The 144179-nt window shown below is 39.1% G+C and overlaps 1 protein-coding gene across 3 annotated transcripts; it reads right to left on the bottom strand.

Annotated features, from left to right (window-relative positions):
* Nucleotides 1–30997: 30997 nt before the first annotated feature.
* On the bottom strand, nucleotides 30998–142887 carry KAT6A (lysine acetyltransferase 6A). 3 transcript variants are annotated; one of them, XM_070598761.1, is made up of 17 exons: nucleotides 142591–142887; nucleotides 139260–140176; nucleotides 90493–90601; nucleotides 80421–80536; nucleotides 79619–79700; nucleotides 77208–77343; nucleotides 75552–75868; nucleotides 73021–73139; nucleotides 54457–54572; nucleotides 47421–47562; nucleotides 45740–45901; nucleotides 44519–44612; nucleotides 42210–42441; nucleotides 41296–41497; nucleotides 39505–40107; nucleotides 36363–36675; nucleotides 30998–33991 (listed from the first exon to the last, which is right to left on the bottom strand). In XM_070598761.1, exons 2-17 carry the CDS (start codon nucleotides 139857–139859, stop codon nucleotides 31311–31313), a joined length of 6024 nt encoding a protein of 2007 aa, XP_070454862.1. In that variant the 5' UTR covers nucleotides 139860–140176; nucleotides 142591–142887; the 3' UTR covers nucleotides 30998–31310. The 3 variants fall into 3 exon arrangements, with proteins under 3 accessions (XP_070454862.1, XP_070454863.1, XP_070454864.1); XM_070598762.1 differs by having other exon boundaries at nucleotides 77229–77343; nucleotides 142591–142880; XM_070598763.1 differs by lacking the exons at nucleotides 139260–140176; nucleotides 142591–142887 and adding an exon at nucleotides 93565–93826.
* Nucleotides 142888–144179: the final 1292 nt, after the last annotated feature.

Here is a 144179-nt window from a genome sequence, read left to right as displayed (position 1 = left end):
GAGCCTGTTCCCCCCGCCGCTCGCTTCGAGCTTGATTTGCCCCTTTCGGACCATGTGGACCTTTCATTTGCATATTTACCAATTATAGATAGAAAATGTGTCCAAGATGAAGTGAGCAGTCTTCCTTTCTGCTCTCTCTTGACGGGAGAGGAACCAGGCCTCTGCCTCGGGGACCGCCCACCCCCCGTTCCCGACACTCATACCCCCGCGCCCGGCAGCGCCTGGGCCGGTGTTCAGCTGTAAAGAGCCACACCCCCGGCCGGTGGGGTCACGCAGCCACACACCCAGGCTGCGAGAGGAGAAGGGGCATTAAACTCATCTAACACCCCCTCGCGTGACAGGCGGGGAAACTGAGGCCCCGCTTGGGAACCACTGCCCCTTCAGTCTGCTGCAGCTCCCAACCCACTCCTTCCCCGTGCAGTGGGAAGAAAGCTCTTCGTCCACACAGGGCTAAAGAGGGATTTGTGGAAAACACTACTTAAGAATTGGTGAAAAGTCACTGTGAAATAGTCCGCTTCCGGTGGCCCTCCTAGGCTGAGGGCCTGATGCAGACGTTTAACCAGCCACAGCCCAGAGCCTAGAAAGTAGGACACGGGGACATGACTCTCAAAGGGCTCTGCACTGGGCACCCCCCCCTCCCGGCTTACAGTACACACTTGGGGAGTGGTTGAGTCACCCACCCCTCCTCCAGTCGCCATGCTTTCTCTTTACTGGAACCTTCCCTCTGCATCCCCCCCAGTCTCCCTCCAACCCCCTATCCCGCTCAATCCTCTCCACCTAGATGCTGCCAATAATTAAGGTGCTGGCTGAAACCTTGCTTTGAACGTTGTCCTCTCCCAGAGCTGGGTCCTGGACCCTCTCCTCTCCTCACTCTTCATCAGCAGTGTCCAAGTGGAACATAATGGGAGCCACAAGTCCCAATCCCATATGTAATTTAAATTTTCAAGTAGCCACATTCAAAAAGTTAAAAGAAACTGGTAAAATTAATTTTAAATAATATATTTTATTTCATTGAATATCCAAAATATTTCAACATGCAACCGATTTAAACTTATTAATGAGATATTTCACATTCTTTTATACGAAGTCTTCAAATTTTCTGTGTGTATCTTATACTTAGAGCACATCTGAATTCAGACGAGGCACATTTTAGTTGCTTAAGAGCCGCACGTGACCTGTGGTTATTGTATGGGACAGCCCAGCTCTAGACGCTCTCCCCAGACCAGCTCACCGGTGACCCCAGTTGTACTCAGGCTGCCGCTGAGGCACATGTGTTATCTCCAGCACAGACCTCTCCTGAGTGCAGGCCCTGTGCACCTGTGCTCTCAGCCTCCTACCCAGCATGCCTGCATCCCTACTTGCCATCCGCCAATCCATACCACACACTGCAGTCACATTAATCTTTTCAAAACACAGATCTGATCGTTGTCACTGCTCAGCCTACCATCCTTTTTTTGATCCTAGGATGAAGATCAAAAATTTGTATATGGCCTACGAGGCCCTGAAGGATTGGGCTCTTCCGACCACCACCGCCACCACACCTCAAGTCTGGCTAATTCCAGCTCACTCATCAGACAAGGTGGTCTTCCTTTCCTCAGGGAGGCCCTCCTCAAGCCCCAGACTGATGACCCGTCATTCTGACTCCATCTGTGCCTCCTCCGTAGCACCTGCCATCAGTGCAATTTTGCATCAGTGGGATTGTTTTGTCTGATGCCTGCCTTCCCCACTAGACTTTAAGATCCATAAGCGAAGGGACAGTGTCTGGTTTTGCTCACCGCTGTGTCTTCAGTACCTTGCAGGGTGCCTGGCACATGGTAGGGCTCAAAAAGCATGTGTTGAAGAAATCAGCAAATCTCCATTTACTGGCTTAAGGAATAATGATGAGACCAGCTGACACTTACTCAGCACTCTACCGCACCAGGCATTGCCGCCGTCCCACAGAGGGGGATGGGGCACAAGGAGGTTAAGTAACTCATTCAAGGTCACACAGCTGGTCAAGAATGGAGGCAGAATTTGAACCCTAGCAATCTGGCTCCGGAGTGCATATGCTTAACCATCACGCTGCACTAAACTACTCCATTTCCTTATCTATAAAAAAGGATACTGAAAAGACTTCCCTTAAAGGATTGTCAAGAGGAGCAGGGGAGAGAGTGAAGGTGAAATGATTGAGTAAAACATCAAGTGCTCTGCTGAACTTTGGTCTTGCGGCAAGCGTGAAGAGGTTGCACAGGTTGGTGTCCAAGGCCCCTTTCAGCCCCAGAATCCTGATTTCTCTTATACCTCTAAATCCTTATAGGAGCCTTTTGAAGATAAAAAATAAAATCTCTGAGAAGCTAAGGGGAAACATTGTCATTAATGAAGGGTAGTTGGTGGGTACGGAGGTACAGCCCTGGTTCCCCCCACATCACTACTAATGGTGGCAGTTCTGGCCCTGGATTTCCTAAAATCCGAAACTCAATAGGGGACAAAATGAAAGTCCTCTCCATGCCCAAGCTTCACTCATAAGGTCGTTCTCTTGGATCCTATTATATCTTAAGAAGATTGCAAGCTGAGAAAGAGAAAAAGGGATTGTGCTGTCTGGAGGCCTTTGCTCCAACGGGCTGCTCTGGACTCGGGCAGGGGTGATGAGTGGACCACAGCCCCTCTAGCCGACGCCTGGAGGGGCTTCCTTCCTGCCAATCAGAGGACGGACGACGTTGGGCATCTATGGGGTTCAGAAGATAGTCCTAGACACCCCCATGTCAACAGACAGTAATAATCACCATCTGTCAACAGTCTGCTATGCCCTGGGCACTGCTATTTATTTACATAACATTCATTTCTCATAACAAAAGCCTTGTCGTCCCTGTTTTCACCTGAGGAAGCTGAGTGTGTTGACCTGACTTCCCTGAGGTCACACATCTCATGGGCAGAATCAGAATTCCAGCCCAAGCTGCGTAACTCCAGTCTGACCGAAAGGCCAGCAGATGACCAGTTTCGCCAATGACTCGGGGGCTCCCCTACAGCGCAGAAGTGATAGTAACTACTTGAGTTAGACACATACAATATATCCCCGGGCAGGCAACCAAAGGGCCCGCCTATTCCTCTAACGTTGTAAAACAAAACCCACAGCACTCTGCCCAGCATCGAGGTTGAAGAGACTGCCCCTCTGTGGCCACGAGGGGCCACCTCCTCCACTGCCACAGCCACACCTCTCAACCAGGTGGGGGTGTCAGTCTGTGATCGCTCCTCAGCCTCTTCTTAGGAGCCCCAGAGCCCTCACTCAGCTGTGCAGGGAAGTGGGAAGTGGGAAGTGGCCGTGGGAAGCAAGTTGAAATCCCAGCACAGGAGACAGGCCTTCGAAGGCCCTCCTCTTTCTTTCTTTCTTCCCAGGGATGATTATTACTCCAGTAAATTCTGTATTTCAGTAGGGCCTTTTTATTTAGCTATTAAGCAAAGGGAAGGAATCCACTTTTATATTTTTGCTTTCTTCCCTAAGATTTCCAACTGGTTCCCCCAACCCCATTCTGTTATTATGCATTTACACAACCAGACTGATTTGTGTTCTTAAAAGAAGCATTATTAATAATTAACAAAGCTTCCTGAGATAAAAGCTGCCTCCTGCACTAAATAATATAAATAGCTAAAATATATTGAGTGTACCAGACATTCTTCTGAGCATCTTTAACCCTAATAACAACTCCATGAGGTAGGTGCCATTATCATCATCACCATTTTACAGATGAGGAAACTGAGGCACAGAGAGAATGAATAACTTGTTCAAGATCAATGTTAGTAAGTCATGGGACCTAGGATTTGAACCAAAGAGTCAACCTTTAGAGTCTGCTTTTACTACAATGCTAGAGCTAACCCCCTGGATTGAGGCTCTCCTGTTCCGTCGCTGTGCCCTCAATGCCTTTTAGGAAGGAAGGAGCTGACATGTTACTACTGGGGCCTGGGCCCTCTGAGGACAGAGGCTGTCCCGCTCATTCGTGGGTCCCAGCCATCCAGCCCAGTGCCACACCCCGAGGTGTTCAGTTCAAGTTTGAGCCGGGAAATATCATCCATGAGGCATGAATGCTGAGGGAGAAACAGAAAGGCAAATGGAAAATCAGAGAATCTCAGAATCCAAAGGAATTGCCTTTTCATTTCCCAGCCAGTGCGAGGATTGGATTCTTCTGCCCATTCTCGCATCCCCAGGCCAAATCTCTCCCTGGCAGCCTGCCCAAGGGGGCCCAGTGTCAGCTCCACATGGAGCTAACCCACCTCCCGAGTGTGTACACATCAGCCCTTGCTCTGCCTCTGGCGAGACACAGGAATTATTCAAACCCTTCTCCTCTGACAGCCCTTCAAATATTTGAGGACAGCTTCACTTCTCCCCAACACTGGTCCCAAAGAAGGTCAGGAGCTCTTAGCAAAGGGGAATATTGAGCTCAAGAATTCCTCCTTTCCTGTCCAAGGTTTACACACAAAGGCAATATATCATTCTAATAATTGCATTTTCCAGGGTGGCATTTGAAGAGATAAAAGAGCCAAGGAGTTCAGAGAAAACAGAAAAATAGATGTTTTACTTTGGGATTCTTGGGAAATGCTGGAATAAAACTCATTTATTCACTCAAGCTGGCTGGGCCCTCAGAGCCCATTGGTGACGCATCTAACACTCTCCTATCTGCCCTTCTAAACCTCAAGCGCCGCCCCCTCCTCTCTCCTTTGCCATTCTCAACAGACGCCATTGTCTTCCCTCACAGTGGAAATGGAGGCCGCCAGCTTGGATGTCCTCAGCGCCCTCGCCGTCCTCACCATTCACACTTGTCTACACCCACCCTCTTGTCAGTGCTTTTCCTTTGCTTTACTCTGGATCTCACCTCCTCAGAAAATGCAGCCATCAGTCCTCCCTTCCCTTGCCAGATCTCCATTGCATTCCTCTCCACCAGCTCCTCTCACTTGGTCAGTAGACTCCCCCCACTCCCAGACTGTGTGGTGACCTCTCCCTTCCCTCCACAGCCAAGCCGCCAGAAAGCTTGCTTGATGCTTCCTCACCCGCTCGCTCCTCAGCCTGATCCTGTCCCCACACCAGAGAACCTATAGTCACATTCCTGTCTTGAATTTAACTCCCTGGCGCATTTGGCCTCGTTGCATACTTCCCTGGGTTCAGAGACCGCCCCCCCCCCTCGTTCTCCTCCTGTGTCCTGAATGCCCTTTTTAGGGCTCATTAATGAAAGTTCTGTCCTGGCCCTTTCTCGGTTTCTCCATGATCCCAGCCATTGCTTCAACTAGCACCCACATGCCAGTGACACTGAGTCTGTAACTCCAGAGTTGACCTCTCTCCTAAGACCGAGACAAGCAGTGAACCGAGGCCTCCAGACAGCACCATGAGAAGTTGCCATCATCCTCACCCCTCCTGGCATCTCAGTGCCCAGTTGATGGCACTGCCATTCGCCCATTCCCCAGAGCTGGAGATCTGGGGTCCCATGACGCTCCGTTCGTCCTCTCCTTTACTCGCCCCCCAATCCCACTAGATTCCAAGTCTTTCTTCAAAACTAGTTCTCAAATTTGAGTGTGCCTTCAAATCATCTAAGGATCTTATTAAAATGCAGATTCTGACTCAGTAGGGATGGATGGATGCAAGAATGGCCCCTACCCTCTGCCCCTCCGTGTACATGACAATTTAATATGTACACCCTGGGTAACACCACCCAGACCAAGCTGGGGAATGTTTTCAGCACCGCAGCTGCTCCCTCTTACCTCCTCCCCACGAGTGCCCCTCCCCAAAGTCAAGCTCCCTCTGACCTCTATCACCTTAGATTACCTTTGCCTAGGTTTAAACTTCATAGAGATGGAATCATACAATATGTACCCTTTTGTAAAGGACTTCCTTCACTCAACATTATGTCTAAGAGATTTATCCATGTTGTTGCATATATCTGCAGTTTGCTCTTTTCCATTACTGTGTAGTATTCCGTGGTATGAATATGCAACAATTTATTTATCCATTCTCATGTTGATAGGCATGGACTGTTTCCACTTTGAGGCTGCTATGAATAAAGCTGCTATGGACATAGCATTCACATGCACTTCTTTTGGTAGACAGGACTCATTTTTGTTGGGTATATGCTCAGGAGAGAAATTGCTGGGTCATAAAGCATACATGTATTTTTCTTTATTAGGTACTACAAAACACTTTTCCAAAGTTGTTATACCAGTTTACATTCCCACTGGCAAGGTACGAAAATTCTGGTTGTTCCACATCCTCACCAGCACTCGGTATTAGCATTGGTTTTGAGTTTAGCCTTTCCACTGAGTGAGCAGTGCTAGCCTACAGCGGATTGAGTCTGCATTTTCTGATGACTAAAGAAGTTGTGCACCTCTTATGTGCTTATTGGCCATTTTAATATTCCTCTTTCCTAACACTTCTTGAGTTTTGCTAATATTTTAATTGGATTGAAGATATTTTCCTAATCACATTCCATCCAATGAGCTCCTCACTCTCACCCTACTCTGATGCCCCTCCCGTAGCTCCTGAGGTAGTGGCGGGGCATCCCTCCCCAGCAGTGACGCACCTGCCAGTCCCGCCACCCCCAGCCCAGCCTCCACGCCGCCCCAGGCTCACCTCCTCGGCTGCCTCACTGTGGCGTCCCCCAGGGCTGCTGGAATCAGTGCGGCACACTAGAAGCTTGAGCAGAAAGACTGATCGTCTCGTGTTCTCGAGGCGAGAAGTCCAAGATCAAGGTGTGGCCGCGTCTGTCCCCTCCGAGGCTGTAAGGGAAGACTGTCCCAGGCCTCTCCTGGCTTCTCGTAGCTCAGGTATTCCTTGGCTTGGAGATGGCCTTCTCCCTTTCTCCTCACTCTGTCTTCCCTGTGTATGTGTCTGTCTCTGTGTCCAAACCTCCCCTTTTTAGAAGGACGCCTGAGTCCTCTTGGAATAGGGCCCACCCTAAGGACCTCATCTTAACTTGATCACCAGCAAAGACCCTTCTTCATGCATTACCCACTAGTCCCAGGGCCGCTGTCACAGGTAATTCACAGGATGAGGACTGCAACATCCTGCTGGGGACACAATTCAACTCATAACATTCACTTCCCCCCTTTATTAAAAACCTCCGGCGGCTTCTTCTGTCACCTGCTGAATGAAGTAAAGGGTCCCTCAGAGTGACTTCCAAGGCCTCCCACGGCCTGGCCTCTCTCAGGCTTCCAGTCTCCTCGCCCACACCCCTTGCTCCAGCATCAGCAGAGGGCTTACTGTCGCCCAGCCCCCCAGCTCCGTGTTCGCACTAACTCAGCTCCCTCTGCCTGGACGGCCCTGCTCCTCCCTTCCCTGCCCGCCCCTCCCTCCATGCTGTTCCACCCAGCCCTGCAGGTGCAGGTCCTGAAGAGCCCGTCCCGACCCCTCATTGTCAGAATCCACCAGGCTCCAGGCACGCTGTTGTTAGGACCTCTAGCACAAAAGTCGGCAGTGTACCTGCCCACCTCCCTCTGTCCTACTGCCACTCTCAGTTCAGCTCAAGTTCACCCTCATACCTGCCGCGTTTGCCCACAGAGCAATGACTGACCTCTTGCTGGGCACCAGGCACTGGTGCTGAGCGCTGAGCGCTGTGTTCATCGTCTCCTTCAATCCTCAAATTAAAAAAAAGAGACAACAGGCCCAAAGTGGAGTCACTTGTGCTCAGCCCACATCACCAAACTGAGATTTAATGCCTAAGCTAACTGTAGCGCTGGCTCTCCCGGGGACGTCATCCTAACGAGCCAGCCCGGAATTTCCTGGTAGCACTACTGAAGTCATCCTCCTGAAAAACCCATGCCGCCCCCCCGCGGAAGGTGATCTTGCCTGAAACAGTCGGTCCTTTGCTAGAATAACTTCCTTGTCTCGCCTCGCCTCCTTCTGCCTGAGGAAGTCTCGCATTTTGTCCAGCTCCTTAGAGCTCCTTTCTGTCTGCTGGATGGGGTGCTGCCTGAGCCGTGGCCTGTTGAATACAGCCAACAAGACCTTTAGATTCATTCAGTTGAATTTGGTTTTTAACCCGAGTCACAAGGAATTGTGGCACAGAGCACAGGGCAGTGAGCTGTCAGCACCACCCCCAGTGAGGGCACCACCAGGACTGGACGGTGGTGGTTCGTCTGTGTCCCTACAAACCTTTTGCATCTGATTGCAGGGGCTTCCAAGCCCACCTGAGGTTCTGAGAGACTGAAGCCAGAGGGCAAAGACCCTGGGGGCACGGCAGTTCCCAGTGGGATGAGGGAGACAGTCAGCAGAAGAGCTGAGAAGAAGGCCTGAGGACGAGCCGAGCTGGGTCAAGTGGCTCAGCTGAGCGGAGGACAGCGTCCGGGAACCCGGAGGGACAGCCCCGCGGCTCAGTCACCTACAAGGCCCAGAGCACCTAGCACAGGGTTTGGCACCAAATATGTGTCAGTAAGTGTCTGCTGGGTGAAGAGAGATGGGGGGTCAGGAGAGGGAAGAAGATAAAGGCCTTTATGGCCTTGAGAGACCTAGTCAAATTTCCTGATTCAAAATAGGGCCCCCACCCTACTTTAAATTCTTTGTAGTTTTTCAACATTCCTTGCCCTCGTGTTAGCCTTGGCCACCTCTGGTTCCTCTCCCTTCCTCTCCCCTAACCTGACTCTTCCAGGCCTTTACCCATCACTCTCGGGTCAGTTCTTTGTCCCAACTGACTTAGCCTGCCAGGGCATTCTGCACAGCTGATGACTCTGCTCTGCAAGCAGAGAATTCCCTTGGCTTCCAAGGTGTCAGCCTGGTTTCCTCCGACCTTTCTGGCTGCTCCTCCTTGCCTCCCTGCCTTTCTTCACCGGACGTCCCCTGGGCTGGTCCCTGGACCACTCTCTCCCTCTTCCCACACTCTAGGTGCCCCATTGCCTTGTGGGGTTAGGTACATCTGTCTGCCAATGACTCCCACGTGTGCTTCTTCAGGCTGCTCTCCCCTGAACGCAGGTCCAGTGTCCAGCTATGGGCACGGCGTCCCCGTTTGCATTCCTAAGCAGGTACTCTAGGGCCAGACGCCCAAAGCTGAGTCCCGGACATCTCCCCACACCCTGATCCTCCCAGAGTCCTGCTCCTCCCAGGTAATGGCGACTCCATTCCTCCAGTCGTTCAGAACAGAAACATTGGAGCTCTCCTGACTCTTCTCTTTCTATCACATTCCACATGTGATCTGTCAGGCAATCCTACCGGCTCTGCCTTCAAAATATATCCAGAATTCAACCATTTCTTAGCAACCCCTCAGCCCCACTGTACCCAAGCCACCACCATCTCTCCTCCGAAGTACTAGACAGCCCCCTAGCTGGGTTCCCCGCTTCCTCCCTTGCCTACCCAACATCTATTCTCCAGTCAGCAGTCAGAACGCTTGTGTTAAAATATAGGTCAGATCAGGTCACACTTCTCTGTTCAAAACCCTCCAACAGTTTCCCACCTCAGAGGAAAAGCCAAAGCTGCCCCCCCCCCCAACATTCTGTTACCTCTCTGACCTCTCCCACTCCACTGTTGAGCCACATGGGGCATATCCCTGCCTCAGGGCCTTTGCACCTGCTGACCGCCTCACCCCCTTTACACCCATCTGCTTGGTTCATTCCCTTGCTTTCTTCTGATCTCTACTCGAAAGTTACTTTCTCAGTGAGGTCTTTGCATTAGTCTGCTCGGGCCGCCATGACAAAGTACCACAGGCTGGGTGACTTAAACAACAGACATTTATTTTCTCAACTCTGGAGACTGGAAGTCTGAGATCAAGGTGTTGGCAGAGTTGGTTCCTTCTGAGGCCTCTCTCCTGGGCTAACAGACGGCCGTCTTCTCCCTGTGTCCTCACGTGGTCCTCCCTCTGTGTGTCCTCATCTCCTCTTCTTAGAAGGTCACCAGTCATAGTGGATTACGGCCCACCCTAATTATCTCATTGTAGCTTAATTACCTCTTTTTTATTGTTATTACTTTGTGTGTGTGAGGAAGATTGTCGCTGAGCTAACATCTGTTGCCAATCTTCCTCTATTTTATGTGGGTCTGAGGAGCAGCATGGCCTGAGGAGCAGGGCTGGGTCCCCCCCCAGGATCCGAACCTGCGAACCCCGGGCGCCAAAGCGGAGCCTACGGACTTAACCGCTACTGACTGCTGTGCCACCAGGCCGCGCCTTAGTGACCTCCTTAAACACCCTATCTCCAAACGGAGACATATTCTGAGATACTGGGGCTTAGAGCTTCAACATAAGAATTTGGGGGGACACAATTCAGCCCGTGACAGTCTTCCCTGACCACTTTATCTAAAATTTCATCCTGCTCCAACGCACAACCTTCATTTCTCTCTTTCCTGCTTCTATTTTGCTCCTTAGCACTTGTCACGGTCTGTCACCCCGTGTGTTTTAATGATGTAGAGTGTTCCTCGTCTGTTTCCCCCCCTCTGGAATGGAAGCCCCACGAGAGCAGGAGTGTATGTTGTGTTCCCTGCAGCACTCCCCGGGCCTCTAACAGAGCCTGGTACGTGGCCGGCACCATGCAGCATTAACACATATAATTAATAAATATGCAATGAATGAATTAAAGCCACAACTGTTTGCAAGGCCTCCAAACATCCTGGGGCTCATATTTCTTTCTCTGATTATTTTTATTAAAGATTTTTTAATGAGCTTTGCAAATGAACTCAGCGTCTGAGGCACTGCCGTCATTGCCACCAGCTTTTGCTCGTTTATCAGCACACTGGCTTCTCCCTGGTACCTTTCCCTCGATCCAACTGCAAAAGGCCTTTTCGTTTCTTAACCTCTTTTTGGCACCAGAAGGCATGTAGTTTTTTTCCTTCGTGCCCTTCTGTTTGGTATTTAAAAACATACCCTGAGAGGCATCCATGCAGCTCTTTTTCCTCCAGTGAATTTTCTGTAATTGTGGGCCTTTCTTTGAGAAGACTCAAAATCTAAAAAGTCCAAAATGCCACAGAAGTCGACTAAAGAAAGGGGGATCACTTTCCAAAAGATCCCTTTGTAAAAATTCTTTGCCTCTTAGGGATTTGGGGCGCACTTCCTTGACGGTGGTTTTCCCCCCGGGCGTCGCCGGTGTGGACGGTCGCCCGCATCTTCCCTCCAATTCGTGAGCCTGCCAGCCTGCCCCACGGCGGAGACAGCTCCCTGGCGTGTCTTTGGTGAAAGGCCTTTTCCTGACCTTTTCATTTTTCCCCCTAGAATTTTTAAATGGCTCCCCTGGGCTCCCAGTTTTGGAGTCAAGGGCTTGTGGAGAACAGGGCAGCAGGGCAGTGATTTGGGTTAACGAGGAGGAGTCGGGGGAGGGGTCCTGTCCACACGCTCTGCTCCCCAGAGCCCGGTGCCCCTCGTGGCCTCCTTGGATCTACTTGTGACAGATGGGAAAGGCGTACCACAGAATGGGCTTAAAGGATTTCACAGACAGTCCCCCTTGTCTCCCAGGATTTCACAGTCGCGAACATGGACAGGGCTGCTGATGCAAGCCCAGGACGGCGGATGCAGAAGCACCTGCAAGGGCCTCTCACCCTCCTATTGCAGATGAGGAAACTGAGGTTCAGGGAGGGGGTGTGACTTGCCCGAGGCCACCCAGGGGTGCCTGGAGGGACCAGGAGAGAAGACCAGGTTTCCCTGAGACATCCTGGATGGGGGCTCCAGGGGCCGTGGAGCTCAAGGGAGGAGACAGCGCTCTGCAGGCAGCCAAGGGGGGTGTCGGGTTGAGGGCTCCCGCCCACTTGGAGCTCACCTGAGTGCGCACCACCAGTGTGGGCACAGCCCGAGGTCCTGCCCCAACAGAGAGCAACACAGGTGGCCAGAAGGGCCTGGGCAGAGGTGCCATGGGCCAAGAACACTCCCCCGCTGCACAGGTGGCCGGGAAACGGCCCTGCCCGGGGACGGATGGGGAAGGGACAGGGACTGTGGTGGAGGACGCTCGTGGTGCGCCGCCGTGTCCAGGCGGTCTGCAGCAGTGGGCAGCGGGAGAGGGCAGCGGGCGCTCTTCCTGGCGGGGACCCCTTGGGTTGGGGGCCCGGGGCTGGTGTGTTGAATTAAGAATGTGCGGATGACGACCTGCTGAATGAGGAGGCGCCCACGTGGGGGAGCACCTGAGCTCCCACTTCGCGGAAGTGAAAACCCGGGTCATTTTGATTGAAGGTGCTGTTTCAATACAGTCACACAAAGGAAGTCAATCACCCCATCTATTACTTACAGATCCTAGAAATGGGGGTGAGGGGGTGCCCACTGAGCCGGGCGGAGGGCAGTCCTCCTACCCCAGGTCAGGAGATAGAGACCAGGGTAGCACGAGCCTACGACTTATAAGGTGGTTGGCGCCGAGGTCACTAACTTTCATGGGCTGAACTCTGAGTGGTTACTTTCAAGGTAACCCTGGAAAAGCAAAGCAGGAACTTAGAGGGCCCCCTGAGCTCGGGTCTTATCTAAATGTCCAGACTCTGGGTGTGAGCAGGTTGGCATACTGTGAAATGCCTAGGCAGCAACTCAAAATAGCTGTTTTATCATCACACCGCCCGAGAATCTGCTGTGTGACTCGAACAAGTGACTCACTCAGCCTCAGCACTGGGGGAGCAGCTCCTCGGGTCTCAGTTGTCTTGTCCCTTCACTGCTGTATCTTCAGCCTAGTCCAGTGTCTGGCATAGAACTCAGCAAATGTTTGTTGAGTGAATGAATGAGACCTATTTCCAGACCCCAAATCACACACAGCCTCAAAATGACAGTCAAGTCATGTGACCACAGGCAGGCCGCCTAACCTCCCAGGATCCCAGCTCCCTCGTCTCTAAAATGAGATGCTCTGCAAGGTCCCTTCTACCTCGAATATTCTCAGATTCTCTGAAGTTCTCCAAATTAAAAATAAATTTCTCATCTAGTAAGACCAAACATAATTGCCCAATACTTTGTGTAGACATGTAGACATCTACAGAAATATATAGAGAGATCTCTCTCAACATGAAGAGTTTAAACGTAAGCTGTGTCTAAACGTCAGCTGCCAAGTATTCTGTTTAACCTTTAAGCACAGGTCTGGTTTTGTTCCTAAATGAGCAAACGGTGAAGGCCCCTGGGTGAACAGGCAGCCCTGAGAGAAGAAAGGCAAGGCCAGTGAGGGGTGGAGGGTGAGGGCCGGCTGCCACCTTAAAGGCATTTCAGAGGAAAGGAGGCAGGAAGCCAAGTAGGACAGAAGAAAGAGAAAATGGACAAGAAAAACACAAGTGAGAAGAGGGAGAGAAATGAAAGCCAATGTGAAGGGCAGGGAGACTTCTAGAGCCAGAGAATTTGACAGATTTCACAGGCAGGGGTCACTTCCTTCATTCGTGTTCTTCTTGAGCATGTCTGTTGCATCGGCCTGTGCAAAGCAAATGTCCTGTGGCATTTAGCCCTGCGCTCCCGCCAGCAGCTGAGTAGAAGAAACCCAGAGGCCACAGGAGAAAGTGAGAGAGGGCTGAGCAAGCCTACAGGCCTACTGGAAACATTTCCATAAAATGGAAACTATGCCACCTTTACAAAGAACGCGGCAATTCCGTAGTAGGGATCTAGACAGAGAACTTCTCTGAGACAGAGCGAGTGAGAAAAAGAGGAACAGTGTTGATGGCAGGCTTTCACCCAGGTAACAAAAAAAGAGAGTAGAGCCCCATGAGAGAGCCACACACATATTCACAGACAGCCGTGTCTACGCCTGGATATACATAGAAAAGTCTGGAATGACTCCAGGGAATCCTTACAGATGCTGTCCTTGGGGGAGGGACGGAGGAGTTGGGGGAAGAGAGGCATGTAACTTTCATTGCGTACACACCTTTCTATGCAGTTTTAATTCTTTAATGTGTGGATGTCTTACTTTATTTACAGTTAATTACTAGTTAACTGCTACTAAAAATGTCATTTTTAGGCTCTTCTTCGGTGGTTCTGGTTTTTCCTGCCCCTCTCTCCTGGAGAGTCTCAGTTCCCTCCTTGCAGGCCCTTGACGAAGGACTCGTGTGCGTGCCAGCCTAAATCTAGTTAAGATGTTTCCGTTTCTTTTCTTTTCTTCCATATTTCTCCTTCATGGGAGCACTGTCAGCAGCTTTGAAGCTCTTCTCCCATCCGTCCTTTGACCCTGCTCTGCCAGGTGGCAGACGCACCTTCCTCGGGCACACAGGCCCTTGAGATGCCCCCAGACCTGCAATCAGGGCTCTCTGAGAAGACTTACAAAGAAAAACTTAATCCCTAGCTCTCCTTTGTTGGGTCTTTCATTTCTCTTTTTTTAGAAATTGTAACACACATAAAATTTCACCATTTTAAGCATTTTTAAGTGTACTGTGGCATTAAGTGTATTCACACTGTGTGAAATCATCACCTCCATCCATCTCCAGAACTTTTTTATCTTCCCAAACTGGAACTCTGTCCCCATTAAACACCAACTCCCCATTGCCACTCCCCCAGCCCCTGGAACCTCCATTCTACTTTCTGTCTCTACGAATTTGACTGCTCTAGGTACTTCATATGTGTGGAATCAATATTTGTCCTTTTGTGTCTCGCTTATTTCATTCAGCATAATGTCCTCAAGTTTCATTCATATTGTAGCATGTCAAAATTTCCCTTTTTTTTTTTAACCTTTTTGTTTCTTTTTGTGGAAGATTGGCCCTGAGCTAACATCTGCTGCCAATATTCCTCTTTTTGCTTGAGGAAAATTGTTGCTGAGCTAACATCTGTGCCAATCTTCCTCTATTTTATGTGGGACGCTGCCACAGCATGGCTTGATGAGTGGCACTAGGTCCACACCTGGGATCCGAACCTGCAAACCCTGGGCCACCAAAGTGGAGCACGTGGACTTAGCCACTATGCCACCAGGCTGGCCACTCAAAATTTCCTTTCTCTTTAAGGCTGAGTAATATTCCATTGTGTGTATACACCCCCTTTGTCCATTCATTCATCAATGGGCACTTGGATTGCTTTCACTTTTTGGCTATTGTGAATAATGCTGCTATGAACAAGGTATGCAACTATCTCTTGTTTTTAAATCAAATCTAGTGAGGTATAATTTATATACAACAAAATTTATCCATTTTACATGTGTGCTTTGATTAACCTTGACTAGATGCAGAACATTTTTATCACCTCAAGAAGTCCCATGTGACTCTTTGCAGTCAATCCCTTCCCCCAGCACCTCAGCAACCACTCACCTGCCTTCTGTCACTATGGGTTAGTTTGCCATTTCTAGAATTTTACATAAAAGGAATGAGACAGAAAGTGCTCTTTTGAACCTGGCTTCTTTTGCTCAGCACAGTGTTTGGAGATTCAGCTCTGTTGTCACACATCGATAGTTTCTCCTCTGTTGCAGAGTTAGGCTCCCATTGCATGGATCCACCACGTTTGCTCATCCGCTCAACAGCTGATGAGCACTGGGTTCTTTCCAGCGTGGGGCACTTGTGAATCAAGCTGCGAGGAATATTTGTGTATAAATCTCGGGTAGACAGATGCTTCCTATTCTCTTGGGTAAATAAATATCTAGGAGTGGACTTGCAGGGAAGTATGTGGTAAGTTTATGTTTAACCTTATAAGAAACTGCCAAACTGTTTTCAAAGTGGTTATGTCCTTTTACATTCCCACTGGCACTATATGAGAGCTCACACTGCTCCCAATCTTTATCAACTTGTAATAAGGTCAGTCTTTTCCAGTCTGGTCATGTGAAGTGGTATCTTATTGTGGCTTTAATCTACATTTCCTTGATAACTAGTGATGTTGAATATCTTTTCACATCCGTATTGGTCATTTGTATATCTTCTTTGGTGAAGCGTCTGTTCTTTTGTCTATTTTTTTTAAATTGGATTGTTTATCTTATTATTGAGTTGCAAGTGCTTTATATATTCTGGGTACAAGTCCTTTGTCAGGTAGGTGTATTGCAAATATGTCTATCTCCCAGCCTGTGGCCAAGCTTTTTGCTTTTTAAATAGTGTCCTTTGAAGAGATTTTTCTTTTGATAAAATCCAACTTATCGATTGTTTTGGTTCACGTGCTTGTGTCCTATTTATCTTGTTATATTTGCCTTCCTTTGTTCATCATCAGTCCCAAGATTCAGTCCTTGCGTGGAGTGGGAGTTCTTCTGTTTTCATCGGGGCCTAGAGCTCCTTTGTATGCACACACTGCAGGGTAGTTATCCATTTTACTGTTGACGACATGTGGGTTGTTTTGGCCATTACGCATTTTCCTGCTATGAACTCTTGTACATGTAACCTGGGGCACTGTGCATGTATTTCTGCGGGTTTATAGCAGAGTGGGGTTGCTGGGTGACGGGATATGTGTAACTTCAGCTGTATAAGACAATACCAAGAAGTTTCCAAAAGTAGTTGAGCTCATTTACACTCCCGCTAGCAGTCTGCAAGAGTTCCAGTTGCTTTACACTCTCACCAATACTTTATATTTTTATCCTTTTCATTGTTACTAATCTGGTGGGTGCATAGCGGCTATTCATTTTTCAGCTCTTCTTTTCAAATATATGTATTTTAATTAAGGCCATAAATTTCTTTCTGAATACTTCTTTAGTTGCATCTAATGATTTTTTTTAATTTTTTTTTCAGATGTACATGATATTTCGAATTCTGTGTACATTACATCATGTTCACCACCCGAACACTAATTATAGTGCATCTCCTCCCATGGGACCCTAGTCACCCCTTTTGCATCTAATGATTTTTAAAAACATTTTTATCATGAAAAATTTTAAATGCATCCAAAAGTGGAGAGAATAGTACAATGAACTCCCACATGTTCATTAGCCAGTTTCAACAATTATCAGCTTGTTGCTAATATTATTTCATTTACACCTGTGCTGGGTTATTCTGAAGCAAATCCTAGACAGCATGTCCTTTCATCTGTACATATTTTAGCATTTAACTCTAAAAGGAAATGATCTTTTTAAAAAGAAACACAATATGACTACATCACACTTAAAGTGTAATATAACATACTTAAAAATAACAAATCCCTGATATCATCAAATATGCAGTGCTCAAATTTCCCTATATCATAGACATCTCTAAGCTAATTTCTTAGAATCAAGGTTCAAACAAGGTCCACACATGGCATGTTCACACTCCTCTTAAATCTCTTACTCTGCAAATTCCCACCACACTGCTCATCTTCTCTGCCTCATCCTTTATCATTCCCTGCAAGTTATCTGCTGAGGAAACTGTGTCTTTTAGCCTGCAGAGTTTCTCACATTCTAGATTTTGCTGATTGCACTCCTGTGGTTGTGAGGAACCTTTTCCTCTGTCTCTTGTATTTCCTGTAAACTGGTAGATTGAGGCTCACTCAGGATCAGGGTGATTTTCTGCAAGCCTATTCTCATTGGTGGTGGGAAAAGCACGTGATGCGCTGGATGTCTCTCTTCCTGTGTGCTAGCATCATGTGATGATCTTTGTTTAGATCCACTATTTCATATGGGTTGCAAATAATTCAGCTCAAAATATTTTCTAATTTTTATTCTTCTGTGGCCTGTGAATTATATAAAAGTATATTTCTAATTTCTAAACATATGGGGACTTTCTGGCTATCTTTTTTGTTATAGATTTCTAGCATAACCACACAGTAGTCAGAAGACTTCTGCTGTGTGATTTCAATTCTTTGGCATTTGTTGAAACAAGCTTTATTGCCTAGTATATGGCCAGTTTCTAAAGATAATGCATATTCTGATATTCTTGCATGCTGCTTTATGTGTCCATTAGGACAATTTTATTAATCTTGTTCAATTATCTCGTATCATGACTGATTTCTGCCCGCTGGTTCTATAATTTACTTAGAAAAGTCTTTTAAAATCTCCCACTCTACCCACTTTCACCACTCCTATTCAACATAGTACTGGAGGTGCTGGCCAGAGCAATTCGGCAGGAAAAAGAAATAAAAGGAATCCAAATAGGTAACGAAGAAGTAAAACTCTCGTTGTTTGCAGACGACATGATCTTATATATAGAAAACCCCAAAGAATCCACAGAAAAACTATTAGAAATAATCAACAACTACAGCAAAGTAGCAGGGTATAAAATTAACGTGCATAAATCAGTAGCATTTCTATACACTAACAATGAACTAACAGAAAAGGAACTCAAGAACTCAATCCCATTCACAATCGCAACGAAAAGAATAAAATACCTTGGGATAAACTTAACCAAGGAAGTGAAGGATCTATACAATGAAAACTACAAGACTTTCTTGAAAGAAATTGACGATGACATAAAGAGATGGAAAGACATTCCTTGCACATGGATTGGAAGAATAAACATAGTTAAAATGTCCATACTACCTAAAGCAATATACAGATTCAATGCTATCCCAATCAGAATCCCAAGAACATTCTTCACAGAAATTGAACAAACAATCCTAAAATTCATATGGGGCAACAAAAGACCGCGAATTGCTAAAGCAATCCTGAGCAAGAAAAACAAAGCCGGCGGAATCACAATCCCCGATTTCAAAACATACTACAAAGCTACAGTGATCAAAACAGCATGGTACTGGTACAAAAACAGGTCCACAGATCAATGGAACAGAATTGAAAGCCCAGAGATAAAACCACACATCTATGGACAGCTAATCTTCGACAAAGGAGCAGAGGGCCTACAATGGAGAAAAGAAAGTCTCTTCAACAAATGGTGCTGGGAAAACTGGACAGCTACATGCAAAAGATTGAAAATTGACCATTCTTTTTCACCACACACCAAAATAAACTCAAAATGGATCAAAGACCTGAAGATTAGGCCTGAGACAATAAGTCTTTTGGAAGAGAATATAGGCAGTACACTCTTTGACATCAGTTTCAAAAGAATCTTTTCGGACACTGTAACTCCTCAGTTGAGGGAAACAATAGAAAGAATAAACAAATGGGACTTCATCAGACTAAAGAGCTTCTTCAAGGCAAGGGAAAACAGGATTGAAACAAAAAAACAGCTCACTAATTGGGAAAAAATATTTACAAGCCACTTATCCGACAAAGGGTTAATCTCCATAATATACAAAGAACTCACACTGCTTAACAACAAAAAAACAAACAACCCGATCAAAAAATGGGCAGAGGACATGAACAGACATTTCTCAAAAGAAGATATGAATATGGCCAATAGACACATGAAAAGATGTTCATCATCGCTAATCATCAGGGAAATGCAAATCAAAACTACACTAAGATATCACCTTACACCCGTTAGATTGGCAAAAACATCCAAAACCAAGAGCGACAAATGTTGGAGAGGTTGTGGAGAAAAAGGAACCCTCATACACTGTTGGTGGGAATGCAAACTGGTACAGCCATTATGGAAAACAGTATGGAGATTTCTCAAAAAGTTAAAAATAGAAATACCCTATGACCCAGCCATCCCATTACTGGGTATCTATCCTAAGAACCTGATATCAGAAATCTCAAGAGTCCGTTGCACCCCTATGTTCATCGCAGCATTATTTACAATAGCCAAGACGTGGAACCAGCCTACATGCCCAGAAACTGATGATTGGATAAAGAAGATGTGGTATATATACACAATGGAATACTACTCAGCCATAAAAAAAGACAAAATCGGCCCATTCACAACAACGTGGATGGACCTCGAGGGTATTATGTTAAGCGAAATAAGCCAGTCAGAGAAAGACGAACTCTATATGACTCCACTCATAGGTGGAAATTAGCATATTGATAAGGAGATCTGATCGGTGGTTACCAGGGAAAAGGGGGGTGGGGGGAGGGCACAGAGGGGGAAGTGGTGTACCCACAACATGACTAACAAAAATGTACAACTGAAATCTCACAAGGTTGTAATCTATCATAACATTAATAAAAAAAAAAAATTTATACCACAAAAAAAAAAAAAAAATCTCCCACTCTATGCTTTCCCATATACGAGCAATGAACAAGTGGAATTTGAAATTAAAAACATATCACTATTTACATTAGCACCCTGCAAAGTTAAATACTTGGGTATAAATCCAACAAAATATGTACAAGATATATATGAGGAAAACTACAAAACTCTGATGAAACATATCAAAGAAGAACTAAATAAATGAAGAGATATTCCATGTTCCTGGGTAGGAAGACAATATGTCAACATGTCTGTTCGTCCCAACTTGATCTATACATTCAACGCCAGGAAAATAAAAACCCCAGCAAGCTATGCTGTGGATACCAACAAACTGATTCTAAAGTTTGTGTGGAGAGGCAAAAAAACCCCAAAACCCAGAATAGTCAAGTGAATATGGAAGAACAAAGTCAGAGGACTGACACTACCTGACTTCAAGACTCATGAAAACTACAGTAACAAGGCAGTGTGGTGTGGGCCAAGAAAAAGACAAACAGATCAATGGAACAGAACAGAGAGCCCAGAAACAGTCCCACATAAATATGGTCAACTGATCTTTGACAAAGATGCAAAGGCAACATAATGAAGAAAAGATAATCTTTTCAACAAATGACCCTGGAACAACTGAACATCCACGTGTAAAAAAAAAATGAATCTAGACACAGATTTTACGCTCTTCACAAAAATTAACTCAGAATGGATCATAAACCTAAATGTAAGATGCAAAACCGTAAAACTCCCAGAAGATTACACAGAAGACAACCTAGATGACCTTGGTTAATGCTATGACTTTTTAGATACAACTCCAAAGGCACGATCCATGAAAGAAATAATTGATAAGCTGGACTTCATTAAATTTTAAAACTCTGCTCTGCAAAAGACAATGTCAAGAGAACAAGACAGGCCAGACTGGGAGCAGATGTTTTCAAAAGATATATCTGATAAAGGACTGCTATCCAAAATACATGAACAACTCATAAAATTCAACAATAAGGGCACTGGCCCTGTGGTGGAGTGGTTAAAATTCAGCATACTCTGCTTCAGCGGGCTGGGTTTGCAGGTTCAGATCCCTGGTGGGGACCTACACCACTCGTTGGCCATGCTCCACACATAAAGTAGAGGAAGCCTGGCACAGATGTTAGCTCAGGGTTCAACTTCCTCAGCAAAAAAAAAAAAAAAAAAAGACAATAAGAAAATAAACAACCCAATTAAAAAATGAGCAAAAGACCTGAACAGACACCTCACCAAAGAAGACATACAGATGGGAAGCAAGCAAGCATATGAAAAGATGTTCAACATGTCATTAGAGAGTTGCAAATTAACATAACAATGAGATACTATTAGAATGTCTAAAATCCAAAACACTGACGACATCAAATGCTGGTGAGGATGTGGAGCAACAGGAACTCTCACTCATTGCTGGTGGGGATCCAAAACGGTACAGCCACTTTGGAAGACAGTTTGGCAGTTTCTTAAAAAACTAAACATTCTCTTACTATACGATCCAGCAATCACACTCCTTGGAATTTACCAAAATAAATAGAAAACTATGTCCACACGAAAACCTACACATGGATGTTTATAGCAGCTTCACTCATAATCGCCAAAACTTGGAAGCAACCAAGATGTCCTTCAGCAGGTGATGGATAAACAAACTGTAGCACATTCAGACAATGAAATGATTATTCAGTGATAAAGAAAAATTTCCAAGCCATGAAAAGACACAGAGGAAACTGAAATGCATATCACTAAGTAAAAGGAGCCCACGTGAAAAGGCTGCGTACTGTGTGATTCCAACTGTACGACATTCTGGAAAAGGCAAAACTCGAGACAGTAAAAGCTCAGTGTTGGCAGGGGTTAGGGGAGGAGGAATGAACAGGCACAGAGGATTTTTAGGGCAGTAAAACTATATCTGGTACTACAGTGGTGGATGCATAATTACATATTTGTCAAACCAGTAGAACATACAACACGGGGGTGAACCCTGATGTAAACGATAAGCTGTTGGGGGTTAGGACGGCTCACGTGGATTTGTGGGTTGTAACGGAGGTCCCACTCTGGTGGGGGGTGTTGGTAATGGGGAGGCTACACACTTGTGGGTACAGGGGCTATATGAGAACCTTCTGTACGTTCTGCTCAATTTTTCTGTGAATCAAAAACTGCTCTAATAAATAAAGTTTACTAATTTAAAAAGAAATTTCTATTACTGTAGATTTTAAAAATTTATTATAGTCCTGCCCTGTTTTTGCTTTATATGTTTTGGAATCATGTTAAGTGTGTATAAATTTAGAATTTTTCTATCTTACTGGTGGATTAAAACTTAAGACATTAATCTCTTTATTTTAGTAATTTCTTTTGTCTTAAATTCTATTTTACCTCATATTAATATAGCTATAGTAGCTTTCTTTTGATTAGTAATTCCCTGATATATCTTTTCGTATTTTTTATTTAAAATTTTTAGTATCCTTATGTCTTCGCTATTTCTCTTATAAATAGCATATAGTAAGATTTTTAGTTTTTTTCCCTAACAATCTTTGTCTTTTAAATAGAATGTTTAGTCTATTTAGGAATAATTTAATTACAGACATATCCAAGCCTATTTATCCTGGGTTTTCTACTTAATCTACTTGTCTGTGTTTTTTCTCTCCTTTGTTCGTTTCTTTGGGTTTTATTATTATGTTTTATCATCCTATTTCCCCCTTTTATTATTTTGGAAGTTATACACTCTGTTTCTATTCTTTTAGTGGTTCCCCTGGAAATTTAAATATGCATCCTTAATTTACTGATAGCTAATATTAATCAAAACGATGCAAGGACATTAAAACACTTTAACTCAATTTATCCTCTCCTCACTCACATGAAATTGTCATCTTGTATTTTTAATTATATACTATACATAAACATGTGTGTGTATAATCATTTAGATTTACCCAAAATATTTTCCCAAATATCGGTTTAACATTAGAAAAGCAAGCAACATTTTGGTCACACTGACAGATTATAGGAGAAAAAAAATCGCATGAATTCTCAATAGACGCAGAAAAAGCGCTTGAGAAGTTGCAACATCTATTCATGATAAAAACTCTTAAAAAACTAGGAATCGAATGAGTCTTCCTTCATCTGATTGAGGGTGTGCCTGCTCTTACCACTTCTATTCAACATTGTGCAGAAGGTCCAAACCAGTGCTGTGAGGCCAGAAAAAGAAAAAAGGTATAAACATGGGAAAGGAAGAAATAAAACACTCCTTTTTAGAGATGATATGACAATATAGGTAAATAATCCAAGAATCTGTAGGTAAATTGTTAGAATTATTAAGTGAGCTTGACAAGGTTTCTGGATACAAGATGAAAAACAAAAATCACTGATATTTCTGTATACTAAAAAGAAACAGAAAATAAATTTTTAAAACGTTACTATTATTATTTTTTTGTGAAGAAGATTGGCCCTGAGCGAGCATCTGTTGCCAATCTTCCTCTTTTTGCTTGAGGAAGATTGTCGCTGAGCTAACATCTGTGCCAATCTTCCTCTATTTCGTATGTGGGACGCCATCACAGCATGGCTTGATGGGCATTGTGATGCATGCCACCAAAGCGGAATGCATGAACTGAACCACTATACCACCAGGCCACCATCAAAAGGTTATTTTTAATAGTTTCAAAAATATTAAATACCCAAGAATAAAGTAACAAAGCACAGAACCTCTATGCAGAAATCAATAAAAATTTTTGATAGAAATTAAAGTAGTCTTAAACAAATGCATCATGTTCAATGAATGGGGGAATCAAAACTGTTAAGATGTCACTTTTTGCCAAATTGATTTTAAGGATCAATGCAGTGCAATGATTGTGCTTACAATAAAGTGTCACTAGGATTTTTTATGAATATGATAAGCAAATTCTAAAAATAAAGGGACATACAAAAGGCGTAGAAGGGTCAATCACTCCTAAAAAAGAAAAACCACTTAGGAAGACTTGCTTTACTCAATATCAGAGCTATCATAAAGCTACAGTAATTAAGACAGGAGATACAGCTCAATGGAACAGCACAGTTCAGCGATGGACCTATGCATATACGGACATTTGATGTAGTGCAGTGGTGAGAAAACAAGGGCTGTTAGAACTGTATACCCATATCAGAAGAAAATGAAACTGGTCCCCTACCTCAAGCTATGAACAAAAATCAATTCCAGATATATTAAAGAATTAACTATGTAAGCAAAACAATGAAGCTGTTAGAAATTACAGAGAATATCATTACAATCTCAGGATAGGAAAAGACTTCTTAATCTGGGCAGAAAAACCACTGCCCATAAAGGAAGATACTATTGGACCGGATCACAGTAACATGAAGAACTCTGTTCATCAAAAGACACCATTAAGAAAGTGAAAGGGCAAGTTACGGAATGGGAGAAGATAAGTGTAATACATGTAACTGACAGAAGACTCATCCAAAATGTATAAAATACTCCTACAAATCAATAAGAAAAAGACAATTTCCTAGTAATACAGACAAAAGACTTGAACAGACAATTCACAAAAACACATGAAAAGGTGCTCACCCTCATTAGCAATCAGGAAAATGCAAAACAGAACCACAAAGAAATTCCACTACACATCCTCTGGATTGGCAAACATGAAAATGATTTTAAATATCAAATATCGAAGAGGATGGGTAATAACAGGAACTCTCCATACACTGCTGATGGGAGAAAAATAGTGATGCAGTAACTTCTGAAAACTCCTTGGCAATATCTCGCACAGTTGAAGTCACACCTACCCTATCATCCAGCAATTCCCTTCCCAGGAATATACTGAGAGGTGTGTCTGCAAACGTGCACAGGAGACCTACACAGGATTAAATATAGCAGTATCGCTGTAATATACTAGTTTGTATAGTTTGTAACTCAACAGAAATAACCTAAATCTATATCAACTTTAGAATGTATAAATACATTTTGGTATAGTCGTACAATAGAATATCACACAGCCATGGAAATAAATGAGCTCTAGCAACACACAACGTCAGGAACAAATCTCACAAACATGTTGAGGGAAGCCAGGTGCAAAACGCACAATTCCACTTCTGTGAAGTTCAAGACCAGGCAAACCGAAGCTATGGTGTTTAAGAATGCATACCTAGGTAGTAAAATTTTTTTAAAAATTAAGGAAAGTATTTACCACATAAGTCTGGGGACTGTCTTTGCTTGGGAGAGAAGAGTGCTGTTAGAAAGGGGCTTTCAGAGTCAGGGGTTTCCAGACTGCTGCTCTATTCTTTGAACTCATTGATTTTACAGAGGTATTCACTTTATACAGATTCATTAAGCTATACGTGTTTTATGTACTCTATTTTCACAGTAAAAACGAGCATAAAAATGATGTTGGGGAACAAAGTCTCTTCTTCTCCGGGCCTGTTCACATCTTCATGTGATGCCTGAAACTGCATAGGAAGGCAGTTCCGGCAGGAGCCAGCTGAAGGCGAAGTCCAAACACCACAGAGGGTGGAGGAGCTTGGTGACAGACGTCACACAGCCTGGAAGCCCCAACAAAGGCAGGCTGCAGCGGCTGGTTTGGGTCTGCTTTGTTTTGTTTTCCTTGTCAATTTTAATAGAATTACTTCCTTGGCCCTCTAAAGCTGTTCTTTCAATATTCCCTATTATTCAGTTTTCAGATTTACAACTTTCAATCAAGAACCCTACGGGGATGTCAAGTTAGGGGTTCTAGTCAATTCTAGGTTTTTTCCTTAAACGAGAGCTAGACAAACTTTTTAAAAATTGTATGATTATTCTATTTTGCAAGAGGTCCTTATCTTTAGTAAAGCCTTCATCACTGTCTCCTGTTACCATTTTCTCTGGAAAACTATGATCAGATTCAATCATTTTGACATATTGACTGCAACTGCTTTTCTAACCTTCTTTCAAAAAGAAAATTAAATCAACCAATTTTATTAAATGTAACCTCAATTAAACAATTAGCACTTGTTTGTACATGGGGCAGAGCCTTAGTCCTAGCAAAGAAATTTTATGTATGAAGGTTTTTCTTTACTTTCTTCACAAGAGACTTTAAACTTAGGATACCAATTAAAAGGTTTTATATGAAAATTTCAAAAATAGAAGATTCTAGGGCTCATAAAGCTGATTAAAGCCAGTTTAAATAACTTGAGAGGTGATCCGAACGGCTTGTGTCTCCACACATTAACCAAATGTTTTTTTCAACGCACATTCATAGAACTCCCAATGAGCCATACCAGGCCTGCAGTTCTATATTGTAAACACAGGTGACTGGTTTATCTCAGTTCACCAGCTTGTCTGTGCTTGCTTATCTTTGCGTGTGTATAAACTGAAAGTGGTTAGTTAAAAACAAATGTGGCATCACAGAGAATGTTTAATTTTCTCTCTCGATATTTTTGTGAGGAAGATTGGCCCTAAGCTAACATCTGTTGCCAATCTTCCTCTTTTTGCTTGAGGCAGATTGTTCCTGAGCTAACATCTGTGCCAGTCTTCCTCTATTTTGTGTGTGGGACGCCGCCACAGCACGGCTTGATGAGCAGTGTGTCGGTCTGAGCCCAAGATCCAAACTGGCAAACCCTAGGCCACGAAAGAGGAGTGTGTGAACTTAACCATTACACCACTGGGCTGGCCCCTAATTTTTTTTTTTTTTTTTGAATGTCACTTAAATGTGGTTTTCAGAAATGTCTATTTAGGAAAGAGTTAAATGTTACAACATTTTTTTTCTTGCCAACAAGAATGTGCATCTCACACTCCAAAAGTTTGCTGACAATAGTCACAGGAAAACAATTCCTTATGATTATCTCTGTCTAGTGTTTTAAAAGATCTCAAAAGTTAAAAGCCTCCCATACAGGGTTTTCCTTATTTCAGGCAAAAATTACATCTGCCACCTCTCTGAGGTTTTATGTCATTAGTATACCAATATTTAGGCTCCTTATTAATAGAGCAAGGAATCTCAATGAAGCCCAATTTGCAGCTGTCACCTGGGAAAGAAAATCCACGGGTCTGAGCTACATGTATAACCACACCAGCTTACCTAACAAACCCATCCTGCCCCTTAACAGAGATTTATTAACAAATGAGTTAGGTCTTGCTCTGGGGATTGTCGGCTTCTAACTGGATGACCCTGCTCAAGAATCCCAGACACTTGCCGACATAAAAGAAGACCTACGTGGTCTTCTGAGTTCATTTACAGAAATGTGTTGCTTGAATTTTTAGATTTCTTGAAAGCCACATCAAGGATATCGAGCTTTCTCTCCCGACTTGTCATAGTAACTCTGCTTACTCTGTTCTGCCAACAAGGACAGTTATTTTTCCTCTTTTCAATATGCCTTTCCATTATCACCACCATTGACCTACATCTCGCACATTATGAAAAGATAAGAGGAAGGACAAAAACCACCACACACCACCCAGGCTGTAATATGGAAAACCTGAAACAATGATTCTCACCTAAATTTAGAGCTAGAATTGTCCACCTGACAGACTCTGGTGTTCAGTGAACACACACAGTTGTCACCAGGCTACAAAGGAGGGCAGGCACCACCTGGGAAGCTGAGAGAGGCTTTAAAGGAATGATTCCTGGAACCCTAGTGACTGAATGCATGGCAGCAGATTCCAACATTGGTGGACCCAGGCTCTCAGCAATATACACAGTAATCAAGTGTATGATCATTTTCCTCCCACATCTACCTTCTGATACAGAGGGAAAAGGCCAGAAGGGGGACAACAAAGAAATAAGAGCACCCTCTCTGCAGAGATCACTCATGAGTTGGCTATAAATGGAATTATATTATTCAAATTATATCTTAAACATAATATAAATACAGTGGGGGGTGCTGACACTTAAAAGAAGTCTATAGTACATTCTTTGGTCATATTATTTCCTTTGGAGAAAAATCAGAATTGCTGTATATTGAATTCACTGAAAGCAAGTAGTTTGTAGCAGCAAAGGCAAGAAGTCTAATCCACTAACCCACTAATAATTGCATGGTACAGAGATGGAGTCTTGGGTCCAAATCATGGTTAAGTAAGTAAAGAAATTAAGGAAAACCATTTCTTTTCTGGAGATGACACGATTACATGGCCCAAAACTTGAATGGCATGAGGTTTAGAACAAACATCTGCCATAGGTACTATTCACGTACATTTCCTAATTCCTAAATTCCTAACTCCGTGTGAAAGAGCAGCATATCAAGTTTGGAGGCCACTCAAACTTGTACCTGTCTCACCTCCCTACCCAACGCAGCTGTCAGTTTCCCAAGGCTAAATCTGATTTTCTGGAATCTGCCTTATATCTAAAGTTCTAAAGGATAAGAGGAAAGTACAGGAGACATCAAAACAGATGACCAATGTTCAAGACCTTGACTTCTGGCAAAACTTCCTAGATTACATAATCAGATAAACTTAGATGAGAAAAAATACTGCTTTGTTCCACGTCTAGAAGCTACTTGCTATTGCAACTGTCTCTCATTTCTTTGGTTGGATGAATTGCAATCCTTTTAGAAGATTTTCAAATGGATTTCCCTAAAAAAATCCCAAGTGAATTTATAACACTATTTTCTTTGGAAAAGGAAAAAACCATCTATATTGTTGGCATTTAAACATATATATATAAATGAAGACTGGAATTTCAAAGCAAAACTCATGAACTTATACGTGCCATATAAAGAGGAACATGAAAAGGCTAATATTTTTAAGTCTCTGTATATAGACAAAGAAATGGAGTTTGAAATATTTGGGAGAAAAATTCCACATGCAAGACAGACATCCAAAATGGCTCAACATAATTTATTTTTTTTTATGTTAAAATGTACAGAGTTCTTTTGAAAGTACTTGCTAGAAAGGGGAAAAAAAGTGATATTACATACAAGGAGAGGAAGGGAAACCAACTGGCCCAGGAGCGCATGACATGGAGAAATACAAAGGCATCTAGGCACCCCTTCCCCTTAGCTTACAAGTCACCAGGAACGAAGTACAAAGAGGTTACAAAACAGGAAAAGCAAATATAAACAGACAGGAATAGACTCAGCTTCATTTGTACATGCGGCTTTTAGAGGCATCTGGAGCTCTATTCACACACTCTAGAGATCTCTTTAAAGAGAATTTTTATCTTTCTTAAAATAGTTTTTAATATTCTACAACAAAGATAAAAAATTTTAAAGATGGAATGAAATGAAAAAGCTCTTATTTTAAAAGGCATCAAAGTCACTAACAGTGAGTTTTTAAATTTCTTTTTTAGAAGATTACCCAAGTTATCTTGCTAAAAATACATTTTTTTTTAAACAGAAGTGAAAAAATGACAGGTACCAATATTACTGTGTTGGATAATTTCTTTTATAATATAGAAAAGAACATTTTCTCTATAATAGTTCTACAGTCACAAAAAGGCTTGTGGAAAAGGGAGCTGCCCGATTGAATTTTTTTTTTAAGAAACAAACAAAACCAAACACAACCGCAAACCAACAGAAACTGAATTCACGGCCCTCATTTCAACAGCTTCTCCTTCTGCCTTGACCCACCCTCCTCCCAATATACCTCCCTCCCTCCCGACCCACCCCATCCCCACCCCAACCAGGAAGCAATGACAGAGCTGAAGATGTAGGCAGAGGGCAGCACAGTGCACTTTCTACACAGATGACTGGGAACTGGAACAGTATATACAGAGAAACTGGGTCCTACACAGCCTTGCACATGCTCAGAATTGATAGCGGTAAGATGTGGAATTCTGCCTTTTTCTATCTAACACATTTAATTGAGAAAGTCAATTAAAGTGTATTAAAAAAACCAACAAACCTGTGCATTTGAAAAAATTTAATGCCTAATTAGTACTTCAAAAATTTATCTATATAAAATGTACAAATAAAGGAGAGTATTTAATGCTTACAGGTATTTCTTTAAGCAGTACTTCCCCCTTTTGGATATTTGACTGCACATACCAAGTGGTATAATAGTTTCCATCTTCTAATGATGGAACATATATATATATATGTGTGTGTGTGTGTGTGTGTGTGTGTGTATATATATATATATGTGTATATATATATATATATATATATATATTTTTTTTTTTTACCTATCCCTGGAGCAAGTAATAGGAAGAGAATGGGCAAACTGGCTGCACAAAAGAAAATGGAATTGGGAGTAACATAGGAGCCGGCTAAAACCCTCTGTCCAGATTTGCCTGACTATGCTGGTGGTTGGTTTATCCCTCTTCTCTTTAGCCACTCACAGGAGAGGGGCTGGTGCAATCTGATTCACAGGGGATGAACTCAGGATCTCAAAAGACAAATGAAAACTAGAGGTATGTATCATTGAAGTAGCTATAAAACTCACACCATGATCTCCCTCACGACACACATTCTGCATCATCTCTTCCAACATAAAGTAAACAGTGTCAAAGGTTTGTCAGGTATTTTTCAAATCACTGAAATGTACAGTCATCCACCAACACTTTATGTAAGAATGGAAGAGGCTAATTACTGGGGACTGCTGTTTGAGTTTAATTAGAGTCAAAGGCTCAAGAATCAAGACCCTTAGCATCTCAAAGTACATACTGAAAACAAGAGGCTGCGTGGAATATGTGCATTATGGCTGATTCACCAGGTGGTAAAAAGCAAGAGGTTAATTTCCTCTTTTTTGATTGTTAATTGATCATCTCTATCCCTCCAAGGATGAATTAGGATTGCAAACAGCTTTCCTCTGAGATTCTGCTGTTAATTGAGACTTACAGTATTTTTGTGTCTCTGAGTGCTGAGTGGGAATAGTAAAAAAACAAAACGAAAATTATATTACACTTGATTTAAGAAAAACATTTCAATGAAGTCCATCTATAAAGAAACATTCTTGGGGAAAGGTTTCAAGAGGTGCGTGTGTGTGTGTGTGTGTGTGTGTGTGTGTGTGTGTGTAGGGAGTGGAGGGGATTTTAAAAGGAGAAGCATTTTCCTGCCTCACTTTCTTAATAATAATAATAATAATATTAACAATAATAATAAGTTTAAGGAGCTTGGATTGTTCTCCATGTCCCCATCCGAGTCTCCCGTAAGTGCCTCCTGCTGGAATGAAGTAGGAAATGAAAGGTTGGGTTTGGAGGAAAGGGTCTGGTTAATCCTCGAGATGTGTACATAACATTTAAAAATGACAACATTGGGAGCTGCAAACAGTGAGGAGAAACACACATCTGAAAATAAAGAGAATTCACTTTTACACAAATTCTGTCCACGTGGTGTGTAAAGAAAGTAAGGCTCTTTTTAATTATGAAAAGATTTTGTGCATGTTTCCCCTATCCCCAAATCCATTTTTAGATGAGTTCTATTGTAAAATGTTCAAGATTGTGAAGAAAACCAAAACCCAGAACAAAATGAACCCAAAAAAAGAGAAGACCAGGTTTTCTAAAAAATAAAATAAACCAAAGAAAAATTCCTCTAAATCTACAGCAATATTTTAACTGGAAAAAAGGTCCATTTTTCTCTGGTTTGTCAGTATAAAAGGTTCCTTTATTTATATATATTTAAGTTTTTAATTGCAAGTTCATCTTGCTCATCTTCTCATGTAAGGTCCATTGAGTGACTGCTTGGGCACACCAGCAGCATTCATGTAGCTGTGATGGGAGGGGCCAGTGTACATCATGTTTCCATGAGGGTTTGGCTGCATAGGCTGCTGGGTATAGGCCTGGCTCCCCATCATCCCCATCTGCATCTGCATAGGATACTGTGCTGTCTGGTTCATGTAAGCAGGGTTACTATGGTAACTGCTGTTCATCATAGGCTGTGTCATTCGATAGCTGTTCATGGCATTCAAAGTGTTCATATTCATGGAATTGACATTATAGGCAGGGGTTGGCATTAAATTAACCCCCATGTTCATGCCACGCTGAACGGCCAACGCACGAGGGCCAGCCTGCATGGCCACCGCTGGTGGGCTGCGGCCATACAGCTGCTGCTGGTGAGCAGCTGCAGAGGGCAGTGGCGCAGATTTGGAGCGGATGGAAATATGCCCCTTGACTGGCATCTGCCCCTGCAACCTCTGAGTGTGAGGAATGCCAATGTTGGTGGCGGACATGTTGCACTGTAGCAGAGGTGACGTGAGGTTCATGGTAGTGGATGCCAAGTTTGGGGGCGGTGTCATGGTGGCTTGTGCTTGAGGGGTTCCCGCTAATGGATGAGACGGAGCTAGCTGAGCCAGTCCTGTATTAGACAGAGAAACACTGGTTGCATAGGAAGTCACAGCAGGAGAATGGCTATAAGGCATGGCATGAGGGTCCATAATGGTGTTAGTCAGCTGCTGCAACTTGGCTAAACTGAAGGTGGCTGACGGTTGAGAGTAGCTGCCGGCACCAAAATCCCCTGGAATCCTCTCATAGATACTTATGTTCCCAGTGCTTCCAGATTCTGGTATCTCCATTATCATAGGCGCTGGAGTGAAACTGTTATTCATACTACACTGTGACAGGGGGGGCTGCTGCGGGGGTGGGGGTGGGGGTTGAGGCTGCTGGGGCTGAGGCGGCGGTGGCTGCTGCGGCTGCTGGGGTGGTGGAGGCTGTGGTGCTGGTTGTTGTTGTTGTTGTTGTTGTTGTTGCTGCTGCTGCTGCTGCTGCTGCTGCTGTTGCTGCTGCGGTGGTGGCGGCGGCGGCTGCTGCTGGTTACTAGGAGGCCTCTCCACCACACAACTCTGAGGTGACTTGATGTTGCAGTTGGTAGCAGGCTGGACATTGTTCTGCTGTATCATGCTGCAGCTGTTGCCCATGTTTGCCATTTGCTGAGTGACAACACAACTGCTCTGGGTGAGGCTGCTGGAGGATGACAACCCACCATAGGAGCAGCTGCTCTGGGAAGAGTTATTCCCACAAATGCTGCCACCCATCGTGGAATCATAACTGCTAGGGTTCTCATAGTTTTCTGTGGTGCTCTCGATGCTGCCCAGATCACTGAAGCCACTGTCTACCACCTGCTGAGAGTGGTCTGATACGGAAGGCACATCCATCATGGGGCTGGTCTCCATGTTCTGCATAGAGGGTGCGGACAGGGATCCTTGTTCTGGGCTGATCTGGGTATAACCACTTTCAAGGGCAGGCACATTGGGACTGCTGACTGAACGGACGGACTGGCTAGGATGAGACTGAACAGAAGATATGGGACTATTATGTTCTGAAGCCTGGCAGTCTTCAACCATTGACATCTGAGGGTCTTCATCAGCCTGGGTATAACTCTGCAGGGTCTGACAAGCTGCCAGAGTCTCTTCACAGTCCTGGTAGGCTCCCTCATGCTCATTGCTTTCTTCTTGAGTCAAAGATTGCACTGCTTGCACGGTTTCCAGATCCAGTTCACTATGAGGAATCTCTTCTTCCTCTTTTAACTCAATTAATTCTTCTTTAGAGTTTGAATCTTCTTCATGATCATCCTCAGACCCTGGCATATGCTCCGATACCACTGATGTTTCATGGGAAGTCTGCTCCTCTTCAGAATCTGGTTCTGTTTCATCTTTATCCTTTATATTCTCCCTACTGCTCTGCATACTAGTATCTAAAAAAGACTCCTGACCACCAGGCTCCTCCTTGACGTCTTCTCTAACAGGCTGATCCTCTAGCTCTTTTATCTTTGTAGACTCCAGATGACCGTCATCTTCATCATCTGCATCATGGTCTTCATTCCGGTTTGTTTCCACAGTCACTTCGTCCTCCTCCTCCTGCTCCTGCTCTTCCAGTTCTTGTTGCTCTTCCTCTGACTGCCTCTGTTCTTCTAGGCCACGGGGTTTCTCTTCTTCCTCCTCTACCTCAGGTTCTTTCATTTCTGTCTCAGGACTATTGCTGCTATCCACTGGAGAAGCCGCTCTAACTTCACTGCTGGTTGTATCTTCTTCTTCTCCCTCTTCAACCTCTTCTGCTTCCACATGCATCTCTTCTTTCCTGTCTTCAGTTAAAGGCAAGTCTTCTTTTGGTTCAACAGTTTCTTCATTCTCTTGAATTTTGGATTTACGTCCAGGTTTAGGAATGGGGACAATGGGCTCAACAATGCATTCTTGAGCAGAAACGGGTATGATTTCCCGATTCAATTTAAATCCTGGTTTGCGACCAGGTCTTTTCTTCCAGTGGATTGGTTTGCGGCTCTTGCCTTTGGGCCATCCCTTTTTCTTTTTCATAGGCGTGGATGTATCTGGCTCAAGTGGAGAATCCTTCACATCACATTTTCTCAAGAGAGATACTGGCTTTAGGATAGGAGTATCTATACAAGAGAGATAAAAAATAATAATAAAAATAGGTTACACGATCTAGTGCCTTTTTCTGAGACTACATGTACAACAGACATGATCTTATTAATCATCACAAACTCCTGATTATCTTTCAAGTTAAGAATCTAAAGGAGAAATCTAATTAACAACATCTTCTAAAGTCACATAGTGAATTGGCAGAAAAATCACAGATTCCTGGTCAACATTCTGCTACCATCCACTAGTTAAAATCAGTTCAAGTTGGGGCTGGCCCCATGGCTGAGTGGGTAAGTTCGTGCGCTCCACTGCAGGTGGCCCAGTGTTTCGTAGGTTCGAATCCTGGGCGCAGACATGGCACTGCTCGTCAAGCCACGCTGAGGCAGCGTCCCACATGCCACAACTAGAAGGACCCACAACGAAGAATACACAACTATGTACTGGGGGGCTTTGGGGAGAAAAAGGAAAGAATAAAATCTTAAAAAAAAAAAATCAGCTCAAGTTTATCATCACCATTTGTATGGCTTTGGGAAGTTACTCTAAGATTCAGTTTCATTATCTATAAAATGGAGCTAAGCTTTATAAAGATGCAAATACTAAGTAGTTATTACAGCTACTTTAGACAAGTTGCCTTTATTGTATAAGTTACAAATTAACTCATTTCTTCTCCTTTTTTTTCTGTTTGCAATTTATATTTTCTCTCTGGTTTTCTTAGTTTCTATAAAATCATTACTTCAGGTAGTAACATAAGCCAATTACTCTAGGCCATGATTAAGCAATCCTACGTGAATAATTGATCAATCAATGTCGTGTCTGTATGGGAATAACTGCAGGGCATTTAGTCTTAGACAAATATTGACCTGAAGAAAAAGTTAAAGTACCAATGACAACGGTTTATTAGAAATAAATTTGATATTATCATTATTTCTTCCCCATTAATTTTTTCTATTTTAAAAAATTGTAGTTAAACATACATAGCATAAAATTTACCATTTTAACCATTCTTAGGTATACAGTTTGGTGTGACATTAAAGTACATTCACATTTCCCATTAACTTTTAAAAGGAAGAACACCAAAGCAACAACAGGATTTTGGGCAGAGAGCTAAAAAGGTATAGTAGCAGTAATAACTTGAAAATAAACACAGGAAATGGCTGCCTCAGAGAAAATTTGTGCAAGTCAACAGGAACTTAAACAGGGGATACTATTTTAGTCTACGATGATCCAAGACAGAATTTTACAAAAGTGCCAAATTTACAGAATAAATTTTTAGTTATATATCTCAAAATATAACATACATAAATATATATAAGTATAAAATATAATAAAACTCTGGAAAATCATTCATAATAAAGCAAAGAACTCAGCCATCTTATCACTATATTAAAAGTGTTTATTACGTAAAAATATGAGAATGGAGAAAATGCAAGTTATCTACTAGATTTGAAATTGAGTGAATTGATTTTTAAAAGAAGAATAAAAAGCTACATAAAACCTATAGGTTTATGTACTAGAGGTGGACAACTAGATTCCCTCAAATTCACCCAGCAAAGTAGAAAAGTTCAGTTTGACCTCATGGAAGGCAAACACTGTAGTTGCCAGGCAGCACAACACACGGGCAAAAACTTGAGGCTAGGATGCAAATGACTAATTTGTGACCCAGCTCTTATGTGAACCTCAGTTTCTTTATCTCTAAAGAGGAAATGACAACAAGGCTATTTTAAAAGTAAACCATTGAATTTTTTGCTATGCTATAAAATTTAACCTATTTTGAGGTATTGTTACCATTTTTATTAGAAATTTACTACCTGTTGAGTAAGACACATTACAGAGATGATTCAGGAAGGAGTCCTGAACAGGTTTGAAGCAAGTCCAATTTACGTGAACCTGATCTTACTTAAGAACCATCTTCTCAGCATTTACTTATTTAACAATATTTACTGAGCACTTATTTTAAGCACTCAGCATACAACAATTGGTAAAACAGCTTAAGTCTATAGAGTGCACATTCTAGGAAAGAGTTGTTACTTAAATATCTTCCTGATGCTAAGTCCAATCTACCCATTAACTAAAGATTTAGATAACGGCCGAGAAAGGATTAGGCAAAAAAGAACAATTTCCTAACAGCAAGGTACTTTCCGGAGAAGCAAAAATAGGTCCTGAGTTGAAGGGGAAACTAGAAAAAAGCACTTTAAAAGGACAGAGGACTAAGTGAGAAAATGTAGATGAATATACTTGATACAACTTTTTAGTGATCACCAAGTTGTCCTTTACTGGCTTAGTGGGCTGTGTTCATTTTTCAGCTTCTTGGTGAAGGGTCTGCAGCTATCACTGCTGTATCTTTACAGACAATAAAACTACACTAAGCAACAGTTCTGTAAAACATACCATCAGCATCATCTGACTCTTCATCATCATCTTCATCTTTCGACTTCCTCTTAGAAGAGGATCGACACCTGAGAACATCCTGTGAGGACAAATGACGGAAGTATCCTCTAGAGAAGAGTTCATTTTCATCCTCTTCCTCTTCTTCTTCATCAATCTCAAACGTGGGTTCTAACCTTGGCATCGGCCTCTCAGAGTCAGAGTCTTCAAAAGGCTCATCCAATACCTCTGTAGTTTCAGAGATAGTTTCTGTGACCACACTGCTATTGTGGTGTTTGCGCTTTCGGACTCTCCTTCTTCGGTGAAGAATCGGTTTCTATTTAAAAGCAAAAAGTATTTTATTTACAGTAACGAACACTATCATTTCCATTAATAATATGATTAATAGTTTTAAAATCTAATAGAATTAGCATATATAAAAGGAGGATGCTATCTGCCAAAAGATATTTTGGATATTATTTCAAAATACTATGTAGTAAGACACTATACACAAAGTATCATAGATACAAAGATGTTGGATAATTAAATACAGCTTTGTAAAAGAACAAGCAGGCATGCCCAAAAAGCAGATATTATAATTCCCTTATTAACTGTTCAGTTCAATTTAACACCCTAGGGAGCTGCCTATTTCAGTACTGTAAGGACACAAAGGCAAGTTCCCTTAACTTATCTTTTCCTCAAGAGAAGAAAAAGAATAAAACCCTTTCTGTTCGTTTCATAGCTCTACTATGAAGGTCAGCAGAACTATCAGTAAAGCTATATGCCATTTTCATGAGCTATCCAGAAAGAGTTACAGTGGAATGTAGCCAATATGTATTTACTTGATGTCACGGAAGCATTTCCAAAGTAAAATAAATATGTTACTGAAACTTGGCACATTAGGCACAATTCTGTACTAGACTTGATCGAATACCTTAAACCACACAACAGATGACACAAAATAATAAAGCTGATGCACCAGAAATGATCTAATCCCATCTCCCTCACTCTATAGAGGCCAGAAAGGTTACAGGACTTGCTTAAGATTACACATCCAGTCAGTATAGAAATGGTTGTAAAATGTAGTTTCTGACTCCCAGTTAAGCAAATTTCTTCAAGAACTTAAAAAATACGTTGTACAGGATCCCACTGCCTGTCACAACATTCTCTTTCTTACACAGGGAAATAGCATAATTTTATTTTATAAATAGGCAATATAAACCTAGGATGGCAAAGATATACTCTTCATGGTCATGTAATTAATAGCAGAGTTACTCAGTGTTCAGTTTTTCTCCACTTCAAATTTACCAGTCCTTGGTTGAGAATACAATTTTCAAACTAGGTTAAACATGGCCCTACTCTTTGGAGAAATGGCTGATTATTAGATTGGGGCATGAAACACAGAAGTGGAAACTACAACATCTTGTAGTACCAGCAAGTAAGGAAGTGCTCAAAACAAAACAAAAAAACCCCCTCACAATGGTGAGGGTATGTATGTTACAGGGACACAGGGGCAAAACTGAAAGAGTTCCCAACAGCCAAAGCTGGAGCAACTGGAGCAACGGATTCAATAAAGCAGAAGCATTGGATCCTAGCTCAAAGTACAAAGTAAACATGTGAGTCCACACTGAGGGAAACAAACGCCTGAAGAAACGCATCGACGAGGGAGAACGGATAAATCTCCCAGCAGAACTCCAGGTAACTAACACAGATATTCTGCTCTTAAGGAGCAGAGCACACCTCCCCATATCTTAAGTGTGGGCTGTGGACAGTGACTTTCTTCCAAAGAGTACAGTATGGAAATGGGGGAAAAAAGAGTAACCTTATAGTAGAGAAACCGGACAAACACAAGTTGAAGCCAGGTGATTGAGGTTAACATCAACAGTGAAAAGTCACAGTGATAGTAAACACCCTTGTATCTGGTACACAGACCTTTACTGAGAGTAGATACCCTTTATATAACGTGATGAGAATGGTACTTTACCTCTGTGGTCTCCTTCCCAAAAAACACATTACCCCATTCTAATATCATGACGGATTCTATAAAATACCTAGCCAGTACTCCTCCAAACTGTCAAGGTCGTCAAAAACAAGGAGAAATTGCCACAACCAAGAGGAGCCTAAAGAAATAAGACTACTAAATGTAATGTTTGCTGGATGGGATCCTGGAACAGAAAAAGGGCATTAAGGAAAACAGAGGAAATCTGAATAAAGGATGGACTCTAGCTAATAACATTTCTGACAAATGTACCATACCAATATAAGAAGTTAGTAATAGAGAAAACTGGGCATGCAGCATACAGGAACTCTCTGTCCTTTCTTTGCAATAATTCTGTAAATCTAAAACTGTTCTAAAATTCAAAGGTTCTTTTTGATAAACAGCCCTACCTCTTTTCTTTAAGGCTCTGCTAAGGAAAGGAACGATTTTATTGCTTTGGACCAAAGCTGTCACCCTACTACTCCACAGTGGCTCGTCCAGGGAGCTGACATACTTTAGACTGGCTGGCTTGTGGCAACGCTTAAAGTTCACTCCACAGCCTGGCATATTTCTGGTATACAGTTTAAGAGAATTCATTATCATCATCACACAGCATTTATTAACAAACTGGCTATCATTCAAACTTTGAAAGATGATGAAACATAGTTTAGAAAATATCTTTAAAACAAGGTTAAGTCAAACCACTGGGGGGGTGAAGGGAAGAGAGAGAAGGGAGGAAAGCGTACACGGAAGATAGCACTGTCCCAAAGAGCATGAATGGCTTCACCCTCCTCACCCCCACAGAGGGCACCATTATGTCCACTCTCCATCAGACTGTGTAATACTTTCCTCTCGTCTTCTAATATAAACACTTCTTAATCTGTACACACTTTTAAAATATTTTAAAAATCCCTAAAAGTCATGACTTGAACATCAAACCAGCAAGCTGAAAAAGTTGTCAGTACTTAAATAAGCTTAAGACTTCAAAATTAACTTCCATGAACAAAAGAAGTCACATACACATTTCAAATGTTCAGTGAGAAGACCATAAGCTACAATATACTGAGACAAAGTTTAACAAATAACACACTTAGCATTTCTAAATTACTCTTTCCACTCTAGGACAGGACACTAAATATAATCAGCTGCAACTGGAGGAAGAGAAGACGTGTCAAAGAAACGCCTTACCTTTCGCTTCAACGTGGGCTTCGTAAGAACTGGCGGGGAGGTGGAGCGGGGACTTTCTGGCTCTTCTTCCTCCTCGCTGCTCTCACTGAAGCCCCTGAGGAGAGCCCTGTCGCCATCACTATAGCGACGGGGCAGTCCGTCATTGCCTTCTGGGAGCCGACACTTCAGGGCCGCGGGGCTCTTCTTCAGCTGTCCTCGCCAGAGCTCAACCCCCTCACTCAGTCTTCTTTTGGGGATCTCTGGCTTCCCATCCTGGCTCGGCTGCTCCTGAGAGGCTGCCAGCTGTTCCTCACTTTCAGTGTATTGTTCTTGGGAGGTTTCCGATTTTTCCTCATGTTCTCCATATTGTTCCTGAGGAGCTGATGTCTCTTCCAAGAGCAGTTTAGAATCTTTATCATCAAAACGTTCCTGGGTTTTTCTGTTCTTCCTCCCCCAGCGGCCTCTCCGAGATGGCTGATTATTCGCAGGAAGAGTATCGCGGGGAAGGACTTGTTTATTCAAACGTGTAGAACTAGCTGGTGCCATAACTTCTGGTTTCTTTTCACTTTCTACTGAAGAATAAGAATCTTGTTCTTTATTCTCCCGAGATGCAGACTTTCCCACCTGATTTTAGAAAATAAAACCATGCTGGTTAATTTTTCAGTCTCATTTGGTTTTATCTCCTATTCTTACCTTTTAAATACCGACACATAATAAAGCTTTAAAAAAGGAAATTACTAATTATTTAATAGCTAACATAAATATTTCTTGTTAGCCACTGTTTTAAATGCTTTATAGGTTTCAATTAATCCTCACAATTGTATGAAGTGTTATTATTCTATCCCCACTTTACAAATGGGGTAACTGAGGCACAAAACCTCTAAGGAACTTGCCCCGGGTCATGCCCTGGCAAATGTGAAGCTGGGATTAACCCAGCAGTCTGACTCAAGAGCTAGTGTGCTCAACCATCACGCAACACCATCTGCAATCAACAGAGTGAGTATTAACCGTTCTTAGAAATGTTAAATGAGAGACGTTATGAAATTTCTGAGGAACAAAAATCTAAGAGAGAAGAGGTGAGCTTTGGGGCATGGGCAAGAGAAAGGGGGTGTTTGAAAAAAATGAAAGAAAATTTCTGTCATTATTTTGATTTATTTTTATTCTGAATATTTAATTTCATTTTGAAAAGTAAGTTACATTAAACAGGGGCATGAAACTGTTTACGTTTGTCAAAGGAGGACAGATTTTTAAAGGATGAAAGTGCTGCTTCCAAACAAAAAGAACAGAGAAAGGCATGCATCACATGAAGAAAAATACTGAAAACTACACAATGTAGTATCATCCCTCATTAACCCTTTAATGACTAAAGACATTTGGGTACCCACTGAACTAGTTAGTGCTCTACGAGAAAACATACACATGTTTACAATATTTCCTTAATGTTTTAGTTTAAGGAAAGTGTATCTTCATTTCTTTTTTAACAACAGTCAGATTTAGATTCAATTCAGATTCCTCAATTACTATACAGCTTAAAATTTAGTTGCACATTGGCAGTCTGGTTAGACACATTGAGTCATAAGTGACCCATTATAACAAATTTGAAGGTCTAATCATCCAAGGCTTAAAAATATACAAATAAGTAAACAAAACCCAGTCTCTCTGAAATTTCTATTATTGAAATAAACTCTGAAATTCTAATGTGAATTTACTTTGTTGGGTGAAGATATCGTAATACATATCACAAACACCCATGAAAACCAAACATATATCCTCCTGTCATCGAATAGAGGCTACTCATGCCCTCACACTCGCCTCTGGGCCTCTTTCCCGGCACTGCGGCTCTTCACTGTCTCCTTCCTCAGCCTCCTCTTCCTCCTCCTCTGAGACGACAGAATTAGAGACTATGACGGGAGTCCAGCGCAAACATTCTGGATCTACATCTACAGGTCGCAAATTCAGCTGAAGCTTTGCCATGTGATCCTGGATAAGTTTTTCCCGGCGGATAATCACAAATCTGGAACCAGACAAAAGTTTATAACAATCAACGATGTACAAGGAGTACCTAACAATATGGAGCTATAACCCCAGAAAACCCTGGAGATGATGATAAATGCTTCAAAAACAGCTTGCCTGGGAAGATGAAAAGAGAAATACACCACCACACGAGACAGCTAAGAAATATGAAACTGGATAAATACTTCACACTCAACTATAGCAATGAACGAAGTTACTTTAACCATTTATTGTCTCACATTTCCCACCTCTGGAATTTCTCCAACTTTCCTGCACTCTCTCTCTTTCTCCATCTTTCTAGTCCAAATGCCTCCTTTCTTTGTGACCTTTTCCCAACCACTCTAGACAAGGGTGAGCTGTCTTTCCTTTGACCTATACTTCATTTTGTAACATTTGTATGGAAATAAATCATGGGACTATTTTATTTGACACTGTTTCTAAAATAGTTACTCCTTGTATAGGGAAGGAGCTCCCAATCCTAGAAAATAAAACATTAGTAGCTTAAGTCCAAAAGTTAGGAGGAAGATCAGAAAAACAGTTTAAAAAAATATGATACTATGGAGTTTCAAATATCACATAAAGGAAAATGATGTCTCAGGACCACCAAGTGTACCACTTATATTAGTTTATGCCCGAGCATTGATAACTTGGCTGCCTGATCCGAAACCTCCACCTAATTACCTTTGAAGGCATACAAAGGGAGCGCTACTCACTGGTCACTACGGTAGTCCAGCATACGTAGGTGGTGGAGTGTGGACGTAATGTCTTGAGGGCAGATTCCAGTCAACTTGCTTAACTTCTTAATGCTGATTTGCTTGTCATTTTGGTGATAAAGGCACTCCAATATTACACTTTTCCAATAAGCCATGTAGGAAAGACGACCTAGATCGGATAATGGTTTCTCTGGAGACCCTGCTTGGCCTTCACGCTTTGATAACAAATAACCTAAAGAAACCCCCAAATCAGAAACATGTCAGAGAGCCTTAAATAGGCTAATTCAACAAGACAACAATCCTTTCTTCCACAACCAACCCAAGTATTATAAGCAATAATAATTTCAAAGGTAAATTCCTTCAAGAAAAAGAACACAATGTGCAGGAAGACTACATCATTTGTATCCAGTGAACATTACATTAGGACCACTTTGTCTACAGTTATAAATCACGGTAAAGTATTCAAACTGTTAAAAATCAGGACTTCATATTAACAGGCTGCATAATAAGATAAAGGCAATAATGATTTTTGTTTAACATGCTATAGGGAAAAAACCACCCTCACATGTTTTATTTGGACCACTAGATGGCAACAGTTATACCTGAATGGAACAACACAAAAGAATGCCTTCATTTTTATGTAATCCTGTCTATTAAGTTTGTGGTTCTTCTGTGAGTGAATTAGATGACAATTCTTACTTCAACCAAAGATTTCCTCACAATCACCTACCACCCTAATTCTTGGTAAGCAAGAATGTCAGTATGAGGCTGTCACTGTGAGTGTATGGTGGTATTACTTTGTTTTCTTGTCTACTGCATGACTCTCAAGAACAGGAAAAGAACAGCAGAAACTCTAAGTGAAAGTACTGAAAATGGAGATGGCAGAAAAAACGTAGTTTTCTGTCACTGAAGAAAACTTTAAAAGCAGTCTAAGGATAATGCGGGAAAATATATTACATCAGGAAAAGTAAACGAAAAGAAATACTGTTTTAATATACAGTTTTAATAATCATAAAGACTGATGTCTGTATATCTCAAAAAAATGACTATTTCCCCTAACTTTGCTATTTAATGGCATAACATGTCCAATCATGAGTCCTATTTCAAAACAATACGTGATGTTAAAGGAAATAATCTGAGTCCCACCCTTTACTATGAATCCAAAAAGGCCAAGAAAATGTACAAAATAACCAAGGGCACACATTTCCAATAAAATATAGTCAGGAGTACAGTCTAAGGCCAAGCAGAATAAGCTTCAATGGTCCATATGAGAATTACGTTCTTAACACTGGCAATATAATCATCTGATATTCAGAAGGACTGTCTGTACCAAAATCCTTAGTTTGAACCATTATTTCTGAATGTATTCTTTTAAATATTATTTTTAGCAATATCTGAAAGAAAATATTCCCTCAAATATCACTATTTTATAATCAATATAAAATTTATTGCAAACATACATTTACTGTCTAAGAAAGATTATCAATGTCTAAAAAAATTCAAGTTCTACAACAACCTTTTTAGAATTGTTAGCTTTCAAAATTTTTAAGTCAGATTAAATTATTTCCTGTATCCTTTACTTTTGATTTCTAAAGGTGCACTGCATATTTTTAACCACTAGGTAGAGCCTGACACTAAAAAACGATGAAAACATTTTCTCAGATAATTGGGTAACAAAAATAGGGCAGGTGCTATACTTTTTTTTCCCCTGCTTTTTTCCTCCCCCAAACCCCACAGCACAGTTATATATTTTAGTTGTGGGTCCTTCTAGTTGTGGCATGATTTTTTTTTATATACTTCTTTATTAGTACTAATTTAAGAGGTTACAATTTTTTTTTAATATTGTTGTGAGTTAAGATTACCATAAAACTAAATTCCACTGTAAATTAACAGTTGCAAATTAAAAGTATTTGCCATAGATCACTCAGAAGTTGGTATCCAATGTTAGCTATTTAAAAATATTTCATGTTTGGGGCACCCCACTGGCACAGTGGTTGAGTTTGCATGCTCCACTTCAGTGGCCCAGAGTTTGCAGGTTTGGATCCCCAGCATGGACCTAGCACCACTCGTCAAGCCACGGTGTGATGGCATCTCACATAAAATAGAGGGAGACTGGCAACAGATGTTAGCTCAGGGCCAATCTTCCTCACCAAAAGAAAAAAAATTCATAGCTTTAGGTTTTAAAGTCCCATACAGTAGTATGACAAAAGATGCTGGCAACCAATAAATCATCTGCAAATCTTTAAAAATATATATATACAGAAGGTCCACAGGAAGAGATAATAAGAAATTGTTATTATAATCCTTACTGAAATCGATGAGAAACCTGCCATAGCCCTTACGCTGGTATTGGGGAAGAATCATTATACAGGAAACGTTGTATTTCTGTTGGCAGTGCTTTTCCTGGTGGAGAAAATAGAAGCCAAGTTTTAAAACAACAGGCTGCTAAGACTGAAGAGTAATGCTAATTATTAAGAAACAAGGACTAACAGTCAAAACCACAGCCCTGGTCATTTGGGAATAACAACGCACATCAAGAAAAAAATACCCCACTGGGAGGAGATAGGACAACGTTAGGTCATTGCCATTACCCACAAAGCAACCATCCTGGGAGAACAAAAAATAAAATAAAATTATGCCATCCAACACCATCTGCAACACAGAAACAGTATGTCAATGCCTAAGATGAGCAGAGAAATCTGAGTCCCAACCAATGTGCAAAGCTACAAATGACGAGTCAATGTGCACTCTAGAAGTAAGAAGATTTGTCAACTATCTCAAAGTTTCTTTTATTTCTGCTCTGTTGCTACATAGGGCAGGCCCACCTCCCTATTAGTTGTACCTAACTTTACAAATTTAACTTTTTAAAAATTTAAAAATATTTACAAAAAGTAGTCCCAAAATGTTGGGTACAAACACACTTATAAATCTGGCAATTTATTTCAAATGATGTTTAACTGTGGAAATAGCCTACTAACAGAACTCGTATACAGCCAGTACTTCACACTTACCTATTTTATACACTTAGATTTTACCACGGGCTTGCTTAAATAAAAGTATTTCTTTTACATTGTTTAACTACAAAAGAAACTTTTTTTCCTCCTCAAGAGAAAGGAAGAGTAAAGAAAGGAGAGAAAATATCCTTTAATAAAAACAGCTTCTTATTCTTATTTCTATGCCTAAAATTCAAATTAGGAAGGGAAGATTTAAACTGAGAAAGAAGTCAGAGGGGTAATGACTATGTTTATTTCACAAGTTCTACCTATTATCACCATGGGAATAGAAGTCATTTTAAAACTTTTCCTCTTGAGTATAACCAGTAGTTCACGTTCCTAGGAGAGTATATAGTCTGTTGAATGTTACTAGGCACCTTCTAGTACGTGGTATTCTGAACGTGCCTTCTATTTTCCTTCCCACAAAGCTAGATGGTACCAGAAGGTGCTGCAGCCTGTAGTGTCTCCTAGTGAGAACCAGCAGACTGTTTCAGATTTCCATAGGAATTCAAACTCATTTTAAGCTGATATACTTACTTTAGAAAAGTAGCCAACAAGGTGGCAGCCCTTGACATCATTCTGTGTTAGTACATAAAAAAGGAATGGCTCCACGTCATAATAGAGTGTTTTGTGGTCAAGAAACAACTTTGCCAAGAGACACAGGTTCTGACAATAAATGGTACTCACATTCCCATCAACCTAGAGTAAAAAAACAGAACAAAATGGTCAGTACGGTGTCTCTTTAGTTCTAGAATAGTACACATCAGTTATAAGCACCTCTGATTACCCATAGCCCAAAGAGAAGCTGTCAGTGATCAGAACCTGGAAACTACCCCTTGAAATGGAAGAATTATGGTACCTGCTATTTTAAGACAATTAAATGTATAAAACATTGTACGTCAACAAAGCATAAATAGCTAGACAAAAAGATGATGACCATTTAAAAAATAGCACTTTTTGCTTTTCTAGTAAGATTGATTACAGGAATCCTTCAGATAGTAAGCTGACCTGATCTACTTTTTAAAGTATTTAATTCAACAAAAGCTCTAAATACAACCTCTTCCAAAATACATTTGTTGAGTAAAACAAGGTATAACTCTAGTTTAATCTGTGCCAGCAGCCAGAAGCAATGTAGTCTGACTGCCATGATCAGATTTATCCCCAAATAAAGCTACTTGAGGGAGTATTAACTATTGTCAAAAGCACCAAGCATGAGAGATTTCTTGGAAACAGGTTGGCCAAGATCAGGAGCACTACACTATATTGCTCCTGATACCCCTTTTTCTCGGAGTTGCTGGAGCTTGCTCTTTTTTGAAAATGCCAAAGGATGCCCACATTAAACCTCAAGACATTGATATTTCAAGACTAGAACCTCCTCAACAATTTAAGTAATTTAAAATTACTTCTTTTAAAATACACACCAATACACGCTTAAATTGAGAAGCAATTTGCTCTTGAGTATTCTGAAACAATACTGTATACCACACCCTTCCTCCTCCCCCCAAGATGAAGAGCTCTTCTATTCCTCACCTAAAATAAAGGCTTAGGGAAGATCAAGAAAGTTACAGACCCAGTAGGTCCTGACAATGTGAAATTCTATCATGATAGTAATTAACAGAATTGAGCACATACATAGCAGGTACTCAATTAATACTTGGCAATCAAACCACAGAACTGAGGATTAAGAAATTAGAAAGCACTACTAACAAAAATAGAATCACAGACATAGCCTAAATCTATCATCATGATGAAATCAGGAAAACACATTAAGATTTACTACAGGTATTAAATACACCTCTACAAAATACTCCTTTAAATAGAGCAGTGGAATTTTTTTCATTTAAACACCGTATTTCATAGATCTAAGACACAATTTTATCATATCTAAAATATGTAAAATTAGTTGACATTTTGTAATCAAATGGAGTCTTATAAATCATAATTAGTACTTTTTCCTTCTTAGTGGCACATAAAATAAAATTGATATCTTTGATGCAATAAAATACAGAATAATTTATTCTGAGATCAAGCTTGTGTACTTGGTACCTTTTGGATTGGCCTAATTCTGCTTCTCATATAGCTGATTATCCAACTCAATAGTGAGTACAAGAAAAAGATAACATTTTCCAAAAAAATCAAGTTGCACAATTAAATACAGTACAGGAGGCACAGTAGTGAAATGGACAGGAAGACAACCACTAAACATCTTCTACTTTACCTCAAAGACAGAAATATTATTCTTTCTGTAAATCTCATTGGCAGGAGGATGGAACCAACCACATTTCTTCATGTGCTGCTGTAGAATAGTTCTACTTTTCATATATTTCAGACAGAATTCGCAAAGGTACAATTTAGGCAGCCTGTAGATAATAATTAAACAAAAAAAGACAGGGCTTTACATAAGACTTTAAACGTTCACAACTACTCCTTTTTTATTCTCATTACTAGCCAAGTATTGTTATCCCCATTAATCAAATGAAAGAAAGAAAAAAAAATTAAAGATGTCACTGATTTGATAACAGTCTCCAACTAATTAACAGCAAGAGGGCAGGGATGAGAAATCAAGACACTCAATTCAGTGCTCTTCCCATCAGACTAATACTGTCCAGTCTTAAGTCACCCGCTTGACAGATATGAAAATCTCACGTTCTCTCCTCCTTGATAATCTCAAATAAGCAGAAAATAAAGTCTACCTTCAGAACACACCCGTAAGTGAAGAAGATTTTGTCAAGTTATATATTCTTTCTCCCTTTATCAGATCGTTCCTTCATTCATTTCAGAAAATAAACATTTGTTGAATACTTGCTGTACGCCAGGCCCTGTGCTAGGTACACTAGGGACAGAGTGCTGAGTAAAATGGACATATAGTGAATATTACACAAGCAGATTTTGTGTATCTTTTTAAGTATAAAATTATATTATAATATTGGATATGTGTTTTTCAAGTTAGGACACACTACACTGTCTTCCCTCCCTCCTTTCACCCTGAAATTCTGGCTTTCCCGCTGGTTAAATAATCACATTAGATCTTGCAACTCAAAAGTCTATTATTCAACAAGTGAAATAAAAGTTCAAATTATTCTTTCAGATGTTCTCTGTTATTAATTTGTATTTATCCAACAGGCTTGCTATTTTAGCAGTAGTTTAACAGGACTTCTTCCTCATGTCCCTTTTACGAGGAGCAAGGCAATAAAGTTAAGTGATCAGGTCAGTTCATAAAGTAACAGAAGGAACATAGCCTAAATTAAAAACCAGTGGCTTTTATACCTATTTAGTCTGAATCCAGACAACCACATGGCTCATCTATTATAAAATACACACACCATGTATCCTCAGCACAAGACTTCCCTCAAGCATGAACTGTGTCCAGAGCTGGTCATGCCTTGGTAATCCGAGATCTGATACTACCATTAAAACTGGATGTGCAAATATACTGGATGATGTGATGACAAAAAATACAATCCAAATAAATTACTCTATCCCCTTCTCATATAAAGAAGCATTGAGACTGATGGAAATAAAACCCTCATTAATTTAGTTGCTACGCCTTTGGATAGCTATGCTTTAAAAAGAATACCCTGAAAAAGTAGATTAACACACAAAAATGTCTGATTTGTTAAAGTGTGAAGACCACAACTATTTTTTCAAGTTCTACTTTAGAAGCAGCTTTTGAAACACAATTATAATTATCTGAAAATATCTAACATTCAAGTAAAGCCTTTCTCAAAGTGTATCTATGGAACACCAGTGCTGTATGCGCCAAATATTCATGCTCAAATAAGGGTGGGGAGGGGGATGTGATTTTTTTTTCCTTCTCTCTTGGGGATTCAGAATGTGCATTAATTCTTCCTATATAATCTCACATCTTATTTTTAAAACTGCCATTCAGCACACTAAAAGCTCCAAGGAACCACTGTACTATGGTATTTCTAAATGCCTACTTTATGTAATAAGTGTTTTCCAAATATTAATATTAGTCAAACCAACACAACCTGAAATTATATCATTAGTACAAAAGTCAGTTCTAAATAAAGTACTGAATGAAGCAAGTAATTACTGACATTACAAATTGAAATCAAGAAGCAAGAGCCAAGAACATGGAAAAGAAAGGTTTCCTAAGCTACTGTGCTTATTTCCTTTGCATGTTGCCTCAAACTCCACTAATCGGAGAAAAGAATGGCAGCAGGATAAATAGCTTTTTCCTTCTTTACCACCAGAAGAAAAAAAATCTCAAAATGAAATGGCCCCAATTATAAACTTCATTATCTAGTGTGGGCACTAGAGGTATTTTAACTGAGTCTCAAAGGTGACCCACAAGTGCCAAACTGTCTTCCTGAATATCTTGATCTTGAATAATTTCTACTTAAAGGAAGGTGGAAGAAAGAGGTTCTCCCTACGTCAATGTAATTAATGGCAACCTTCTCCCCGCCATCTATTCTACTACTTACCTTTATTTACCTGTGCTAAATTCTCAATGAGTGACTTTAACTTGTTGCAACAAGATAAAGAAGAATCCTTGAGTACAGTTTCACTTTGAGAACTAAATATTACAACTAAATAGTCCCTATAATGTGAATCTGAGAAACCTAAACAAAATTATGCGCTTTTTAAAATATTAAGAAAGAAAAAAGCAAAGAAAGAACAACCAGTGACAGACCACTAAACTTTCCAGAAAAAAAGATAAATGCCAACTTTAAAAGCATGCAATTTAACTTTTAGGTCTCAGTACAAAGACATGAAAATAAAGTATAATTTATTTCCTAAGGTCTCTGAGAGAAGGCCTAATTTCTTTAAAGCTCTAGTAATAAGCAAGTTGTTCAAGAAACGTCAGAAGTGGTGAAATCCCTGAGAAAACTGCTGCCAAGTTCTATCTGGTAAATTATAAGTACTTGCTATGCTATTTCCTTGGAAATAGCAAGATGTATGGCATTTTATTCACAATTTTTAAAAAGCTGGTGAACCTTATTATATGAAAAATAATAGTAAAAGCAAGCATCATGATCTACTTTATTCCATTCAGTTCTTGCTGAAAACACTTAAAACCTCTTACTTTATTATAACCAAGCCCACTGGGATGACATTGTCTGTCTAAAGGGAATCATGTGATAAAATCCCTGGAAAAACAAAATGTTTCTTCTAGTAATAGCACAAATGGCTGCAGCTCTCTGAAAAAACACATCATAGAGAAAGAACATCATATCACGTGAAATGAAGTGTAGTTACGGGGGTTATGAATACTCCCAGCCCTAGAGAACACTGCTAGGTGCTGCTTTTTGTCATCTTCTTCCTGACAGCACCTAGGCCCTGACTATCAAATAGGATATGGTCACTGTGATCAGCTGCATCACGGGGTGTAGCCTCAATACTTGAAGTTTATTCTAAAGTTGGTCAATATTTTGTCACCTCAGCCTGTGGAGTCAGAACTGGGCTGCAGCTGTGTGTGCTTTGGAAGCACTGCTTCTCTTATTTCTAGGATGATGCAAACATCCTTCCAGGAATTCCTACAGTACCTTCTTGGCTTTTTAACATTACCCAAAATAGGAGCAGTCTGTGTGGCCTTTATAATAGGTCGACTTGCAGCAAAATTTTAATACCACAATAAAAATTCTATCAAATATTACTTAAATCAAAGGTTATGGTACAAGCCATGTGAGCTCAATCTAAATCAACACATCTATCAATAGATCAACCTCTCTGGAGTAGTGCAAGCACAGTGGTTAAAGGTTATAGCTGTGTGGTAAGAGAAAAGTAGGATTAAATCCTGGTTCTGCCACTTATAAACTGTATGGTCTTGAATATGTTTGCCAGGCCCTGGTCTGTAAAGTGAAGATAGTAACAGCCACCTCAGAGAATATTCCAGAGACGTTTAGTCCAGTACCAAGCTCAATGAATGGTAACTACAACTGCCATTATTTATGATTAATACTACGAATATCTTTATTCTCCTCTCATTCATTTTATTTCATCATTTAATGGTCATCCAAAGACCTTAAGGATGCCATTCTTCAGTAACTGGGGCTATACACAATCTATGCATCAAATCAAATCAGGAACAAAAGATCAAAAGATATAGGTAACTTGCTAAGCAACTCAATTATGTGGGAATCTGCCTTGTTAGGATCTCAATATGATCTCGTAGCATAGAGGTTATTATGAAGCTAAGCTCTAAACAGCTCAGGAGTAGAAGACATCCCATGATCACAGCTACTCCTGCCTTCAGCCCATCTATGTCATGTCTTTAATGGCAGAGTAGGGTTCTCTTTGGACCTGTCTGCCTTGTGTGAGCATCACATGGCCCTGTTGGAGAAACTCAGGGTTAAAATTAGGGTGTATACTCTTCAGTGTCTGAGGCTTAATCACACTGCTCCAAATGAAGTAGCATTACTGCTTCACTGCTGTTCTTTCACTTTTTTGTTTGTTTTTAAGCCAAAGATGCAAGACTACTTAAGATACAACGCACACATAAATAAATATCTGGATATTATGGGAGATAATAGCACAATCCCACTTTCCAAAAGCTTTTTCCTCTTGTGATCTTTTCTTTTCTGTTTGCTCCAATTGTCTTATTTTTGCATGCTTTGGGATTTGGAGTTTTTAACAAGTGCTTAAAACCTCATTATAATAAGAAAATAATTCAGAAGCAATTTATCACAGAATAATAAATAGTCATTAACATAGTAAGGATATAGGTTTATTATCTGGAAAACATAAGATCTCTAAACATTTTAGTCAACTCAAGTTTAAAAGAACTCAGAGTAGGGGCCAGCCCCATGGCCGAGTGGTTAAGTTCGTGTGCTCCACTTTGGCGGTCCAGGGTTTCACCTATTTGGATCCCAGGCGTGGACTCAGCACAGCCTGTCGGGCCATGCTGAGGCGGCATCCCACATAGCACAAACAGAAGGACCCACAACTAGAATATACAACTAAGTACTGGGGGGCTTTGCGGAGAAGAAGAAGAAGGAAAAAAGAAAAGATTGGCAACAGGTGTTAGCTCAGGTGCCAATCTTTGGAGGAAAAAAAGAAAGAGTAAAACAAGCCGAAACGCATTTAAATAGGTATATGCAGTTTTAAAATGTACTTAAAATTATGAATACATAAATAGAAAAAACATCATACCAAAGAACCTATTAAATTACAGAATATTTTCTGATGAAAAACTCAGGGAACCCTCCACAATGGATAAGGAAATGTATAGAAAATGTCTGAAATTCTACTTAAACTTGGTGAATTTTACAGTTCCTATTCTATTGCTGCTTTCTATTACGATTCCTATTCTACTTTTTTGGTTATTCATTTTTCTGCTGGCAATGTTGTTTATTCCTTCACTGAAAACCAATTACCTCAAACCTAATTAAGAAATTAGGTGTTAAACCTGATTAGAGACCATCTTTTCAAAACAAAAAGCAACATTTTAATACCTTAAAAGACAACAGCCTCATGGCTCCATTCTCCTCATTCTCTGGAAAAGCAAGTGCTGAGGCTGGCTCCCTATTTCTGTCTTGAGTCAATTAATTTCCTGTCCTCCCCTTAAGTAGAAGAGACAGGTGCCTATAGTTACAATCCATCTGCACCACAATCCCTAGGACAGCTGATAGACACACTGAATGAGCCTTCTTTTCTCAGTTGAGCATTCTTAGGAAGTGAACAGCTTGCAAAGAGTTCACTAAAAAAAATGGTAATAATAATATATTTTAAATCTGATGAAGAAATGCATTCCTCAGCATATTTCTTCTTGATCATACACTATCTTGCCTATCCAGAACTCCTGAGGAGTAAACTGCCTTGAATACCTGAGTTCTGTAGGTAGTTGAGGAATTTCCTGCTCTCTTTTAACATACATATATATAAAAAATATAATAATATATAAATATAACAACCTTTTTTTAACAAACTCAGATTGTTATTCCATGATATAAATAGAATGCTGCCTTAAAGATCTACCACAGTGTTTAGGACTAACTGAACCTATAATAAATGGTTCTCAATTACTGTGTTTCATGAGCTTGTGTGTTAATTTCCTGGAGTTTTGCTTTCTCTCTTTTTTGTTTTGTCACTGAGGTCTGTATCTGTAATAATATTCTCAATCTTATTTTTCTACTTCTGCTAGACTTGAAAATCACACAAGCAAGTTAAATTATACGGAAAGAAAAAGTAAAAAAAATAATGACTTTTGGTTTTTCAACAGCTTTTTGGAAATAACCCATATTAAAGCACTCTACATACTGTAAAGCACTGAACAGATTAATGTAGTTATAATTACTTTTGCTAATATTCTGGACAAGCAATGTTACTAGAGGGGTAAAAAGCCCTAGAATGAGGGTACTTTGAACGTGTTTAACCCATAGCACCGTAACTGATTATTCCTAACCACATCCTGCAAACGGGAACTGAAGCATAAGGAGTTCACAGATTAAAGAGAACGTTAATGTGACTGCTATACTTCAAATGATAAAGTAGTGTTTAATTTTTTGACCAAATCTTATTTTTCAACTCTTTTAATTTCAAGCCTAAAGGAAAAAAATAACAATAACTGACATTATTGGGCACTTACCATTTTCTAAGTGATTTACATGTTCTAATTCATTTCATATTCACAACAAACCCTACCCGGTAAGTATTATTATTATCCCCACTTCACAGATCAAGAAACTGAAGAACAGAGTAGCTGGGTAACTTCTAAGGTTACGCAGCTTATAGATGTCAGAGCTGAGTCATGAAACCAATTTGGCTTCACTAAGTATGCTGCTTCATCCCCAAAAGCTAATGACTGATCAATTTTTACATCTGGAAACCCAAGCTATTTATATATAATTTTATATGATTTGTCCAATTATTCCTGGGAAAACAAACCATTCACTAAGTTTGTTAAATTATAAAAATTTAAATAAAAGGCTACTCACTGAAACGTTATTTTTGGTTAAGTCTAAGAATCTCTCACTCTCTTTTTTAAAAATTCTTAGTGTGAGGTATGAAGGCAAATTTCTCTTAAAGAAGAAATGTCCCCCTTCCATTTTGACCATGTGTCAGGTTTCCAATCTTAAATAACAGCTTTTGGATAGGTTACAGAAAAGAAAATCTAAAGCCAATTGGGATTAAGTGGCTGCCAAAGTATGCTGCTATCATGGACATTTAAAAGCTACCAGTTTCCCCAAATGTAAAAAGATGAACTGGACTAATATGTCCCCAAGATTCCTTCTAGTGCTGGAGTTCTATGAATCTAAAAACAGAAGGTATAACGGTCTCTCAAAACATACCTTGAGTATTCTTGAGGATATGGGGAAGAGTACCAGGTGTGAATTTCATACTTCCCAAACTCAATGACAGAGGGACAGCGGACTTGTGGATCAGGGGGACCAGTCACTCCAACTTTCTGTGCAGTCAAAAAATACATTACAAAAGTTAGCTAAATTAAATACACTGAGATAGATAACAAAATGAACCAAAAAAATGATTTGAAACTAAACATTGTCTTCTCAGGATTCCTCAGGAGAACAAAAAATGTCAGGAACAAGCTAACAAGTTTGGAAATAACCTGTATTATTCTCTCAATAGAACATCCAAATGAAGAACAAAAATGCCAATAAATCTCTTAGAACCAAATGCAGCTGATGTCACTGCATTTTTCATATTTGATAATACTGCAAATACTTTCTTCAACTAAACTCACTCCCTCGATGACTTGATTATTAAAGAGAAACTGCTGGCATCTGGGGATATCAGATAAAGAACAATTTTTAACCGGGAGAGGGGGGGAGTGCTGCACACTTGCCAAGGTCATACACAGAGTGTCTCAACTGACCACACGGGAAACGAGCTACTCAACATGCGAGCACATGGAGAAAACAATGATCTTCTGGTTTGGGAAAACAGACATTTAAGAGCAATATTAAAAGAATATGACAAAACAAGTATCAAAAGAGTCTTCAAAATTCATTTCACACTGCCCCTAAAATTTATTAGTTCTTCACAGATTTGCCCAAGGAAAAAAAATACTGTTATACACACACAGTTATCCCTTTTATCTACCTTCTGTTTATAATGAAAACAATCTCTATGCCCCTCATCCCTGCAATAATCTGAACTACAGTATCTTAAAAAAGAATAACTTATAAAAGCCTTTATGACTTCTACACGAACAATACAATATAAGCTATTGCTAAAGACTACAAAGATCAGGTTTCAAAACCTTAAATTCAAGGGCAATTTGATTTGCTCTGCACCCAATACAGCAACAGACTCATATATACATACATGTATATGTGTGCATATATTATGTATATAATTATAATATATACAATATATATGTATATTTATCATGGATACTCTATAAACATTAACTGACTTAAGAGCTAGAATTTAGCCTTATCACCCACAAGTATTAATAATTCCTCATCAAAAGAACAACCAAAATTACTCTTCAACTTTATGCTCTAAAAACCACTGAGAGATTATTAAAAGTCCCTTGTTGGAGCCCATAAACACACATACACATCTTCTAACAAAACTAAAAAGATTTTATTCACTATTTTTATATAATTTCATTTAAGGAAAAGGTTCTTCACAACTCATTTGAAAACTCTCCCTGGTCTTTCCACCTGTTCCTTTTCATAAAAGGCCAAGGGACTCATCTCAGGTTTCATACTGGAATATAGCCAGGTGCAACCTCAACCTCTTCCTCAGACTCCTCAAAACAAAAGACAAACAGCTACGAGCTGGATAAACTGACTTATGACACCAAGGAGTATTGGTGCTCTTCCAAATACAAACATCACAAGGAAATACACAAGACAGGATTAAAATAAGATTTTTTCATTTCTCAAAACCAAAATAAAACTCTGTAAAAAGATTTTAAAAACATTGTTCTTTAAACTACATTCCAGAAAGAAGTATTCTAATTCATAAAGTAGTATCTTTTAACCTATCTTCACAGCTCAAAATAACAAGAACAGTGGTATAGAAAACATCAGAATAACCAAATATCAGAAACCAAATCTAACTTCCTGAGCCTACTATCAAGGAGGAAGCACAGAAGTTGAAAGCATGCACCTGCTGTGGCACTGCCTGTTGTCGGAGAGCTTTCCCATCAGCTGCCCGTCGCTCTTCCAGGTGGATGCCCAATGTGAAAGCAGATATCCAGTTCCAGTATAATTGTTTGCACATCACCACAACTCAGCAAGTCTGTGTAAAACTAGACTCAGGGCAGACTTCCCCGCCACCTTCACCTACCCTCACCTTCCTGCACTGTGAAGTGTTCTGGCACATGCGCTCACCTACCTCTGTCCTCCACCACCTCCAAATCCCTTGTGAAGGCCTCATGAGCCAGTGTTTCCGTTTGTTAAGGTTTAGAAGTTAACAAAGGCTTCAGGCACTGAGGAAGCAAGAGCTGCACCTAAGCCACTCATTAACCCAGTCCTTGCCAAAATCAAATTGTCAAATCTGAACTACAAGGTCACCTTTGCTAGATCATTTTATTTTTAAATTTCAGCCAAAATACTCTTTTATTAAACATGCAACTTTCCAAAGAAGCAAGAATCTAATATAATCAAGAGCACAAATAATTTTTAAAACTTTTAACTCCAGTTCTGTCACCTTGTTCCCTCCTTCTCATGTGAATATGCCATCTCTAAAAGATAACATACACTCCAGGCCAGAATAGATCTTTTAATCTAAGAAAGTAAGGGGGGCACTAAATGCACCACTAATTGGGCTAAACCGAAAGATAACTTAAATACGCCTATCTAGATAATTAAACTTTTATTACTAGCGGTTTATGAAAAAAGATTCTCTTCTGCAAAATCTCCACTTTCATTAAATGACTTATCTAATTCCAATTTCTAACATATACAAGCCACTCCTCTCAGAAGGAGAAGCTTCTCTCAAGTCCACATCTGGTACAAACATGATAGAAGCTACTCTCAAGTCCACATCTGGTACAAACACGAAAATTACAACTGCTATCGACACAGCACTGCTCCCTTCCCCTTGCCTCCATTAGACAGCTCTCCCTTGATCTTCCTTTTCCATTCTCCATGGGGGAATGACACTTTGAGGTGGGAGTGGAGGGTAGGACTGCATCCTTATTATCAGTATGAGAATGTGAAATCTGGGGAGAAGAGAAGTCTTTCTGGTGTTTGAAAATTTCCCATAGAAAGGTTATAATAATAATTCTGTTCATTAGGGATTAAAAGTTACATGACGAAAGAGATATGTAAGAATGAGTTCATCTGCTCCAATATGGAAAGAGCATCAACTTAAGGAATAAAGAGAATCGGTATTTGAGGAGCACCACAGAGCCAGACTCTGCACCTTATACAGTTATCTCATTTAATCCTCACAATCCATTCCTCAAAGTAGAAAACAATACGCCCGCTTTACAGATGGGAAAAAAAACATGGCTCAGAGAAATTAAAAGGCAAAAAACTCCAGGATAGGAATATCAAGAGTGAAGCATAAAGACAGAAAAGAACAAAAAGGATAGAGGTGAGATACGGCGTATGTGTAGTCCTCAACTAATGTTCTGAATTCCAAAAGTTTGTGTGTAAGTTTTTTTGAGCTGGAGCTTATTTTCCAAAGAAATGAAGTTACAAGTTCACACACTCTTATCTTAAAAGCCTTGGAACAGAATGCTTTGGAATCCTGAAATTTTCTGATATTGGAAAAGTATTACAGGGGCCGGCCTGGTGGCGCAGCAGTTAAGTGCGCACGTTCCGCTTCTGGCGGCCCAAGGTCCGCCGGTTCAGATCTTGGGTGCGGACATGGCACCGTTTGGCAAACCATGCTGTGGTAGGCGTCCCACACATAAAGTAGAGGAAGATGGGCACGGATGTTAGCTCGGGATCAGGCTTCCTCAAGCAAAAGAGACGAGGACTGGCAGCAGTTAGCTCAGGGCTAATCTTCCTCAAAAAAATAAATAAATAAAAAAGGAAAAAAAAAAGAAAAGTATTACAGTACCTATATGTATCTTAAATCAACAGCCTCATTAGAATTTGGGGTAATACTCCACAGTCAGACACATTAATATTTCTTTAGCTAGGCAGATGAATATTCACATTAAATGGGATAAGTAAAGAATATATATACTTTCACATCAGTTCAGATCATGTTTTGCCAACAAAAGTTTAGGTAAGTGAGATCTTGCTGTAAAATGAGTTATAAATTTTTTTTTCATTCTCCAAAGAAGATATACAAATGGCCAATAAACACATGAAAAGATGCTCAACATTACTAATCATTAGGGAAATGCAAATACAAACCACAATGAGAAACCACTTCACACCCATTAGGATGGCTATCAAAAAACAAAACAAAACAAAACAAAAAACCAGAAAAGAACAAGTGTTGTCAAGGATGTGGAGAAACTGGAACCCTTGTGCATTGCTGGTGGAAATGTAAAATGGTGGAGCCACTACGGAAAACAGTATGGCAGTTCCTCAAAAAATTAAACATAGCATTACCATATGAACCAGCAATTTCACTTCTGGGTATATAAAACAATTGAAAGCCAGGACTCAGATATTTGTTCACCCATGTTCACAGAAACGTTATTTACAATAGCCAAATGGTGGAAGCAACCCAAGTGCCCATCAATGGATGAATGGATAAACAAGATGTGGTATACATACACAATAGAATATTATTTAACCTTTTTAGAGCTTTTTTATTTCCTAAGAAGGAAAGTCTGACACATGCCAAAACATGGGAAGATGTTATGCTAACTAAAATAAACCAGAGACAAAAGGACAAATATTTTATGGTTCTACTTATATAAAGTAGAATGATGATTGCCAGGGACTGGGGAAGGGAGAAATGGGGCGTTATTGTTTAACGGGCACTGAGTTTTAGTTTGGGAAGACAAAAAAAGTTCTGGGGACGGATGGTGGTGATGGTTGCACAAAAACGTGTATTTTGTGTACAACAATGTACTTAATGTCCCTGAACCATATTCTTAAAAATAGTTAAGATGGTAAATTTTATGTCATGTATATTTTACAAGACAGCAGTCCCCCCTTATCCATGGGGATACATTCCAAGACCCAAAGTGGATGCCTGAAACCACAGATAGTACTGAATCCTACCTATACTATGTATTTTTCTATACAAACATACCTATGATAAAGTTTTTAAGTACAGTAAGAGATTAACAACTACTAATAAAATAGAAAAATTCTAACAATATAGTATAATAAAAGTTATGTGAGTGTGGCCTCTCTCTCTCAAAATATCTTCCTGTACTACACTCACCCTTCTTCTTGTGATGATGTGAAAAGACAGGTCAGGAGGAGGATCATCTGCTTCTGGACCACAGTTGACCATGGGTAAGTGAAACCGCAGAAAGTGAAACAAGAATAAGGGGGCACTACTGTGATTTTTTTTTTAAGTTTTCAGGACTCTGCATCTCAGACCTGTAGATGTGACTACAGACTACTTCCTGTCTCTTTCTTTCCCTACGCCTTTCTGTTCTTCTACAGACATCTCCTTTGCTTTACCATTAAACATTGATAAAATCTAGGATTCTGTCTTCAGCTCTCTTATCCTTTCCCTCCACAGGACCCATAATACAGTGATCCTACCAGCTTTTCACTCTCCTTGTGCCCTCGTTCTCCTTCTCCAGCTTAGAATCCAAGGTCTTTTATTGTACCTTATCTTTGCATATATCCTTAACTTCCTTGCTTTCTCCTGATTCAACAATAAAATCCCAACTCTGGTTAAAGTCAGTTCTCTACATAACTCAAGCTGTCACTCTCATATCTGAACATGGTTAGAGAAAAACACAGAACCATGCTGACTAGTCTTAATTTGTAATTCATAACCACTAACCTCCAATGGGCTCTTGATGCTTCCCTACTCCATTCGTTCTCTCATTCTCCTAAAAGATTATTTCACATTTTCTCCTATCTCCTTAAGCCTCCAACACCTCTTACCTCATCTTCAATTTCAACCAATGCCTCTGCTTCCTACTACGTTAGAAAACTAGGAAGCAATCAAAGGAGAACTTCCACAGCTTTCCACAGCCACATCTGTAGTCTACCCTCTATGCCTATGTACCCTGCCTTTCCTTAATACTATAGCTAAATTGTCTACACTCCTATCTAAGGCCAATGCTTCCACTTGTACGTTAGATTACATCCTCTCTTACCTACTCAAAGACATCATTGCAAAAATTTTCCCTTCTCTCTTTTGCATCATCAGGTTTCTCTCCATTAGATCATTCCTATCAGTATAAACATAACTGTTATTTCTCCCATATTAATAAAAATGTATACCTTCTTTTTGCCCTCACATCTCCATCCAACTACTATCACTGCAAAATACTTCAAAAGAGTAGTCACATATTACTTCTATAACCAATTTCTCTTCTTCCATTTCTCCTTGAACTTGCTCCTCCTCCCTCATCATGAAAACTGTCTCTCAAGATCACTTCCATGTTACTAAACCTGATAGTCATTTTTCAGTCCCCAATTTACTTGACCTATCTACAGAATTTCCCATTCATTCCTCTTGAAACATTTTCTTCACTTGGCTTCTAAGGAACCATAATCTCCAAGGTTTTTTCTTACTTCATTGGCCATTCCTACTCAGTTTCTCCAATCTCTAAAAGTTGGAATGTCCCAGGACTCCTCAAAACTCTTCTTTGGTGATCTCATCTAGTCTCATTCCCTTAAATACCACCAACTGGCTAACAAGTTCTAAATTTAAATTTTCAGCCCAAGACCTGTGCTTTGAACTCCAGACACATATATCCCACATTCTACTTGATATCTCCCCTCTTGAATACCTTATAACAATCTCAAATTTAACATGTCCCAAATCAAACTCCTGATCTTGTTTTCCTCAAACCTGCTCCACCTATATTCTCCTCTCAGTAAACGGCAACTCCCTCCTCCAACTGTACTCTGGCATCATGCTGATTTTTGGTGTTCATAACCATCCAATCCATCACTACACCTTCAAAACATAATCAGAATTTCAATTCCACCACTCTCACTATGATCCAAACCACCATATCTCTTACTTGGGTAATTCTAATAGCCTCCTAAATTCTCTCTGCTTTTGCATCTCCCCCTTCAATTTACACAGAAGCCAGAGTAATCCTTTAAAAGCTATGTCAGATCATGTCACTCTTCTGCTCAAAATCCTCCAAGGGCTCCTATGTCACTCAGAGTTAAAGCTATAGTCCTTTTGATGGCCTAGAAGACCCTACAAAATCTGGCCTCCCATTACCTTTCTGTCCTCTCATCACCTAAGTGTATTCTCACTCAGCTCTAACCACACTGGCCTTCTTGTACTTCCTTGACCATTCCAAGCACAAATTCCAGTTCAGGGCCTTTGCATTTCTGCTCCCCTGCCTGGAATGCTATTTCCTCTGATACCCACATGGTTCACTGCCTCACCACCTTTAGGTTTCTGTTAAACGTCAGAAAGACAGTCTCTAACCCAACAATTTAAAACTGTACAAATCCATCCTTTCCCTCTGAATTCTCTCTCTCCCTCCCTTCCCTGCTTTTTCTCCAGAACACTACCACAGGGTATACCATTTACTTTAACCCAACCTCACCCCAATTAAACTGTAAGTTCCTGAGAATAAGGAGCTTTTTTAAATCTGTTTCGTTCAGTGTTGTACCTCCTGTACCTAACACATGGTAACCAGTACTCAGTAACATTTATTGTTAAATCAATGTTATCTATGATCATAACTTCAGCTATTACCTATGTGCTGATACCCTGGCAAATCTCCTACCCAAAGCCCTCCTGACTTCCATATCCATATATACAACAGTCTACAAAACTTCTCCATTCTAGATTTCACACAAGCCCCAATTTATGTAAGCCTGGTCTCTTCCTCTATCCAAAAAAACTCCTCTTCCCACAGTTAGTATCATCATCTACTCAAAACAGAACAACACTGGGAGACCTATTTGGTTCCACCCTCTCCTCCAACCCCGACTCAACCCAACACTGTATCTTTTCCATTCTATCCTAAATCTTTCTCAAAATCTCTGCCTACAGTATCTCCTTGGCCTTCATTTAGGCCCTAGCCACTTCTCATTCTGACTACTGTAATCATTGGACTGGTAGATGTCCTTGTTCAGGTCATCTTCAATCCATTGCTCACTGTATTGTCAGAGCAGAGTTTGTACATGCAAATACGATCATGTCACCCTCTTTTAAAAAATTCTTCAGTAGCTCCTCAAGAGTTACTTAACTACTCTAAAAAGCTACTATAACTAAAAACTAAAGTACAAACTCCTTAATATGGACCATAGGATCTTTGTGATCTGGTCTGAACTCGCCTTTTCAACCTCATCTCTTACTTGAACTCCAGCCAAACAAACCACATGCAGCTCCAAGGGTTCATAAGCTTTCTCATACCCAAACTGTTCTATTTTTAAAGTCTTATTCCTCTCATCCAATAGTAAATTCTTATTCATGCCTTCCAACCCTGCTCAAATATCACCTCCTCGATGAAGACTCCTCTAACATCCGTAGACAGATGCCTTCCTGGTCATTCTCACTGCATCTTATGCATATCTCTATGACAGCATTATACCATAAACCAGTAGTTAAAAGTTAAGGATGTGGAGTCAGACTGCCTATGTTCAAATACTGATCCTAATACTTAATAACTATATAACTCTTAGTAAGATAATCCTTCTAAGGCTTTAATTCGTTCATCTGTAAAATGAGCAAGTAATAACAAGGCTGCATTAAATGCAAAATATTGATATATAATGCTGAATGTAATACCTGGCACACAGTTAATGAGTACCTATCACTAACCACATGGCTTTAATTATTTGTTTATAAATGACTCCTCAACTGGATGGCAGAGACACATTTTTCTATTTATCTACGTATTTCTAGCACCTGCCACTAAGGTAGCAAGCAGATGCTCACATTTATCTAGTGCTCACTACATGAATGACACACTAAGCACTTTGCAAATATAAACTCACTTAATCCTTTCAACAAACCTATTAAGTAACTTGCTTGACCAAGGTCACTCAGCAGAGATAGGATTTGAACAGTGCAGGCTGTGTCTAATACCTCAGCTCTTAACCACTATCTTAATAAATACTCAGTAAAATTGTGCTAAATTGTCAAATGAAAAGAACTCAAAATACATCTAAACAGACTTCATTTTTTTAATTTTTCTTTCTGCTTTTTCTCCCCAAATCCCCCCAGTACACAGCTGTATATTTTAGTTGTGGGTCCTTCTAGTTGTGGCATGTGGGACGCCGCTTCAGCGTGGCCTGATGAGTGGTGCCATGTCCGCGCCCAGGATCCGAACTGGCAAAACCCTGGGCCACCAAAGCAGAGCGTGTGAACTTAACCACTCGGCCAACGGGGCTGGCCCATAAACAGCCTTTAATATGTGACTTACAACTAATGGGTGAATGCGTTAAGACACTAAAACAGCCCTCCACTCCCCATCCCTAATTTCACCAGTACCGAGGAGAAGTCACCCCAACAACAGAAAAGCACTCATGGGGACACCTTAAAATCCTGGCACAAGACTGATGTTCTCTTACTAGCTTTCAAAATCCTCCAAAATCCAGCCCTAAACTAGTAATTCAATATATATCTTACCATTGTCCAACAAATGTCCACTCTGTTTTATCTCTCAAACTAAACTACAAGCAGTCCTTGCTTTCCCTGCTGTCATGTTAACTGAAATTTATGCACATCAGAACTGAGATCAGATCTCAGACACCACAGAAGTGAGTAAGCATGGACACAATTCTGATAGGCATGTTTCCATTAACTCAGTGCCATGAAAGCAAGGACTGTCTATTATAATACCTGTATGGGAAGCTATTGCGTTTTCTACATCATCTCCACAGTGTGACTTGCACATAGTAGGCCCTCAAATACTTTTTAATCTGATGGACCAATAATCACAATGCCTCTTGTATTAATAGTAGTCAATTATCCCTCAAAGCTGAAGTTAATGTTTATTTCACCTGGTAAGCCCTCATTTTCTCAATTTACCTAAATCCTTAATCATCCTTTAAGCCTACTTCTTCTGTGATCATTTCAGATTACATCATTTCTTACTAATCTTAGTATACTGTGAACATATGGAACAGTCTGTATCATTTAATACAGCGAGTTACATTAATTGATACTCTATGCCACTGTTTACCTTCCTATGTATCTTTTCTTATTTGCATTCAGTCCATACCTTATGATTTTGATGCCTCCATAACATTTTTTTACAGAGTAATGCAGGATGCTATTCTGATTAAGGACATAGGATTTGAAATCACCACTGGCCTGAGTTCTAATTCCACCTCTGCCATTACTAGTTATATAACTTTAGGAAACTCACTCAACTAAAAGTCTTGGTTTCCTCATACATAAAATGAGGATAACAATCTTTACCTCATAGGGTAAAGAGAGTTGTTGAATCTAGTTTATTTCATTTCTAATAACTGTTCAATTCTTTATCCATAGAAGAAAATTATTTCAATAGCCCACACAGATTTCAAAAATGCTATTAACTTTCTAGTACCACACACACAAAAAATCAAATCCTTCAAAATTAGAAAGTATTAAAATTAGTAGGGAAATATAACATGCGATTTGTTGATATTTTATGTAAAAATCATTCCATAAATTTCAAAAAGGCTGTTATGCTCCAACGGAATGAATGAATACAAATGCTTCTTTCTGGTGATAGAACTTTTAAGGAAAACCATTTCCTCTAAGCTCATGAGATCACTGTTGAAATAAAATTCCAGAAGAAAAGCCTGTACTACCAATTTTTTTTGCTTCTATTTTTCTTTTCAGAGGTGGCTCTTTTCAAGGAAGTGTTCATTGTTTAGCTAATGATGGGACACAGTACCAGGCAAACTATATCCTTACTTCCCCTGAAATTAAAAAAACAAAATCAAAACCAATTAATGGATGATCCTTTTTGATAAAAATCTTGATAAACATTTCAGTAATTCTTGACTTAATTAGATAATACACCAGATAAACTTTAATTAGTTAAGATAATCACCACAAGTAAATATTGGATTTGCTTTTTTCAGTATGTTTCCTACTAGATGGTAAGCTCTATGAGCATAAAATCTATGTCTTACTCACAGCCCCTACATCTAGTATGGCTTCTAGAAGAAACCATAATAGGCACCCAATAAATGATGGGCTGTTGGTCGGATGGATTCCAGTATTAACTCTTTTATCATTTATCTCTTACTAGTGCAGCTGTACAACTGCCTAAGACCATGTAACAAAATCTTCCTGCAAAATTTTTGAAACAAAGGTTGAAGCAGCCTCTACTATACCATATCTAGGTCTTTATGAATGCTTTTATTATTCAAAACATCGTCTAATCTAATCAACAGTAACTTCTCCAGTTGCCTTCAACCTACATTCTCTATTACATTAAGTCAGAGATCCTGGGAGTCATCCTTGATGACCTCTTGCTCCTTCAAACTACATATCAAATCTATCACCAAGTTCTGCTGATTCCATCACTAAAATATGTTCTAAATCCATCTACTTCTCTCCCATTTGCGCTGCCACCTCTCTAGTATAAACTACCATCTACTTTCATCTGTATCATTAAAAAACTTTCTAAACTGGTTTCCCTGCTTCCACTCTTGCCTAATTTCAATCCATTCCTCATACAGAGGCCAAGAAAAAGAATTTAATGCAAATCTGTTCCTGCTACTTCCTTGCTAAAAATCATTCAATGGTTTCCCACTACAATTACAACAAAAACCCAAATCCTAACCTATGCCCTCAGCCATGTCTCCAGCTTCATCGTGTGTGACTCTTTTGTTCATTGTACTCTAGTTATACTGGCCTTCTTTCAGTTCCTCAAATTTACCAAGTTCTTTTAACCTCAAGACATTTACACAGGTAGGCCCCTGTGTCTGGAACACTCTTCTCTCTAGCTCTTTGCCAACTTTCTATTCATCTTTTAGGTCTGTGTGTAATTTACTACTTCCTTAAAAGAGGAATACCAACTGCCAGCATTTAGATCAGCAAGTTCCTATTACAATCTCTTAATGCATTCTTATTTTCTTCCTATTACTTATCACTTGTAATTACAGATTTGTAGGATTGTTTATTGTGTCTCTTTCATGAGACTGCAATCTTCATAAAGGTAGAATCTATGTCTTTTTGTGCACCCTATAGCTCTAGTAGCACACCAGGCACATGAATACTAAATGAATGAACCTCATGGAGAAACCATCATCAGAATTTTAGTGCACTGCCAATAAAAATAAGCACAAATTAGAAATGGATAAATTCTTGGACTCCTACAATCTCCCAAAGCTCACTCAAGAAGAGGCAGACAATTTGAACAGACCAATCACAAGGAAAGAGATTGAAACAGCAATCACAAACATCCCAAAGAATAAAACCCCAGGACCAGATGGCTTTCCTGGGGAATTCTACCAAACTTTCAGAGAGGATTTAATACCTATCCTTTTCAAGCTATTCCAAAAAATTAGGGAAGATGGAACACTTCCTAACACATTCTATGAGGCCAACATCACACTGATACCAAAACCTGACAAGGACACCACAAAAAAAGAGAACTACAGGCCAATATCACTGATGAACATAGACGCAAAAATTCTAAACAAAATTTTGGCTCCCAGAATTCAGCAATTCATCAAAAGAATCATACATCAGGATCAGGTGGGATTCATACCAGGGACACAGGGATGGTTCAACATCTGCAAATCAATCAATGTGATACACCACATCAACAAACTGAGGAATAAAAACCACATGATCATCTCAATAGATGCAGAGAAGGCATTTGACAAGATCCAACAGCCATTTATGATAAAAACTCTGAACGAAATGGGCATAGAAGGAAACTACCTCAACATAATAAAGGCCATATACGACAAACCCATAGCCAACATCATACTCAATGGGCAAAAACCGAACCTCATCCCCCTGAAAACAGGAACAAGACAAGGATGCCCTCTATCACCACTCTTATTTAACATAGTACTGGAGGTCCTGGCCAGAGCAATCAAGCAAGAAAAAGGAATAAAAGGAACCCAAATAGGGAGGGAAGAAGTGAAACTCTCGCTGTTTGCAGACGACATGATCTTATATATAGAAAACCCCAAAGAATCCATTGGAAAACTGTTAGAAGTAATCAACAACTACAGCAAAGTTGCAGGGTATAAAATCAATTTGCATAAATCAGTAGCATTTCCATACTCCAGTAATGAACCAACAGAAAAAGAACTCAAGAATACAATACCATTCACCATCGCAACAAAAAGAATAAAATACCTTGGGGCAAATTTAACTAAGGAAGTGAAGGACCTATATAATGAAAATTACAAGGCCTTTCTGAGAGAACTGGATGACGACATAAAGAGATGGAAAGACATTCCATGTACATGGATTGGAAGAATAAACATAGTTAAAATGTCCGTTCTACCTAAAGCAATCTACAGATTCAACGCCATCCCAATCAGAATCCCAATGACATTCTTTACAGAATTAGAACAAAGAATCCTAAAATTCATAGGGGGCAACAAAAGACCCTGAATTTCTAAAGCAATCCTGAGAAAAAAGAACAAAACGGGAGGCATCACAATCCCTGCCTTCAAAACATAACTACAAAGCTACAGTAATCAAAACAGCATGGTACTGGTACAAAAACAGGTGCACAGATCAATGGAACAGCATTGAAAGCCCAGAAATAAAACCACACATCTATGGACAGCTTATCTTTGACAAAGGAGCTGAGGGCATACAATGGAGAAAAGAAAGTCTTTTCAACAAATGGTGCTGGGAAAACTGGAAAGCCACATGGAAAAGAATGAAAATTGACCATTCTTTTTCACCATTCACCAAAATAAACTCAAAATGGATTAAAGACCTAAAGGTGAGACCTGAAACCATAAGGCTTCTGGAAGAAAATGTAGGCAGTACACTCTTTGACATCAGTATTAAAAGGATCTTTTCGGACACTATGCCTTCTCAGAGAAGGGAAACAATAGAAAGAATAAACAAATGGGACTTCATCAGATTAAAGAGCTTCTTCAAGGCAAATGAAAACAGGATTGAAACAAAAAAACAACCCACTAACTGGGAAAAAATATTTGCAAGTCATATATCTGACAAAGGCTTAATATCCATAATATATAAAGAACTCTTGCAACTCAACAACAAAACATCAAACAACCCAATCAAAAAACGGGCTGGAGACATGAACAGACATTTCTCCAAAGAAGATGGCCAATAGGCACATGAAAAGATGCTCATCATCGCTGATCATCAGGGAAATGCAAATCAAAACTACACTAAGATATCACCTTACACCTGTTAGAATGACAAAAATATCTAAAACTAATAGTAACAAATGTTGGAGAGGTTGTGGAGAAAAAGGAACCCTCATACACTGCTGGTGGGAATGCAAACTGGTGCAGCCACTATGGAAAACAGTATGGAGATTCCTCAAAAAATTAAAAATAGAACTACCATACGATCCAGCTATCCCCCTAGTGGGTATTTATCCAAAGAGCTTGAAGTCAGCAATCCCAAAAGTCCTATGCACTCCAATGTTTATTGCAGCACTGTTTACAATAGCCAAGACGTGGAAGCAACCTAAGTGTCCAGCAACAGACGAATGGATAAAGAAGATGTGGTACATATATACAACGGAGTACTACTCAGCTGCAAAACAGAACAAAATCATTCCATTTGCAATAACATGGATGGACCTTGAGAGAATTATGTTAAGTGAAATAAGCCAGCGAGAGAAAGATAATCTGTGTATGACTCCACTCATATGAGGAATTTAAAATTATGGACTAAGAACAGTTTAGTTGATACCAGGAGAAAGGGGGCTGGGGGGTGGGCACAAAGGGCGAAGTGGTGCACCTACAACATAACTGACAAACATTAATGTACAATCGAAATTTCACAAGATTGTAACCTATCAATAACTCAATTAAAAAAAAAATAAGCACAAATTAGAATTCAAATACGTACCTGTTTACTTCCTTGGTGCCAGATACATACATGGACAATCTTAAGTTTAATCAAATGCTGGAAGAAACTTCTAATTAGCCAGATTATTGTCAACAAATTTATATTGTCTCCATTGGGCCTCAGCAAGGCTCAACATCCCTTCTAACTTTCCTAGTCATCTTTCTCTTCACACTCCTATTATTCCAACTCCTGCCCCATTTCTCCTAGCAGAAAATTTCATTCAAATATCCATTCATTCAACAAATATCTACTGAGACTTTACCACATTCCAAGTACTTGGTATACAGCAATGACCAAAAAGAAAGTCATTGTTCTCAAGGCCCTTATATTCTAGAAATAAATATTTAAATTCAAGAAGTGATAAGTACTATACAGGAAAAGCAAGCAGGTAAAAGGACAAAGAGTGATATGGGGGGATAAACATATGCTACTTTAGTTTGGGAGTTAGGAAAGGCCTCTCTGATAAGGTGACTCATCAGCAGAGACCTAAATGGAGTGAGCAGTAAGCCAACTAGATATCCAGACTAGAGGAAGGGCAGTCCAGACAGAGAGAGCAGTAAGTGCGAAGGTTCCAAGGTAGGAGTGTACTTGGTGTGTCTGAGGAAGAGAAGGAGGCCTGTGGCTGGTGTGAAGTGAACAAGGGCAAGAAAGGGAAGGACTCGCCAAAGAGAGAGGCTGGCAAAAGATCATATTGGGTCTTAAAACAAGGATAAGACTTTGGTTTTTAAAAATTCTAAGCAAGACTGAAAGATGATGAAGGTTTCTGAGCAGAGGCATGGTAAGATCTAACTTAAGCTTGAAAATATTTACTCTGGCCTCTGTATAAAGAATATAGACTAGAGATTGGGGTGAGGAACAAAAGTGGAAGCAAGGAGATTAGTCTGGAGACATTACAATAGCCCAAGCAAGAGATGATAGTGGCTTAGACCAAAGTAATAAAGGTAGAAGTGGTAAAAAGTAGCCATATTCTGGATATATTTTGAAGGTAGAATCATTAGGATTTGCTGATGGATTGAATATGGAGTATGAGTTAGAGAGGGAAAAATCAAGGATGACACCACTTTGGGCCCAAGCAAGTAAAAGAAGAGAACTGTCATTTCCTCCCGTTCTCCACTAAAAGGAACTAGGGATTCATAGAGAAATGGCTCCATCCAAAGCTAGAACAATAAGAGCCTAGAACATATTGCTGTGGCCAAAAGTAAATAAGAATGATGGAATAAACAAATATTGAGTCATTATGTTACACACCTAGAACTAATATAATGTTATACACCAATTATATCTCAATAAAAAAAAATCACCAAATAAGTTGAATAAATTGGACAAAGTCACACATACAAAAAAAAGTCAAAGGTGAGGTAGGGATTAAAATTACAATAAACGTTCTCAATCTCTGGCTATGAAGGAAAAAAAAAAGGAATAAGAGAGATGTCAAAATGACACAGGGGCTGGCTTGAAGAAACTCCCCCTGCCCAAATCTGGAACAATTTGAGCATCAAAATAAATAATAATAGCTACAAATTATAACTCATAAAATAGAATCTACAAGTCTAAACAAAATGAGTAAACAAATGGGAAGAAGAAAAAGCTCTTCCTTCCAGAATGCCAATTAATAAACGTAAAAGAAATGATGGAATTAGAAAATCATCTGTTTAGCAGCCAACAAAGTAACAGTTTCAGGCAAGAATCACCACTGGATGCCAAATCTAATCAGTAAAAGTTTGATGAGAAACAGGATATTTACATGGTCTCAAAGCGTATTGTCACAAGATACTTAATAATTTTATAGAGAAGAAACATGGCAGAATACTACCTTAACCAAGTGATCAAAGTTAAAATCACTTGTAATGGAACAAATAAATACTACATGCCTCCTGATATAATGCACTGAGGAAGACACAACACCTCTGTGTTATTTCTGCCCAAAGTGTATCACCTAAATCTAAACATGATGAAATATAAAACAAGCTCAAAGTGTGGACATTCAGTGAAATTAATGACCTGCACTCTTCAAAAGTATCAAGGTCATGAAAGTTAAAGACTAAGGAACGTTCCAGATTAAAGGGTACTAAAGGACGTGACAACTAAATGAAACACACGATCCTAGACTGGATAGTGGACCAGAACAAGTGTTTTTCTTTAGTTATAAAAATGTTAGTGGTACAGCTGGTAAAACATGAATACAATCTCTAGATTAGATAATATACTTTGTGTTAAATTCTTGATTTGATGATCATACTCTCATCATGTACAAGAATGTTCTTGTTTTTAGGAAATACACACAAAAAAGTAGGAATAAAGGAGTATTAGCATTATGTCTGCAACTTTCTCAGAAAAAAAAGTGCTTCAAAAAAGGAAGAACTAACTACTCCGAGCTCCTTTGAATCCCCACTGAACTCCATGTAAATTTCTACCATAGTACCTACAATACTTTTGTTTTACTTATTGGTAGAGAATGAAATATGCCTTCAGATATTAAGCCCAAAGCAGAAGTTAGTAAACGACAGACCAACACTTGAACCTAGATCCATCCGACTCACTGCCAATACTCTGTTAAATTGTAAGATGATAGACTGCTGAGAAAATGTTAGCTGTTTATAGTGTTGTTTTTATTTTTCAAAAATACTCACATGATCTATATAAACAATCTATTCACCAACGGGTCTCTTAATCCAGAGTTTCACCTACACAACAGGAATCTCCAGCACCAGCCTTATCAATTCTTATTTTCAAGGTAAAAGAGAGAACTCGACTTGGCTTACATAGTGAGTTGGTGGCAAAGAAGGAAAAGACAAAAGGCAAATGAACACAGTCTGCAAGAGCCTTTGTGATCGAGCTCCTGCACTTTTCCAATCTCATCGCTTGCCATTATCTACACCCTATGTTCTCTATGTTTTCCACCATTTTCAAGTCTTTGCACTTCTGTTCCTTCTGATTACACAGGACCCCATTTCTCGTCATCCTGAGAAACTCCTACATATTCTTTAAGACCAGCTCAAATAGTATTTCCCCTCAATGAATCTTCCTCTGACCTCCCCAGGCAGAGAGAGATGCTTGACCCTATTCTCCCAAAATACCATGTATTATATAATTAAACTTTTCACATTAATGAAATTATTTATGACTAGTCTCTCTTAGACTATACTTGAGAGAAGGAATCCTGTCATTCACTTTGGCATCTCCAGCATCTGGCACATTAAGTAGGTTCTTTGTCTATACATTTATATCTTGCTATGTGTCACAAAGGATTAAGGTAGAAGCATTTAATAATTATTTCTTGAATTAATGAATATGGGTGTTTCATCACTCAAGAGAAACTTGGTTTTTGTTTGTTGCTTGGCTGGTCAAATCCCAAACTCTTCTTCATACATGTGACAGAAAATAAATAAACGAAGCTCATTTAACAGAGATAGTCAAAGCAATGTGTTTATCTACAAAACCAAAGCAGTCATGATGGGTTTGAAAGGAACACCTTAACTAGAACTATGTATATGCACAACTGTGTCTATTCACAGATCAGACGGATAAATAAATTGCTGTTACTGCCTTACCCACAATACAGTCATGCACTGCATAACGATGTTTTGGTCAATGACTAATTATATATTAGATGGTGGTCCCATAAGATTAGTACCATATAGCCTAGATGTGTAATAGGCTATACCATCTAGGTTTCTGTAAGCACAGCCTATGATGTTCACACAATGAAAGTGCCTAACGACACATTTCTCAGAATGTATTCCCGTCATTAAACGACATGTGACTGTAGAATTACTCCTGTTTCTCATCCATGAACAAACTGTTGATTGCACAATGTGAATATCCGACTGTACCTGCAGTGCTTGTTCCTGGATATCACGAAACAACTCCATATCTTTCTCAGTCATGATTTCCTGGCTCCCAAAAAGCCGTTCCTCACTTTCTTGTTTGCCATCCCAGCCATCCTGATTGTCTGCACATAAAGAAAGGGCTCACACGTTATTAATGCTATCCTTAGTTTAACACACAAACTAGAAAAAATTTCAGACGTTTTTATTTCAGTTTGAAGACCTTAATATTATTTATGTAACAGAGAGGACGACAACACTAAACTGCCTCCTAGAAAGAGCACCAGTCAATAAAGAATACGAACACATCATATCTGCCTCATAACGAAAAGCTTTAATTGTCTTAAAGCTTTTTAAAATATTACATAACTAAATTTAAACTTCATTAAAAGAGATTACATTTTAGTATATTACAATACATACAAAAGCAGAACAGGAAAAAGGTCTAAGGAGTATGAAATTTATTTTGAAACAGTATGGCTATAACACTTTTAGTACGAGTTTAACATGTCAACATTCAAATTCTTGGGTAGTGTGGAAGAAGTTTACGTTATAGGAAGACATAATTTTCATCACTTGGGAGCAAAATAGGAAAAATTTGCTCCTTTTAAAATTCTTGATGATCCTGCAATCTTCATAAGGCCAACACACTCTTATCTCAGCAAAAAGATAACCTTCATATTAGCTACCTTAACTGACGTCAAGAAGTAACAACTCCCCTCACATTCTGGGTGCCCTTTTAAAGCACAAACTCCACAAACCTGAGGATCACAGATGATAATCCTCTGGGTGAGTATGAGAAATTATAATAATCATCCACTAAATGATGCATCTTCCTCAAATGGGCAAAGAAATTAGTGAAAGGAGTATTGGGGGATTATGTAGATCATTATCCTTTGCATTTGAAGATGACACTGCTGATGGACTCACTTCCTCTTTGTATGAGTGTGGCTGAAAAGACCAATTAGTGACAGACAGTTCTTTTCAAATCAACCGCATATATAGGCTGTCTGTTATTCATTTAGTATAAGAAGAAAAAGGATAAGGACTCGTTGACAATATTCTCAAACTGAAAAATAAATACATATACTCTAAAGACACCATGTGACTTTAATGCCCCCTAGTGCATAACACAGACAGATGCAAGCACAGATCTAGCACAGCATTCAATGGCATTGTATCAGATGGTGCAGACTTGCTTAAACTCTACAATTCATAAAGAATATGATAAAGCCAATTAAAGCAAAAGCTCTCATCAATGCCTACAGCTCAATATTGGTTCTCCATATACTTTATACATCTGCCCCAATAATTTCTATTTCTAAAACTTTGCAGTAGATTCTTCTAATAATCCATCTCCTGTGAAATGGTTAATTCAAAAATGTCTTTCATTAGAATCTGCTTTATGAGATTCTTTCCTTCTAAGTCCAGCCTAAATGGCTTGCATATTTTCTTAGATAAACATGCTCAGATTGAAGCTTATCTACAGTCTACATAGCTGATAAAGACATGAAAAGTACTTCAATGCTTAAAGAGTAATTAGTTGATTGCCACTCTAGGAAAAAGTCAGTCAATACAGCATAAAAACGGGGACCTGACAATGATGAGGATTTTCTTGCTTGCACTGGACCAATCAACCGTTTATATAAGCAGGAATGACGGAACAGTGAATACAAAAACCAACAGAACATTCAAGGGAAGGAAATCAAAGTTAAAAATTCTCTTGTAGTATACGAGACACACCATACCTTTGGCTCATGTGATCTAAGATTCCATTCTTCTTCTTCTATTTTCCTTCTACTTTCCTAAGGGCCCTTTCTACTTCCTATACAAGGTTAGGTTCTCTAAACTCAAGGCACTCAACAGCAGAGACTAGTTTAAGCTTTAATTATCTGGACAGCTAAGCCAAGTTTCCTCCTCTGACTTGAATTATGTGCCACACTATAAAGTCTTCTTCACAGATGTTTTCCACTTTGAAAACTAGGCAAGTTAACCTGACACACAAGCAAATGGCCTGGAGCTATTGTTCTCTCTTTCCCTCTTTTTAAGTGTGATCCACGAACAATTGCAACTACGTTTCCCAAGATTTGAAGTAGAAAAATCAATGTTACCTTACCATGTTTGCACATATTTTGGTCTTTTCCTTATGCTTAGATCAGCAGCATTTTATCCACCCATACTCTTTCGAATTTCCTTCTGGGAATAAAGTAAGCATCAGGATGCTCATCACATGATTTATTTTGTAATTTAGGAAATGTAAAGTTATCCTTCATTCAAGGTCATAGTCCAAATTTCTACAGGCAGATTCTTTGTGGTTCTAAGAGCTTCTATTTGTCTGCTCTGCAACTTTATCCCTAGCCTCTAAACTCCTGCCATAGTTATCACTTTAGTATCATCTAAATAAGCATGTTTAATATGTTCTTATATTCCATAACCAATTTTTAATAATCAAATATAAATCTATTCAAGATAACTAGTGTCATTCCAAATAACACGCTTTTGGAATACTTTTTCTTTCTAACTGAACAAACTTTTACCTGTGGGCCAGTCTGAAGTGCTTGATTTTCTGTTGCCCTTTTTCCTGATTCTGTATTGCTCAGAGTAGTCTACCACCTCCCCTCGAGGCTTCCGCCCATCAGGGGAAGGGGTAAAGAATTTGGTAAGGCCATCAATGAGCCCTTTGGTTTTCTTGTTGAACTTCAAGGGGACATTGCTATCTCTGCAGAAGTCCAAGCCATCTATTCGCTCTAAATATCCTTCTTCTGATGACGATGCTGATTGGCTGGAGAGAGTGATTTTACGTTTCCGACCCCTTCCAGGGCCAGTTCGAACTTTGCTGAAGGGACCTTTTGATCTAAAGAATCAAACAGGGAAAAGGGTAACTATTAAAAAGAAATCTTTATAAGGTTTCCATTTAATATGTAACACATAATAAGTAAATAACACAGCTTTATAATAAAAATCTGTATGGTTAAGAATATTCCATAAACTATATTATATAAATCAGAAGTAGCATTATTATTAGAAACATCTATTTCTTGGAAGCCTAGTTATTTTACAGTGAAAAGAATCCTAGGTCAGGAGTCAGAAGGCATGTTTGAGTGATAATTTTACCACTTACTAGCTGTACATCTTGGACAAATCCCATTCTCTCTAAACATCAGTGTCTTCATCTGTAAAATGAGAGGTAGACCAGAGGACAACTACCACCCTTCCAGGTAGAAGGTCCTATGACCTCTGCACCAGCTCAAAGTTATGCCTTTACCTCTAAACCCAAGGACAGGTTACTCTCTGAAAGTCAGGAATCAAAAGATCATTTTATGGGAGAATTAAACCTTGATTTAAGATTTAAAATATGAACTACAATACTGGTTCTGTACATTTCAACCCGCAAATGCCCATTCACTTCAGTTATATCACTTTTAAGACAGTCTTAAGTGTAGAAAAAGGTGGGTAAAATTTTTGAGAATAAAGAGAGGTTCACAGGCCTAGAGGTATTTTACATCATCAAAGGTGAATTACTAGAGATACTCAAAAAAAAGACAATTAGTGACTGAATCTTGCCCCACCTCCTCCAGACATAGCCCAGTTTCCTAGTCCATAAGGGATAATTATATCCCTGATTTCTGCTAATAGATGAAAAGCTTACATTATTTTACATCAGGACACAGAAACAGGACTTAGCTGTGACCTCAATAGAAGAAGCTATTCAGTGATTTGTACACCTAATAAAAATAAAACTACCAAGACTACATCAGGAGAAGAATCTGTGAAATGCTACAATAACATAATTTTTTCGTTCTTGTTTTTCATGTAAGAGAAGCAATATAAGGCAATGGTTAAGAGCCAGACTTTGGTGCCAGACTACTTGGATTTTAATCCCAATTCAACACTTATTACAAACTTACACAAGTTAATCACTATCCTGTAGTTTCCTCCTTTGAAAAATGAGAGTAATAAGAGCACCTATTTCAGTGGGTTGTTGGGAGAACTAAATGATTTAACATGAGTAAAGCACTTAGAACAGTGCCTTGGTACTTTATTAAAGGGCTCAAAAGGTGTTAGCCATTATTACTACATAAAAGTGCGAGTTCTATGAATTGAAACTTTTTCATAAAGCAAACAAGTGAATCCTACACTATAGAGAAGACCCTATCCTTTTCTCCCCTCACCTTGCCACAAGTACAACTTACACCGTGTTTTGTTTCTTTAACCTGTTTTTTGGACGTCCTATTGGATTAGCATAGCGCCGTTTTATCTGTGCCGCCTTCTTCTGTAGCAGTTTTCGTCCTTTTTTCCTAGGTCGACATATTTGACATATCCACATGCCTATTAAGAAAGAAAATTCCACATAACAGCACAATAGATATAAATACACTGACAGTGTTCAGATACTCTAAGCCAGGAGTTGTTAACTTCTTTCGGGTCAAGGACTCTCATTAGGAATCTGATGAAAGCCCCCCAGAAAAATAAACACAAAAGTAAATACACACAAAATTCTACAAACAATTGGCAGAGATTCACAAGTATTCTGAAGGCCACATTGAAGTCCACTGATCCTCAGTTAAAAATCCCTGTTCTGGATCTAGCACTCAGATATTGGTTTCTAATTACCATCCTACAAGAAAAGAAGCCAAGATTCCATAGAGTAATGGCTCATTCCAGGAGTACAGCAGGAAAAATACAACGAATATCTTGTGGTGCCAGAAAATGAAGTGCTCAAAAGATGATGCAGGCATGTCAAAAGGACACTGTAGCCAACCTGAAAGAGCTCCCAATAGCCAAATCTGGGTCAATCTGAGAAAAAACAGAAATAATCACAGCAATAGCTTATAATCCATAGAATAAAATAAACATCCATGAGTCCACAGTGCTATAAATAATTGAATAAACAAATAAATAAATGAGAGAAAGGGACGGCTCTTCCTTACAGCAGAATTTCAATTAATGAACATAAAAGGAATGATGGAAATACAAAGATCATCATTATGCAAACACCACAGTAAAAACTGGTGAAGCAAGAATCAATGATGGATGCTAAAATTAGTGGGCAAAGCAGAAAAAGAATAACTTTACAATGTCGATCAGATTTCTCCACTGTAATCAAGTGATCAAAGTTAACAATACTAGTAATAAGACATACCAGTGTAATATATCCCTGTTATGATGCACTAAGAAAGGGCACAACATCACTTCCGTGGTATTCTTGTCAAACTTCATGATAATCTAATCATGATAAAGCAAAAGACAAACTCAAATTGAAGGACTTTCTACAAAATAACTTACTAGTACTCTTCAAAAGTGTCAAGGGCAAGAAAGACAAAGTCCGAAGAATTAACACAGACTGGAAGAGACTGGAGAAATATGACAACTAAATGTAATGTGAGATCCTGGATTGGACTCTGGACCAGAAATTCAAATAAAGTCTGTCTGTTAATGTACCATATCAATGTTAGTTTCCTGGTTTCAATAATTGTATTATGGTTTCCTAAGATGTTAACATTAAGGCAAGTTGGGTAAAGGGTACAATGGGAATTCTCTGTACTGTTTTTAACCATTTTTCTCTAAGTCTGAAATTATTTCAAAATAAAATGTTTCCTGCTTTAAGCTGCTATAAAACTTTTTTGTAGGCATTCAACACACAGGAATGAAGTCCTAAGAAAATCTTTCTTATCTTGAAAGATTCTCAGAAGGCCTTTTGTCCAGATTTCAAGTAAATGGAAGAGGTAGGAAAGGGGAGTACTTATTCTTCCAATATATATAAAATGTAAGACTTTTCAATCAATAGAGTGGCGTAAGATGTACTCAAAATAAATTTCTAAGGTGGAATAAGTTGGCTACACCTAAATGTAAGTCCCTTTCCATCAAAAGGAAAATTCCTCCAGACATCAAATATCCTATAAGCATTTTACTTACGAAACCTATAAATCAGAAAATCAGAGTTGAAAATGGAATTTGTGTTAAGACAAAGCAGAGGAGACTAACTGGATTCTTTTTTTTTTAAGAAACTAGAAGTATATGATAAGATGGAAGTCTAATCCACTGGCAATTACATCTCAACTAAATACCTTTCAAGAAACAGGAGTCAAAAGAAGAGAAGAACATTAAGCTGTATTCTTATGATTTGGGCACTTATTTGTTTGGAAATTATAAAAAGTGTTTTGGTTTTTTTTTAAGTTTTGAATAAACCAGAGACTCTCAAACCCTAGGCCCCTCAAGTGATGAGCAGTGATGTAATCAACATGACCTAATACAATTTCATTTTTTTCCTGTAAAGAAAGAGATACTTCAAAATATTACATAAGGCAAGTATTTCATCCTCTAGCTATAGGACTGGCAAATATTTAGAAATGAACCACTTCACCTTCCATGGACGCTTAAATATTGAAAATAGAGAGAAATAGTAATAAATCCATACTACATAAGAATGTTAGGATGACTAAACAGACTATCCCCATCTTTAAGGTGACAGCTCTCTTCCTACTTATACAATCCCAAAGAGAAACAAGCGAATTATTCTTTCATTGTAGCAAAGTAGATAAAAAGTGCTTTCACTAACATGCCCCTTTACATTGCCAGTTTGTTTTCAGAAAGTATTTCTCACCTTTTGGCATCCGGGTAAGTGGTGGATCACAACACTCCATGTGAAAACCTCGGTCACAGGAATCACAAAAGAGCATGTTATCCTAAAAAAAGAGAAAGGACAGTTCTGCTTAACCTTCTGAAACAGAAACATGTCAGGATCATGACTTCATAAAACCTATGAAGTTCCAAAAATCTCATAAAGGAGATGAGTTACCATAATAGTAAAAGTTTCCTTAATTTGTATAAACTGAGTACAGACAGCCCTCGGTATCTGCGGATTCAGATTCCGACTAATGGACTTGAGCATCGTGGAGTTTAGTATCCGCAGGGGGTCCTGGAACCAATTCTCAGCAGATATCGAGGAACAACCGTAAATGGACAGTCTGAGTTAGCAGAAAGGTTTGTTTCACCCAATCTTTACTAAAGAACTACAGTTTCATTACTTTGAAGTTTATCCAGTAACCAGATGTAAGCTAAATTTAGTTATTTTAATAAAAAAGAGAAAAGGACAATTTGTAATTAATATACTGACAATTTCTAAATGAATGCCTCTATACTATTCAAACAAATTTCAGGAGTATGTCTTTAAAGTAGCTTACTCTTTCTGCAAATAGATAGCTAGGTGCTTTAGAAACTATTTGGAAATAATCCAAGTCTCAATGAGCAAGTATACTAAACTAATGATGTATAATTTAAAGAGGCTACTGTTCTAAATTCTGCTGGAGCATTACTGAAAAATAACCAACCATATTTAGAGGGAATGCCAGTTGTACCTTCTACATCTAAATGAAATATTCACAATGGAAGACAAAGATACTCACTGCATTTTTGCCTTGATCTCGACAGGAGCTGCACGTTTTACACTCAATGCACTGCCACCGTAAGGCCTTCACTCTAACCGTTAGTTCAGCGGAAAACTTTAAACAGGATGGATGACCTAATAAGAGGAAAAGTCACAAATGAAACAAGAATCATTTTGTAATTGTACTAAAAGAATAATGTAGAAAAAGGCAATTATCTTAAATCAAAACATATATCAAAGAAAACAAGATACTCCTGGAAGCTTGCCATATATGTCTCATCAGGACTTGGCACTCCAATTCAGTTTTACCAACGCTAAATAGAATTCTGTACATGCACACCTCCCAATTTGATTATAAAAAACTTCAAAAACTCCAAACTTTTATCAGGCCTGCATTAAAGCATTATGTGTATACCCTTGCTTGTATGGATATGGATACATAATATGCCCAGGTCATTCTGGAAAAATACACAAAAACTGTTTACAATTATAACATCCTAGGATATGGAGCTATAAACATTTCAAAGGAAAAGGATTTTACATTTCACTTTATACACTTCTGTGCTCTCATTTTTTTAATGTGTTACTTTTATAACTAAAAAAATATATAATAAAAATACCATCATTTAAAGCGAGTTATTTACTCATGATTTAAGGCACTTAAGCTAAAACTAAAACCTAAGCAGTATTTCTATTGTGACCAGAATTAATAGTAACAGAAAAAAACGTTTCCTCTTCCAAGAGTTATTATTAGTTTGTGTCTCAAAAATTTAGAGTAGCCAATTTGCCCTCAACTCTGAAAAGATTTGTCCCTTTCCTCTAAAAGTTAGTTATGTTTATTTTTCTTTGATGAGAGAAAGGGCTGGTTAAATTATCTTCTCTCCTCTCTCTTCTATTTCTAAATAACTTTCTCTTTTATGAGATGGGAAGAAGTTTATTACCAAAACATCACTGACATCAAAGGAAAATGGGAGAGAAGATGTAAAAATCTCATTCATAATCACATCATCCTGGAACAGCCATTTTCATGTTCTGGTTTTCCTTTTTCAATTCGCTAAAAGCCCTTGCATAGTTTTAATTATAGGGTATATAGATTTTTGTTTGGCTTTTCTTCCTTATTTTATTCAAGTAAATTTTATATTTATATTCCTTAAACTGATTATATTCCACTAAGTTGATATACTAAACCTACCTGACCATGTCCCCATTGTTAAATACTTAGCCTATTACCCACAACAGTTAGAATACTAAAATGAATTATTTCATATGTTTAGAGATGCTTTCCTTCTTTTAAATTAATTCCTTAGAATGAATTCCTAAAAGTGGGGGTGGTAAGTGAAATGAAATAAGCGTTTTTATAGCTTGAGAGGTCGACATACACTGCCAAAACATGTTCCAAACCCTATGACATAATACCCAGTGCCACCAGCAAAGTATAAATGTGTTACCAGAATTTCGTCAGCTCTAGATGTGGGCTCTCTTACCTTTCAAGTTTTATTACTATAAAAGCTATCACAGGACACTTCACTGCTGCTGTGGTGTGCATTCCTATGATTACCTGAGTAAACTGTTTTTTTTGTTTTTTTTTTTGTTTGTTTGTTTGTTTTTGTTTTTTTGGAGGAAGATTAGCCCTCAGCTAACTACTGCCAGTCCTCCTCTTTTTGCTGAGGAAGCCTGGCTCTGAGCTAACATCCGTGCCCATCTTCCTCTAGTTTATACGTGGGACGCCTACCACAGCATGGCTGCCAAGCAGTGCCATGTCCGCACCCGGGATCCGAACCAGCGAACCCCGGGCCGCCGAGAAGCGGAACGTGCGAACTTAACCGCTGCGCCACCGGGCCGGCCCCCTGAGTAAACTGTTTTTTACAGGCTCAACTATTAACTTTCTCTTCTATAAGCTACCTCTTCATAGGCTCTGCCCCTTGGACTTTATGCTTAGAAATGTAAACATGTTCTTTATACTTTATAGCTTTTGGTCCTTTGCCATATTTAATGCAATTATTTTCCCCAAATGATATTTGCTTTTTTAAATTTTGGGTATTTTAGTTCTCAATTTGGAAAATATGCAATTTCACATACTTGACTATGTCCATACTTTTCCCCCTTGGTTATTATGATAACCAGGCTCCAAGTTGCCCTAAAGTTATTCTTGCTTCCTGGTAAGAATACCAATTCACACCCTTATGTAATTCCCTCCCACGATGAGGAGGGCTGATCTGTGTAACCAATAGGATACTGCTGAAATAACAAAGTGTGACTTCTAAGGCTAGATTATAAAAGATATTACAGATTCCACCTTGCTCGCTCTCTCAGATACCTGCTTGGGGGAATCCAGCTGCCATGTTGTGGACACTCATGCAACCCTATGAAGATGTCCACATGACAAAGAACCGAGGCTTCCTGTCAACAGGCAGCATTAACTTGCCAGTCAGATAAGTGAGTCATCATGGAAGACTTTGGATGACTGAAGCATCAACTGAAATCTTGACTGCAATCACATGAAAGAACCCAAGTCAAAACTACCCAGGTAAGCCACTCCCAAATTCCTGCCCACAGAAACAACACGAAATAAAAATGTTTGTTGTTGCTTTTAGCTGCTAAGTTTGGAGTAATTTATTTCTACGGCAATAGACAACAAATAGTTATTTATTCTACTAGTTCTTTAAAAGTTCCCTCTAGAGTAATAATTTTCAAATTGCACTCTTCCCTATGTTACAGAAATTCAGAGACCACCTCAGATATACTGCGTCACAGAAGGTAGGGCTATAACACAGCCCTCCTCTACACCCCCATTCCATTCCCATCTCACCTACAGCAGATTCATTTTTATGTTTTATACATTTGGGTTCCCATAAGATTTCTTAAGGATTCCACTAACTAAAACAGTGTGTAAATTGCTGTATCGTACAACATGTCATTATTTTTTTATCTAATCTTTTATGATTTTATGGTTGATATTTAACTGTGAAATCTACCCAAAGTTCATTTTGCTTTGTGATATTATGCTAGATATGGTCACCTACCACTCAAGATCTCTTCCCACCTTCTTCTAATGCCTTCTATATATAAAAACTGAAAAAGTAAAAACTATACTCCCTAGACTCCTTTGCAGTTAGGCTCTAGACATGAATTAAGTTCTACCAATTGGATGTGTTTGACTGACGTTTGAAAGACAGAAATGAAACAAAGACCTTCTTCCTCTTGTACTGACAGTTTTCTAATGATAAGCAAAGTCATAAAAAAGCCAGTATATGCTCTTCACCTTCATGGCTCTCCAGAGGCAGTTGTGATGATGGCCAAATTCAGAGTTTCTGTATTCAGCTACAGAACTCAATAATTCCACAGTGGCCTCCCACCACTTGCACCTCTTCCAGATGGAGGCAGATACAGTGACTCCCCTTGTGGGTCAGTTCTGCAATGTCCCAAGACTCAGTCCTTAAGGACCCACCTACAGCTTGCCTCTTCAGTCCTTCTAACAATTTCACAAATGCCTGATTCTAATTTCCTTTCCTCTTGAAGCAGCTAGTATGTCTTCCGGTTTCTGGACTAAATCCTGATTGTCATTGATATAAAACACTGAAAATTAAGCCTATGATCAAAGATAATTGTGGTTTACTAACGCCTTCCTGCAAAGCCTTGTAAGTTCTCAAAGCGCAGGCCAAGAGTACCTCTGGAATTGACAAATTATGAGACTCTTTGCAAAATCTCTTTTAGAGCCCAGAATTTCACACAGCTCACTAAATTGCAGTGTCAACACTCTACTTCCCAATGTGACATATGTAAGTTTCTATCAAGAAAAACAAATCTGTTATCATCCTGGTTCTATTAAGTCTATGTAAAGCTTTTTATAAAAAAAAACAAAACTAAGTGATGTCAGCATCATGGCAGAATATGCTCCTCCCTTAGACTCTCCCCACTAAGACACAACACAAAGGACATTCATAAACCAACAGAGGACATTTACACAACACAACAGACATTTGAGAGACCCACACAGCCATATGTCTGAAGGTGGAGGTGCTGGAGCCCCTGGGAAGAAGTGGAAGGAAGTAAAAGGATCTCCTCTCCCTCCCCAGCAGCGACCTACGGCACAGGACTGCACAAAGCTCTGAAAGGAGAGGGCGGAAGGGCAGCCCTCCATAGGAACGTCTTTACTCTTCAAATTGCCTCCCAGCCATGGGAAATCTCCACACAGAGGAGGTTAAGCCATTGCAGGGGTGTCTTCACCAAGCCAGCACCCCAGGAGGGCAAATAGCAAGGGCAGAGTGAGAACGCCCCCAGGATCACACACACGAAGGAAAGTGCCCCACTCCCCGCACCAGCTCAGCTAGTTAGCCAGAGCAAGGGACCCCCACCAGAGCACCTGCTCATACATTACTAAAGCAGCAGCTGCCAGCAAGCAACTGAAGACGGACCCTGTCAGCATAGATTCCAAAAGACAAGCACAGATGCCAGAGATTGTGGGAGGCTCAGAATATACAGCTCCTGCCTTCCATCACCCAGTGGAGGTGGGTGGAATCTGAGATCAGATACTACCAATATGCAAATGCACAAGTCCACCCCATCAAATAATATGAGGAGACAAATTAATATCAGCTCTGTTATTCAAGGACTCCAGATTTTCCTTTATCTCATTCATTGTGTTTTTCATCTCCAACATTTCTCTTTGGTTTTCTTTATAGTTTCAATCTCTTTTGTGGAGTATTGCCTCCGTTCAAGAAGAAGTGAGTTGGAGAACAGAAATACAGAAATGCTTCTGATGGAGGAGGATAGAGAACTAAGGCTAAAAAGAAATGAAGAAATTCTCTGAAAAATATCCAACTCAATTAGGAAATGCAACATAAGGATTATAGGTATCCCAGACAGAGATGTAAGGGAGAAAGGAACAGAAAGCTTGTTCAAAGAAATAATAGCTGAGAACTTCCCAAACCTGCGGAAGGGCCTGGAAGTACACATAAACGAAGATAATAGAATTCCTAATTACGTTAGTGTAAAAAGACCTTCTCCAAGGTATATAGTAGTAAAACTGGCAAAAGTCAACGACAAAAATCATTAAGGGCAGCAAGGCAGAAGAAAGCAACCTACAAAGGAACCCCTATCAGGCTTTTAGCGGATTTCTCAGCAGAATCCTTACAGCCTAGGAGAGAGTGGAATGATATATTCAAAATTCTGAAAGACAAAAACTTTCAGCCAAGAAAACTCTATCCAGTGAAAATATCCTTCAGATATGATGGAGAAATAAAAACTTCCCAGATAAACAAAAGCTGAGAGAGTTCATCGCCACAAGACACCCCCCCAGACCCCACTTACAATAAATGATCAAGAAGGCCCTCATACCTGAAAAAAACAGAAAGGGTTTACAAAGCCTTGAGCAAGGAGATAAACAGACAAAATCAGGAAGTTGCAACGCTCTATAGAACAGGTTAGCAAACACTTAATTATAACATTAAAGATAAAAGGAAGGAAAACATCAAGACTAAATATAATCACTTCATTTTAACCACAAACTCACAACACAAAATGGAATAAGTTGCGACAACAATAACTTGGAAGGGGAAGAGGAGAGGGATGGAACTTGCTTAGACTAAAAAAATAATAAGCTATGAGAAAAAATGGACTATCTCTTCCATGAGACTTTTTATACAAATCTCACGGTAACCACTAAACAAATAATCAGAACAGAGACACAAATGATAAAGAGAAAACTGAGAAAACCATCCTAGAGAACTACCAAACCACCAGACTGAACCGGCACTATGAAAAACATGGGATGAGAAACAAGGGAAATACAGAACAACCAGAAAACAAGTGATAAAATGGTAGCATTAAGCCTTCATATATCAATAGTCACTCTAAATGTAAATGGATTGAATTCTCCAATCAAAAGACACAGAGTGGCTCAATGGATTGAAAAACAAGACCCAACAGTATACTGCCTCTACGAAACACATCTCAGCTCTAAAGACAAACATAAGCTCAGAGTGAAGGGATGGAAGATGATACTCCAAGTTAATGGCAAACAAAAGAAAGCAGGTGTTGCCAGACTTCTATCAGACAAAGTTGACTTCAACATAAAAAGGCAATGAGAAAGAAAGAGGTGCAGTGTATAATGATAAAAGGAACATTCCACCTAGAAGACATAACACTTACAAATATATATGCACTAAACACAGAAGCACAAAAGTACATAAAGCAACTATTAACAAACCTAAAAGGAGGTATTAACAACAACACAATAATAGTAGGGGACCTTAACACGCCGCTTACATCAATGGATAAATCATCCAGATGGAAAGTCAACAAGGAAATAGTGGAATTAAACAAAAACTAGACCAGGTAGACTTAATAGGCATACACAGAACACTCCACACAAAAAGAGCAGAGTGCACATTCTTCTCAAGTGCACATGGAACATTCTCAAGGATAGATCATATGTTGGGAAACAAGGCCAGCCTCAATAAATTGAAGAAGACTGAAATCACATCAAGCATCTTTTCTGACCATAACATTATGGAACTAGAAATCAACTACAAGAAAAAAGCAGGGAAAGGGACAAAGATGTGGAAACTAAACAACATGCTACTGAACAACCAATGGATCACTGGAGAAATTAAAGGAGAAATCAAAAAATACCTGGAGATAAAGGAAAATGAAAATACACCATACCAACTCATACGCGATGCAGCAAAAGCAGTCCAAAGAGGGAAAATCATAGCAATACAGGCCCACCTTAACAAACAGGAAAAATCTCAAACAAGCAATCGTAAACTACACCTAACAGAATTAGAAAAAGAACAACAAACAAAACCCTAAGCCAGCAGAAGGAGGTAAATAATAAAAGTTAGAGCAGAAAAAAATGAAATTGAAACAAACAAAAAACAGTAGAAAAGGATCAATGAAACAAAGAGCTGTTTCTTTGAGCAGATAAACTAAACTGACAAACCCTTACCTTAGCCAGACTTACCAAGAAAAAAAGAGAGAAGGCTCAAATAAATAAAAATAGAAATGAAAGAGGAGAAATTACAACAGACACCACAGAAATACAGAGGATTATAAGAGAATACTATGAAAAACTATATGCCAACAAACCAGACAATCTAGAAGAAATGGATAAATTCTTAGACTCATACAACCCCCAAAAACTAAATCAAGAAGAAAGAGCCAATCTAAATAGACCAATCACAAATGAAAAGATTGAAACAGTAATCAAAAACCTGCCCAAAAATAAAAGTTCAGGACCAGATGGCTTCTCTGGAGAATTCTACCAAACATTCAAAGATTTAATACTTATCCTTCTCAAACTATTCCAAAAAGATGAAGAAGACAGAACACTTCCTAACATATTTTACAAGGGCAAAATCACCCTGATCCCAAAGCCAGACAAGGACAACACAAAGAAGGAAAGTGACAAGCCAATATCACTGATGAACATAGATGCAAAAATCCTCAACAAAATATTGGCAAACCAAATACAGCAATATATTAAAAGGATAATACACCATGATCAAGTGAGATTTATACCAGGGACACAGGGATGGTTCAACATCCAGAGATCAATGCGATACACCACATTAACAAAATGAGGAATAAGAACCACATGATCATCTCAATAGATGCAGAGAAAGTGTTTGACAAGATCCAACATCCACCTTTGATAAAAACTCTCAATAGAATGGGTATAGAAGGAAAGTACCTCAACATAATAAAGGCCATATATGACACACCCACAGCCAACATTATACTCAACAAGGAAAAAGTGAAAGCCTTCCCTCCGAGAATAGGACCAAGACAAGGATGCCCACTCTCACCACTCTGATTCAACATAGTACTGGAGGTTTTGGCCAGAGAAATTAGGCAAGAAAAAGAAATAAAAGGAATCCAAATAGGCAATGAAGAAATGAAACTCTTGCCATTTGCAGACGACATGATTTTATATATAGAAAACCCTAAAGAATCCATCAGAAAACTATTAGAAATAATCAACAACTACAGCAAAGTTGAGGGATGTAAAATCAACTGACAAAAATCAGTTCCATTTCTATACTCTAATAACAAACTAACAGAAAGAGAACTCAAGGATATAATCACATTTACAATTGCAACAAAAAGAATAAAATATCTAGGAATAAATTTAACCAAGGAGGTGAAAGACATATACAATGAAAACTACAAGACATTACTGAAAGAAATTGATGATGACCTAAAGAAATGGAAAGCTATTCCATACACATGGATTGGAAGAATAAATACAATTAAAATGTCCATACTACCTAAAGCAATCTACAGATTCAATGCAATCCCAATCAGAATCCCAATATCCCAATGACATTCTTCACGGCATTAGAGCAAAGAATCCTAAAATTCATAGGGAGAGACAAAACACCCTCAATAGCTATCCTGAGAAAAAAGAACAAAGCTGGACCCGTCACAATCCCTGACTTCAAAATATATTACAAAGCTGCAGTAATTAAAACAGGATGGTACTGCACAAAAACAGGCACACATATCAATGGAAGAGAATTGAAAGCCCAGAAATAAAACCACACATAAACGGACAGCTAATCTTCAATAAAGGAGCTAAGAACACACAATGAAGAAAGGAAAGTCTCTTCAGTAAATGGTGCTGGCAAAACTGGACAACCACTTGCAAAAGAATGAAAGTAGACCATTATCTTTCACCATACACAAAAATTAACTCAAAATGGATCAAAGACTTGAAGGTAAGACCTGAAACCATAAAACCCCTCCCAAAAGAAAATACACATAGTCCACTCTTTGACATAGGTCCTAGAAGGATCTTTTCGGATAGCATGTCTACTCAGACAAGGGAAACAAAAAAAATAAACAAGTGGGACTTCATCAGACTAAAGAGCTTCAGCAAGGCAAAGGAAACTAGGAACAAAACAAAAAGACAACCCACCAACTGGGGTAAAATATTTGCAAATCATATATCCAACAAGGGGTTAATCTCCATAATATAAAGAACTCACACAACTGAACAACAAAAACACAAACAACCCAATCAAAAAATGGGCAGAGGATATGAGCAGACATTTTTCTAAAGAAGATATACAGATGGCCAATAGGCACATGAAAAGATGTTCAACATCACTAATCATCAGGGAAATGCAAACCAAAACTACACTAAGATATTACCTGACACCCATTAGAATGGCTATAGAATGGCTATAGACAAAAAATAACAAATGTTGGAGAGGATGTGGAGAAAAGGGAACCTTCATAGACCACTGATGTGAATGCAAACCGGTGCACTATGGGAAACAGTATGGAGATTTCTCAAAAAATTAAAAATAGAAATACCATATACCCAGCTATCCCACTACTAGGTATTTATTCAAAGAACTTGAGCAATTCAAAGAGACTTATGCACCCCTATGTTGACTGCAGCATTATTCAAAATAGCCAAGATGACGGAAGCAATCCAAGCGCCCATCAACTGATGAATGGATAAAGATGTGGTATACATATATACAATGGAATACTACTGAGCAATAAAAAAAGAGAAAATTGTCTCATTCGCAACAACATGGATGGCTCTTGAGGCTATTATGTTAAGTGAAACAGGTCAGACAGAGAAAGACACACACTGTATGATTTCATTCATACGTGGAATATAAACTAATACATGGACAAAGAGAACAGATTAGTGGTTACCAGAGGGGAAGGGGTTCAGTGGTGGGGATAAAGAGTAAAGGGGCAAGTACATTTATATCATGACTGACAAATAATAATGTACAACTGAAATTTCACAATGTTATAAAGTACTACGACCGCAATAAATTTTTCTTTAAAACCCTTTGTTAAAAGCCCATTAAAGACCTCAGAGGAAAAAAATAAAAACAAAATTAAAAATTGAGGAAAGAAAACCCTATGAGTTGATTAAAATTAACTGAATAAAACATTTCAACTATACATTTAAATCCTCCCTCACCTAGAAGCTCATCTCAGTTACCTAAAATTAGAACCAAATTAAAATATTACTTTCAAAAGGATGACAGATATAAATTCAGTTACACATACTTCCGTCATGCCTGACAGCACGTTTTAGAAAGAATACAGGGATCACGTACCACTGTTGCCACAGTCGGCACAAGAGATGAGTTCCTCTGGCTTCTTTTCTCTGTTTTGTTCTTTTGTACCAAGACAGAAACTACAGATGGGGATTGGTTCAGCAACCGGCTGTAAAGAAAAACACAATTAGTCAGGTACTATTACTTTTTTTAGTATTAATACAGAGTCACTAAAATTACAGTTTTAAATTCCTGTAAGAGTGACATGTAACTTTAGGACAAGTCTATCATTCTCCTAAATTTCCAACCAAGTAGCTGAGGTTTTAGAAAGTCTGCTTTGGCTGGACCTTTACAACTGGTCCTTGCAGTGACAACTTTGGTCCAAAAAGTCATATCCCAATCATGCTGCTCTCTTAAAAACTAAATGACACAGTATGGCTTAAACACAGCAAATCCTTCACCTAAGACTGAAAAATTCAATTAAATTAAGTGCAAGAAATCACAGTATCAGCCCTTAAAAAGCATGTGATATAGGAGAAAAGTGATAAGATGTATACAAATAAGCATTATGTAAGGCCAAAGACATTAAGTGCTATAAGAGAGAAACAGTAAGTGCTCTGTATAAGAGGGAAAGATAAAATTCCAATTGTGGTTTGGAGGAGAGAGGTTGAAAAAGGAAGACAACATGTATTAACTGCCAGTATTGTGTTATGGGATCTTAAGAAGTTTGTCCAGGGACAATAGATAATAATTGATAAAAGCAGGCTTAAACCTACAGCACTAGCCACCCCTCCCGCCCCCCCACAAAGGAGGAAGATAAACACAATACGGGTATTATAAACAAGATGAACTTAAGTGTGCAGTCCGCTAAGGCCAGTGCTTAAAGGATATAGTTTCTGTGATAAGGAGTGGGGTGGGGAATAGGGAGAGGGGGAGAAGCTAGATCAGTTTGTGAAGGTTGCCACCAAATGTCTTGTAAAGAAGTTGGACTTTATCCTGCAGAAAAAGAACAATAACAGAAGGTTACTGAACCAAGAGATGATCACTTGTATATGAGAAAAATAATCCCAGTAGCAAAGTCAAAGACAAACAGTGGAAAACCTGAAGATAGGTAGAACATTTAAACAGTGATTCCAATAGTCTGAAGACAAGATAAGAACCTGAACCAAAACTAAGGAAATGGAATAGAAAGAATAGCTATGGACTTAGAAAACAACTAGTTGTGGAAGTGATAGAAAAGGAAATGAGTTACACAACTAACTCAACTGAAAATGGCAACATCAACTGTGAAAGGTAAGTCATTTTAAAGAAGAAAATGAAGAGGAAAGCAAAGAGATGACAAGTTTGATTTTGATGTGTTTAGTGGGAGGTACTCTCGGTCAACTCTCACCTATTTACGCTAGGCATTGTGCAGTATAGCAATATAAAGCCCTCAAGATGCTTTTAGTCTACTGGGGAGAATAGATAAAATGTTCGTATGTACCATGATAGAAGTATTACAAAGGCAGGCAAAGGAGGAAGTGATCAAGTAGGGGAAAGGGATGACAGGAAAGGCTTCACAGACTTAAGTTCTTCTGGAGGTATTTGACAGGCAGGCCCACCTGATGGGGGCATTCAAAGAAAATAAAGAAACGGGTTTTGGTGGGGCGGGGGAGGGAGGATGAGCTTAGTCTGGGACTTACTGAGCTTAAAATGCTCATGGAACATCCATGTAGCAATGTCCATGGACATTATGATATAGGGATCTAGAGTCAAGAGAAAGGTCTGGAAGTAAAAACCTAGGATTCGTAGACATACAAAATGGCATTGAGGTCATGAAAGCTGATGAGTTCTCACGTGGAGAACAGGTGGAAAGAAGGAGTTAAGATCAGAACACCAATGCGACTGGCAGAGGAAAAAGCCTGAAAAGGAAACACGGTAGTGAGACAGTTGGATGATATATCAATATGGAAATCTCCAACACAAGCAAAGTAACAGTACTGCACAGTCAAGGATTAAATGAGAGATGAACGGCTGGAAGTTGTCTTAATAACTGTGGCTGTAGTAAAGATGACCACATCCTTTCTTTAAAAAGGAATATGGAAAAGAACCAGGGAGTAAAGTCAGGAAAGACTTCATTCAAGAGTAGGAACTTGAAGTAAACTCTAAAGAAGACCGAGAAAGAAGGCAGAAGCAAGTCACGAGGTCTGAGCTTTATGTTGCAGACTCTAAGAACCAGTAGAAGATTTTAAGAAGAGGAATGATACGACCAAGACTTAAATTTTAGAAAAGTCACTCTATAAGCAGTTGAAAATGGACTGGAAGGGATATGATTACAACCCAGGCCACGAGTAATGAAGCCCTGAATTAAGGAACTGACAACAGAAATGGAGAAGAGAGAGAAAAGATATTTAAAAGACAGAACTGGAGGGATCTTACGGTTAATCAATTTGGGGTGGGGAGCACAGTAAGAAAGATGATGTCTAGAAAGACACCATTAAAGTGAAAAGGCAAGCCACAGAATGGCAGATCCTAACAACATATTTAACTGACAAATGGCTCATATCCAGAATATATAAAGAACTCTTACATGTCAGTAAGAAAGAGACAGAAAACTCAATAGAAAACTAGGCAAAAGATTTCAAGAGGTACCTCACAACAGAAAATACATGAATAATATGTAAACAGCCAACAAACATAAGAAAAGATGCTGAACCTGAGTAGCCATCAAGGAAGCAGATCTTCAAGGATGGGTAAAATTATGAAGATTGGCAATAGTGAGCGTTGATAAGAAAGAGGAACAACAGAAACTGCTGACAGAAATACAAATCAACAAAACCACTCTGAAAACTATTTCACATTATCTACTAAAATTAAACATAGGCATACCATATGATCCAGCACTCCCACTGTAAGCTATATACCCAAATGGAGTACATACACACAAATACAATAAAACATACATAAAAATTATCAGAGCAGCATTATTCATAATAAACAGTAATAAAAAAACAAATGACAGTCAACAACATGGATGAATATCACAAACACTGAACAAAAGAACAGACATAAAAGAATACATACTGTTATCATTTTACTTATATCAAGTTCAAAAACAGTTCTACACTGTTATCAAGTCAGGGTAGTGGTTACCTTTAGGGAGAAAGGAAGAGGTGGTGAGTTGGAAAGGGACTTCTGAGGTATTGGTAATGTTCTTGTTCTTGACCTGAATGGTGGTTTCATGGATGTTAATAAAGTAATAATTAAGGTATACACTTACAATCTGTGCACCTTTCTGTATGTATATTTTAATTAGAAAGTTAAATTTAAATTAATGAACATCTATGGAGTAGGACTGTGATGCCTTTGGAATATTCTGAAAGAAATAGCAATGGTGATTTGGACATCGGAGTTTGGAACTTAGAAGAGAGAACAGCTAGAGACAGATCTAAAAGACATCAACATACAGATGATAAGTGACAGCACCCAATGAGAAGGTGGAGTGGAGCGGAGTAGGTAGAAAGGGTAGAGAGTAATGAAGGGAAGGGGAGAAGTTAGATGAAGTCTGATATAGAAGAATATCAACATTTAGAACCATCAGAGGAAAAAAAGGAGATCGGAAGGGACCCATACGAGAAAAAATAGAACCAAGAGAAGTAATGACACAAGAATTTCAAGAAGCAGAGAGCAATCAACCATCAATGTTGGGAAGATAAAGTAGCTACTGGATTCTACAACTGAAAAACAGTTGGAGACCTCACTGAGAGAGAGCACTTTTCAGTGACAGGCTAAGAACTCAAGTCATAGGAACCAACAAACTGCCATGAAGGGACAGAGCAGACAGGAGACAGCTACAAAGAAATGCCAAAGGGTTTTAATGCGTTCTAGGTAGTCAAGATGAAAAAGACTAAATCTATTTAATTGTGGAAGACAAGACATGCATGGTCAAAGAGATTCAAGAACAAATAACAGGAACATATTAGATAGTAAAGTTTAGAATTGCACTGTTCATTATGGTAGGCACCACAAAACATGGCTATTTAAATTTAAAATTAAATTAAATAAACTTAACTCCTTAGCCACACTAGCTACATTTCAAGCGCTCAATAGTCACACGTGACGAACGGTTACGGTACTGGGTGGCACAAATATAGAACAATCCCATCATTACAGAAAATTCCATTTGATAACACTGGTTTAGAAAAGAGGATGGATTTTAAAGCATGGGTAAAGGGACTGTTCTTAGTAGTAGAGGATGATGTAATGCATATTGTTTGCAGGTAGGATGGTGGGAATGGGGAAAAAGTTGAGGGTGCTCATTTCTGATAGCCTCATTATTTCTGGAAAATAGGAAATACAATCACCTGCTAAAAGTGGGGCAGGGATTGGCCAGATAGAGCATGAGAAAAGCAACAGATGACTGAGAAAACTGAGAGGTGAGACTGGCTGTGTCCAAGAACTGAGATAGTGAAAATATCCTCCTCTCAAAATGGAAAGTAGACACACATTCCTCAGGCAAGACAGAATCAGAAAAGTATGTATGAACATAGAGAATAAATTCAAAGTACAAGAGAAAAGTTGATGGAGTCCCTGCAGAATGGTCTCTTTCTTTTTACTAAAATACAAGTTAACGTCACTTGCTTAAAGAGAAGTAGATAGGTATGGGTTTGTACATTTACAAAGATCAGAAGACACCTGGAAGTCTCTGTGTAGAAGGTGACAGGGAATCAATTAGTGATGTAAAACAAAACTGTCAATCACTCCTAACCACGAAGCTAAGTTGAGAAAGAATCAATTTGTAGTTTTTTCTAATCAAAATGGTTATACAACTTTCCCTGACAACTCTGAAGTCTTGGGCTGACGAAATCAGAAAGCTGTAGATTGACAAGATAACCCAAAAGGCGAAGCCCACTAAAATGAAAATACAAATATTTCTACAATAGTGGGCCGCAAAGTTGAGGCTGGACATCATAAAGAGCAGGGGGCTGACAAATTGAAAGTATAAGGAGTTAAGGTACCACTGGGATCCTGAAGAATGGAAATAGAGGTCCAGTAAAAGGACTGGAAAAGGAGAAGAACTGAAGACTGTGATCAGCGGAACTTTGGAGTTTGTTATTTCGTAAGAATAAAGCTCTAGCTAATAAAGGAAATCCCAAATAGCAAATGTGCATGAATTCTTTAATATTTAGTATGCACTATTCTAGACAACTGAGGGTGCACTGGTGAAAAATGCAGACAAAGCCCCCACTTTTATGGAGTTTACATTCTAGTTGAGTACAGAAGAAAATCAAATCGAAGACAACAAAGTTAGGAAGTCAAGAAGTTGGGAAAGCACGATTTTAGAAGGCCCATATAAATGTGTTCAATTCAGCAAAAATGATAACTGTGCTCAAAATAGGAAAGTTTTGTAAAAGCTTTTCTAAAGTTTTAGAGAAAAGAGTATTGGTAAATAATAGCTCCCCTCCAGAAAAAAGCAGAGCTCATGGTATTAGTAGATGGAAAGAACTTCATGTCAGAAGAATTTGTTCAATAAAGGAACAACAATCACCTAAGAGGTAGTAAAGATCAAGGAATATGTCAACTCTTCTCGGGTCTCTTCCCATCCCATCTTCTTTTTAAAATAGGGGTAAGAGTACGGAAAAATTGTTCCACTAGGAGGATACGGACACAATTCAATGTAATGGCCTACTAGTGGTAGACTAGTGGTATCACTTTCACATATAGACTACATTACTTCAGCGGTCTGGTTAAAAAAAGGACAAACTTGGGTTCAGATAAAGAATCCTGCACAACCTGCAATCACGGAGATGTTGGAGAAGCCTACACTATAATAAGAAGCTATAGGGCACAGCAGGAACAGTATAATAATTCATGTTAAGTTACCACAATTAACACACATTAGGTATAGCAAAGCACCTGGTTAATCTACTACTTCTGAAGGATAGACTAGATCACACTTAAGGGAGCAAACACACAAGGATGAAGAAAAGACAAAATCTGAAAAATAAATTATTGTTATTCTTCAGCATAGGAAATGCAGTCTTAAAAAATTAAAACTATGCAGTAATCTGTGTCTTCAAACATGTATCTTTATCATCTATAACTAGACAATAAAGTTCACAATGGGAGAAAATGTTATTTAAAATCATACCTACGAAATCCTTAGTAAAACCGTCCCTCTATGTTCCTGTATGTTCCCTTTAATAGTACTGCTATTAACATTTTTATATGTGATCAATACTTCATATTACTAGATTTTGTCTATCCCAAAACAAAATAACTGAGGTCATTCAAATCTATTCATTAAAGTCAGGGAGGGAGGGTAGTGTTTTAGATAAACTGGCTGCCTGGTTACCTGGAGCTGTGTAGACAGTTTAACTAAATTATTCTGGTACTTATCAAATAACCAAAGTCTTAGACTTTGCCTACTCACTACACCAAACAATTCACTAATTATTCCCAGTAATGACAACTTTACTTAAGTTTAAACAGTATTGATGTTCACAATGTGAAAATAAGACAGGCTGAAAAGCAATTTAAGTCAAATAAAGACACTGGTCCAAACGGACTCAAATTATACAGAAACAGAGAGTTTGGAATAACACGCAGCAGTGCAGCCCAAATTTCCTTAACCTAAACATTTCACATTGAAGATGCTTATTCACTGACATCATAGGACTAAGCACAAACATGATAAATTTTTCAGCTACCAAAACAAAACTGAATCCACGGAGAAATATTATTACTGACAACGATCATGATATTTTAACTAACTGATAATTTCAAGGCATTTTTTAAGTGCAACTTGGGAAAGAGTAATAGTACTTTGAAAATTAGTCATTTTAGCTGATGAGCTATAAGCAAAAAAGTAGTTTAAATAAGTCATCTAGATTAAAACATAATCTATGAGGTTTTCGTTGTTGAACAAACAGCACTGGTAATCAGTAACTGTGATTTGTTTTACAATATGCCTAACTATATTGTTAAGAGCATAAAAAATTATAACTCCAGATCATTCTCATTCCAAAAATATTAATAAGCCTGAAAATCAGTGAGAAAGGGCTAAAACTACATTGAGTTCACCTTAAGATTTGAATCTGAAATGTACCGGGGTGGTTCTAGGACAGCGAAGTGATATTCACAACATTTTCCAAGTAAAACTCTAGAAGCTGACTTCAATTATCCTGTACCATAAAGATAAAAAAAGAACAACTGATAATCTATGAACACAATTTTTAAAAATCTGTGTAAAGAAAGGCAAATACACCATAAAATCACTGTTCCCAGACCTGTCCAAGCTTAGTGCTTTAGTTCATTGTTCTTATATCTATATAAAATAAACCTGTTCCTACAGCTAATAAAACAAGAAACAAGTCTGTAGCAAATGACTTTACACACCATTAAACAGAGCAGCCAGAGTGAACCTGTTAAAGGGTAAATCAGAGTACATCACTGGACTGCTCCAAACCCTCCAACCAGTCCAATGGCTTCTATCTCAGATTAAATGCAAAATGAATTCCAATGCCCTATGTGATCTGCACCCCCTCACATACACACACAATTACCTCTATGACCACATCTCCTACTGCTCTCTCCCTCTTCCATTCTACTCCAACTTCCTTACTTGCCTTTCCTCTATAGGTCAGATATTCCACTGACAGGGCCTTTGCACATGCTTTCCTTCTACTGGAATGCTCTTCCCTAGATCCTTCAGCTCTCCACTCAAAAGTCAACTTCTCAGTAAGGCTTTCTTTGACCACTCCATCTAACATTTCAAAACAACTCAGCAACCACAATAACTCATATTCCCCTTCCTTGCTTTATCTTCTCCCCTTAACCCTTTTCACTAATTAATATATTATGTATGTGTATCTTATTATTTGTCCCCCACTCAATGTAAACTCTATGAAGGTTTTGATTTCTCTTTGTTCAGGACTTATTCCTAGCAGTGAGAACAGTGCCTAAGGTATAGTACGTATTCAATAAGTGTTTTCAATACATTAATTAAACTACCTTGTAGATCTAAAAATTATAAGAAAAGTAGTATCTTAGAACAATGAGCTGGTCTGAGCCTGATAAAGCTATCTGCAGCTCAATAATAAGCTTAATAATATATAAACGTTCTACTGCTTACAAAGTAATCTCACAAAGTAATTTCATGGCCTCAATAACTAGTAAGATTTTTGCCACAGCAATCTACTTCCATTCAGTTTCTCAAAAGAGGGGACAGATTTGTGGCAGGAGCAATTAGAGTGTATCCTGTGTCATTTGTTGCCCTAGGTTGCCTTAACCACCATGTTGAGATCTCCATAATAATCACCAGATGGCAGCATTGAGGTAAATACATAGTAGATACTCTGATAACAAGGAGACAGAGTTGAGCAGCATTCTGACTTGAATTTTTTAGAAATAACTTTTAAAAACAAGAGCAGTAAAAATTTCGCCCAGTGATCTCTACTACATGGGGTTTATACTATGAAAGAAAAGAATTTTTAGACAGAACCACTTAGACTATCTTAAACAAAATGACATTTCCTAGATATCCAGATACATCTTCTGAGATATTCCCATCTTAAAGTCCAATTTTCATTTTTCCATCCAAGATCTGTCTTTAACTTTTTTAAGCCATTTATAGACTTGTCATCGTCTCCATTTTATATTATCTTCTGAGGAACTCAACTCTATGCTGTCTCTGTTCTTAAATACTGAAAAACAAGGACAGTACAGAGTCTGTTTTGTTGTACATAATTATACCTAGTTCTTTCAAGACTGAACTCAATGATAAATTCTAGATTTCGTGACCACCAGAATTTTCAAGGAAAAAAATTGCACTTGGAAACTTAGACTTAGGACTTTAGAAAGCTCTAAGAGATCATTTCACGAGCTACCAGGCAATAAAGATTCGTGATTTCTTAAAAGCTACAAATGTTCTCAAGTTTTATGGCCACTGGAAATTATGAAGACAAATTAGCGTGGCCAATATTAAGTGTATGAAAGAAGGGGGCTGGCCCTGTGGCCGAGTGGTTAAGTCCGCGCGCTCGGCTGCAGGCGGCCCAGTGTTTCGTTGGTTCTGATCCTGGGCACGGACACGGCACTGCTCATCAAACCACGCTGAGGCAGCGTCCCACATGCCACAACTAGAAGGACCCACAACGAAGAATATACAACTATGTACTGGGGGGCTTTGGGAGGAAAAGGAAAAAAATAAAATCTTTAAAAAAAAAAAAAGAATATGAAAGAAGTATATAATTCATATAAGACTCCCATATAAAACTCAAATATGCACTAAGCAATAAACTATGGTCACGTCATTCTTCCTTAGACTTAAATACAGAATATCTATAAAGCATTATAAAAACATTCTCAAAAAAAGCTTATGTTCAACTATAATTAGTACAGCTCATTATTTTTTAAAAATCAAGTGGTATACCACGGAAGGACAAATATTGTATGATTCCACTTATATGAAGTACTTAGAAAAGGTAAATTCATACAGACAAAGTAGAAGAGAAGTTACTAGAACCTGGGAGGAAGGGGAGAATGAGGAGTTATTATTTAATGAGTACAGACTTTGAGATGAAGAAATTCTGGCAAAGAACAGCAGTGATGGGTTCAAAACATTGTTAATGTACTTAATGCCACCAAACTGTACCCTTAAAAATGTTTAAAATAACAGATTTTGTTATGTAAATTTTACCACAATTAAAAAAAACAAACAGGGGCCAGCCTGGTGGCATAGTGGTTAAGTTCACGCACTCCACTTTGGCAGCCCAGGGTTCACGGGTTCCGATGCCGGGCATGGACCTACAAACTGCTCATCAAGCCATGCTGTGGCAGCGTCCCACATACAAAACAGCGGAACACTGGCACACATATCAGCCCAGCGACAATCTTCCTCAAACAAAAAGAGGACGATTGGCAACAGATGTTAGCTCAGGGCCAATCTTCCTCAACAAAAAAATTAATAAATAAAAATAAATTTTAAAAAATGAACAAAACTAGTATAGATTTTTCATATTCTCACAAGTCAGATGATTTAAGCAATAGATCAAAAGTCACGCAGTTGAGAAGCAGCTACTATAATCTGTCCTCATCTCAAAGCCTATATCTTTTAACTGTTCTTGTAGAACCCCTCATTATGTTAATCTTGAGGGCAGTAATTAGACTTGAGATTGTAGTTTTAATCCCAAAAAATGAAAAAAAAATTTAATTACTAGTAATAAATTCTGGCTATTGAATTTTAACGTTAGCCATTTTACTCTCATTGTACCTACACTGAAGTTGGTTACCTTTCAATCCAATTACATAACAATAGCGCACCCTTATGCCTTAAAAATTTTCTTGTAAGACAAGTCTAAGAATTAAAATCTATCAATCAAGTACTCCTCAGTCTCAAACTAAAACCTCTTTCTGACCACTGGGTATCTGATCCAACCAGGTTGCTTGGCATGAAACACCAAAAAAGCTCCTCTCAAATCCCCCACCTAACTTCACCTCCATACTTTTAATTTTTCTTCAAGCTACAGCCTCACAAACTTCTTCCAGTTCTTCTAGTGGTTCCAAGGTATTTGTTCCAAGTGGTTCCAAGGTATTCTCCTGCCTCTTTCTTCTCCCACAATTATAATCAAGGAAAGTAAATTTAACTACAAATTAACTTCCTTCAATGGATATTTATTTCATACAACTTGTAACTTAAATAATTTTCAGCTATCATTAGTTGATAATATCTACTGCTGAAGTACTCTATTATGTATAATAAAGCTAAACGAATGGCTCTATTATACATAATAAATACCCAAAGGATAAAGAAGAGGTAAGTCTTAGCTTAGAAAAATAGAAAATTGAACTATTCTTAGGCATGGTATAGTGAAGGAAACCAAAATGATGCTCAATGACTGAGCAGGGGGAAAACGAATATTGCTAGATTTTCAAAATACTACCCAAAGCATAAGAAGTCTAGTAAATATTAATTTGGTAAAGCACTGTAATATAACAAAAAGTCTGAGACAAAAAAGTTCTCACATTTTCAAAGCACTTATAAATGTCAGTAAATACAAAACAAAATCTCATAAAATAATTAGAAATCCCAATTAAATACTATTTTCATTATCCATTGAACACACCAAAAAGTCCAAAAGTAAGCCTTTTAAGAGAATATCTGCACAATTAGCTATTTCCAATATTATAAGGGAAACAAATTGGCACACAGAGTTCACTTTAGGAAGTTAATACTTTGCTGGAAGGCATTTATACTTTCTTGAAAAAGCTGAAAATTCTAAAATATTTTGTTCTCTTCCAGTCAGACAAGCCCTTCTCTTAGTCCTACCCGGTTCTTCATTCCTTCACTACTAACGGCCTTGGATCCACTCATGCTCCTCCCAAATCCTTTCCGACAGTTTACAATTCAATTTTTCTTCATCTTTTCCAAGAAGACAGCCCTAGGTAAGTAGAAATCACTCTAGGCCTCTTAATTCACCCCTTAAATGACTTGTGCACAGTATGTACTAAATAAGCACTCACTGAAACTAAAATACAACAAAATCATGCTTAGCTCCAGATAGGTTTATCAATTACTTACTCAAAGCCTCTCCTCCAAGATTCAATAATCTACAGGGGAGCTACCCTTGGGTAGGATTTAATCTCTTTAAATTCTTCAACACCCCATATACTATCAAGTACTCTATGGCGGCTTACTAAACATTTCTTTAGGATAATCTTTTCCTCAAAAGCATAAAGTTGCAAAAGATATATAATAATAAAACAACATGAATGGCCTGGAAAATAATCCATTTTCCATTATTGATAGTCTGCAATAAGTTAACCTTATATAATTTTAATCAGTTCCAACATAACTCATTAGGGATTACAAAGCTTTCACAGGGGTACTAAATTGAATTCATTTTTATTATGATGAGTTCATTCAATGAATTCTACAATTAGACAGAATAACAAGATTATTGGTGAAAGAAAATAAGTTAATGATATAATCAGATCATTAATGATCAATTCCAATTTACACTTTTACTACAAATATAGATTACTGTAAATTTAGATGAAAAAGCAATCATCTGTCAAGATACTAAAACAATTTTCTATTTCCTAATCAGAGGTGACATCAAAAATGCTAATATGCATATGTATTTGCTGAATTTAAATTCTATGCTAAGAAACTGTAAGGAATTCTCTTTCTTTCACATATTCATCAGTTATTTGAAAGCTCCACTTTCTGTTTGTCAGTGACATATCATTGTCCTCATTCATCCAAATATGATACTGTCTCTCCTTTGCTTTACGGTCCTTCTCTTTCTATTTTAGTTTCTTTTTATACCCATGGCTCTCCCTTAATTCAAAGTCATATCATCACATGCAATAACCTACATGGACTGACTCCCTCTAGCCTTTCTTTGATTTTTTTCTGCACAGTGCTACCAGATTAATTTCCCTAGAATACTATTTTTTTATCCAGTTACTCGCCTGGCTCAAAACCTACATAACAATCCCAACTGCCAGTTCCTACAGGGTGGTATTCAATTCCCTGCACCATACACCAAACTACTTTTCTCACACTATCTTCATCTACTCCCAATCTACTCACTTGTCTTCAGAGATCATACTTTCTTGCTCTTTCTCCAAGTTTTTTTAATCCCGTCCCTCAAAGTCCTTTGTATCCCTGCCTCTAAGAATCAGCTCAGTAGAGCTTACAGACAGATTAGGTTCTGTCATTTATGGCATCATTTTGACCAAGTTACTTAAGCTCTTTGGTGTAAAATGGTACAACATACCTACCTTTCAAGTTATTGTGAAGATTAAAATGGGATAAAGTTATGGGAGTGTAACTCAAACATAAGAAGATGTAAAATAAACGCTGGTTTCCTATATCCTTTTTCAAAACTGCATCTATCCTTCAAAGCTTATCTTTGTTAAATGATCGATTGCCACTTTTTAATTCAGGGTAAGTTTTTGTTTTGTTTTAATATCCCAAAAAGGTAAGCTGATTAAAATTTTCTGTGGACTAACAGATTTTCTATATATGGTATTTATTTACATGATTGCATTAAGATTTTTTTAAGTCTTTTTGTACGTGCACATTTACCACACTGCACATTACCCACGTTAAAAGAATTCTCTAGTGGTACTTGAGTACAAGAGCATTAGCAAAAGAATATTTTCTATGCTAAAAATATATAGAAGCGATGGTTTAGAAGGAGTAAGATGTTCAACAAGACTTTCACATTCATTACATTTTTAAGAGATTGCAATTGTGAGCATTTATTCTGGCCAAACTGCGGTCTACAATAAATAACACTTGAACAAATTAGCAAATAGCCTCATTTTCCTCAAGATCTACCAAAAACAATAACTGACACATATCTGATAGGATGTGGAGTGTTCTGCTACTATCAGAACCATGGTGTTTGCAACGGAAAGGGATCTTTAAAAAACATTATATATTCATTTTACCACAGATAAATATCATTGTCAAAGGCTTCACATGACTACATAAAGTGATTAAAGTAACTTAAAGTCACGCAGATATTCTGACTCTAAACTTCAACTCAGTCACCCAAGTAAACAACCTATAGGCAAAGTATTTTTTTGAAAGAAAGAAACACTTTACAGATGGAAAACGTTCAGTTTCAATTATTAATAAATAGTGATACTATTTACTAATAATATGGTGTGGCAGGATTTAAACTTACATATTTAACACTAAAACTGACCAGAGGGTCTCCTGCCTTCTTCAAAAAGTAGCATTATCCATAGCAAAAGGAAATCAATCTTTTACCCCTTTTTCCCAATCTCAGAGAATGATTAAAGAGAGGGAAAGAAAAACAAACATATAAAAGTCACAACAGGTTCCTAAATGTAACTAAAAGGGTACTAAGATCTTTTGTTTTAACACAGCACATTAGCGTCTTTGTAAACGAGTAAGGCAAAACTGTTCTGCCTAAGAAACTAAGAGAGAGGCTATTGAGAGAAGGTCAAGAAAAGTGGAAGAAGGTTGGAATGTGGAGAAAGAGGTGGCCAGTAACAAATTCCTAGAAAAAGGGCGGTCAAAGGACTTTTAAGAACTGTGTAACACTCAGTTCTAAATTGTTTCTATGCTACAATAAAAATCTTGCAGTCCAAGTGAAAGACAGAAGTGAGCAATTTTCCAGTAAGAAAAAAAAGTGAGGGGGCTTAAGTTTGGTTCTGCACAGAGCAGGGGGAAGAGAATCCACTAAAAGAGCTAAAGCAAAAGTAAGATGGAGGCCTCAGGAACCTAGTCAGAAGCACCGTAATAACGCAAGTCCCTGAATATTTGCAGAGATCTTGAGAAAGAATGGATTTTCCCCACAAGGAATAAGGAGCTTGTCAAAAGGCAAGCCTCAGCTGTCAGCTGCACTAGGCTGCAGTGGGCAATGCTTCCCTACCTACAAAGCACCCTGCAGTCCTAGGACTTCCAGAAGTCAGCAAAGACTACTTACTACCTCTTTGTCGGCTTCATCGTTTTAGGTTAAAAAAAAAAAGTTTAAAGAGAAAAGCTTGATTTTATAATTAGGATAAACAATAATTATGTTCTCATTTAAAAAGACAGATAAGAAAAGGAGGAAAGAGTAAAATTCTCTCCTAATCTTTCTCTTCCTGCCCTGTAATATTTATTCCTCCCCTAACATCTACTGAGTACTTGATGCACTGTTATATATGTTTTACAGGTATTAACACTTTTAGACTTAACAGCCGCCCTACAGATGGTACTATTATCACCAATCTCCCGAGGAGAAAACAGACCCCCAGAAAGATGAAGTCACTCAAGGTCATAACAAGTGGCAGTCTGGCTCCAGAGGCTGCACTACTCAATCTGGCATTGTGCTGTTTCAGTTTTTCCTATATATACACTTTTAAAAAAACAAAACACACAAATAGGTCCACACTACATATGATGTATAATCTGCCTTTTTGTCAAATTTACTTCCACTCAATAAATCCAAATCAACATCATCTTTCTAATGGCTATATAACATTTCACTACATGTTGTAAGATAATCCCATTGATGGTTAAATTGATGAACATTAATAAATATTTAATACTTCTAATTTTGTATTATATCCAATATTATAATCAAACATCCCTGTATATACATCTTTGCTTACTTTCTGGATTATTTCCTTAGGATATGTTTCTTGAACTAGAACTGCTGAGTCAAAAGGTGTGCACATTTCTAAGAGTTTTGATACATACTGCCAAACTGAATTTTAGAGAGGCTGTACTCCTGGCAATAATATCTGTGCCAGCTATGAGGCTGTTGTGTCTCAATCCCAAACTCGCACTTACTGTGCTTCGTGATGCTGGGCTCAGAACACACACGTCATTTCTCCTCTGTCGGCTGCCTTCCCATTAGACTTCACCAATAGAGAACACTAAAGGGATACCAGACTAAGGTAAGGATGACAAAAGAATGGACTTGCTCCTTCCAGTCTGTTTCCTATTCCTGCCAGGGTCCCCCCAGCATTGGTCCTCTTCCCCAGCAGCAACAGTCCTTTGCAGTCTTGAGCTTCTTCCACCTCTCTCAGAATCAGCCTCAACATACTCCCTTCAAAAGCACCAGCAGCAGGGAAAACTGGACAGCCACATGCAAAAGATTGAAAATTGACCATTCTTTTTCACCACACACCAAAATAAACGCAAAATGGATCAAAGACCTAAAGATTAGGCCTGAAACAATAAGTCTTCTGGAAGAGAATATAGGCAGTACACTCTTTGACATCAGTTTCAAAAGAATCTTTTCGGACACTGTAACTCCTCAGTTGAGGGAAACAATAGAAAGAATAAACAAATGGGACTTCATCAGACTAAAGAGCTTCTTTAAGGCAAGGGAAAACAGGATTGAAACAAAAAAACAGCTCACTAATTGGGAAAAAATATTTACAAGCCACTTATCCGACAAAGGGTTAATCTCCATAATATACAAAGAACTCACACGGCTTAACAACAAAAAAACAAACCCGATCAAAAAATGGGCAGAGGACATGAACAGACATTTCTCAAAAGAAGATATGAATATGGCCAATAGACACATGAAAAGATGTTCATCATCGCTAATCATCAGGGAAATGCAAATCAAAACTACACTAAGATATCACCTTACACCCGTTAGATTGGCAAAAACATCCAAAACCAAGAGCGACAAATGTTGGAGAGGTTGTGGAGAAAAAGGAACCCTCATACACTGTTGGTGGGAATGCAAACTGGTACAGCCACTATGGAAAACAGTATGGAGATTTCTCAAAAAGTTAAAAATAGAAATACCCAATGACCCAGCCAGCCCATTACTGGGTATCTATCCTAAGAACCTGAAATCAGAAATCCCAAGAGTCCCTTGCACCCCTATGCTCATCGCAGCATTATTTACAATAGCCAAGACGTGGAACCAACCTACATGCCCAGAAACTGATGATTGGATAAAGAAGATATGGTATATATACACAATGGAATACTACTCAGCCATAAAAAAAGACAAAATTGGCCTATTCGCAGCAACGTGGATGGACCTCGAGGGTATTATGTTAAGCGAAATAAGCCAGTCAGAGAAAGACGAACTCTATATGACTCCACTCATAGGTGGAAGTTAATATATTGACAAGGAGATCTGATCAGCGGTTACCAGGGAAAAGGGGGGGTGGGGGGAGGGCACAAAGGGGGAAGTGGTGTACCCACAACATGACTAACAATAATGTACAACTGAAATCTCACAAGGTTGTAATCTATCAAAACATTAATTTAAAAAAAAAAGCCAATAAATGGTATTTACAAAAAAAAAAAGCACCAGCAGCAGCAGGGCAATGTACCTTCTTGGGCAAGTCTGCATCCCAACTTTGTGGGGCACCTCTCCAAGCTTTTAAAAGCAAGAAGAAAGTGAGCCCTCCTCAGAGGTCTGAATCCCAGCTCCGTGGAGCCCCTCCTCCAAGCTTCTAAATTCTAATAATCCAAATCTCTTTCTCTTGTTTCCCCAGTCCTAGGGGTAGTAGCTGCTTAAGGAAGTTATTACTTCTGTGTCACTTCAGCATCCCCATTTTGCTTTTCAATTCTCTGGCATTTGCCCCATCAATTCCCTATACTACATTCTCTCATGGTTTCTGTTTTCCTGACTGTATCTTGACTGATATGTCATCTAATAGCTTAGCAAGCTGGCATATTTATCTATCTTCAGGTCAGTGTAATGGACTGAACTGTGTCCCTCCAAGATTCATGTGGAAGCCCCAACTCTCAATGTGACCGTATTTGGAGACAGGGCTTTTAAGGATGTAACTAAGGATAAGTGAAGTCACAAGGGTGGGGCCCTAATCCTGTAGGACTGGTGTGTTATAAGAGAAAGAAGCAGCAAGAAGGTGACCATGTGCACAAGGAGAGGGGCCTCAGGAGAAACCAACCCAGATGGCACCTTGATCTTGGCACCTTGATCTTGGACTTCCAGCCTTCAGAAGTGTGAGAAAAGAAATTTCTATTTTTTAAGTCACTCAGTCTATGGGATTGGGTTACTGGAGCCCAACTGACCGAGACAGTCAGCTAGTGAAATCAGCTCACACTGTTCTCATCTTCAGTGTGATGTCCACATACTATTATCCATACTATCTATTATATATAAGGACAATGAGTTAGATGCTAGAGAAACAAGATGTAACAAAACTAGTTCCCTGCTGCTGGATCTTACAATCTAGTTGTAAAAACAGAACACATGCATTAAAAATACATTACAGTACAGGGTAGCACATGATAAGGAACAAATGAAATGAAAATACTATAGTTAAAGGTGCCCAAAGGAACCTATTCAAAATAACGCTTTCCTAAACTATAATAAGCCTAAAGGATTCAGAAAAAAAGAAGCAGGACCTCATCTTACTTTTTTAAGGACTATAAAAAGCTTTAATAAATAGCCACAACTATTTTTTTAGACATCGATTTAAGGAGACCCACCTAACTGGAAAAGAATAAAAAGCTAATTTTTTTTCCTCTAAAATCACTGACACATTTTGCACAGTCTAGATACTCAAGTTTATTAGCAGTCTTGAAAATAAGAACCCAAAATTTCAAGATCTCATATTATCATCTTTAATTCAACAGACAATGAATAAATGAAATCACTACTGTTCTAGAAATGTCTACTTGCAAGGCTGACCAACAGTTAAAAATCAGCATTTCTCTAAGCTGCCTTCGAAGTCCTTTGAGAAAATATCCCTCTTCCTGAAGAAGAGAAAAAAATATTTAAAAGCATGTAGTAATTTCAGGTAGTTACCAGTACCTTATCTTCTCTACACCACCCTAACATTGCCCAGAAACACATGCGCATGCATGCACGCACACATACCCTAAGTTGATATGACATCAAATTAAAATTTCTCTTTCAGACTTAAATATATTTCACCTCCAAAATTACCTCCACAACAGTATAAATAACGCCTTAAGTGTTTAACAAGTTTGAAGCCTGAGGACAGTAGCTTTTCAAAAGAAAAGACAGTGTAATGAGGGTGGAGAACATAGTGACGTAATGCTCAACAAGGAAAGCCCTGACAAGTGTAGACTGAACACACACAATAAGAGATCAGGAAAGCAAGGCTGAAGCAGCCAGCTTGGTTTCATGCTGCAAATTTTTGGCAGACATTCAATTCCTTCTGCTGTTTTCCTAGCCAGCACATTTATCTATGTAATGTCACCAGATCTAGGGAGGGAGTGAGGTTGAGAGAAGGGGAAGAGGAGAAAAACTGTTTTACAGCCTGCCAGCCCCTCCACACATGCTGTTACTATACAAAGGATGTCTAGAAAGCCAACGTACTGCACAGACCCAAATGCTGCAAGCAAACACACACACACACACACACACACACGCACTCCACCTAAAGAACAGCAGCAGAAAAAGGAACTGCCTTTGGAAAGAAGAAAGCCTATAATTAAAGTGTTGATTCACAAGCAAAGACTCCCTTCTGAAACTGATTTCAGTTTTAGGGGGAAGGAAAGAGGAGGGGGATTATTCTAACTCTGGGGAAATGCTGAGTATTCTGCAAAAACGCCTGAGTTGGTCTGGTCCATGCCCACTACAAGCATATGCTACCACAGAAATAAACCAATAATACTTGAAGCAAAAAGTATCCTGTCAAATAACAATTACCTTATAAATACTTAATGTACACTTTGCCAATAACTATAGGGAATAAAAATGAATTTTAAGAAACAGTTCAGGTACCCTAGCAATGTAAAGTCTTGTCTATACGTAGCAAAGTTTGCTGTTCTTAAGCACCCCTGTGAGAGTGTGTGTCTGTGTGTGTATACAATAGTAATACTGAAACTAGAACTGGCACTGGAATAAAAAAGTAGAAGTCAGAATTCATAACTCATAGAAACAGTCAGGCCTAATAGCTTCTATACACGAACACTCCCAACCCTATAACACATTATAAAGTTACTACTACCAAATGCAATACATGAAAATATAATCCCTGAAAATTTACTTAACCTGAGAAACGAGTCAATCTATTCTAGCTTAAAACCAAAAATGCCTTTTCAAGATCAAAATGCTGTATCTCCAAAAATAGCATACAATCTGCCCCTAAGAATGTGTCATAAGAAACAAACAGGAAATATCATGTGTTGAAATCAGGAGTTATAAATAACTTTGTTCTACATTGACACAGTTGATACACCCAAAATATAGTAGCTCCAACCAACAGCAGTGTTTAGGACTTCCTTCAGATTACATTTAAAAATCAGCTACTGAAGGAGACAGCTTGATCGAAGGCTCCAGTCCTAGTTCTCCAACTACGGGCAACTAATTTAACCTGTCATGGTTCTTCACTTGTAAAATAAAAATATTTGACATGATAATCTCTAATGTCTCTTTCAGTTCTTAATTTTTAAAGTTATAGGTATTTTAAATACAAAACAGGGTTTCCTACTTTCAAGGAGCTCATAATCTAGTTAAGGGTAATCATAAATGAATTAGAGAATAATGTAAGACAGTAACTACTCTAGTTACTTAACAAGAGTATAGACTGTGTTCAATGAGGCACTAAACTGAGAGCCCTGACCTTAAGGGCTTAGAGTCTAAAGCAGAGAGTAGAAGCTGAGATAACTTCAAAACAGAACAAAGATTTCTGCTGGGACTAGGAGGTTCACTAGGATTTGAATTGTTAACTTCATAACCCCAACCAATTAATTCAAATTCCATGTAGTCATTACCTCATTATCCTCTTACTATTGATAAAGAAAAAGATATTAAGCATTAAGGCTTAAAAGATATTAAGCATCAATGACATAAAACACACATATACAAATTTTGTATTATTTAGCCCAAAATATCCCTCAGCCTAGTCTGATTGATTTATACAGAGTCAGAGACTAATAAAAGATTAGGTTGAGTGTGAACATAGCAAGCTTGATCCACAGACAGTAAATCACAAAGCTCCTCTCATTAGAATAAATAATCTAAAACTAACATTTTTAACTCCAAAAATCCTAAAGTCTAATAAACAAAAACAAAACTTGCCCTCAAGTGATATTTTAATACTGTTCCTAAGAAGAGTGCTGTTTAAAAGAACTTTCTGTGATGATACAAATGTTCTACATCTGTGCTGTCCAATACAGTAACCACTGGCCACACGTGGGCTACTGGGTATTTGAAGTGTGGCTACCACTAATTTTTTTGAACTTTAATTAAATTTAAATAGCTCCATGTGGTTAATGGCAACTGTATTGGTACAGTTACTATAAAGTCTGTATAAAGGGAAGACATTTTAAAACTGATGAATAAAGTTTTAAAGTTGGTGAATAAAGCAATATAAAAAGAGAATACAGAAATGTCTACATAGCAATGTTTACAATTTTTTAACTTGAAAAAGAATTTTTAACAAACTTTTCATGCATAGCACTCCGTGCAAGGCTAGTTTTTATACCAAGTGCCTCACATTCTATACCATCCTTCACCTTTAATACAGTGTTATCAGGATTTAGTTTAACTGGTTGCTGAAAACCTTCTCCATAAATGGCATTAATAGTAACTAGATCTGTCTGACTTGATTACATGAAATAAAATGGAAACCATCAAGTACTCTGAATTAAAACATAAAAAGGCACTGCTATTATTTTATATAGGAACACAATTTTAAAACACTATTTTTAATGTTGTTATCCCAGGAAACTGCACAGTAACTGTGATTCTCACTGAACAACCATATGTAGCACTATTTTAGATGCATATAGCCTAGCAAAGGAGTTAAAAAAAAAACTATAAGAAAAGGCATAACAAAAGTGCATTCACGGAAAAGGTAACATATGAGGTGGCCCTAAGATGACTGACGTGTATGTTACATTCTTTAAACAACTTTTAATCTTTTTTTGGTTTTCTACAAAATATTTAATATTAGCATCTTTTGTCAAAGCACTAAAGCCTCATTCAAGAGAAAGCACACATTTACCTAACAAAAAAATAAACCCAATCCTGGAGTGTTAAGTTCATCTTTATAGAATCAGTCTTGTTACATACTGTCATAGATATTAATCTCAATTACAGTGCTCCTATTAACAATTCCCAGATTGAAATTTGAAAAGTGAGGATGAACTTCTCAGGTGTGTATGTGACTATAAAATTCTGCCCTCTCCCTAATTCAAGAGTTCAAGTTTGCTAACACATGGACAAAGAGAACAGATTAGTGGTTACCAGAGAGGAAGGGGTTTGGGAGTTGGGCATAAAGGGCAAAGGGGCACATTTATATGGTGACTGACCAATGATAATGTACAAGTGAAATTTCACAATGTTATAAACTATTATGACCTCAATAAAAAAAAATTAAAATTTGCTTTACATAAGACAAGAATTAATCTTAAGCCCATCTAAACCAACTCTCAAATGTGTACTACAACTATCTATAGGACAAACTGGAAAGAGAGTGTGAACTTATCTGGGAAAATCCTTCAACGCTAATGTGAAAAACACTTAACAACCTTCTATTGACAGCAGGCCAGAAGTCTGCACATCAGACAACCCAGGTATTCTCTGAGTGAATATTACAGCAAAGCATAGTACTATAGTTTCCTATGGGGACATAAAAGAGAATTAGGTTTAGATTCTAGGATTTCAATCTCGTCCATAAGGCAATTACGTTTACTAATTAGGACAGATCTACAGAACCCTTGGCTCACTGTTTACATTCAGTCCTCAAAAGGATTTAGGAAAGCCCAGAGCTCTGCATGGCTTCTTCCTACACACTGTTAGGCAGATCTCTTCCCAATTCAAAGCCTCAGACTCATGCATCACTAGGATTCATGAGAAAGTCCAGGTTCACACCTGTTTTACTGGCACTCCCTTTCATCTCAAAAATGACCTGGTTTGGATAACAACTTATGATTACTCTAACCTTCACTAACTCAGCAGTCACTCCCACTCAGGTTTATAAACTTTCTGTGCTCTACTACATGTCCAAACATTCTTGACTCCAACCCCTGTTCTGAATTTCCCATAGCTGGTTAAGAGAGCAGCAAATAAATGCAGAGTCAAAAGGAAAGTGTTAGAAAGGACAGTATAAGAAGCTGAACAATAGAGAAAGACAATCTCTGTATGACTCCACTCATATGTGGAAGTTAAACATGTAGACAAAGAGAACAGATTAGTGGCTATCAGGGGAATGGGGGGGTGGGGGTGGGCACAAAGGGTGAAGGGGTGCACCTACAACAGGACTGACAAACAATAATGTACAACTGAAATTTCACAAGGCTGTAAACTATCATAATCTCAATAAAAAGTTTTAAAAAAAAGCTGAACAGAAGATCCCGAGGGTAAGCATAAGAGAGCAATGTGAAAATGAATGTTATTACTGATGCTTTAAAACATCTGGTTGGCCCATAACTTGTCACTCAGTCCACCATACTAAGTAGCTAAAGAAAAGAGTGCTAATCAGACTCTACTGGCTCGTGTTTTAAATAAAGATTGTAAACTTAGTTTAGACCTGTGCTCATAGATCACTCTTAGAGATTGTTTCTATTCAAACAAAAATATTAATAAGTATAATTGTTAACACCAGAATTCACCACTATTATTTTCAAAAAACTAAAAAAGCGTTAAGTAATATAGTTCACTTGGAGCCTATTGTGGTGGCTATTCTGTTTCTGTCTATCCACCAACTCCCACCCTACAAGGGCACTAAACCCATGTCGGGCTAATTATAAAATAGCATTCTGATTCATTCATTCAAAAACCTTTACACGCCTACCATATGGCCCAAAGTGTACGAGAACTGGAGATACAAAAGTAAACATAATGTCCCTAAATTCAAGCAATTTATAGTCTAGTGGTAAAAAGACAAAATCCAAGGAAAGAGGTACATAAAATGACTCTCAGTTGTAATAAGGAGTACTGTGAAGCAAATAAATAAGGAGCTTGGAAAGAGATGAGAACGAAGAAGGAGCTTACATGCTTTAGAAAGAGAACCTCCCAGGGGCTGGCCTCATGACTCAGTGGTTGAGTTTGCGCACTCCGCTTCAGCGACCCAGGGTTTCACTGGTTCGGATCCTGGGCACAGACATGGCACTGCTCATCAGGCCATGCTGAGGCAGCCGTCCCAGAGAGCACAACCAGAAGGACCTACAACTAAAATATACAACTACGTACTGGGGAGCTTTGGGGAGAAGAAGAAGGAAAAAAAAAAAGGGAAGACTGGCAACAGATGTTAGCTGAGGTACCAATCTTTAAAAAAAAAGAAAGAAAGAGAACCTCTCAGAGGTGGTGACATTTAAGCAGAGACCTACAGAAGAGAAGAAACTTTACCCCTAGAGAGGTGAATCACTACACGTGGAAGGAACGGCATGTGCAAAGGTCTCAAGAAGAGAAAGTGTACTGGTGTATTAAAAAACTAAGAGAAGAACAGTATGGCTACAAAACAGTAAGCAAGGTGATGGTCTGAATATGAAAGAAAAGGAATATTCCTTAAAGACAATGAAGGCGGAATCAAGGACTCCCTGTTTTCTGGCTTTGATAAGGGGTGATTTACTGATATGAAGAAAACTATGGGGGGAAAAAAGGGAACTGGAATATAGAGTTTGTTTTGTTCACATTAAATTTGAGTTAAGATGTTCAAGTAGGCCAGAGTGACTGCTTTAGTGATCTGCACGTGAGTTCATGCTGACAACCCCAGGGGTTTTCTGAACAAAGTTTGAAAAGAAGAAACTTTTTTTCCTCTAGGGTCACCTAAAGAGGAAGGATCTGAGTCCTAAGACACCTGCAACCACGATCCCAACCATTTGGAGAAAAACCTGTCTGAGATAGGAGACAACGTAACTAATTCAAAGAGAGAAGCAGAGATGAGAAAAGAGAATCCAAGCAATAATCTAACCTTGGATCAGTTGTCCCTAAAGCCAACTCCATCCCTATACTTCCTTGCACTTTGATTATACGCACTAATAAATCACTCTTTTTACTCTAGGGTTTCAGTCACTTGCAACCCCAGACCTGACTGACATATCCACTATATGCTGATTTGGATTCTACTTCCATCACTGAGTAAATGTATTAGAAGCCAGAAAAGAATTCAAGCCTACTTTATTTAGTTTTAGAAACTCAAAAAGGAAACAACTTTGCAGCAAGGAAATATAAGAAGCATCAAGGATTACAAAAGTACCAACATCTCCCTAATTCCCTGGGGCCCAGGACTAACTTTCGGGAGAACAGAGGTGTTAAAAAATGAACAAACTCAACAGAGAGAATAACCCAATTTTAAAAACAGGAAAATATATGAACAGACACTTCACCAAAGAAGATACAAATAAGCACATGAAAGAATGCTCAACATGACTAATCATTAGGGAAATACCAATTAAATCACAATGAAATAACACTATATACCTATTAGAACAACTTTAAAAAATGACAGTACCATGTGATACTGAGGATACAGAGCAAATGAAATTCTCATACATTGTTGTTAAGAATGCAAAAGAGTTCAGTCACTACCAAAACAGTTTGGTAGTTTCTCATTAAGTTAAACATACCCTTACCATAAAATCCAGCAATCCCCCTCCTAGGTGTTTACCCAAGTAAAATGAAAACAGGCTGAACCTGTTGCCTCTGGGGAAAAAAATAATAATAATGGGTTAGAGACTCAGGAGCTATACCTAGAAAGCTATGTGTTCCAAGTGAAGGGAACAGCACTTGCAAAATGCCCTGAGGCGGCAATATACCCAGGGACGACAAGAAAGTCAATATGGCTAGTGGACAGCAGAGGAGGAAGAGAACAGTAGGAAGTAAAACCACGAAGAGTGTACACGTGGAAGGAAAGACTTTGGGAGGATTTCATACTATCTAGAGTGTACACCAGAAAACTACAACCTACAGGACAAATCTGGCCTACCACCTGTTTTTGTAAGGAAAATTTTATTGGAACACAGCCATGTCCATCTGTTCTCATATTGCTATGTCTGCTTTCACACTACAACAGCAGAGTTGAGTCGTTGCAACAGAGAAACTTTACAGAAAAAGTTTCCCAACTCCTGATCTAGAGCTTTGCAGCTCACAAATACTTTAGCCTTTTACTCCTCACACTTACTCTGAGCAAGATAGCAAACTATTAAACGGTTTGGGGCAAAGCAGTGACAAGATCTGGTTTACCTTTTAAAAAGATCTCTGGGTCTCTGGCCCTGTAGACGTAGGTGGACAAGGACAAAAGCACTGAGATAATTAGAAGGCAATAGCAATGGTCTAGTCAGGAAGTTTGAAACAGATAGTAGCAGTGGAGGAAGTGAGAAGTGGATGGATTCTGCATAGACTCTAGAGCAGGGTTTAGCAAACTTTTTCTGTAAAGGGCAGAGTAGCAAATATTCTGGGCTTTGAGGCTATAAAGCCTCTGTCGCAACTGCTCAACTCTGCAGTAAAGCACGAAAGAAGCCACAAACAAGTGTGGCTGTGCTGCAATAAAACTTTATTTATATGGACCCTGATATCTGAATTACATATACTTTTCACATGTATGAAATATCATTCTTTTGATTTTTTCAATTTTTAAATAAAAATGTAAAAAGCATTCTTACCTCATAAGCTGTACAAAAAGATGTGGGGGCCAGATTTGGCCGGGGGCCAAAAGTTGCCCCCCCCCATCCCCCCACGCCCGCTATTCTAAAGGCAGAGCCATAAGGATTTGCTACTGGACTGCATGAGACATGTAAGAAAATGAGATGTCAGATACACTATTATAGTCTCTTTGCTATAGCTAGTTTTCCTACCAAACTGTCCCATATACAATACAAAGTGAAACAATTTCCGAACCATAATTCTGCAATCAGTTATCATAGGGCCATTCACAATCACCTATAGCTCCATACTATAGCTATCCAGGGCCAAATCCCGTATAGGAAAATCAATTGAAGGCAACATACCAATAAAAATTATCACATTTTTGGCTTGAGATTTAGGGGCTATGCAGTTTCTTAAAACATACACAGAGAAAAGTCTCAACTACCAGTTTTTTTAAATATACAAAATTAAATCAACAAATATACCTTCAATCCATAGCATGATCAGTTCTTGTTTTTGTTTTATTTTGGGGTGGGACAGAAATCACAGTAATAATACAAGGACAGATGGGAGGACAAAAGAGAAACAAAGAAAGTAAGAAAAAAGAAAAGGATAAAGTGGGACAGGAAAGACAGCAGATTAGAGAATATAAATATATATATCCTAAAAAAAAGAAATCCAGAAAAGTTACTCAGTTAGGACAAGCAACCTCATATACAAGGGAGCTAGAAACTGAAGCAGAAGCTGGAACAGTGTGTGATTCAATAACATAGTTTGGTACATGCAGTGATTAACTTTAGTTACACGTTCAGGATTAGGTTAGGTTAGATTACAGGTTCAGGTCTCTTTAATTAGCTGAGGAATTGTTGATAATTCTTCAACTAGTCTTCATCCTTAAGCCTCAAGAGACTATTTCAAATGGTTTAACCACTGCATGAGGCAAGAAATTAAGGCAATGAGCAGAATAATATAACACCGTAGCCAAGAAAATGTAAGTCAACATTAGATGCTCCACCAACATCATCCACAAAGACATACCAAAACCTACTGATACAGTGACATATCAAAACCCACCAATAATCTGTCGAATGAGGTCAGGACCATGGCCTTGTATCCCTTCTGTACTAAATAGAATCCTGATTCTCAAGCTGGCAGCCCTTTGCTACGGTAAGCAGGATGGCAATCCACAGCCAGATTCCTTCAGCCCCTGTGAGGTAGAGGAAAGTAGAGCTGGGAAGCAGGGAAGGCAGATGAATCAGGAGGCAACTATACAAACAACCCTGGAGATACCACACTAGCATTATGGCCAATCTCAGGTGGTTAACAAGGTTAGACACATAGGAGGCACTTTGTAACGGAATACAAAGCCCTTCTTGCCTTAAATTCACACACAAATTACTGTCACCCATAAAACATTTGCCTGTGAGCAACAGAAAGATGAACACTTTATCTTAAAGATGCTTACAAATCAATAGAGCTAGAAAGCCTTCAATGCCAATTCACAACTTCCTGTACAGTTTTACAGACACATTTGAACTCCTGGAATATTTTCAAAGAACATCCTATCCTCTCAGGAGAGAAACAGGTAATAAAAAAGGCTGAGCTAAAAATGTGTGCCTCAAGGGTATTTTTCTTTATTTGAAAGTTTTTCTCGGAAAAAAAAAGGATTTAGATTTAATCATAATTTTGTTTTAAATCTTTTTGTCCCTTCCAATGCCATGGACAACGGAGCTGAACATCAGTTGATCTATTCCTACTCCAATAATCCAAACAGCCAACAAGTCTGATGTTATATAGGAATTAAAAGATAACAAAGAAGTTTGCTCGTGGATATACACAGTCAGACCCTAGAGATAGGCTTTTCCAACTGAAATAGATTGGCTCTTTTTTTCCCCTTGAAGTAACTCCCACAGATATTTCACTGCAAATGCAGACAAGCACAAAGACAAAGTCCCATCAACAACCAAGAGGCTAAATTTTCAAACAACATTAGAACCCCAGAAAAAGCATAATAATAGCGCTTCTTAAAGGTCTTAAAGTCAGTAAGAGGTGGGAGAAGGGGGGTTGTTTTATCAAATAGGCTCAGTAAGGAAAGTTCAAGAGGTGGAGAAGTGGGGATTCCAGAATTCCTTTAATATGTTTATGTGAACTATGAATATGCACTGTTTCCTAAACTCACTGTGACACAAATTCCTCTGTTCTCTGAACACATATTCAGGAATTGGTATACCAAGGAAGCAATCTGGGAAACACAAGTCTCTTCTACTTACTGTTCTAAAATTAGTATTAAAAGTGAGCAATAAAAATTAACAGTAAGGCTTATTAGTCAAAGATTAATTAAACCCTTTCCTTATAACAAATATTCACACACAGTATATTTTAACAACCCTTTTCAAAATAGATTTACATATGCATATTCTTGAATTGAAAACACCAGCATAAATACACAGAACACTTTTAACATCTCTATAAACATAAAACAGATTTGAAATTAATGGTTACAAATACACAAGTCAAAGAGTAATATCCATAAAATAAGTCAAAGAGAAGTGTAATATGAAAATGACTAAATCTATTTTTAAAAAGAGGGATGTTTGTGAAATATGAGACATACAAGTAGATAGCTCTACTATAAAGGTGGGGGGGACAGAAGAAATTTTTGTCCTCGAGTAGCATTTAAAGGTCAAAACTTTATTCTTAATTACAGGGAAGAAAACACAAACCTTTACATTTTTAAAGATAGTAAATACAACAATTTAATGAGAAAACGCAGTTGTTCAAAATATATTTTGCATGTTACTAAAGTATCCAAAAGACCCTGGATCTTGGGGGGGGGGGGGGGCGGTTAAGGGGGATGCAAAAAATATTAGCATTGCATATACTTCCATTTTCCCACAATTGTTTTTGGCCAAACTCTTTTACTACTTAAATTTTTAATTTAAACTAATTGAAAGTGCTTTTATTTAGACGTATTTTTATCATAAATCAATCTTGTGAATACAAAAAAGAAAAATGTAAGCAAAACTATTTAAGTATCCTTAAACCTTTTTTTAATTCAGTCTTCATCTCTTCTGAATCACTTTTCTCTCCAGAGTTGTCAGTCCTCCTTTTTTCTTGTTCTTTTTCTTGTTTTTAGAGTATCATTCTTCGAACTACCCAGGGTGTCACTGATGCGGTAATTCCTAAAGACTATTTCACTCTGGTCACCAGCATTTTCTTCCAAGCTATTGATCCCATTCTGCAAGTCTGGATGCTGACACTTTCTTGATCTTACCAGGTGTCAACAGGTTTTCTGACAAAACCAGGACACATATTCCTTCCTCATATGATCCTAAAATGGTTTGTGGACCTGCAAATTTTTACCAGTTTCCCATCAATAGTTTAAAACACTACTTCATTAAAAAGATATCATCAGCACTGTTTGGATACTTGAAAGACAGTATTTTTTAGTTGTGTTTAAAAAGGATAGCCTTGTGAAAATAAGGAAGTTGTCAGCCTTCTTGATGACTCATCTGGGAGCAAGTTATTTATTTCTATCATCTGGCACACAGTAAGCACTCCACAACTTAAAGGTTTATAAGTCCCCAACATTCTTCAGTCAGCTGGATAGTGTTGAGATAGAAGTTCAAGCATTTTGTTCATTTGTTCAACGAATATTTCAAACTATGAGCCAGGCCCCTTGACAGACACTGAGAAATAAAGAAATAAAAGGTAGCCCTTGCTTTTAATTCCAGTAGGAAAGGCAGATAAATAGACTATCACAATATAGGGAGAAAAATGTCATAACATCAGCATGCCTAATTTACCAGGAGAGTATGTGCTATGTTTACAAAGGAAGAAAATCATCTCACCAAACCAGTAACGGTAGTGGGTAGATCAAGGAGGCTTAAAAGATGAGTATTAGGGGCTGGCCCAGTGGCATAGCAGTTAAATTTGCACACTCCGCGTTGGCAGCTCGGGGTTCGCCAGTTCAGATCCCAGGTGCAGACCTACACACCGCTTATGAAGCCATGCTGAGGGAGGCACCCCACATACAAAGTAGAGGAAGATGGGCATGAATGTCAGCTCAGGGCCAATCTTCCTTAGCAAAAAAAAAAAAAAAGGATTGGTGGTAGATGCTAGCTCAGGCTAATCTTCCTCAAAAAAAAAAAAAAAAGATAAGTATTAGCTATTTCTGTTTTTGTTTGAAGCCGTGTCTAAAAGAATGATATTTCAAGCAGAGATACATACAGTACCTACAAAAACTAAAAGGCAAGAGAGTGTGATGCCTACAAGGAACTGTAATATGTTGAAAGGCAGAAGGGTAAGAAGAGTGTGGCAACAGATGAAGTTGCATAAAGGCTAGGGAGCCTGAACTTTATCCAGAAGGCAACAGAAATCCACTAGAATTGAGGATTCCAAACAAGAGGAGGACATGATATTTTAGAGAAAGCAATTAGACAAAAGTATAGAGGTGAGCTCCAAAAGTCTAGACTGGAGTCTGCTAGATAATAAAAGTTCCACGAAGGCAGGGATTTTTATCCATTTGGTTCACTGCTCAACCCCCAACACTTACAACAGCACCTACTGCATGTCAGGTACCATTAAATATTTATAGAATGAATGAAGGCAAACCAGCTGAAAGACAAATGCAGTAATCCAAGAAAGAAAAGAACTAAACTAAGGCAATGGGAGACAGATACAGGAGGTATGACTAAAGCTGCTAAATAGTAATTACTTTATATATTTTTCGCTTGTCAGAATTTAACGTCACCTTTCCTTTCTAGTAACGCAGCTCACAGAGGTTAACTATATTGTAAATTCTAAGCTCTGCAAAAATGCTAGTTTACTAAAGAGCTACAAAAACGTCATAGAAAATTGTTTCTAGTGGCAATATTAAAGAAATCAAAATTATTTAATTTACAGTCAGAACTACAGTTACTCTCCATGTCTGCTGACATCAGAAAATTATTTCAGTCAACATTTACCAAGCATTCAAACTATGCAGAGCAAACTATTAGCTTAGATTGAAACAAGATGAATTTAGCTTCAAGACAAAGAAATTCCTAACCAAGAGCCAGTAACATCTGGTTAATCAATGAATGTTAGAGAGTCTCCTTCTCTATATATCTATAAAGACAATATATAGACATTTAGGGGAAGTCATTTATTCTGTAAAACTAAGGGTTTGAAGTGAAAGAATTCCTAAGACTTTTAGTTCTATAACTGAATGGTATTTCTTACCTATCTGGGATAGCCTCTCTATCGAGAGGCCTTACATTTGTTTGTATGTTACTTTGAAAGTGCTCCTTTTTTACTCTTTCACCTCCAAGAAAATTTTCAGATTCTTATGTGCCAGGAACATTTTTTCTTAATTTTCCTCAGCACATAATAAACTGCTCTGCAGGCAGGGCAGAAGGGAGGGAAAGTAAGATCTCCAGAGGGCTTACTATTTACCAGTGCTATACTAGGTGCTATCAAATACAGTGTTTCTCATCACCTCCAAAGTTGTGTGCAGTATCAGGATTCCATGAAGAAAGTGAGGCGCAAAGAAGTTAAATACTTTGTCCAAGACAACACAACTAGTTAAGTGGTGAAACCAGAAAGCAAACTCCATAGCCCAAATTCTATTTGCTAGCCTAAATGATGGTAACCAATTTGAGTGCCCAAGGATGTTCATCCTCTTCTGTCCAGGAATTACATATTTTTCAATATTGACTAGAAAAGGTAATTTACAGAAATGCTTCATTGCATAGCTATGGTGACATTACCTAACCCCTTCTACCTATCATGGCTTCTTCCCCCATATAATAAAAGGGGAAAATAGGCATTTGTGCTGCTCTTTAGGAGTACTAAAATTCTAAAGCAGTAGTTCTTAACTCTTCTTTTCCCAGTGAAATACATGACAAATGAAAATCACATCCATGATATATTCTCAGAGTATCCCTAGGTATATAAACAACACGTGTTCCTAGGTAGCATATTTGAATGCAAATTAATCAGCGATGTTATTATGAAGGCAAACTGACTTAATTTTTTAAATAAATAATTCTTTATTTTAAATTATTTTCAACATTTCTTACAATTCAGTGTAATACACTGCTGTTCTAGAGCAGGGATGGGCAAATTACGGCCTTCAGACTAAATCCAGCCCACCACTTGTTTTGTAGTAAAGTCTTATTGGAACACACACTCGTTGGTTTACATATTGTCTATGGCTGCTTTGTGCAGAGTTGAGCGGTTAGGTCACAGACTAAATGGCCCACAAAGCAAGCCTAAAATATTTACTATTTGGCCCTTTAGAGAAAAAGTTCTCCAACATCTATTTTAGACTGACAATTCAATCAAAGCTCCACGGTATACCTACTGGGAACTCAGATGTCAATACACCAAACTACTTTCAGTATCTTCATAAACCTGTTAAAAAAAGAAGTTTTGTACTTAAATTCTCAGAGTTCCCTGGACTTAGCCATCACCACTTCAGACATTTATTGTTATCATTTTTTTGGCTTCCCTACTTGACTGAGAGCCGAGTGTCAGTCTAGCACCCCTGTTATAATCCCAGTACCTAGCATGGTGCCTGGAACAGAGACATTCAATGGAAATCTAATGAATGTACGAAAATAAACGTATGATTAAAGACAACCAGTCAAGAGTAAAGGAGAAATTCAGTCCTACAGAAACTCGCTACTCAAAATGTATTCTAAGCAGCAGTAGAATACCTGGGAACTTACTAGAAATGCAAAATCTCAGGTCTCACTAAAGGTCTAAAACTGCATTCTAATGAATAAAAATTTGAGAAGCAGTGCTACATAACATGGTGCTTAATTATACTAAATGCAATAGTTTGATTCCCAATTTGGGCTAGGTTGCTTTGCCTGCTCCAAGGCTTCATCCTTACCCTAATCTTGAGCTTCAAGATACAAAATAAAGACCTATTTTGATAACTTTAACAAAGGAGATACTTTGGTTTTTTTGTTCTTTTATTGGGGGAAGAGAGACACTGTTACTAAAAAATATGGCCAAATGGAGGGATTGTTCAAGCATTTTGCCTATTTCAAAGGAATATGCCCAGAGAACATCCATTGTAATTTAAATGGATTATAGATTATATGAAAAATGCTTTTTAAACTATCTAGATGTCTGTTTCTATGTCCTGTTAAAATTGATATGTTCGGGGGCTGGCCCAGTGGTGCAGCAGTTAGGTCCGCACATTCCACTTCGGCGGCCGGGGGTTTGCCGGGTCAGATCCCAGGTGCAGACATGGCACCACTTGACAAGCCATGCTGTGGTAAGATGCCCACATAGAAAGCAGAAGAAGATGGGCACGAATGTGAGCTCAGAGCCGGTCTCCCTCAGCAAAAGGAGGATGGGCAGTAGATGTTAGCTCAGGGCTAATCTTCCTCCAAAAAAAAAAAAAATTTCTATGTTCATGAAAACTTCAAACAGTCTCAAAATATGATGGTAATATTTTGTGGGTTAATGGATTGATTTGTTTTGTGTTTTGTTCTGTTTTGTTGTTTTACTGGAGAAAGGAGAAGGAAGTCAGCAATACTTCCTGCAGTTTATTTTTGAAGCAAAGGCTAAAAAATCATTGGAGCTAGGACCTGCTCAGGCTAAAAACAATCTTTAAAAAGGCAGGTGCTTGATGAATTTGGTGATTTTGGTACTGTTACTATCCTTCTTTTACAGAAAAGAAACTAAAGCTGATGGAGGGTAAAGTAGTTTAACGATCAAACAGCAAGTAAATGATAAAGCTGAGATCTGCACTCTTAAATACTCTTATATAAGCCCTAAACTAATCAGAATCAGTGTTGGAATAATTCAGGAAGTACTTTAAACTACTGTATCTATTTACTATTTATCTCAACTCTGAATTCAGTGTTTTTTTTCTTTGGACCACTCCACTAGCCACTACATTCTAATTGTAGCACACATACTACAGCTAATAACCTTGGGCAAATCATTGACCTCTATGAGCCTTTGTTTCATCTATGAAATAGACAACCTTTCTCCTTTTTTTTGCTGAGGAAGATCAGCCCGGAGGGAACATCTGTTGCTAATTTTTGTCTTTTTTTTTTTTTTTTTTGCTTGAGGAAGATTTTAACTCAGTGCCACTCTGCCTCCACTCTCTGTGTAGGTCGCCACCATAGCATGGCTGATGAGTGGTGTAGGTCCACACCTGGTATCCAAACCTGCAAACCCAGGCCACGGAGGCAGAGTACACCAAACCCAACCACTATGCCACAGGCCCAGCATGAGACAATCTTTCTTAAAGAGTTGCTGTGACCCAAATACAATATCTAACATACAATATTTATTCAAAATTATATAGGTTTTCAAATACAAGTACTACACAACACGCACTTAAAAAAAAAGACAAACAAGGACATACTAAATCATCTATTGAACAGGGTTTCCCTGCCATCAGTAGAAAAGCAACAGACTAAGATTTTTATTTTGGGGGTGGGAGGCTCATCTACAGAACAGAAGTCTATCAATGTAGGCCACCGCTTACAAGAGAAACCCAGCAAAAAGACCTGGATATTTCTTAAAGCAAGATAATAACAAATTTCTGATTACCTCTAAGAACGTATGTTTTTAAGTAATCAGGCTTAAGACGGCCTAGTAGTAGAAATACTGATCAGAGCTTGTCCCTGGTCACCAGGCTGGAAACGCAAACTCCAATGAGACTGAAAGAACGGGGTCAAAAATGGACAATGATTTATGTGGAATATAAACAAACACATGGACAAAGAAAATAGTTCAGTGGTTACCCGGGGAAGGGAGTGGGAGTTGGGCATAGTGGGTGAAGGGGAGCACTTATGTAGTGACAGACAAGAAATAATGTACAACTGAAATTTCACAATGATGTAAACTATTATGAACTCAACAACAACAAAAAATGGACAATGATTTTTTATTTATCAGACTGCCAAAAATAAAAAAGTCTGATAACACCGTGTTGCCAAGGGTATAGGGAAACAAGTACTCTCATACACCACTGGTGAATCTCTATGGAGACAAATTTAGAAATATCAAAATTACAAAGACATGCACCCTTTGACCCAATTATTCCACTTCTAGGAACTTGTAAGTAAAATAATGTACAAAGGAGGTTAGTCAATTGAGCACTGTTTCTAATCACAAAAAACTGGAAACAAATATCCATTGGCAAGGGACTGGTTATATAAATTAGGGTATATTATATATATATAAACACACACACACACACACACACACACAATGGAATACCACCAAGCTTTATGTTCTGACATGGAACACCCTTTAAGACATACGGTTAAGTGAAGAGAAAAAAAGTAAGGTGCAGAATAGTATGTTAGGCATGTTCTCAAACACTGGAAAAACAAAGGGAAAAACGGATGTATAAAGAGATTGCTTATAGATACAGAGAATCTCTTTGGAGGAGTAGAAAAGAAACAAAACTCCAGGCTGCCTCCCAGGAGGGGAACCTGTCCACTGGAGAAAAGGAGTTAGAAGAACACTTTCCACGGAACACTCTCTTGTACCTTGTGAATTTTATGTACAAATGAATGTATCATCTATTGGGAAAACACAATTTCTCAAACTTTTTAAAATACTATATGGGTAACAGAGAAGAAATATTACCTTGAATGAAGTAACAAATAGTACTTTTCAGCTGAGGTATCAAACGTTTGCAGAAAACATCTGAAACTCTCTCTCTCTTTTAAGCTACAAAAGCTAAATATTTTGAGAGGATAAATGGTTCAGCCTCTAAGTTTATTAAGAAAGTTAATACTTAAAAAAAAAAGCAACCTAAATTCTATCATTCCCCCTTCCACTTTAAACTTCACAGTTTCAATTCAACAAACATTTTCTGAGCATCTTACAAAGTGCCAGGACCTGCATACAAAGAATAACAACACGTTAAGATTTGATAAATGGTTTAACAGATGTATGTAATAAATGCTAAAGGAGCACCCACTTTTTTTTAATGCTCGTCATTTTCATGAACAAGGGGCAGCCTGATGTGGGTTTGAAAGAGACCTGGGCTCAAGCTCCATTCAGTAAAACCTGGCCATCACAGCACCCAAACTGCCTACCTTACTACAAAAGTGTTAGATCAAAAGAAAATATATGTGAAAGCAAAATTCTTCATAATCTGTGAAACACTTTAGAAACAGGTTATTACCACCCACATGAAGGTTTGGGGAAAAAGACTTTATTTCCCTTTTTCCTTCTCTAGCTTTCTTGGCTGAAGTTAAGAGTTCTCTGCTTAGCTGAAGTCATCAGAAACAAAACCGTATATTTTTATCACTCTTTCAAAGTCAGCAGACGATGGAGAGAAGCAAACCCACTTGCAAATCATTCAAAGAAAGTAAAAGCTAAGTTTTTACTTAAAATTACATATATAAAGTCCCAAACAAACAAAAGTGGGTATTCAACAGCAACTAAAAGTTAGAGCTTGCACAACACAATAACCAAGGCCTTGATGCTCTGACAATGAGGGTTAATGAGAGCAACAGGAAGCCTTGGATGACAGCAACAAGGGCAAAAAGGGCCAATACTGAGTGGGGCCAGAAAAGTGACAACACTTGTGGTTGTCACGCCGGCAGCCTTCCAGACTTCTTAATGATATGCTTTCTCAATGCTCTAAGTTTGAAGTTGCTTGTTTAAAATCTTGGCCTATTCTTATGCAATGAGAGGAATGTATTTACCTCTGCCACCACTGATGTGTTACTCACCCTGTAGAATAATTCTTCAGATACAACTCCTTTCTTCTACCAATAAAAGGCAAAAAAAAGATAAATGTACCCTGCTGGCTTGGAGGTTACCCTATCACACCTTAACCATCAGCTCAAAGAAAGCATGATATCAAGTATAAAAGCTGCTATAAAATGCTAACTAATGTTTGCTGGGGAGGGTAGTGACTTCAAAACCAACATCTAAAAGTTAGGCATGTGATTTGATTTTTTATCCATATTCAATTAAACATTTATTATGGGCCTACAATGTTTTGCTTCTAGGCCTTTGTACATGCTGTTCCCTCTGCAGGAACCACTCTCTTTCCCACCCCACCCATATGCTTCCCCACCTCACTAACCTCTCACATGTGACTTCCTCTGAGAAGACTTCCTTGACTTTCCCCACCCCCTTCTCCTGTGTTCCACAGCACTCTGTTTTACCCATCAGAGCACCTATCACTGTGTATGTTAATTACAGAGGCTGTATCTCCTTCACTCAGGACCTAACCACTGTGCTAGCACCTGGAAGATGCTCAATAAATACTTGCAAAGCATACCAGACATCGTGCAAGACAGACGGGGATACAGAGATGAAAAACAAGATTCTAAACTCACTGTCTAGTCGGAGAGACAGGCTAACGCAACAGTACAACGTAAAACAGGCTATGACAGAGGTATGTACAGGATATCAGGGACATGAAGAGAGCTCTATAAGTCAGCCTGGAAGCAGGATGGGTGATAAGGAAAGAAGAAATAGGAAGAAGATATGCCTAAACTAAGTCTGCAAGGCTAAATAAGAGCTAATTAGTCAACACAAGAAAAAAGATGATCATTCCAGACAGGAGAAAAACAGAAACAAGAGAGGACAAGGTGGATGAGAGGAACTGCAAGCAGTTTGGAATGTGCAGTGGTTCTCAAATCTCAGCATGCAGCAGAATCACCTGGAGGGCTTACTAACACACACAGTGCTGGGCTCCACCCCCAGCTGTGATTCAGAAGGCCTGGAATATGGCCCAAGAATTTGCATTTCAAACAAGTTTTCAGATGACACTACTGCTACTTCTGGTCCCAGAACCACGCTTTGAGAACTACTGGTGTAGTGGAACACAGAGGGCATATGAAGAACCAGCACGGGACAAGTTTGGAGCAACACAAGGGATAAAGAAGGGGGTTAAAAATCATACATACTATGCCATAAAATTTGGCAATGAAGGATTCTAAGCAGAGGAGTAAGTTTAATTTTAGAAAAATGGTAATAATAACTAACATTTGTAAAGCACAGGACTTTACGTATTCTGTACTGTCCAGTAGCTACTAGCCATATGTGGCTATTTCAATTAAATGAAATTAAAAGTTCAGTACTTCAGTCAACTAGCCACATTTCAAAAGCTCAATAGCCACATACGGCTAGTGACTGCTGTAGTGAGCACAGAGATAGAACACAGCATCATGGCACAAAGCTCTATTAGATAACACTGAGGTATATTAACTTATTAAATCTTCACAACTTCATTATGAGATGGGCACTGTATCATCCCCATTTTATAGAAAGAAATGTGGCAAAGAAAGATGAAGCAAATTACCCAAGGTCATAAAGCAAGTACCACCAACATAAGATGCAAACCAAGATGGTCTCGTTCTTGAGCCCATGTTCTTAATAGCTTCCTAATAAGGTCATTCTTGGCAATAATGTGGGCTGGAGGGAGATGATACTGGAGGAAGGAAAACCAATCGAGGAAGCTACTAAGGTAAATCAGGAGAAAAATAATGAGGACCTGCTCTAAGAGAGTAGCATCTGGAATGGAGAGGAAGTGAATTAAGAGACGTTAAAGAAGTAGAAGAGAAAAGATTGGGTATGGACTAGAACTGAATCCAAAAGAGGTGCAAGTGAGGTGGAGAAGGTGACACCAAAGTTTCTGTTTTAGGAATCAGAGTCAACAGCAAAGCCTCTCGCCACAGTAAGAAATCAGAAGAGCAAGTTGGAGGAGGGTGATAAATTCCACCTGGGTCATCATGAATGTGAAGTGACTGAGATAAGACACTAAACACTGGGATATACAAGTCCAGAGCTCAAAAGAGAGGTCTGGATTAAGACATGAATTTAGTATAGAGGAGGGAAGTCTAGAGATATCTCAGAAAGGCTGAAACAATAAGAAGTGGCCAAAGAACAGAACCTTAGGGAATCCAACATTTAACATACAGGCAAAAGATGCAAAGCCAGTAAACTGAAAACTAATTACCAAGAAAGATGGAAGGAACAGAGGAAGACACACAGGAAAGAATTATCCCAGAGGCAGAAGGAGGAGACAATGGTCAACAAGTGCTAAATGCTGCGGAGAGGTCAGGTAAAATGAAGACTAAAAACTGTCCACAAGAACTGTTTCAAATGGCGCTCAGGGCCAGAAGCCAGATTGCAACAGATCTGGAACGAATACAGACTTTTTCCCAGGCAGTTTCAAAATGAAGGGAAGGAGACAGACAGGGTGTAGACAGAAGAATCTGGAGTGGTGTTTTTTGTTTATTTTTATTCTAATTTGATGGGAGGACTTCCCCATGTTAAGGGGCAAAGAGTAAAAAGACTGGGAACATTATTGATGGAACAAGGCCCCTGAGACAGGAGAGAACAGGATCTTGTACATAAATGGAGAGATTAGCTCTAGACAGGGCACTTCTTTCATGTCCTCTGAAAATATAGCAGAAGAGGTAAAAATAAGTACAGAGGTATTTAGGAAAGTGTGGCTGGGGTATAAGTTGAATGAGCTCATATGGCTAGATAGATTCTATTCTATGATGTAGGATATGGGAGTGTCTGCTGAAAATGAGAAAGGCAAAAGGCTTGGAGAAAATACTGAACTGCTGCAGAGAGAAAAGACTACAGACATAGACATACAACCCCAAGCAGAGGAAAAAGCTGAGATTAGATGCCACAAATTTGTAAGTGGCACCCCACTACACGGTTTGCGTGAATTTCTTCAAAATGATAAACAGTCTCATATAGGATCAGGGAGAGAAAATGACTGGCTTAATTTCAAGGTTGCGGCTTGCCAATTAGATGCAGGAGTAAAGTGAGTAACTGAGGTCCATAGGCCAAGCAGTTAGAAGAAGAGCATTTGAGTGGTGGGAGGGGAGCATCCATTGAAATTACACAGGGAAGCTTCTCTACACTATATACTATGAAACCTTGATGAGATAAAAGAGCAGGTGCAGTAGGAGTGAGGAGAGAGAAAGGTGGAAGATTAGGGCAGTTATGGTCAGGGAGTAGGATAAAATAAAATTTAGGTTTCCTGAAGTACACTGTCCAGGGTCCAAAGTGTGTTCATGAGAGCAGGTGTGAAGTATGTTGTTTCATGCATTTGTCTGAATTTCAATTATCAGGTAAAAAGTAGCTGCTACTTCTATCCCCTTACTTCCTCAGCCAGTTCCCACTAGAGAGATGTTGGTTCTAAGCATTAGAGCAGTGGTTCTCAACCCTGGCTGTACTTTAAATGCATATGGAGACTTTGAAAAGCAAAACAAAACTGAAATCTGGGCCCTAATGCTAGACTCTAATTTAATTGGTTTGATGCTTACTTTTTAAGGCTTCTCAGGCGATTCTAAAGTGGATTTAGTGTCAAGAACCACTGTTTTAGAAAGAACAGGGCTTTAAATTTATGTTATAGAACTAAAGAAAAACTAACTGGCATGAGAAGAAATGAAGTAACGAAAACAGGTAAATGGTGAAAGAGGATCTAAACCCTAAGCCAGGTATTTAAAGATGTCCTAAAGAGAAAAGCTGGGGAACCGTTAAAGCACAGCATCACACCTAACACATAAAAAAAACGTAATAATGTTTCCAAGAGTTCCCTTACAGGTTCTAGAAAACTCAGGAATTAAATGCTTCACTGTAGCCAATGCCCAAGAAAAAAGCAAAACCTGCATAAGCAGAGAGAACTGAAAACAAACACTTAACATAAGCTCTCTAGGTCACCTACAGTTCACAATTCCCTGGAGGAAAAAGTAGCCTATAGTATAAGCGTGCTAACACCTCCACACACATGGAATCCACCTCTTCTGCACAAAAGATAAACGGCAAAGGAATCAGCTGTCTTCTTTCCAACATACAAAGATTTTCAGGTTTTTCTAGCTGCCGCATTTTATTTTACTAATAATCTTAAAACCACCCCATGATTTTATAACTGTCTCTAATCTTACCTTTATTTGCCATTTTTCTAATGTATTTACTAAATTTTATGACAATGTAAAAGCAATACAGAGTTGAACTGTTGGTTGGTCATAAAGACCAAGAAAGACAAACATGAGCTGTTATCTGCTGCCTTCCCTATAAGGTTTGTTCACTGGTATTACTAGTCATCCAGAACCAAGACACTATGTATACATAACAATGAGTGATACACTGTATACACGCCGAGCCCACCTCTTAATAAGAACCACTTCATTAATTAATACAAAGGCTTATACTTTTCTCTCTCAGTCTTAAGAATTTTAAGTTCTGACCAATTACCCAAGTCACACAGAGGTCATCCGTGCTGCAGACTTTCTGAAAATGAGACTTATTTGTAAGTGGACATTTTTCCTCCCAAAACTCAAGGAGTACTTTTTCTTCCAGCATTAAGGTAGCTCAACACATTCTCCTTCTAATATTTAGCTTTTTAAAAACATTAGAAAACCTTCTAATTCCTCTAATTTAGGTCGTAAGAAAGCAGTCTTTTCCCCCCAAAATTGTTTCAACTTTCTAGAATGTACAGCTATCTTCAAATGCCAAAACAAGCAGATTTACATACTTGTGGTTTACAAAAACCACCAAAATTCTCTAGACCAGGGTTTATTCTATGGTTTCCACTAAGGAAGAGAGTTCTAACTACATTATTTTATACTCATTGCTCTCTAACACTATAAAGCAGTACTACAGCCTAATGAAAAAAGCACAGAACGAAAAGGGTCTGACCACTTCTTCCAGATGGCATGGAACAAGACACTTAAATCTCTTTGGGCCTGAGTTTCTCTATTTGTGAAATAATATTACAATCACTGTTACCCAAGACTGCTACTGGCTCGAAACTCTACAAAATGCAGAAGATTCTATTCTTTTTTCCTAGGAATTTATCTATATTTTGTAAGCATAATATAATTCAACTATAAAATATAGCTTAACAGCATAGCCAGACTTATTTTTTCTTTGCAGGTCTTTTTCTCCTTAATTGCTGGCAGTTAAAAACTATTTTGACCCAGAACGTATTCTGCAAATCTAAATGCTAGACTACTATAACCTCATGCTGAATTTCAACCCTTAACAAACTAGTGCCATAGTACAGACTGTTTCTTCACCTGTTCCCTAATAAAGTTGAAATCAATGCTTTGGACTTGAACTTACAGAGTTATGTACAGTGCTGATGAAAGCCATCTGTTGGGAACTACGACTTGCCTGTCAAAAGGAAAAAACCAGAAAAAACAGCCTAGATTTTCCTGGGAACCAGCTGCAGTTGAATGAGTCCTAATCCTGCTCCAGCTGGGAAAAAGCAGAAGGCTGAAATCACTACTGGTCTAATTCGTCCGCTGCAGATCCTTTGTGAACTGACTCCACCCCCAAGGAGCCAATTGGTAAACAAGTTTACCAGAATGAGGGAGGCTCTTAATAACTCCTATATGTAACATTTGTTTCTTTAAAAAATTTTAAATCAGAGCATGAAAAGTATTCATTATTGTAATTTTAAGAAACACTTCCCAATTCACTAGAAAAAAATTTCTTAATTCTACTTTAACCAGCAAACTTGACCCCCAGATTCAGTCCTCTCACATAGCTAAGAACCAAGTCAGTGCAGAAAATACATTTTCTCCAATATTCTAAATAGAAAGAGAAAAAGAAAATTTGTCAAGGAGATTCTTACAACCTCAAGAGGTCTGGAATAATACAATTTTTTTTCCAGATTCGCCAAACAGTTCCTGTTACCTATTTGCTTTCATAGTATTAAAGGTAAGTATAATGTAAAAAAGTATTGACCTATGTGTCAGGATGAACCAAATAAAAAAAAGCAGCAAGGATGAGAAGAAAAATGTCTTTTGCATAGATTCATTTTCCATTTGGTGTTTTATGAGAAGTCACAATGAAAACTTGTATTATTAAACACTGTCAAATAGCTATTATATAAATATATTATGCCTATAAAACTTAACCATGTAAAGTTCTTTTGAACTCTTTTGAGACTTCTACAACAGAGCAGACATTAAAGTACTCAGAACAGTGCCCCACACATTGTTAGCCCTTAACAAATGTTGGCTATTAATAGGTTTCTATAAGCAACTGCTTCCATTCCCTTGGCCTACTGAAACAGGGCAAAGAAACAGGTCAAGATGGTTAGATCCTCTAGATCTCTATTCCCAAAGCAATTTGTCGTATCAGATATCGTCATTCATTTCTTCCATTCATCAATATATTAGAAGTTAGCCCAAGAATGAGTAAAGTGCTAGTAACTATAAGTACACGAAAAATGTCTAGGTCGTGTGCATTGGCTAGGTACAGACATTTTGATTAGCAACGGCTAAACGAAAGCTTGCTTTAGGAGCTCAAGTTTTCTTTCAGGGTGTGTTATGGGCTGAAAATTACCAAAATGCAGAGAGCTCACAGGCTAACTAGAAGACCAAAAAAATCTGTACAGTTGATTGTAATTAAACATATAGTGCTTTACAAACATAGTTCTGCCTGAGTTATTTTTCTGATTTTTTTTTTATAAGACCAAGTCTGCTGAGACAAAGTCAATTCCTAACCTCATTTATACTTAATCCACCTCAATGACTTGTTAGTAACAAATATTAATTTCTAGCCAGCTTCTCTTCAGGGCCCAAAACACGTAGAGTCAGCAAAAAATGGCATAAACAATGATGTAAGAAATGTATAAAAAATATAGTTATTGAGATCAATCAGTTGCAAACTCCCTATTACAAAATCTACATTATCCATGTCCTTGCCATTACTTGAAAAATAAAGTTAACTACATATGGTTAGGATAATCTTCTCTAAAATAATCCTTCTTTACTTAAAGACTGATACAGTTGGCATCATCGTCCATTCCCTCCTCCATAATGTAAGAAGTAAAACTTGCAATTTAAAAAGTTTCCCAATAATTTATACTATAAAATACACTTGTGTGCATGCTCTCACAAGGAATCTTAATATATACACTTTCAACTGAGAACTTTTTCCACTTATTTACTACTAATTTATCTCTTCTCAACTTTTTTGTAGCATCTTTTGCTTTCAGAAGGTTTTTGGGTTACTTTTTTTGGGGGGTTTTTTAAAAGTGAACAATCATTCTGTCAAGCAGTCAACACATCCCTGAATTTAACAACATGGACAACTACTATAAGATACCATAGCAACAGGATATCTGAAACTGAAATTACCAAGCTTACAGTCACAAACAATTTTATACTACTACTATTCTAACATATAAAATGTGAAACAATTTTACTATAAAGGCCATTTCCAAGCAGCTAAATCAAAATTTTATCATTCTTAACTCTTAGTAAACTGAAAATACATTTCCATTCTAATCAGTATCTCTAACATCAAAAATCTAAGTTCCTGTCAATGCCCTGCTTAATCTATGAATTTAAAATGCCAAATTTCAGTAACGTAAAACAATTTGGACCCTACTAAGAGTTTACTGTATTGAGATATAATTTATAATAGAAGGATATAGATTTATCACTTGATCTTTTTGCTTCAGATTACCTAGCTGTGTAATAATCTAAATAGCAACATTAGTTACAATATCTTCTCTTCCCTTTCCAACTGGAATGCTTCAGCAAATTACACTTTTGTTCCACAATACTACTCCACAGAATCACAACACTTTAATGATTTGGCTGATTACCATAAAAGAGTATAGTTTTCTGGACTAGTAATATGGAGCATAAGCTATATATAGAGTCAAGTAAATTATTCTGTGAGTGTGTAAAATGAACCCAGAAGTTTGAAATCAAGGTGAAAATTATTCATGAAAGAGAAACAGATCCTTCCAAGACTCAGTGTCTAAAGACAATTTTTTTAACGGAGCATCATAACATCAAACAATAATTCACCTCACCCAAGAAACACCTCCTTTTTTCTCAGAGATTCACAATGCCTAATTGTAATGAAAAAATAATAGTGAATGTAAAAAACTAAAAGTTCCATTTCATACACTAAAAAAGGGTTCCAAAAAAATTATTTCACATCTTTCTGCTGTCTGCTTTCATCTTCAACAGGACCGAAGTCCTAAACGCACTGTTTACGGTAGGCTCTAAATGTTTGCTGAACGAATAAAGAATAAATGAAGTAAATGAACAAATTATCTTATAGTAATATCTACACTTAAAAAAGAAAGAAATCTGCAAGGAGGAAGTTGCTGTTTAAGCCAGTTACACACTATCACCCTCACCTATATCCCACAATTCAAGGGAAAGCAACATTTTGTCCCAAATGAAAGCCATGCAACAAATCCCAAACTGCAAATCAGAAAACTTTAGTGACAAGTGAAATGAAAATTAATAAGCACAGAAATTAAGAAAAAATAAATATAACAAAATGTCATGTAGACAAAACTATATTTTTATGGACCTCAGGTATACAAAACTAGATTATTCCTAATCTTTGGTTTCTGATACATTCTTATCACTGTTTCAAAGTCAGTTTTATAATTCATTCTATGACAGAAAGAGAAAAAAGGGACACAAACAGTGAAGGCGGGCAATGTGTCCTTCCACAATTGGAGAACGTGCTATGAAGTTAACACCAAGAACATTCACAATTGTGTACTTGAGTGCAGCAACAGGCATTATACATAACTTTCAAGAGGCAGTAGCAGGTATAGCTGTTAGAAAGACTCCAGAACCAAACTGCCTGAGTTCAAATCCTAGCTCTGTCACCTAGTATCTCTGTCACTTGGAGAAGTTACTGAGCCTCTTTTATGCCTCAGTTTCTTCTTCTGCCAAATAACAGTACCTACCTCACTGAGTTGTATGAGTATTAAATAAGTTAATATATGTATAGCTTTAAAGTAATGCCTGGCACATAGTAAACATATCATTAAGTTAAACAAACTTACCATAAACTACCACACTCTAAAGCTAGCTAAGAAATTTCCCCTATGGGGGCTGGCCCCGTGGCCGAGTGGTTAAGTTTGCGCGCTCCACTGCAGGCAGCCCACTGTGTCGTTGGTTCGAATCCTGGGCGCGGACATGGCACTGCTCATCGAACCACGCTGAGGCAGCCTCCCACATGCCACAACTAGAAGGACCCACAACGAAGAATATACAACTATGTACTGGGGGGCTTTGGGGAGAAAAAGGAAAAAAAATAAAATCTTAAAAAAAAAAAGAAATTTCCCCTATAACATGAATAAAACTTCTAAATCACAGTATCCCACAGATTCTCCTCACTATTTATCAATGTGAAAACACACTTTTGCGTCTTCACAAAAACCCTTAGAAATATTTCTACACAGCTGATCTCACAGGAAAGAACAAAAACCACACAGCTGCTGAAAATCTAACATACAGTTCTACAGTTCCTTCCAAAGGTGAGTATTGCAAAAAAAAAAAAAAAAGGCCAAAAGTTACAATTGATATAGAAAAAAGTAAAGAGGAACTTGTTCAAGTCACTCCATATAGTCCCTGAATTTCAGCTCTCACCCCGCAGCTGACCAGGCCAACAGACATACCTGCATTCCAGAGAAGATAATGCCATCTCAGTACCAAGTGCCTGGCCCACAGCAGGTGCTCAGTAACTACTTGCTAAATTAATTAATGCCCAAAAGTGAAACTACTTCTGACCTACACTTTCCTTTCTCCATCACCATCAAATATACTCTGGATAATTTTTTTAAGAATATCTGGGATTATAGCAGCAAACCAATCAATTCCACAAAGGAATTGATCAGATAGTTTAAAAGAGAGGAAGGAAAACAGTTAAAATACAATAAAAGGAGCAGACATATAACCTGTTCAGAGGTGGAATAATTCTTCACCTTAAGAGTTCATGAAATTGTGATTTTGAACATGAGCTTTTCATACTTTTGGGGAAAGTCACTCAGGAAATTCACTATTGAAAATAAGACTCCATTTGAAAATATGTAACAGCTCTCATCAACTCTAATTTCATAGATATTATCATGAAATTAGTTTTCCAATCGGAGCAGCACACATACACAGAGGTCTACTCAATGAAACTCAATTTTCCCAAATTTAGTTACTTCAGTTAACAAAACTATATATTAAAGTTATGTAACCAAAGAGATATTCCTAACCAAAGTGAACCAGCAGATCTCTACTGGATTAAATTTTAATACAAAGGCCTCAGCTCAGCTGCAAAATAAGGATTGTTAGATTAGATGGTTCTCAAGGTCCCTCTCAAAAGTAAAATCCTAGGCTGACAGGACTCAGATTTGTCTTACATTGTACTATATTGACTACCTTTTAAAAATATGCATAACTGACATTTTATGTATGGCTAATATTTTTAAAAATTAAAATATCTAATTCAAGCAGGGGAAATTACAATAAAAGCAAGCACCCAGGTGTTCTTACAAGAATTTCTAATACTCAATTCACAGATATGACACTGAATTCATTCTAAACTATAATTTCCTGTTTCCATGCAGTTAACCTGTAGATCATTTGGTAACAGTTGAAGGAATCAATCATTATACTTCATTTAACTTTAGCCACATGTGATCAAGAAACAGTTGCAGGGCCGGCCCCGTGGCCAAGTGGTTAAGTTCACCAGTTCGGATCCTGGGCGCGGACATGGCACCGCTCATCAGGCCATGCTGAGGCGGCATCCCACAAAGCACAACCAGAGGCACTCAACCAGGCTATACAACTATGTACTGGGGGGCTTTGAAGAGGAGAAGACAAAAAAAAAAAGAAACAGTTCTTAGAGATAGGAGTTCTTACAGTATGAACTACAGAATAAAGCATTTTAGTTACTTGTCCACCTTGAATTTTTTAATACCACACTCTTCATAAATGTTCAAATGATACAGAACCATTTTAGGGATGAGATTCTCTACCAAATTCACGACTCTATCAGAATCATTTTAAGGGTAATAACAGTATGATAATGTTTCTATCTCCAACTTCACAGGGAAAACTGAATACTAAAATGTACCTCTAAAAACTTCATCAAAAACTTTCCAATTGCCATTTAAACAAAAATCTACAGGTGAGTTATTAAACTGCAATAAATTTAGATGAAATCTCAAACATTTTTAAATACATTCAATGTTAACTTTACAATCTTCTCATCCTAGAAGTAGCCTCCATGAATTTAAGCATAACAAAGATTATTTTACTATTATATACTAGGCTTGGAACAACTTCAAGTACTATCACTCACCACAGAACTCAATTCAAAGCACTTGAAATAAATTTACAGCTAAAACACTAGGTCAATGTAAAAAACAGCTACTAACAAAATTCTCCTCATCCTCAAATATCTAAGGGCCAAAATTCAGTTATGAAGACATACTTTCAACCGCACAAAACAGCAGCATAAAACACACAACACAGTAAAGTACACCTTCGGTGCATCAAAACTCCCAACTACCCCAGAACTTCACTAATATAGAATACTGTATTTCTGACCCATGTACTTACACCTGTCACAAATAATAACATTTAGGATTTCATCATATGCAAAGAATAATACATGACAGAAAGCTAGAATACCAACAGCAGAAATAAGAATTGCTAAATTTGCCTGCTTGTTTCAAACTCAAGTCTCCAGCACTTGGCTGCTCCATCAACTTCCAGCACTAAGGTATTATAAGAATTTTTATGCAACACTTTTAAAGCTGTATGCTATTTTTTAATTCTACTCTAAATACGTTCTTTTAGGTAAATCAATATTCTACATTTTGAATCTTAGGCATCAAATATTTCAAAGCATCAGAAGAATTAGCATCTATTGGGTTCTCACACCTAGAACTCACCAATAAAAAAACTAGACGTGATCATCCCACAAAGTCCCCAAACACAAAACTTGAATGTAACTTCTAAAAACTTCCTAGAAACGTGACTTAGTAGCATGCTGTATCATCAGCTCCATGGACACTGGTACAGACACCATTCTTACCTTATCCTTTTCATGTGGAAGGAGTGACACTGGAGGTAAAGAGCAAAGAGACTCACAACTTTCTTTCCCATCCACACTGGTTGCTTTAGTGTTGAGCCGATAAAGAGGTCCATCTTTAAGGAGTCGGCCGTGGCCAATCGCACGTTTAATAGCCAACCGTAACTGCTGGTGAAAGCCAGAGGCAGCGCTGCCTCCAAATAATGCAGACACATCCTTCTGACCTTTCAAAAAACGTTCAATGCTTTTCAAAGTTGAGCCACCAGACTCTGCCAAGCCCTCAAGTGCCCGCTTGATCAGTTTATTCCAATCTACATTTTGTTTATTATCCAATTTTCCATGGTTTCGAGGTTTAGGAAGTGCTATTCGCCCAGGATTATCAGGATCTTTATAGGAATTGAGTCCTTTATTTGAGACTTTTAAAATTGTTCCATCTTTAACACTCAACTCCAATTGTTCTAAAACAGTTTTGCGATCCAAGCCATGGGAAGAAGACACTGCATTACATATCCTTTCCTCTGAGGGACGCTGTTTCTGTTTCTTCACTTTTTTGATGGCCTCCAAAATCCACTCCGTATACAGCGGGTTAGCGAGTTTTACCATGGTGAAGGATTCTGTATATCCATAGAGTCGTTATCCCTTATCCTGATGCTGAGTAAGTTTCACACCATGGAAAACAACCTTCTCGGAGGCTGGGAACCAGTTAACCATAGCATACAAGTTTTCTGGCCTGAGTCTTTCCTCCTTTCACAAAACCGAGTGCCTCCCCACTTTTACTTTAGAAACCAAAACAATCTGTTATTTGAAATGTCTTCAAACTTCCCAATAAACTTCTCAATAGCACCACACATGGGTCTCTTCATAAAGTTGTAAAAACTCAAGAACATCTCATTCCCAGCAGAAAAATGTGTCTCTTATGCCTGAAAAACAATTAAAACAAGGTCAGTTTTCTATCAAGGCCCATTTTGTAAATAAGCATTAACTGAAACATGGTCGTCTTTTAAAACAATCAAATACCAACTGTTTACTTAGCACCTGTAAGAGTTTTAACGTGTTTCTATCAACGTTCCAAAACAATCATGTCTGTAAACCAATGGAATAAAAAAGAAAAGAAAAAAAAGCTGAATAATTAGAATACAATGAGGAAACAAGATGGGACACACTATGAATGACCTTAGGCTACTACGAACCAGAGGGGTGCTGGCTATTCTGTACTCCACAATCTCTGCCCACCAGTCTATGAATTGAAACTCTTCCTTGACATCTTTCCCCAAGAAACTATTCAGCACTTCAACAAGTATCTGGATTAGCAGAAAGAATCCTGCAATCAAAGTAAGAGTGAATCTTTCATCTCCCAAAATTCAGGACATTCAGACTGGACACAAACAGTCCATAAGATGGGCAGAAAACCACTGAGAAAACTTGAACTATTTCATGTATTAAAAGAAATAACAAATACAATTTACACAGACCAAGTCCATATTTTAAGTACAATATTACTTTAAACATTCCAAACAGAAAGAAAAACAATACTGGAAATAGCCAAGTGTGAAAAGTGCTTAAAGAATTTTAAAATAATCCAATTTCAGTCCAATTTTACGAAGTACATGCTGATAGCTTCTGCTAAGCTGAACTAAAATACCAACGACCAATATACTGGAGGAAGCAACAACTGTCAAGATGTTCATCACCAACCTACAGACCGAGAAGCTGGAAATGAGAAACGCCCAGAAGCACTGGGTTCAAGTGCACACACTACATATCAAGTGTACAGCACAGAGAAAAAATGTACTGCCTGTTTGTGGGTCTGAAGAGGAGACGATCTCATTAAGATTCAAGATAGCTGACCTGAAACGAACATTAACGAATAAGACACAAACATACAAATATATTGCCTCTCCAGGATCAAAGTCAATATTCTTCTTTCAGACAAAAGAATCCGGCAGATACAAATCTTTTTAAAAGTCACCAAAATAATAAATTCTGAGTCTAAATAACTCCTTTGCTTCCAAAACTAAATTTAACTTCAGTGTTTTTCAGAAGGTCTGCTCTTATTCTAAGGCATTTACATTACAATATAAACGATAGAAAAATGGCTCCCAGAGCAATTATTCTTAAGAGTGACATTCAAACCAAAAAGAAAACTAACAGATACTAGAAAAGCGGTAGGACTATCAACTCTGATAGGAGAGAAAAGGCTGAGGTGAACACTCAAACCTGAGCCAAGGTTTATTTTTAAATCGGGTGACTAAAAAGCAGCCCCCTGAGAGCGCGAGGCTTCATTTTGGTGAGCGTCTCGAGAGGACAGAAATCAGAGTCTCAGCGCTCCAAGAAAGTTCACTATGTAGACAGCAACGATCAGCTCAACGGGGAGCTGCAGCCGGAGCGTCAGAAGCGGGGAACGTCGCCAACGACCAGGCGCGCAGGTGACAGGAGCAGGGCCACCGCTCCCCGCGCCCCGGCCGCCTGTCACCCGTCCCGGCCCTGCGAGCGCGGCGCCGCAGCCTGGGACTGAACTCGGCGGGCTCGGCGCCGCGCGCCCGGCCGGCCCGCGCTCCCACCCCCAGCACGCCCGCGCGCTCTCCTCCAAGTGCCAGCAACTTCAAAACTTGAACCGGCCGCCGCCGCAGCCCCACGGCCGAGCGGCCGAGCACCGAGTTAACAATGAAATCACGTGCGGGAGCTGCGAGCCGCCCCGGGCCCGCGCGCCGGCGCCCCGCGCCTGACAGGTCGGGCCGCCGCGTCCCCCGGCCGCCGCTGACAGGCGGCCGCCGCCTCCCCTGCCGGCGCCGGGCTGTCAGCCCGACAGACAGCGCACCGCACGTGCTGCCGCTCCGCACCACAACACCGCCGGCCTGTCACCCGCCGCCGGCCGCCGCCCCCGCCGCCGCCGCCGAGCGAGCGCCGCGAGCGCGGGCCGCGGGCCGCCGGGGCGGCGGGCGGCGGCGCAGGTGGGGCCGGGCGGGGGGCGCGCCCCGAGGGAGAGCGGGCGCCGGCACAGCCCAGCCCGAGGCCCCGCGGCCTGGGCCGCCCGCCCACCCGCCGGCTCCCCCAGGCTGCGCCGGCCGCGGGCGGCGGGCCCGCGAGCGCCGGGCGGGCGGGCGGCGGGCGGCGCGCGGCCGCGGGGCGGGGGAGCCGGGCGCCGGCCGGGCGCGAGGGGGCGGCCGCGGCGCCCCAGCCCGAGGCCTGGCGCAGAGCAGCGGGAGGCGGCACAGGCCGCGGCGGGGCCTGCAGCGGCCCGCCGACCCCGCGAGGCGGCGGAGCGGGCCCCGGGGCGGCTCAGCCTCGGGCTCGGCGGCCCGGGGCGGCCGGGGGCGGCCCCTCGGCTACTTACCGGGGGGAAAGAGAGCCGGGATCCCGGGGCCCCGGGCCGGACCGCGGAGATGCCCCAAACTGACACGGCCGCCATCTTGGAGACAGTGAGCTCCGGCCGGGGGGAGGGGAGGCGAGGCGGCGGAACAGCCGCGGGGGGAGGGGAAGCGTCGCGAGGGAACGGCGGCCTGGGGAGGGAGCGGGAACAGCCGGGGAGGGAGGCGAGGGGGAGGGAGTAGGGGGACCGCGGGAGGGGGGCGGCCGAGGAGCGGGAAGAGCTGGGCCGAGCGCCGGGAAAGGCCGGAGGGCGGGGCGGGGCAGGAGGGAAGAGCCGGCCGGGCGGGTCACGTGGGGCCGGTACAAAAGGCCAAAGTGGGAGGAGGGCCTGGTGGGGCTGGAGGCCAACAACTGGGGGCTTCTTCTCGCCTTTCTCACGCGGTTAGGTCAGGCGGATACCCGGGAAAGAAGGAGGTGGTGTATCCCCATTACACAGCTGGGGACACTGAGGGCGGGCGCCTGGGTGGGGTGGCTTCAGTATGGCACGGAAATCCGGTAGCAGATGGGATCTGAACTCTTGATGGCGTTTGTTGACAGTGAGCAGATCATCCCTCCCCACTTCTGCGCCCTCACCCCACTTCCACAGCGACGCTCCCGGAACCTGAGGCCGGGAGCCGGGGCATGGGGAGGGGGCCAAGGGCGGGGAGGAAGTCGCCTCCCTTTTTCATTCCCTTTCTGCTCGCACCCTCAGCCCTCACTGCTCACCCCTGCTGTAGGAAAGAGTAGGTGCGACGAGGCGCGGGGCAAGGGTAGAACTTTGACAGCCGTGTCAAGTCCTTTCACCACAATGACTTCGTCCTCCCCGCAACTGAGAGACTTGTTGGACCTTAGCATTTTTACGGTATTTTTATAGGAAACAGCACAGACTTGTACAAGGTCACACAGCTATTTCGTGGCACACATCTGAGTTTAGACCTACAGCTGTCTTATTCCAAGGCCTGCCTTCTACTCATGCCCTATGCAGAATTGCTCGTGTCTGAATCTGTGGCTGAACCACAAACCGGCACTTTTTCGTGGTCTGTCTTCTACTGACTGCATTTATGTTTCTTTGTCTCGTCTCTCATCTAGTTTAAACTCCTTGAGGCCGAGATTGTCATACTTTTTTTTTTCCTGCATTCACTGGAAAAGCAGTAAATGACAAATACAAAGACATACCAAATGCTTAACAATTTTGCATAGAAGGTTTTCCTGCTGCTGTACCTTCATCTGCTTTGTGCCCCGTGCGTGGACTGTCCTCCCCAATACTTTCTCATTTTATCTCAGCTTTACCCTTCAAAGACTACTCTCTCTCTCACTGCCTTAACTTTGATGTTTGCTTCCTTGTCTGAACTTTTGTAGTATTAACTATTTTGCCCTGTTGGTTTGGCGCTTGGTGTTCAGCTCTTATATACATTTTATAAATATATTCGTAGATATATGCTCTTCTAGGATGCCTCTTTGCATTTCCAGTGGCATAGTGTTGTACAAGTAGTACAGACTCAAAAAAAGGTGTATAGTGAATGAACATTCTTCTTTTTTTTTTTTTTTTTTTGAGGAAGATTAGCCCTGAGCTAA

The sequence above is a fragment of the Equus przewalskii genome, chromosome 28, assembly GCF_037783145.1.
Source record: "Equus przewalskii isolate Varuska chromosome 28, EquPr2, whole genome shotgun sequence".
In the NCBI taxonomy this organism is placed as follows: domain Eukaryota; kingdom Metazoa; phylum Chordata; class Mammalia; order Perissodactyla; family Equidae; genus Equus; species Equus przewalskii.
Note: the sequence above shows the minus strand (reverse complement) of the source record. Positions and strands in the feature narration are given on the sequence as shown.

Coding starts and splice junctions, on each gene's coding strand:
- KAT6A (XM_070598761.1), bottom strand. CDS start 139,859: ATGGTAAAACTCGCTAACCCGCTGTATACGGAGTGGATTTTGGAGGCC. Junction 90,602..139,259: donor TTCCACATGAAAAGGATAAG/GTAAGAATGGTG, acceptor TTTTCTTTACAG/CCGGTTGCTGAACCAATCCC. Junction 40,108..41,295: donor GCCGGGAAAGAGGCCCAGAG/GCGAGTGTGAGG, acceptor TTCTAAAATCAG/GTGGGAAAGTCTGCATCTCG.